At 41.8% G+C, this 144179-nt stretch overlaps 2 protein-coding genes and 1 long non-coding RNA gene across 3 annotated transcripts in view; 1 reads left to right on the top strand and 2 right to left on the bottom strand.

Moving 5' to 3' along the window:
• CLRN2 (clarin 2) overlaps window positions 1-12802 on the bottom strand; it is a 22176-nt gene extending 9374 nt beyond the window's left edge. The window contains exon 1 of the mRNA XM_089677494.1: window positions 12260-12802. Within this exon, the coding sequence (XP_089533620.1) occupies window positions 12260-12512 (253 nt within the window). The 5' untranslated portion in view covers window positions 12513-12802. The remainder of the gene's footprint in view (window positions 1-12259) is intronic.
• Window positions 12803-29939: 17137 nt separating this feature from the next.
• QDPR (quinoid dihydropteridine reductase) lies at window positions 29940-58475 on the top strand. The gene is made up of 7 exons (XM_089677453.1): window positions 29940-30120; window positions 30290-30382; window positions 33281-33377; window positions 37448-37588; window positions 47066-47174; window positions 51423-51506; window positions 58133-58475. The coding sequence occupies exons 1-7, from the start codon at window positions 30031-30033 to the stop codon at window positions 58236-58238; spliced, it is 720 nt and encodes a 239-aa protein (XP_089533579.1). The 5' UTR covers window positions 29940-30030; the 3' UTR covers window positions 58239-58475.
• On the bottom strand, window positions 44176-105305 carry LOC149462112 (uncharacterized). Its single transcript, XR_016312717.1, has 2 exons — window positions 105181-105305; window positions 44176-45295 (listed from the first exon to the last, which is right to left on the bottom strand). It is a non-coding gene; the product is annotated as an uncharacterized LOC149462112 (long non-coding RNA).
• Window positions 105306-144179: the final 38874 nt, after the last annotated feature.

Below are 144179 nucleotides of genomic sequence, written 5' to 3'. Positions count from 1 at the left end.
CCAACTCCTCCTAACCTCCTCTTTCGCACTCACACAGTGCACACAGTCCTCCACCCACATCGATGGGAACACCCTGGGCCTTGTTTTCTCCCACCTCTGCACCCTCCACAACTTCACTAACACCCCCTTCCCCCTCTCTGACCACCACCTCCTCACGTTTTATATCTCCCCCTCCTCTAACTCCCCCCCCAAAGTGTCAAACCATCACCAGCCGTAACCTCCGCAACCTGAACCCGGCCCATCTCCACCCGGCAGCTGACCGTCTGTACGACAGTATACTTCCACTGTCATGCCCTGACCTGGCCACTACTGCATACAACGACTCACTGTCGGCTGCCCTCGACTCCCTGGCACCCCTAACCACATGTAACATCAGACCCTGACCGCTTCAACCCTGGCTGAATGACCATACAAAATGTCTCAAACGACACGGTTGCGCGCTGGAGCGATTATGGCGCAAAACCAGATCCCCTCGAGCGTTCTCCCTCTACAAATCTGCCTTCCTCACCTACACCACCTCCCTCCACACCGCCAAACAAGCCTATTTCATAACCCTCATCAACACCCTCTCCACCTGTCCTCGCCGGCTGTTCTCCAATTTCAAATCCCTGCTCTCTCCCCCCCACCTCCACTCAGCACCTCACTCACCGCCCGCGAGATTGCCACTCATTTCCAAAACAAGATTGACGCAATCTGTAAGGACATTGTCAATTCACAATCCACCTCTCCACCTAGCCTCCCTCCCTCCATCACCCCCTCTACTCTCCCCTCCTCTAACCTCACAGCCGCACTGCCCCCCACCATACCTAACGCCCCGCACACTACCACCTCCCCAACGCTCCGCTCCCTCAGCCCTGCTACCACTGAGGAGGTCACTAAGGTCTTCACTGAAGCCCGCCTCACCACTTGCCCCCTGGACCCTATCCCCTCACAACTCCTCCAGTCACCCCCCTCCTCCATCATTCACTCCTTCACCCACATCTTCAATCTCTCCCTCTCTACTGGCGCATTCCCCTCCCCCCTAAAGCACGCACACATCACCCCCATACTCAAAAAACCCTCCCTTGACCCCACTGACCTAAACAACCTTAGACCCATCTCCCTGCTGCCATTCACTTCCAAGCTCCTTGAGCGCTTAGCCTACAATCGCCTAAGCGCCCACCTCACTGATAACAACCTCCTCGATCCACTACAGTCTGGCTTCCGTCCCCTACACTCCACCGAAACTGCCCTACTTAAAATCACTAACGACCTGCTAACCGCCAAAGCTAATGGCCACTACTCAGTCCTCCTGAGCAGGGCCCTCGATCCCCTCGTGTATTGTATTGTACTGTATTGTCTCATGTTCTGTCCCCCTCGCTAATGTACAGCGCTGAGCACACCCTTCGGCGCTATATAAATACTGTATAATAATAATAATCGACAGCATTCTTTATGATTCCAGGGAGTATCTACAGCATTCTTTATGATTCCAGGGAGTATCTACAGCATTCTTTATGATTCCAGGGAGTATCTACAACACTATTTATGATTTCAGAAAGTATTTACAACAATATTCATGATTCCAGGGAGTATCTACAGCATTCTTTATGATTCCAGGGAGTATCTACAATGCTGTTTATGATTTCAGAAAGTATCTACAACAATATTCATGATTCCAGGGAGTATCTACAACACTCTTCATAAATTCCAGAAAGCACCTAGAACACTCTTTATGAATTCTAGGAACTAAGTACAACACTCTTCATGAATTCCAGGGACTATTCTACTGTATTTGGAAAATCATGTAGTCTATTTCTAAATGATTGTATCGATACTATTTAGGTAATAACACATTTGGCATTTTTGCCATATCATTGTTTATACAATTTTAAATCTGATCCAAAGAGGTTTTTTATATCAGTAAAAACCATCCCCAAGTACCATTTTATTTCTCTATAACCTAATTTTGGAAACACAGTTATATGTTTGATGGAGGAAATTACATTGTATGGTACTTTTAGTGTCTTTTTCACTACTTGTGTTCTCTGGCCTGGAAAACCTGTCAGCAAAGAACTCATTTCTAAATAAGGACAGCAGGAAAGGGAACAAAAGAGAAGAAAGGCAGCAAAGAGACAAAAATTGGGGGTAAGAAACAGATTCAAACAATTTTATTATTTTGTGCTACCATTTCTATAACATTTTTGTCTAGGTGCCCAGGGTGCATCAGGTCTTTTAAAGAACCAACAATACCTTTCCTCAGAGAGATCTCATAGCTGGATTTCCCAGGCCTACATATCTGCTGCAGTGATTACAAGCAGGTCTCACTGCCCCTATTGGATTTCAAACTTGTGTTACATTTTGGAGAACGCGACTTGTAATGTGGAAGCACTCTTGCAGGAAGAGAAATGAGTTTCCAAAGTGGGAAAAAACAGGGCCTAGGGTGAAGAGGTCCTGATACTGGAGTTCCCAAGTGATAGAAATAGCCAGAAGTTGATGAAACCCATCAGAAATAAGCAGCTATAAATGGATCAAAATTGGCTCGCTTTGCATGGACTGGCTAAATTTTGATCCATGCATGGCTGCTTCTGCTCAACAGAAGTCGATCTAAAAATCCACTTCTGTTTAATGAGCTTGTTGGAAAATTGCAGCTGCTAATCAGTATATCTTGACAGTGGAGAGTACCCGCTGTCAGAATACAATATCTCAGCGAGGAGAATTCCTCTATCCACCTTGATTGGAGTGGAAGGAGGAATCCGTTAATTTTTGTTGTTCTTTCTCTGAAAAGTCTAGGGCCAGTGTAATGATTCAAACATGGGCCCAGTTTGAAAAACACCTAGTAATTTTTGTAACAAAGAAAATATTGAATCCAGGTTGCTTGCATTGTGTGCACATAAAATCCCCAAAAAATAAAATAAAATTTGGATTTTGATTGTTAATTAAGTGATTTCTATGTAAGAACACATTGTGAGTACACTATAAATATTTTTACAGAGGACCGTAGACCTTAAATTGTAAAGGTTTTTTAACCACCTCTCATCCGGCCTATAGACAAATGACGGGCAAGTGCTAGCACTGTTGTTCCGGGTGGATATGATATCATTCCAGTCATGGGCCACACTGCAGCTGTGTATACCAAACAAATCACTGTAGCGGGCCAGGTCCGATACCATGCGATTGCTGTGACCAATCATAGCGATCGTATGACAGTTAAACACAGTGAATGACTTTCATTCATAGCCAATCCTTGTGCACTATTGTGATGATCTTTGTGAATGGTCACAGTGATCATGTGGTACAGACCAGTCCAATCCCAGCACATTAGTACCATGTGATGCTGTACCCATCACAGCTATCACAATAGTACACACTGCCAATGAATGGATGTCATATATATAGGGCAGCACAGTGGCTAATGCAGGCCATAGACGGGGAGAAAAACGGCCGATTTTTCTTTTAAAAAATGAAAAATCGGTCGTTCAAGCGGCCGACGTTACCAGCAATGGTAAAAAAAATTGTCAGATTTTCATCCCGTCTACAGCCGGCAAAAAGTGTCCCTGCAGAGAGCTCTGCTATTTCTTTGACAGTTCTTTGACATTTATAGCGGTTGCAACAATGTATCTATTTGTTTCCATTTAGGATACAGATGTTTTTATTCGGAAACAAATAGATACATTGTTGCAACCGCTGTAAATGTCAAGGAACTGTCAAAGAACTGTCAAAGAAATAGCGGAGCTTTCTGCAGGGACACTTTTTGCTGGACTGGAATTCCTCTTATTTTTCATCCTACTTCTTCTTCTTCTTCTTCATCATCATCCTCTTCTTCTTCTTCTTCTTCATCATCCTCTTCTTCTTCATCATCATCATCCTCTTCTTCTTCATCATCATCCCCTTCTTCTTCTTCATCATCCTCTTCTTCTTCTATATCATCATCATCATCATCCTCTTCTTCTTCTTCATCATCATCCTCTTCTTCTTCATCATCATCATCATCCTCTTCTTCTTCATCATCATCATCATCCTCTTCTTCTTCATCATCATCATCCTCTTCTTCTTCATCATCATCATCATCCTCTTCTTCTTCATCATCATCCTCTTCTTCTTCTTCTTCTTCTTCTTCTTCATCATCCTCTTCTTCTTCTTCATCATCATCCTCTTCTTCTTCTTCATCATCATCATCATCATCCTCTTCTTCTTCTTCATCATCATCACCCTCTTCTTCTTCATCATCATCATCCTCTTCTTCTTCTTCATCATCATCCTCTTCTTCTTCTTCTTCATCATCATCATCCTCTTCTTCTTCATCATAATCATCCTCTTCTTCTAATTCTCCTTCTTCATCATCATCCTCTTCTTCTTCATCATCATCCTCTTCTTCTTCTTCTTCTTCTTCATCATCCTCTTCTTCTTCTTCATCATCATCATCATCATCCTCTTCTTCTTCTTCATCATAATCATCCTCTTCTTCTAATTCTTCTTCATCATCATCATCATCCTCTTCTTCTTCATCATCATCATCATCCTCTTCTTCTTCTTCTTCATCATCCTCTTCTTCTTCTTCTTCTTCATCATCCTCTTCTTCATCATCATCATCATCATCCTCTTCTTCTCCTTCTCCACTTCTTCTTCATCACCATCATCATCATCCTCTTCTTCATCATCATCCTCATCTTCTTCTTCTTCATCATCATCATCCTCTTCTTCTTCATCATCATCCTCTTCTTCTTCTTCATCATCCTCTTCTTCTTCTTCTTCATCATCCTCTTCTTCTTCATCCTCTTCTTTATCTTCTTCTTCCTCTTCTTCTTTTACTTCTTTTTGTCTTCCTCTTGTAGGTCACTGCTCATGCGCAGATTTTTTATCAGTAAAAAATCGGCCGATTTGCCCATCATTGCCGCGAAAATTGGCCGATCGGCAAAATCGGTCAATTTTTTTTCCAACTTTACCGATAAAAAAAATGTGCCAAAATACCGAAAAACGGACGAACAAATAGCCCACTAACGATCCGAAAATCGGCCGATTTTATTTTCGGCCGAAAAATCGGCCGATTTTCGACCCATCTATGGCCTGCATAAATGGTTACCACTTCTGCCTGGCAGTACTAGGGTCATTAGTTCAAATCCCAGCCACGGCACCTCCTGCCTGGAGTTTGTATGTTCTCCCTGTGCCTGCGTGGGTTTCCTCCGGGTACTCCGGTTTCCTCCAAAGACATGCTGGTAGGTTAATTGGCTCCTGTCTAAATTGGTCCTTGTATATGAATGTGAGTTAGGGACCTTAGAGTGTACACCCCTTGAGGGTTGGGGACTGATGTGAATGTACAATATATATGTAAAGCACTGTGTAAATTGACGGCGCTATCTAAGTACCTGAAATAAATAATAAAAAATGGTTGCTTATAACAGTGATTGTTACTGTTATAAGCAGTCATAGTGTTAAACAAATCTTGATCACCCCCCCCCCGGAGTAGTACAGTATCACTATGGTAACACTGCACTGCTCTAGTCACAGTATGTAAAAAAGACAAAAATTATTTTTCTTTACATACTGTCACAAGTCAGCATCACCAATCACTGCCATACCAGTCATAGGATGATGCTGTACTGCTCTTTGGAAGGTAGAAAGAAAAAAGAAAAAAAAATTATTTAATTTCTTCACTTTCCAAAAAAGTGACCAAAAAATTACTATTTCAAAAAACTCACTATACTTTTCACTAAATACCTCAGACCGTCTGCTTTCCAAAAAGGGGTCATTTGGGGGGTATTTGTACTGTTTTGGCGTTTTAGGGCCTCAACAATTGAGACAGTCAGTAAATCTGAACTGATACATTTTCAAATATATATCCCATAGTTTTTAGACTCTATAAAACTTCCCTACAGGCTAAATATTATACACTGATTTGGGTTATTTTTGCCACAGAAATGTAGCAGAATACATTTTGGCCTACATTTATGAAGAAAGATTATTTATTTGCAAAATGTAATAAGAGAAATGAAGAAAAATGTGGGTTTTCTTTTAAAATTATCACAAGTGTAATAAAAGCGCCACACCCTTAATATTTTAAAGCAGCAATTCCACCTCAAAGAAACCAAATACATTTCTTAGTGTTATAACTTAAATAAAGGAATGCGCTAAAACCACAAACTATTCCTAATTTAGTGTAGAAACATTAGTGCAAAAGATATATATATCTATTCTCAATTAATATAAAAAAATATCAAAATTATGTGCAAAACTATTTTTTAGTGCATAAGTAATTTAAATAATTACATTTGTGAATATAAAAATTGTCCAATTTTGAATTTCTTCAAATGTCCAAACAAATCCTTTTCAAATTCAGGTGCTCTCAAAGAAATTGTGCCAAAATCCACCACCAAAGTAAAGTTGGGTAACTCACCAGAGCTCCATGCTGATCAATCTTTAGATCAGCAAAAAACGCTTTTTGCTCTGGGAGCAGATGCAATGAATCAACTTCTCAGGTGTGATGATCAATAGCTACATAATCATCCGTAAGGTAGGTATCCACCACTCAATATAACGGTTCCAGGAGGACAATTTTTATATTCACAAATTTAATTATTTAAATTACTTCTGCACTAAAAAATAGTTTTGCACATAATTTTGATATTTTTTGATATTAATTGAGAATATATATATATATATCTTTTGCACTAATGTTTCTACACTAAATTAGGAATAGTTTGTGGTTTTAGCGCATTCCTTTATTTAAGTTTCTTTTAAAATTATTAGTATTTTTTGTTTATATACCAAAAAAAAAATGAAAAAGCCCAATGGTGATTAACTGATTCCCACTTGGTCTATTGTACAATAACGGCACTGCGGGACCTCTCTCGTTCTGGGAAGACATCATATGACATTGTCCCCATTTTGAGTGCACAGTGTGGCCATCGGTGGTGAGCTGTATCCCTCAGCATATCAGTGCCCATCAGTTCAGCCTATCAGTTCCACCTATCAGTGCCCATCAGTATAGCCTTATCACTGCAGCCTCATCAGTGCTTCTTCATCAGTGCTCATCAGTGCTGCCTCATCAGTGCAGTGTCATCAGTGCACATCAGTGAAGAAGAAAAATTACTTATTTGCAAAATATTATAACAGAAATGAAGACATTTTCAGTCTTTTTCCATTTGTTTAGTATAAATAAAAAAGCTTAAAGTAGATCTCCACCCAAAAGGGAAAGTTCCACTTAAAGTACTGGTCACCTTCTCCCCATGAGGAACTGGCACCTTTGGGGAGCGTGGGGGAATGGGTACCTACTCCCACTTCTGCTGTGATCGCCTAGGTGATCAGAAGTGAAGGTTGTCCTCCCCCTCTCCCTCCCCAAAGTCTCCTGGGACACATGACAGGTCCTAGAAGACTACAGGACCATTCATAAGGTGCATCGCTACTTGCGCATGCGCAGTGAGCACTCTGCTGTGAAGCCACAAGCTGTCACAGCCGGGTGCCCACACTTAAGCTGCCAGTGCCAGGGAGCGAGGACGGCCGATGAAACTGACTGCAGTGAGTACAGTGTTGGATTGTGGGACAGGTAATTGGCTGTTTTTTAAAAGTCAGCAGCTACAGTTTTTGTAGCTGCTAACTTTCATTTTTTGTAGTTTTGACTGGAGCTCTGTTTGAAATACAACCAAAAGAAAGCTCTATCTGTCTCAAAAAATTCTAAAAATTTAGTTTGGGTACAGTGTTGCATGACTGCGCAATTGACATTCAAAGTGTGACAGCGCTGAAAGCTGAAAATTGGCCTGCACAGGAAGGGGGTGAAAGCGGCCAGTATTGAAGTGGTTAAACACCAAAAAAGAAAGCTCTGTCTAAAAAAAGATACAAATTTCATTTGGGTACAGTGTTGCATGCCTGAATAATTGTCATTCAAAGTATGACAGCACTGAAATCTGAAAATTGGCCTGTGCAGGAAGGGGGTGAGTGTCCAGTACTGAAGTGATTAAATATTTGTGCAAATGTTTGTCATTTTGTTTTATTTTTGTAAGTGCAGCTTACTATGGCTTTGCTGTCCACTATCCTGATTTTAGAATAGAGAAGTGCTTTCTGTATGATCATCAATCAGGAAGTGAATCCCATATCCAACAAAATTTTTTCTAAAGTTTTGAATAGAGTAGGAGTAAGGAAGGTTCAACGCTTGTGTGAAATGGATTGACAGGGTGACTTCCCATAAGGAGCAATCTTTAAAGTGTTTACAATAATATTAAAACAATTCTAACAGCAGATCTAACCCTTCCACTCTCTACAGTGCCTTGAGAAAGTATACCCCCTTGAAATTTTCCACATTTTGTCATATTACAACCAAAAACGTAAATTTATTTTATTGGGATTTTATCTAATAGACCAACACAAAGTGGCAAATAATTTGTATTCATCCCCCCCGAGTCAATACTTTGTAGAACCACCTTTCCCTGCAATTACAGCTGCAAATCTTTTTGGGGATGTCTCTACCAGCTTTGCACATCTAGAGAGTAAAATATTTGCCCATTCTTCTTTGCAAAATAGCTCAAACTCTGTCAGATTGGATGGAGAGCATCTGTGAACAGCAATTTTCAAGTCTTGCCACAGATTCTCAATTGGATTTAGGTCTAGACTTTGACTGGGCCATTCTAACACATGAATATGCTTTGATCTAAATCATTCCATTGTAGCTCTGGCTGTATGTTTAGGGTCATTGTCCTGCTGGAAGGTGAACCTCTGCCCCAGTCTCAAGTCTTTTGCAGACTCTAACAGGTTTTCTTTCTAAGATTGCCCTGTATTTGGCTCCATCTATCTTCACAGCAACTCTGACCAGCTTCCCTGTCCCTGCTGAAGAAAAGCATCCCCACAACATGATGCTGACACCACGTTTCACAGTGGGGATGGTGTGTTCAGGGTGATGTGCAGCGTTAGTTTTCTGCCACACATAGCGTTTTGCTTTTAGGCCAAAAAGTTCAATTTTGGTCTCATCTGACCAGAGCACCTTCTTCCAAATGTTTATTGTGTCCCCAACATGGCTTCTCACAAACTACAAATGGGACTTCTTATAGTTTTCTTTCAACAATGGCTTTCTTCTTGCCACTCTTCTATAAAGGCCAGATTTGTGGAGTGCACAACTAATAGTTGTCCTGTGGACAGATTCTCCCACCTGAGCTGTGGATCTCTGCAGCTCCTGCAGAGTTACCATGGGCCTCTTGGCTGCTTCTCTGGATAATGCTCTCCTTGCCCGGCCTGTTAGTTTAGGTGGACGGCCATGTCTTGGTAGGTTTGCAGTTGTGCCATACTCTTTCCATTTTCGGATGATGGATTGAACAGTGCTCCATGAGATGTTCAAAGCTTGAAATATTTTTCTATACCTAACTCCGCTTTAAATGTATCCACAACTTTATCCCAGACCTGTTGGGTGTGTTCCTTGGCCTTCATGATGCTGTTTGTTCACTAGTGTTCTCTAACAAACCTCACAGAACAGCTGTATTTATACTGAGATTAAATTACACACAGATGGACTCTATTTACTAATTAGGAGACTTCTGAAGGCAATTGGTTCCACTAGATTTTAGTTAGGGGTGTCAGAGTAAAGGGGGGCTGAATACAAATGCACGCCACACTTTTCAGATATTTGTAAAAAATTTTGAAAACCATTTATAATTTTTCTTCCACTTTACAATTATGTGCCACTTTGTGTTGGTCTATCACATGAAATCCCAATAAATTACATGTACGTTTTTGGTTGTAACATGACAAAATGCAGAAAATTTCAAGGGGTATGAATACTTTTTCAAGGCACTGTATATTTGCTTGAATTGGACTTTAACTTTCTTCTACTGTACATCTATAAATGTTATTTATTAATCACCCAAAGATTATAAATAAATCCTATCCAATACATAACATAATCCAGTTTTGCTGGACATTTAATAAAAGGGCATTCAAATTCAATATACTGTATCTGTCTAATTCTTAAAGCTGGCCATCCACTGGCCAACAAGAACTGGCTGAATTCCAGTGTGTGCCTGTCCCTGCTTGACAGAAGTTGATCGACGTCTGTCAAAGGGACATGCTGAAAACTGTTCCTTGGTCTGCGGTTGCAGTCAATCAGCTGCAGCTGATGACAAATAAATTCTGAAACTTCAAGTCGCGCTGGCAGAATACAATGTTCCAGCAATGGAATTCCTCCACTGCTTTTGTGTGGACAGGGGAATGTGTTTTTTTTTCAACCTAAAATAAAAACTGTCTATGACCAGCTCAAAGTATATCTGAAGCACTTTTTTTAATAATTTTGTATAGAATTGTAAATGTTTAAAGCGCTTGTCAGCTTTTTCTTTGCCTTCAATTCTTTAAAGCAGAACTCCATGTTAAAATTTTTCTCGCACTTCTTTTCACCACGCTCCTCCACATCCAGGAGTGGAATGTTCCTGCCATCCTCACGTCCTGAGCTAGTATATGGGCGTGATGACGTCAGGAACAGTCCATTGATAATACCACTAGCGTGCAGGGAGGCAGAAGTGCCAGGGACTGGTCCTGTGCTGGGAAGATCGGTGGATTAGGTAAATATCTCCCCTAGGCAAAAACATGCAGATAACCAATGCAGTGCAGGCACAGCCCCACTGCATGGGGAAAAAAATCCTAGAATTCTTCTATAAGATGCTCCTCCAAGTATATCAAAAGTCCCGATTTTTATTATTCTGAATAGATTAGAGGAAGGTAAGCAGCTGTCAGTTTTTTTCCTTGCCATCTTTGTCTCATCAATTCCCGACCTGTAGACCCAAAGGAAGTGAGAGGATATCTTTCCAATGTTAGGGAAATCCCCTCTTAGACAGTTGTCACAAGAACAAATGTCCCCTTCTTATTCTTGTTCTGGTGGCCACTCGACATCCTCCTACATAGGTTGTATCTGTTTATCTGCAGTCTTCTCTTCTCTACATCTGTCCGAAGTGCTGAATTTAAAGCTTGTCTGAGAGTTCAGAAAAAAGGAGACGGAGAGCTAAAATCACACACTACAGAGATCAATTAGAAGAGCTCTGAGTGGTAATTGGAGGGAAGCAACACCCCTCCCTTCCGCACAGCTCACAAGAACAGAGCTGTGGCTGTCAATGTGCTGGAGCTCCCTCCCCTGTCACCATTTTTCTCTAGGTGTCAGGAAAATTATTCAGAGGTGACTCATGCTGATAGCAGAGAAATGAAGCAGCAAGCAGCAGACAGAAATGACACCTAGTGCAGCCAGCAACAGTGGACTGAACTCCCACCTACACTGAACATCAATGCAAGGGTGCAATTTTCCAATAACCACCAATGAAAAGGGTAACTTCTATACTGATCACTAGTCTTAGATCAGGGGTGTCAAACTGGCAGCCCTCTAGCTGTTGTGAAACTACAAGTTCCATCATGCCTCTACCTTTGGGAGTCATGCTTGTAACTGTCAGTCATGCAATACCTCATGGGACTTGTAGTTTGGCGACAGCTGGAGGCAGGGGCGGACTGACCATTTGGAAACTCGGGCACTGCCTGAGGGCCCAGGTCAGTAGGGGGCCCCATGAGATGCCCCTGGTACCTTTTTCATAGGCTTTTTTGAGTTTGGGCAAGGACACAGGGGCCCCATGATCCCCTATTGACCGGGGGCCCCATGAGTTGTCAGTCCGCCCCTGGCTGGAGGACCACCACCAGTTTGACACCTGTGTCTTAGATAATACCACAACTTTTACTGTCTTTTTTTTTGCAGCTATTTTTCATTTCAAGAATATTAGTGAAAATTATTTTGGAGTTGGTTGGACACTTAACTGTCCTGAGCGTTAAATATGTGAGGTACCCCACATTTCTTATTTATTAAAACATTTCTTCAACTTATTCATCATGGTAAAGTACCATGAACCGTGGATAGAAGCCTTTTTAGCAAATACATGAAAATGAATTCAAGGGCTCCTCGGAAGTAGAAAGGTTGAGGCTGGTCTTGAAGAAATGCACAGTTTTGATGCTTTTTTCACTGACTCTGCAGCAGAGTACTGCCCTGATACTGAGCTGGTATTCTCAATATTACACGGTCCTTCGACACTACAGACTGAATGTTGTATTACATGGTAACACTAATCCTGGAACTCACAGACTGTGCAGGAATATGTTGCTGCGTCTTACCAGTGACCTGCATTTCCTATTTCTCTTGTATGTAGGAACTTTTTCCCTGTAAGATGAAGTCTGAATGCTATGGCCTTAAAAAAATGGAATGCAGTATTTGTATTAGCTGTATCTACTTGTTTAATCATTTTTACAAGGATTTAAGAATGTATTATAAAATTACCTTTAAATGTAAACGTTCGTTTTCCCAGTCCACACCGCCGTACTTTACCACCTTCGAAGAGCCCGTAGTAGATGTCCCCAATAAACTTCACTAGCTCTGGATCTGTAGCATTGACCAGGTCTACTCCGGTCTGACACAGAATCTTTCCAGTCATCCATTTCTGAGTCGCCATGGAAACAATGATCAGCACAAAAGATGCAAAACTACAAGCTGCGGACAAGGAGAATATGATTTTCTTGAAGCACCCGGGCATCCTAGAACTGTGGAGAAATCATCCTTGGCACCGCCATGCAGCAACAATACCACTTGTTACCAGCCATGTATATTCCCATCTGCACACCCATGTGATGTCCCATTTTCTGGCACAATTTTCCGGGCTTCAGTATGAGGATTGGGGTTGATATGCAGCACTTTCTGTGACACAGACTGCATGCAAAAGGGCATCTTGCAATGAAGATCTTCAGGTGAGAGACACGCAGGTGTAGGCTGAATCCTAGAGGCAGTAACCCTATCTCCAGGGCTCTGCTAGTGTTTCATAGAACTCTTTCATTGTCTTCTCTTTAAATACTCAGGTGACAGCCGCCTTATACAAGCACCAGACTTTCATAGGCTACATGTTTACTTCACTAGGCAAAATACTATTTGGTACAGGCAGAGCATAGTAGTTTTGGTTCTTTTTTTATATATATATATATTTTAATTATTAAATTTTATGTGTTTTTCCCCAAGGGTGGTTTGGCCCTCCACAAATATCATGCTGATATCTAATACCACGCTACCTGGGAAATTCCATTGTGGGTTGGGTTAGAATCTTATGACCAGTTTACTATTCATATTATTCTGTGGCTCAAAAATACCAAGAAGGCTACAGTATCCAACCCTGTCACTCTTTATCCTTTGTGCCTGTGGGATTGCATGAAACAGTCTTAATTGCGCTCCCAGCACCACCCACTACTACTACTATTATTTATTTGCCACCCATCTTTCTACCTGGTCAAAGTCACCCTGGACTCTATTGTGGTCTGGTCAACTCTGGGCTTCAAAGGCCTCTATTGCCTAGCAGGCCCCAACATTTATGAGTCTGCTACTCCAACAAGGTCTTCTATGGACCGAATATCTATAGATTTCCACTTGGCAGGCCTCATTTCTCATTTGTACTCCATGTGTTAACCACTCTACTGTATATCTTCACTCCATGCACAAGTGGACCTCTGACCTCAATGTCACAATAGAACGCAAGGAGTGGACCGACATCTGACAGGCTACTAAATCTTACTCACAGACAGAGCAGCCCTGGAAACCTTGTTTAAAATGCTCTCCCAATGGTATCTAGTACCAGTTCATAAAGCAAAGTAAATCTGTACCCAATTCTTCCTCGGCCTGTTTTTGAGACCGTGCAGAGGTGGGCACATATTTCCATATTTGGTGGTTGTGTCCATTATTGAAGACTTATTGGGGTTGATTTACTAAAGGCAATTAGACTGTGCACTTTCCAAAGTGCAATTGCACTCTGCAAGAGCAGTTGCTCCAGAGCTTAGTAAATGAGCAGAAGCTCTGCTGACTTCCATCATCCAATCACATGCAAGCAAAAATACTGTTTTTTTTAAATTTTCCCTGCATGTAATTGGGTATTCTTTGTAAAGTGAAGCTGTACCTCATCTACTAATCTCTGGAGCAACAGCACTTGCAGAGTGCAACTGCACTTTGTAAAGTGCAAGGTCTATTTTCCTTTAGTAAATCAACCCTATTGGGCGGAAGTAATTGGGATGATATCAATACTATTTGGTAATGCCCTTTCTCCTGATCCAACAATAGCTCTTCTCAACAAAGACACAGCAGAGATCCCAAAAACGGAATTTAAATAACGTTTTCCAGATTACCACTGCTGCTAAACAAGCAAGTCCAAAGGTCCGAAAACTTTGTCATATACCATAGAAAAACATCTCAATATAAACAAAAATACATAAAAAAAAAAAATACCAAACGGTACCCAAAATTACTTGTTTCAACCATTTACATTTTAATTGGGCAGCACAGTGGCTATATGGTTAGCACTTCCACCTGGCAGCACTAGGGTGATTAGTTCAAATCCCAACCATGGCACCTCCGGCCTGGAGTTTGCATGTTCTCCCTGTGCCTGCATGGGTTTCCTCCGGGTACTCCAGTTTCCTCCCACACTCCAAAGACATGCTGGTAGGTTAATTGAATCCTGTCTAAATTGGCCCTATTATGTGTATGTATGAGTGTAAGAGACCTTACATTGTACACCCCTTGAGGGTTAAGGACTGATATGAATGTAGTATATATATATGTAAAGTGCTGCATAAATTGATGGCACTATATAAGTACCTGTAATGAATACATAATCTATCCCATCCCTATAATCAAAACAAGAAAAATAGGGAGTAAAAAAAGCCCACAGGATATATTACTTCAGTGTTAATGAGCTTGTAAATCTTTGATATTCTCATCAATTTGGTACCAGATCAGGTAGCTGAGGCTATTCCACACATACTGTATGTAAACATCGTGTGGGGAGTTAAGGTAAGACAGGGTCAGACTAGAGTACCTGGGGCCCACTAGCGAAGGGTTGAAGGAGTGCCCTCTGCTTGACAAATTATCCGTATAGACTTTTCTGAGGGGAACATACTAAAATAGGCATTGTTTGATAGTGGCAGCTTATTGTAAGTACAAATTGATGCAGTCCAATGAAGTCTTCGGATCATTCAGGTTACATTGGAAGTGGCTACAATGCTGTGCATATCGGGTGTAGTTTAAAGGGTCTTGACTACATAGAGTCTGAGCCTACCCACAGTACACACTGCACACATTTCACACTGTCCTTGTACAAAATACTATATTTGTAATTACATTGACACAAAAGATACAGTAGTTTTACAGACACACATAAACCTGAGGACAAATTATATATACAGTTGTGCTAAAAAAATTGCATACCCTGGCAGAAATCATGACATTTTGGCATTGTTATTGAAAATATGACTGATCATGCTAAAAACTGTCTTTTATTTAAGGATGATGATCATATGAACCCATTTATTATTACTTGTTGTTTGGCACCTTTTTGAATCATAATGAGAACAGAAATCACCCAAATGGCCATGATCAAAAGTTTACAGACTCTGGAATGTTTAGCCTTGGTACAGACAAACAAGGTGACACACACGGGTTAAAATGGCAAATGAAGGTTAATTTCCCACATCTGTGGCTTTTTAAATTGCAGCTAGTGTCTGTGTATAAATAGTCAATGAGTTTGTTAGTTCTCAAGTGGATGCGCAGAGCAGGCTAGATACTGAGCCATGGGAAGCAGAAAAGAACTGTCATTAGACCTGCGTAACAAGGTAATGGAACTTTATAAAAATGGAAAAGGATATAAAAAGATATCCAAAGCTTTGAATATGCCAGTCAGTACTGTTCAAACACAGTGGAGAATTCAGGAATCTCTTGATACCAAGCCAAGGTCAGGTAGACCAAGAAAGATTACAGCCACAACTGTCAGAAGAATTGTTTGGGATACAAAGAAAAACCCACAGGTAACCTCAGAAGAAATACAGGCTGCTCTGGGAAAAGACAATGTGGTTATTTCAAGGATCACATTACAATACTTGAGCTGCATGGTAGCGTTGCCAGAAAGCCTTTACTGCGCCAATGTCACAAAAAAGTAAGGGTACAATATGCCCAAAAACACCATGACATACCTCACAGCTTCTGGGACACTGTAATCTGATGAGACCAAAATAGAGCTTTATGGTCACAACTATGTTTGGATTGGTCAACAAGACCTATAGCAACAAGAATGCCATCCCCACTGTGAAGCATGGTGGTGGCTCACTGATGTTTTGCAGGTGTGTGAGCTCTAAAGGCAGAGGGAATCTTGTGCAAAATTGATGGCAAGATGAATGCAGCATGTTATCCGAAAATACTGCCAGACAATTTACATTCTTCTGCACGCTTCTGGACTTTCCAACACAACAATGACCCCAAGCACAAGGGCAAGTGTACCCTCCAGTGGTTACAGCAGAAAAAGATGAGGGTTCTGGAATGTCAATCAGTTTCCTGACCTTTATATCATTGCTCCACTTTTGGGATCTCAAACACATGGTTCATGCAAGATGACCAAAGACTTTCCATTACCTGGAGGCATTTTGCCAAAACAAATGGGCAGTTATACCACCTGCAAGAATTTGGGACCTCATAGACAATTATTACAAAAGACTGCACACTGTCATTGATGCTAAAGGGTGCAATACACATCATTAAGAACTAAGGGTATGCTGACTTTTGAAAAGGGGTCATTTCATTTGCATACTTGTTGCCATGTTTTGTTTTATGATTGTGCCATTCTTTTATGACCTACAGTTGAATATGAATCCCATAAAAAAATAAAAGAAATGCATTTTGCCTGCTCACTCATGTTTTCTTAAAAAATGGTACATACTGTACATCACCAATTCTCCAAACTTTTGAGCACAACTGTATGTATATATATACACACCCCCAATAACTTTTTCTTTAAAGAAATGATATTGGGTTTTGCAAACCATAGTGTTAATACAGCTATATTATAGGATCACAATCCCCCACCCAAAAAAAAAAAAGATTGATCTAACGGAGAGGGTTGACATTAAGTTGTGGATCAAACATAATTTTTAAACATCCCTCCATTACATACAGGTTTGCTTTTTTTTGTCTGAGCCTACGTTGAGGGCCAGGATGTACCTACCTATTTTTAAAAATGTCTCCTCCCCTCTCCTTACACCTATGCTGTATAAGCTGTGTAAGAAAGATCTGTATACTTACCTCTTATCAGGTCACTGATCCTGGTGGTCAGTGGGAGGAAAAAGCCTGGCATCATTGGTCATGGGGAGGAAAACATGTCCCACCATTGGTAGTCAGGGTGAGCAAAACTGCTTAGCATCATACGTAAGTGGGAGAAAAATTAAATTGGGCCATTGGTCAGTAAGAGAATCTAAAAATGCCCCACTGTTGGTGATCAATGGGAGCAACAATGGCCCAGTGATGGTGATTAGAAAATATAGAAAAAATAATTATTTTCAATTCAAATGCAATTCCTGTTTTTCCTTAGTTTGCTGTCTTCTTCACCATACATTCTCACTATCATACAGGATTTTGGCAGTTAGCTTTAATCTGAGCTTCGTATAATATACTCTGATCACTTTAATCTGGATTTTGATGTGCTTTTGGGCAGTACTGCAGCCTTTTGTCAAATCATGTGATGTACAGAAAGAAAAACAGGTATTTCACCCACTGGTATGAATTGTAACAGGCTTACATGTATTGCTAATTCTAATAATCAAGAGACAGGCAACTAGGCAACAACCAGATCTTTGCTAGGGGTATCTACAGGGGTATATTATAAAGCAGTGAACCTGACATTCACGGACATTGACATTCTGGCATTCGCTGGGTCATTTGTTTTATTTGACAGTGATTGTTTCACCACCAGTGAATGTCTGGTGAATGTCACAGTTACTGTTTTGTAAATATACCCCACAGTAAATGTAAACCCTAACAATGAACTCTTTTTGGTCCCTGTTAGATATACTATTGAAAGTTTTTTGTGTTTGTCTGTTTGATGAGTTTAAAACTTAAGCCCCATACACATGGGCCGAATATCAGGTGGTATCGGCCAGTTCAACAGAAACAGGCCAACATTGGGCCTCTGTGTCTGGAAGCCAGTCCAACAGAAGCTGGATGTGCGTCTGGCAGCCAGTCCAACAGAAGCTGGATGTGCGTCTGGCAGCCAGTCCAACAGAAGCCGGATGTGCGTCTGGAAGCCAGTCCAAAAGAAGCCGGATGTGCGTCTGGAAGCCAGTCCAACAGAAGCCGGGTGTGCGTCTGGCAGCCAGTCCAACAGAAGCCGGATGTGCGTCTGGAAGCCAGTCCAACAGAAGCCGGATGTGCGTCTGGCAGCCAGTCCAACAGAAGCCGGATGTGCGTCTGGCAGCCAGTCCAACAGAAGCCGGTTGTGCGTCTGGCAGCCAGTCCAACAGAAGCCGGATGTGTGTCTGGCAGCCAGTCCAACAGAAGCCGGATGTGAGTCTGGCAGCCAGTCCAACAGAAGCCAGATGTGCATCTGGCAGCCAGTCCAACAGAAGCCGGATGTGCGTCTGGAAGCCAGTCCAACAGAAGCCGGTTGTGTGTCTGGCAGCCAGTCCAACAGAAGCCGGATGTGCGTCTGGAAGCCAGTCCAACAGAAGCCGGATGTGTGTCTGGCAGCCAGTCCAACAAAAGCTAGATGTGCATCTGGCAGCCACTCCAACAGAAGCCGGATGTGCGTCTGGCAGCCAGTCCAACAGAAGCCGGATGTGCGTCTGGCAGCCAGTCCAACAGAAGCTGGATGTGCTTCTGGCAGCCAGTCCAACAAAAGCCGGATGTGCGTTTGGCAGCCAGTCTAACAGAAGCCGGATGTGCGCCTGGCAGCCAGTCCAACAGAAGCAAGATGTGCATCTGGCAGCCAGTCCAGCAGAAGCCGGATGTGCGTCTGGCAGCCAGTCCAACAGAAGCCGGATGTGTGTCTGGCAGCCAGTCCAACAGAAGCCGAATGTGCATCTGGCAGCCAGTCCAACAGAAGCTGGATGTACGTCTGGCAGCCAGTCCAACAGAAGCCGGATGTGCGCCTGGCAGCCAGTTTACAAGAAGCCGGATGTGCATCTGGCAGCCAGTCCAACAGAAGCCGGATGTACGTCTGGAAGCCAGTCCAACAGAAGCCGGATGTGCGTCTGGCAGCCAGTCCAACAGAAGCCGGATGTGCGTTTGGCAGCCAGTCCAACAGAAGCCGGATGTGTGTCTGGCAGCCAGTCCAACAGAAGCTGGATGTGCGTCTGGCAGCCAGTCCAACAGAAGCCGGATGTGCGTTTGGCAGCCAGTCCAACAGAAGCCTGATGTGCACCTGGCAGCCAGTTTAAAAGAAGCCGGATGTGCATCTGGCAGCCAGTCCAACAGAAGCCGGATGTGCGTCTGGCAGCCAGTCCAACAGAAGCCGGATGTGCGTCTGGCAGCCAGTCCAACAGAAGTCGGATGTGCTTCTGGCAGCCAGTCCAACAGAAGCTGAATGTGCGTCTGGCAGCCAGTCCAAAAGAAGTCGGATGTGCATCTGGCAGCCAGTCCAACAGAAGCTAGATGTGCGTCTGGCAGCCAGTCCAACAGAAGCTAGATGTGCGTCTGGCAGCCAGTCCAACAGAAGTCGGATATGCATCTGGCAGCCAGTCCAACAGAAGCCGGATGTGCTTCTGGCAGCCAGTCCAACAGAAGCTGGATGTGCGTCTGGCAGCCAGTCCAACAGAAGCTAGATGTGCGTCTGGCAGCCAGTACAACAGAAGTCGGATGTGCATCTGGCAGCCAGTCCAACAGAAGCCGGATGTGCTTCTGGCAGCCAGTCCAACAGAAGCCGGATGTGCGTCTGGCAGCCAGTCCAACAGAAGCTAGATGTGCGTCTGGCAGCCAGTCCAACAGAAGCTGGATGTGCGTCTGGCAGCCAGTCCAACAGAAGTCGGATGTGCTTCTGGCAGCCAGTCCAACAGAAGCTGGATGTGCGTCTGGCAGCCAGTCCAAAAGAAGTCGGATGTGCGTCTGGCAGCCAGTCCAACAGAAGCTAGATGTGCGTCTGGCAGCCAGTCCAACAGAAGCTGGATGTGCGTCTGGCAGCCAGTCCAACAGAAGCTAGATGTGCGTCTGGCAGCCAGTCCAACAGAAGTCGGATGTGCTTCTGGCAGCCAGTCCAACAGAAGCTGGATGTGCGTCTGGCAGCCTGTCCAACAGAAGTCGGATGTGCTACTGGCAGCCAGTCCAACAGAAGCTGGATGTGCGTCTGGCAGCCAGTCCAACAGAAGCTGGATGTGCATCTGGCAGCCAGTCCAACAGAAGTCGGATGTGCTTCTGGCAGCCAGTCCAACAGAAGCTGGATGTGCGTCTGGCAGCCAGTCCAACAGAAGCTGGATGTGCATCTGGCAGCCAGTCCAACAGAAGTCGGATGTGCTTCTGGCAGCCAGTCCAACAGAAGCTGGATGTGCATCTGGCAGCCAGTCCAACAGAAGTCGGATGTGCTTCTGGCAGCCAGTCCAACAGAAGCCGGATGTGCGTCTGGCAGCCAGTCCAACAGAAGCTGGATGTGCGTCTGGCAGCCAGTCCAACAGAAGCTGGATGTGCATCTGGTAGCCAGTCCAACAGAAGTCGGATGTGCGTTTGGCAGCCAGTCCAACAGAAGCCAGATGTGTGTCTGGCAGCCAGTCCAACAGAAGTCGGATGTGCGTTTGGCAGCCAGTCCAACAGAAGCCGGATGTGCATCTGGCAGTAAGTCCAACAGAAGCTGGATGTACGTCTGGCAGCCAGTCCAACAGAAGCTGGATGTGCATCTGGCAGCCAGTCCAACAGAAGCCGGATATATGTCTGGTAGCCAGTCCAACAGAAGCTGGTTCTGCATTTAGCAGCCAGTTCAACAGAAGCCGGATGTGCGTTTGGCAGCCAGTCCAACAGAAGCTGGTTCTGCATTTAGCAGCCAGTTCAACAGAAGCCGGATGTGCGTTTGGCAGCCAGTCCAACAGAAGCCGGATGTGCGTTTGGCAGCCAGTCCAACAGAAGCCGGATAAGCGTCTGGCAGCCAGTCCAACAGAAGCCGGATGTGCATCTGGCAGCCAGTCCAACAGAAGCTGGATGTGCGTTTGGCAGCCCGTCCAACAGAAGCAGGATGTGCGTTTGGCAGCCAGTCCAACAGAAGCCGGATGTGCGCCTGGCAGCCAGTTTAAAAGAAGCCGGATGTGCATCTGGCAGCCAATCCAACAGAAGCTGGATGTGTGTTTGGCAGCCAGTCCAACAGAAGGCGGATGTGCGTCTGGCAGCCAGTCCAACAGAATCTGGATGTGCGTCTGGCAGCCAGTCCAACAGAAGCTGGATGTGCGTTTGGCAGTCAGTCCAACAGAAGCTGGATGTGCGTCTGGCAGCCAGTCCAACAGAAGCCGGATGTGCGTCTGGCAGCCAGTCCAACAGAAGCTGGATGTGCGTTTGGCAGCCAGTCCAACAGTAGCTGGATGTGCATCTGGCAGCCAGTCCAACAGAAGCTGGATGTGCGTCTGGCAGCCAGTCCAACAGAAGCCGGATGTGCGTCTGGCAGCCAGTACAACAGAAGCCGGATCTGCATTTAGCAGCCAGTCCAACAGAAGCTGGAAGTGCGTTTGGCAGCCAGTCCAACAGAAGCCAGATGTGCGTCCGCTTCTGTCAAAAGCGCATGACCAAAAAGGGTCTTCCGATCAGTGCTCTCAACCAATAGCTGAGAGCGCTGACTGGTGGGTTCTGGGGTGGGGGGGGGGAGAGGGCAATAGCACAGTTGGTGGGATCGCTTTGCTATCACTGCTTGTGTTAGTACAGAAGTCTGTTAGTTTGTTTTGTTCAGCCCGCTGAGTTGAACGAAAAAAAAAAACTGATAGTGTGTACGGGCATTACTGTACTTGTTGATCACATCAGAAATCTTGTCAGCTGAAAACTTCTTGTGCTCTCTGGGGACTACAGAACCACACCCCTCTATGTTATAGAGACAATTCAGCCGAAAAACGGCCCGTCTATGGCCAGCCATAGTCATCATAGGATATGAGATGTGTTACTGGAAGAATTGCCAGATAAAGATAAAGGAAAAGAAGCTTGAAAGAAAAAGTATTGCAGCCACTACATTTAGCCTGGGTTCACGCGTATGCGGTGCAGTATATCGCATGTGATTCACACAGGAACCGCATTGCATTCCTCTGCAAATCACATGCGATTTGTGTGCAGTGCGTTTGCAGCCATACATTTTGTATGGCTCCAATCGCACCGCATCAAAAAGGTGCAGGACCCTTTTTGTGGTCCGCACTAGAATCGGGTTGCGTTAGTATTCACATCCATGCAATCTGATTCTGCACATCGCACCGTGTTTTACGGACTGATTTCGGGGTGTTGTTAACTTACCATACACGCCTGCAGTGGTTCGCATGAACGGGGTGTGATTCTGATGCGGTGTGGAATTCGCACAGGAAACGCTGCGAATTCCGCACCACATCAGTGTGAACCCAGGCTCAAGGACATTCTTGTTTTTTGGGTTTAAATACACTTTAAGATGAATGCCAGAATAAAAACTAGAACCCGTCAGCGAGTAACCTGTGCCTTGAGTCTGTCCGAATGCAAACATTCATGTCTGAATGGAGGGCATTTTAACGAGATATAAAACATTGTAAACCTTTATAGAATGTAATGCTGCTATAGAAGCAATCTGATTGCAACCTTTAAGATGACTTAAGCCTAGATTACCCCAGTGATTAAGAGGGGGAGCAGTAAAAACAGGTGATTTAATTGTGTTTTTGTCACCCTCCAACCACCCCCCAAGCCTGCAAACCCCGCCATACAGGGCTATAGACACACATGGCAAAAATGATTCCCCTGACATGTTCAGAGTGCAGTACTGCCTGGCAAACATGACCCACGCAAAGTGAATGCAATGAACATGGTTGTGGGGCAATGGTGTGGGCTTTTTGGGGTTAAAACAGATGGTAAGGAGGTGACATATAGACATGTGCAGAATGAAAAATTGGTTTTGTTTCATTATTTAAATAATTTCTTTTAGTTAAATCTGTTTAATTTGTTTTTGGAATTCATTTCTTTTATTCAAATTCGATTAAAATTTTTAGAATTCAGTCAATTTGAATTCAATTAGAATTATTATTTTCTATTCTATTCTTTTTTACTCTACTCCATTCTTTTCTATTATAATTTATTCTATTCCAAAATAATATTTCGGAAGATGGTAATATTATTTCTATTTTATTCTATTCTATAGTTTTTTTCTAATATATTCTTTTTTATTCTATTCAAATTTATTCTATTCAAATTTATTCTATTCAAATTTATTCTATTTGAAAATCAAATTTTGGAAGATGGTTATATTCTTTCTATTCTGTTCTGTTTTACTCTGTTCTTTTGTTTTCTATTCTTTTGTATTCTATTCTTTTCTATCGGCTTTTCTATTTTATTCTATTCTATTCTGTTTTTCTTCATTCTTTTCTGTTCATTTCTATTCAAATTTATTCTGTTTGAAATTATAATTTCAGAAGAAGGTTATATTCTTTCTGTTTTATTCTATTCTATTGTATTCTATTTTTTCTATTCTATTCTTTTATTTGTTATTCTATTCTGTTCTGTTTTACTCTATTCTTTTCTATTCTAATATTTTATATTATATTCCCCTATTTTCTATTCTGTTCTGTTTTACTCTATTCTTTTCTATTCTATTGCTTTATTTTAAATTCTACTTTTTATTCTTTTATTTTGTATTTTGTTCTTTTTTACGCTATTCTTTTATTGTCTATTCTATTCTTTTCTTTTCTATTCTGTTACTTTATTTTCTATTTTATTTGATTCTATTCCTGTTTTTGAATTTGATTTATTTTCAAATTCAATTCAAATTTCAGCCAAAATGTTGTTTCATTATTTTGGATACTCAAATAATTGTGCAGCGCTAAAAAATGATAGATGAAATCTCATATAATAAATGAACATAAATAGTAAAAGCATTATAATTATAAATGCCTATAAATACATAGAAAAATTAGTCCCTTAAGTAAAAAACGCACAGGTACCTCTAGTGCGTTTTGAAACATAAATGTCAATAAAAATTTCAATAAAAACTTCCAGAAGATTTGTCAGAATAATTGCCAGGTGATTAAGTACGATCGCAGTGTATAGATCCTCAGGTGGTTGTGCTAATAAATGTATAAAGTGCGCACTCACCAGAAGCGCATAAATATAGCGTGTTGTATCACATACTGTTGGAACAGTCATGGATCCCTTCTTAGGGTCGTCCGAAGTGTAGCCTGGGAGTGGATGGCCTTCCTAGGATTACAGGATATTGGCAAGCCAGGGTAAATGGATCAACCTCATCCAGGCTCTGGGATGTTCACTTGGGATTTCTGGGAAGTTAAAATGCTCGGTGTGGAGCAAAGAAAAGGGGTATTCCCATAGTGTAGTATTTAAAACGGTATTTTAATGGTATTAAATGTAAAAAGTATAAAATCCATTTTTTACATGTAATACCATTAAGTCAGGCAAGTGTTTAGGAAGGGGGGGAGGGGGGGAGGCAGAATAGGTGAATAGGTAGTTTGGGGAGGTTTTACTATATAGTCTAACTCAGGGGCGGACTGACCATTTGGAAACTCGGGCACTGCCCAAGGGCCCGGGGTCAGTAGGGGGCCCCATGAGATGCCCCTGGTACCTTTTTCATAGGCTTTTTTGAGTTTGGGCAAGGACACAGGGGCCCCATGATCCCCTATTGCCCGGGGGCCCCATGAGTTGTCAGTCCGCCCCTGGTCTAACTAAAGGAAAAACTTTTTTTTTTAATAGAGTTGCGATGGATTAGAACACCTGTCACTTTTTACAGCTGTCTGTTTCCCTGTTAGGGAGATTCACCCTCTCTTTTTGTCCTGTTTACCATTATCATTGAAAGTGAAATATAAAAGAAAATCCCAAATTTTGGGTTGTCCTCAGGGGAAATTTTCCAATGGAGACATTAGTTCTGGTGACCTGGGGGGCCCCAAGGAATCCCCTTAATTTGCAGAGATTTCCTCTCACTTCCTGTTTGATTATGGGACAGGAAGTGAAGGTGAATCTCTCCAATGGAACACAGTTGGCACAAATAAAACTTACAGGGACTATAACCCTCCCTTACTTTATCCAGCATGAAAAAAAGTTTTGCCTATAGTTCTACTTTAATGCAGAAAATGCACTGAGGTAAAAAAAACTATTTAACTTTAGAACCACTTTAAACCTGGTTATTCTTCCACTTTAAAGTGATGTTAAAGGCAATTTTTAAAAAACAAAAATGACAAACATGTCATACTTATCTAATATGTGAAATGGTTTTGGACACAGCAACCCTGATCCTCCTCTTCTTGGGTCCCCCCACTGGCACTCCTGGCCTCTCCCTCTTGCTGAGTGTCCCCAGAGCAGGGGGGGGGGGGGCTGGACATGAAGGTAAAAAACCTTGTGCCTTTACAATCACTTTAACTCTTTCCTGTAAAGTACAGTAGTTCAGGGAAGCAGCACTTAAAGAGCAGAGGCCAGCAGCACTGAAAGTTGTAAACTGCAAGTGCTGCAGTAAGAATTTAAACAAATAGTTTACTGGGAGAAATATTTATTTTATTGTGTTCCATGTGTTAGACTAAAAAAACACTGAGGGCTTGAGGCAGAACTAAAGGCAAAGCTTTTTTTTTCATTTTGGATGGAGTAAGGGAGGGTGCTCCTGACTCCTCCCCCTTGAGCAGAGCCCCCAGGAAAAGCCATTCACTCTGGGGGCACCACTGCGTGCTCGTCCCTGAGCCACTGCTCTATGCATCCATAAGATACATAGAGCTGCAGCTGTGGCCGGTCTCATCTCATTGGCTCACTGGCTGTGACTGACATCAGTGGGAGCCAATGGGCTCCTGATGCTGACTCAGCCAATGAGGACGAGTCCCCAGACCGAAGAGGCTGTCAAAAATGTCTCTAGATTGGAGGGGGCTCAGGTAAGGATGGAGGATGCATGAAGGTAATAAACCTTGAGCCTTTACAACCACTTCAAGCCTGGGTTCACCTTTGTTGCAGGAATGTACTTATAGGACAGCCTCCTTTTTCCGGGTGTGCAGTGGAAACATTCATTCATAATGGCACTCCAATGCACCTTGCAAACGCGCACACTTTTTGCATGTGCCAACCTGCATGGTAACCATGCGTTTTGGCGTAGCGCCATTTTAAAAAAAAGGGATGTGCACTTCTTTTGTGCGATTTTTCATACTTAAGGCAATTAATTGCACTGAATAGGCCACCCTAAACGCAAGGTGCAAAATTGCACAAAACTGTGTGCGCATCGTGCACCTGCATAGGATGTAAACAAAGCCTTCTACTACTAGAGGAGACAGAATACGCCATGACCTTGGCACATCCACAACAGGCTTCAGTGATGTTGATATTAACCGCTTTCCAACCAGAAGTACTGCCACAGGGCAGCAGGGATACGCAAAATCACATATATATACGTGATATTGCAATTCTAGGAAAGGGCACGTGCGTGCACTCTCCCTACCAGCACTGCTATTGGCTCCTCGGCATGTCAATCACCGCGTCCCGCCCACAGATTCTCAGCCGGGACTCTGATCTTCCGTGGAGCTGACAGGGGAGAGTTCTGTATGTATACAATACAGATCTCCCCATTACACAAACAGGCTGCTTTGTATTGCTCTGCACAGCAGAGAGACACAAAGCAGCTTCTCTCTCTAGTAAAACACACACAGAACACAGTTAAACCTTTGACCACCCTCATGTTAATCCCTTCCTGCCCAGTGTCATTAGTACGGTGTCAGTGTTTTTAACCGCTTGCCTACAGGGCACTTATACCCCCTTCCTGACCAGGCCAATTTCCAGCTCTCAGCGCTGTCACACTTTGGATGACAATTGCGCGGTCATGCAACACTGTACCCATATGAAATTTTTATCAATTTTTTTGTGACAGATAGAGCTTTATTTTGGTGGTATTTAATCACCTCTGGGATTTTTATTTTTTCTTAAACAAACCGCTGAACATTTTGAAAAAAAAAATGTTTTTTCTTAGTTATTGTTGTAAAATTTTGTAATTAAGTGATTTTTCTCCTTCACTGATGTGCGCTAATGAGGCTGCAGTGATGGGCACTGATAGGCTGCACTGATGGACACTGATAGGTGGCACTGATGGGCAGTGATAAGGAGGCACTGGTAGGTGGCACTGATGGGCATTGACAGGCATCACTGATGGGCACTGAAAGGAAGCACTGATATATGGCACTGATATATGGCACTGATAGGGGGCACTGACTGGCACTGATAGGCAGCACTGACTGGCACTGTTAGGCAGCACTGACTGACACTGATAGGAGGCACTGATAGGCGGCTCTGACTGGCACTGATAGGTGGCACTGATTGGCAGCACTGATAGGTGGCACTGATTAGCATTGATAGGTGGCACTGACTTGTACTGATGGGTGACACTGAAAGGAAGCTCAGATGGGCACTGATATGTGGCATTGATGTGCACTGGTAGGCACTGATATATGGCATTGATGTGGCACTGATGGGCACTGGCAGCTGGCACTGATGGACACTGACAGGTGGCACTTTTGGGGCCACACTGATCATCAGGGCACACTGATCATCAGTGCCCTGATGATCAGTGTACATGTCCCCTCCGAGGAATGCCGATTACTGGCTCTCCTCTCCCCTCGAGCTGTCAGCGTGCCAGCTCGAGAGGAGGGAAATGCTGATAACCGGCATTTCCCTGTTTACATGTGATCATCTGTGATTGGACACAGCTGATCACATGACCGAGCCAACATCTTCGGCTCTTTCCGTAGATCGGTGATCCCTGAGCCGCGCATGCGTGGTGAAAATGGGAGGACGTCATATTACGTCCTCCCAGAACGAGAGAACTACATTGTGCCCGTCATTGGTCTATATGGCGGGCGAGAGGTGGTTAATTAGCACTGATCACTGTATTGGTGTCACTGGGAATGTCAGTGGCAGTCAGTTCCCCCCCCAGTGTCAGAATGCCCACCACAGTCCTGCAATAAGTCGCTGATCACCACCATTACTAGTAAAAATAAAAATCCCAGTATATATACCGCCATTTGTAAACACTATAACTTTCACGCAAACCAATTAATTTACACGTATTGGGATTTTTTTTTAGCAAAGACATGGAGCAGAATGCATTTTGGCCTAAATTTATGATGAAATTTGATTTTTAAATTTTTTTTACTGGACATGTTTAATAGCAAAAAGTCAAAAATATTTTTTTCTCAAATTTGTCGCTTTTTTTTTTATAGTGCAAAAAATAAAAATCACAGAGGTACCGTATTTGCCGGCGTATAAGACGACTGGGCGTATAAGACGACCCCCCTACTTTTCCTGCTAAAATGTAGTGTTTGGGCTATACTCGCCGTATAAGACTACCCCTCTTCCAATGCACACCAGTGGGAGGAATAGTGCCCCATCATTGATGTCAGTGGGAGGAATAGTGCCCCATCATTGATGTCAGTGGGAGGAATAGTGCCCCATCATTGATGTCAGTGGGAGGAATAGTGCCCCATCATTGGTGTCAGTGGGAGGAATAGTGCCCCATCATTGGTATTAGTGGCAGGAATAGTGCCCCATCGTTGGTATCAGTGGGAGGAATAGTGCCCCATCATTGGTATCAGTGGCAGGAATAGTGCCCCATCATTGGTATCAGTGGCAGGAATAGTGCCCCATCATTGGTGTCAGTGGGAGGAATAGTGCCCCATCATTGGTATCAGTGGCAGGAATAGTGCCCCATCATTGGTATCAGTGGCAGGAATAGTGCCCCATCATTGGTGTCAGTGGGAGGAATAGTGCCCCATCATTGGTGTCAGTGGGAGGAATGGTGTCCCATCATTGGTGTCAGTGAGGGGTGGAATAGTGCCCCATCATTGGTGTCAGTGGGGGGTGGAATAGTGCCCCATCGTTGGTGTCAGTGGGGGGGGAATAGTGCCCCATCGTTGGTGTCAGTGGGGGGTAGGAATAGTGCCCCATCGTTGGTGTCAGTGGGGGGTAGGAATAGTGCCCCATCGTTGGTGTCAGTGGGAGGAATAGTGCCCCATCGTTGGTGTCAGTGGGAGGAATAGTGCCCCATCATTGGTATCAGTGACACCAATGATGGGGCACTATTCCTCCCACTGAGACTTGCTGACCCTGTTCTCGTATGGTGCTGCTGCAGCCAGCATATGTGGTTGCAGCAGCACCTCTACACAGAACACTTACCTGCTGCTCCGGCACTCAATTTTCGCGGGGCCGCTCGGCTCCGCCCCCTTGCCGGTGATTGGCCGCCTGTGTGCCTTTCCTGAGCTACAGTTCTGGCGGCCAATCACCGGTGAGGAGGCGGAGCCGAGCAGCCGCACGAACATCCAGTGGCCGAACTGAAGGAGACGCCGCGCTTCCTGGACCGGATCGTCGTGGGACTGGATCCAGGTAAGAGACATCAGCCCCTGCAAACCCCTGTACTTAATGCCGCAGCCCCCCTAACATGTGTACCGGCGTATAAGACGACCCCCGACTTTTGAGAAGATTTTCAAGGGTCAAAAAGTCGTCTTATACGCCGGCAAATACGGTAATCAAATACCACCAAAAGAAAGCTCCATTTGTGGGGAAAAAAAGGACCTAACTTTAATTTGGGTGCAGCGTTGCATGACCGTGCAATTGTCAGTTAAAATAACGCAGCGCCGTATTGCAAAAAATGGCCTGGTCCTCTGGAGGGCGAGTGGTTAATAATGGTTTGGGGGTCCCCTCTTGGATTTGGCCGGCTTGTGATGTAACTATTTGTATTCTCTGTTCCCTGACTCCTCATCTTCTGTGTACACCGTATGACAGCGCAGCCCCCACTGACACACCGTGCCCCGCCCCCTGTCCTTGTACCGGCCCCGCCCTCAACGATCCCGCACACCTGTGACAAGATACATTCTATCTTTCACTCTAAATAAAGCCGGGCACCACGTGACCACCTAGCGAGCCTCGCGCACAGCCAGTGACAGCCAATGGTGAGCTGAAACGTCAGCCCGGGGCAGATGGACGATAGGAGGGAAGGGTAATGGGCGGTGATGTAATCACAGGGGGCGGGACCGAGCCCCTTTGCTCTGCTAGTAGACAGGCAGAGTAGATTAGGAGAGCACTTTACCCTGCACACTGTACACAGGATGGCTGCTGAGGTCCGGAGGGTGCTGGTGTATGGGGGCAGAGGGGCCCTGGGCTCCAAGTGTGTGGACTACTTCAAATCCAGGCACTGGGTAACTGTCCACTCAGGAAGTTGTACTCTGTGACTGCTGGCGGCACAGTGTTCACAGTGATGGCACTGAGTCTAGATCGGCTGTAGTGGGACTTTGTGATGTTCGGGTTTATGGCATGCTCGGTATAGAATGAATTGCAGTAATGATTTCCTTTTGTGTTCTCTCTCAGTGGGTGGCCTCCATCGATGTGACTGAAAATGCTGCTGCCAATGCCAATGTTGTCGTGAAATTGTCAGACTCTTTCACCCAGCAGTCTGAAGAGGTGAGTCACTGTATAGTGAAGCCTGATCAATATATATCTGTATATTGAAGCCTGATCAGTTACTTTCTGTTTGTGTATAGCCTAATCAATATATGTCTGTATATTAGAGACTGATCAATCAATATATGTCTGTATATTAGAGACTGATCAATCAATATATGTCTGTATATTAGAGACTGATCAATCAATATATGTCTGTATATTAGAGACTGATCAATCAATATATGTCTGTATATTAGAGACTGATCAGTCACTGAATGTATAAGAGCCCGATCAGTCACTGTCTGTTCATATACTGAAACATGATCAATGACTGTCTGTGCATATATTGAAGCCTGGCAAATCATGGTCTGTCTGTATATTGAAGCCTGGCCAATCGCGGTCTGTCTGTGTATTGAAGCCTGGCCAATCGCGGTCTGTCTGTGTATTGAAGCCTGGCCAATCGCGGTCTGTCTGTGTATTGAAGCCTAATCTAAATCCAACTCTGAGCACAAAAAAAGAGTTAAATGCTTGTTAAGTCTAGTGTGGCAGAAGAGGCTGTATTACTTACCTTCTCACTCCAGCAGGCTTCATCAATCTGCTTGATCGGTCCTTTTCTCTAAGTCGCTCTCTGCTATAGTTGCAAGCTCACGTCCTCCACATACAATATAGGGCTCGTAGTCCCCCCATTGTATGTGATCACACCAAAGGACTGCTAATCCCTTTGTAATATTCCCTAGGGCAGGGGTGGGCAAACTGTGGCTCTCCAGCTGTTGCAGGACTACAAGTTCCATCATGCCTCTGCAAGTCATAGCTGTCAGTTTTGTAATGTTGCAGTGCCTCATGGGAAATGTAGTTCCACAACAGCTGGAGAGCCGCAGTTTGCCCACCCCTGCCCTAGGGGATATTTGACTAAAATTGGTGAACGCAGAATCTGGTGCAGCTCTGCATAGTAACCAATCAGCTTCCTGGTTTTATTGTTAAAGCCATACTGAACAAGCTGAAGTTAGAAGCTGATTGGATTCTTTGCACAGCTGCACCAGATTCAGTGTACACATTTTAGTCAATCTCCCCTAAGGGGTATTACAAAGGGATTGTTTTATAAAGAACCTTCATCCCTGATTTTCAAGTCAGGAACAGTTTGGGGGGTGTGGAGCCAGGGAGCCCATATTTTTTAAAGTATCTCTTATTTCTGAATTCAGTTTGTAAAAAAAATTTACGCTGTTTTTAATTCTGATAAAAATGTAGAGAATTTCTTTTTCAGGTGAGGTGTCTAGAATAAAAATACAGTATAAGAATGACTTGACATGAGCTAAGATCTGTAGGATCCCTTGAATGCTAAGAAGGCCATTCTACCAGTTAATGATATTAGGGAGACTTGAAGTTCCCTCAATAAAGGTGATGACCCTGGTGATCTAGGTTTAGTTGTGGTGCTAAACAAGGGCAGGGATCCTTGTACAAACATGAAAGATGGAATGTACATCAACCCAAAACAAGGTGCGGTATCTAGGTAATATTTTAACAAGGAACTACAGGGAAACTAAATTGGAAAAGGCCCCTAGAGCTCTCCGCGTTAAAAATTTAAATATAATTAATTATATGAGAGAGAGAGATCAAAACTTGGAGCAGGTAACTCCTGTTCTAGTGCAAATCTTATCTGTTGGGGATCTCATTAACGGTGGGCTCCCATAATTACATCCAGAAACAAATGAGAACGAGATCTTCAAGTTGCAGAATTTCTTCAACTTGGAGATCTCATTCTCATATGTGTGTGTGTGTGTGTGTGTGTATATGTATATGTGTGTGTGTATATATATATATATATCTCCCCCAAGGAGCAGGGCCCTCTTGTATTGTTACTGTATTGTCTCCCTTTTATAATGTAAGGCGCTGAGCAAACTGTTGGCGCTGTATAATAAATAAATATATATATATATATATATATATATATATATATATATATATATATATATATAATTTTTTCTTTTTTTTTGTGCCATATTTGCACATTATGGCAGACATTCCTCTCAATATGATGTCAGCATTTCCTGTCAGCTTTCCATCTTCTGGATCTGGAGTCTTTGGCCTCTTGATTTGTTGGCTGGGGATGATGTGACACATCCAAGCACCCTCAGCAGACGAACATTTTACATTGAGCCAGGAGAGTGCGAAATCTGGTGTAGTTGTGCATAGAAACCAATCCGCTTCCAGGTTGTATAGTCAAAGCTTAATTGAACAATCTGAAGTTAGAAGCTGATTGGCTACCATGCACAGCTACTCCAGATTCTGAGTGCTCCAGTTTTAGTAAATTTCCCCCCTAGAGTCTTGAATTCCATTAAAAGCGATTTAGAATTTCTTAAAAAAAAATTATCTATTTTTTTTTTTTTTATGAGCTTATCTCTGAACCTAGCATGACTGTATTGTTGGCTTGCAGCACTGAGGTTTTGGGATATAGCAGTTAGACATTCTGGGACAAAGGTCACTCCATTTGGATCTCCTGGACTCTAAGCCCTGGCTCACACTGGTGCGGCTTGTCATGCAATTTGACAATTCCAAGTCGCCCCTATTGCTGGCAATGGATCATTCATATCGCTGCAACTCTTGCGATTATGAAGAAGGTTCCTGCACTGCTTTTTGCTGATTTCATTGCGACTTGCATAGACTTCTGTTATATGAAGGCACAAACCACAATGAAACCAACAGTGCAGCACATCGCACTAATATGCGGCTTTGCAATTGTGCTGAAGTAGCATAATTTCAAAGCTGCACCAATGTGAACTGGGGCTTAATCTATAATTCGTTACCAAAATCTAATGAGTACAGCAATGGGAATTCCATTGATAAGCTCATAGTAATTGTTCACAGGATCTAAAACTAGTCAGCAATTAATTTTATTTTTTTTCCTTTACTGCTCATCAGGTCACGTCTGCAGTAGACCAGCTCCTTGAGGGAGAAAAGGTGGATGCCATCCTGTGTGTAGCTGGAGGCTGGGCTGGAGGCTCTGCAAAAGCCAAATGTGAGTCCCTGTTCTGCAAAGTCAATATATTCTACTGGATGAGTGTATTATGTGGATCAAAAAATGTCCCACATTTTAAATTTGAAATAAAAGTTCAAGTCTGTAATAAAGTCACATGGATGAATATCTTGTATTGTACAAAAATGCCTATTGGGGTGGGGTGAGCTGCGGACTCGCATCTCTGCGAGTTTCAAAGAGATGCCGGTATCAAAAGCAGTTTGGTCCATGTAGATAATCCATAAAAGCCCGTAAAACTAGACAAAGCATCCAAAACGCCAGCAGGGGCGGACTGATCATTCAGGCACTTTGGCACTGCCAGAGGGCCCGGGGTCAGTAGGGAGCCCTATGAGATGCCCCTGGTACCTTTTCATAGGCTTTTTTGGGTGTGGTTTGAGTGTGGGCGAGAGCACAGGAGCCCCATGATCCCCTATTGCCCGGGGGCTCATGAGTTGTCAGTCCGCCCCTGGACGGCAGTAAGTGAAGAATGTTGAGGTAGGCTGCATCATTACTATGGTTTACACATTTATGTCTGAATTTACAGGTATTAAGATATTTTAAAGTTAAACTTCAAATAGATCTAAAAACCCCATTTATTCCAGAGATACATTCACTAACATTTAACTAACATACATAATTGTCAGCATCTTTTATGCTTTTGTATGGAACAACTCAGACTATGAGACTGTGTCCATACTTTGAGCCAATTCTGCTCTGCTGCATGCACATGTGCTGATGAGAGAGAAAAAAGATGACCTTATCAGTCTGTCTCTGCTCCATCCTTGTCCAATCACAGTTTAGGAGGTGACCAAACTGTATCAACCACAGTAGAGAAAGCTGAGGTCATGAATATGACTATTCTGTCTAAATGTGTAAATCTCCTATACATATCCTAACTGTGTGTTTAGTGATTTGGCAACTTTAATTCCTTTTGGCTGCCATAGACTGCTTGAATTTCAGACACTTCTTGCTGAATCAAACAAAATTCAAGCTGTGGCCATGTTGGAACCACCCAGATGGCTAAAAATTATATTTTAATTGACTTCTGTCAAAGGAGCCTTGTGGAAAATTGCTGGCTGAACATGGACAGCTTCCAATCAGTTGCAGTCATTGTTCAGGTATTTTGATAGCTGCAAGTGCTGTGTGTTGGAATACAATAGTCAGCAGGAAACTTTCCTCTATCCTTGCCTTAGATTCCTAAAATAGGAGGCTACTCGATATTTTTTGTTCATCCTGTTGGTTGAACTAGAGAAATCTATATGGCCAGGGTTGTTGTTATAAATTATAGGGCCCTATACAACCTACTTGTCGGCCCCCCTACCTTTTTAAAAAAAAAAAAAAACCCACAGCTTACTATGCTTCAGTTATGAATGAACACAGCGAGTGATTGGTAAAGATGAGATTTAAAAAAACCCACAATTTCTTTTTAGCGTATTCACACTTTTGGATCTTGTACACTTTAAAGGGAATGCCTGTAAATGCGTGATACATGCAGTTTTTGTGCATGCTTTTTTGCGCATTTTTATGCCTGAAGAATTCCTCTCCTCCTCCCCTTGCCCAGCCCAGGAAATAGATTCTTGAAGCTTAATACATATGCAAAAACCCTTGGGAAATAAAAAGCTTCAAAATCACCAGGAATACACTATGCTTACGCTCTGCTCAGGTGTGAATGCAGGCTAAATGTGGATCTACAAGCCTGAACGTGCTTTCTGCGTCACATCAGTGGTCAGCTACCCATCTCCATAGAGGATGGCTTAGAAAAGGCAAAATCAGAGTGAGTCAGCCTTTTCAGCCATCTGTGTGTCTGGTAGCGATCTACAATATTATCTCTAATATACTCCATATGTAAACGGATCAAGTTGCTTCTAATTACGTTTTTTGAAGTTGCAGAGGTTCTACAAAGACTTACTGTTTTGGTAATTGGTTGTTGAGAAACTGGGTTTCTCTGGTTATTCATCCTGAAAGCTGAATATTACAAAGAAAATCATAAAAAATATTAAAGTCTTATTTTAGTAAAGAAAAGAATAACTCTGCCTTACTCTGATTTGTGATTGTTAAAAGCATTTTGAATATCACATTTACTAATTTGAAATGCTTTATTTTCAGCCCAAATTATTTTATTCCTGGTTTTTATCTGCTTGTGATACAATGTGTGACTTTTGTGAAAAAGAGACATTTTATTGTTTGAGCTGTTACACACTTTAAGTGTACTTGCACACAGTACTAATGTCTGAACATCAGTTTTCCTGAACAAAATGTCTTGCATTGATTTTGTGCGTTTTTGTGTAAATTTAAATTTTAACTTTCAGAATGGAATTTTAACCTCTTCAAATTAAATATTTACACATGTAAAATACTGACCAGCAACTCAGATTTCTGTTTTTTGGTTTTTTTTCTCATCCATGTGCAGGGCATGTTTAGTAGGCCTAAAGCAGCCTTTCTAAACCAGGGTTACTTCAGGGGTTCCTTGAGCAATGAGCAACTTGGACCTCTTTTAGTAACCACTAACAGCAATGATTTATTTGAGGGATTCTTCCTACTAACCCTAAATGACCATCACACTAATGTACAGTGAGCTATAGATATAGGAATTAATATCAGGGGTTTTCTGAGACTAGAAAGGTATTTCAAGGGTTCCTCTGTTAAAAAAAAAAAAAAATAAATAAAAAGTGGAAAAAGGCTGCTTTAGATTATCAACAAATTCTTCTGAATCTTGTTTTGTCTCACAGTGCATTAGTATTTGTTCTTTTTCTATTTACTTGAGTTTCCCGGTAGATTGATATTTCCACTAGTTAATGATTTCTGATCATGACAAGATAACCATTACCACTATTTATCTTTTCTGCCTTTATTGATCTGTAAGATCGAGATAAAAGGCTTATTTTTAAAATTGTGTATAAATGTCTGGTTCATTTCGTGTGTGTGTGCATGTTTATTTTTTGTTTTTTCTTCCATAAATGCAATTGAAAATAACTAATGTACAGTATATTCTATATAATTATAGTAGTGGAAAAGATAATAAGAAATTTCTTGCATGCTTTTCCTATCGCATGCTAACCTTTATGATTTATAGATAGAACCTAAAGTTGGCCACACTGCTTTTCTGAACAAACATTCACTGGAACAATCTCATTATTACATTTGAACATGCTAACAGAATCTTGATGAATGACATTTGAAAGTATTTAAAAAGTTTTAGTTTTGCGTTTTACAATTGTGGGGTGTTTTTGTTTCTTTTGTTTGCTTTTGTGTGGGTTTGTTTGTGGTTGTGTATGTTTTTTTTTTTGTTTTTTTTTTATAATGAACACTGCACAAACTGTTTGGATATTTATTGCTTTGAGAAAAAAAATTTGATTAAAACTTTCTAGTCACTACTGTCAAAAGCAGTCATTAATTTGATACCACTAATGACTAATAAATGGCCTGAACATTCTGAAAAATTTAGTTTCTGAATGGAACTTTACTAGTATATGGCCAGCTTTGGGCTAGCTTTACACTTGTAAATTTATTTCGTTCAACTCCTAGGGCTAAACTAGAGAAATCACTTGGATTTTTTTCTTTTTTAATTTCTTAGTTTTTATCCCATCCATGCTGAACAGCACAGATGAGGAATATCCTCTCCCACCTATTCTGTTCCAACTGCCACAGTGCATGCATATGGCTGAATATCCGAACACAGATTGCATCTGATTGGATGCAGTTGCTATTTGGCCAACCATTTTCCACTCAATTTCCCTTCAATTTTTCAATTCAGCAGAAATTAGCTGAAATTCAAGCCATGTTTGGCTAGCCTGGTTGCTAGATAAATCTGTTGCAAGAAATAGCCAGCACAATGTCCATGTACCTCCAGAAATGTATTCAAGAGGAATATCACCCCAAATTAAAAACCTATTCTATAGATAGAATTTCATTGACTCTACAGTTAAAAAAAACAAAAGTTTTTGTAAAAGGTAAAGTCTTCAGCATTCTATAGCCTTCAAAACTAACATTGCATTATCAGAATGCTGTTTTCTCTCTTTTTAGATCGGTGTGATTTTTTTGTTTGTTTTAAATTTTTCTTTCTTAATTCACAGCATTTTATAAGAACTGCGACATGATGTGGAAACAGAGTGTTTGGACTTCGACCATTTCCAGCCATCTTGCCACTAAGCACCTTAAAGAAGGAGGCCTTCTCACCTTGTCCGGTGCAAATGCTGGGTTATCTGCAACTCCAGGTATAGCTTTCCACAGTAAATGCGGTTGCAAAATTGTTTTTATTTTTTAGCACAGGGAAGAAAATTAATGTGGACATCAAAGGTAATTTTCTTTCCTACACTTTTATATTTTTCCAGAAGGCCTGTTTTTAAAAACATTTGGATAATGCTCTGTTTTGGGAACAACTCACCTGAATATTGTACATTTTATAGGAGGTCAGCCTGTACCCTTATATTCCTAGCTGTGGTCCCAGAATCTGATTCTGGGGAGCCAATGAACAATGCCTACTAGCTAAGTTTTAGAACCTAAGAGTGTTTACTCAACAGCACTTGTGTCATCCAATGGGTTGCTGTTCTAAGCCTGGGAAGCGATGGGCACACACGTTTACGTATGAGATTTCAAACACACAATCGCTCCCATTGCTCAGAGATCCGTCACAGTCGAATGGGTCCAAGGATGACAATTAATAGATACCACCGGGGATGCATAGCTGATGCAGCCCTCCTCAGATAGGGGGATCCAGCAGCAACAAAGAGAAGGGTGCAAGCAAGTGAATTACCATAGCTTTATTAAAGACAAGTGTTACAATAAATGGGTAAGAGAAGATAAAAATGCATTGAAACCACAAGATAACATAAGGTGTAGGAACCGCGTGTCCCAACATGCAGCCCCCCTATGCTGGTGAGCTGATGTGTTTTGGGGCATTAGCCAGTACATACCATGCCTAAATAGATATACTACATATACATGTGTACATATATCTAGGCATGGTATGTGCTGGCCTGCTTGGCTCTGAGGAAGAGTGTGCTCCCCCAAAACTCATCAGTGCACAGTGGGGTTGCATGTTGGGACCTGGGGTTCCTACACCTTTTTGTCTTGTGTTTTTAATGCATTTGTTGTGACACTTGTGTTTTAACTCCTTACCGCTGGCCACCCGCCCGCAGATATGTGGCCTCTCGGCAGGTGGGCCTTAACACTGAGAGGCCTCATATATGCGTACCCCAAAAAAAACAGAACTGTGCTAAGAGCGTGCACCATTCCCGCTCCCGGCACATTTACCAGCAGCTACCGGAAAGCTCCTCATCGCAAGTAGAGATTTTCAATCATGTAACCAGTGTGACAGCCAATCATGGTGGTCAAATGAATACAAACTCAGCCACGCCTCCTGGTATCTAAAACACCTTAAAGGCCAGGAGATACCAGCACAAAGGGGTTAATAAATCTCTGGTAATGCACTAGGTGCTTGCGCCCTCCTGTTTGTTCTTTTTGTAGTAGCTATGAGATTTGCCCATTGATCGGTCACAGAAAAGGTTGTATCTCTTCTGAAACTGGACTAGAATTATGTGGCCCTTTTAGAGTTCCTTTTTAAGATTCTTCTTCTTTATTGATCTCTCTCTGCCTATATTTGATGGACATTGCCTAGTGAATGGGGCACCCTGTCCTGCTTACCAATTAAAGCAGAGCACCAGCATTAATGAATGTCATTAAAGGTACAACAGCGGATTGTGTAATTGTCTATCAGTTTTTGAAGGAGAATATTTACTGATTGTTTCTGACTTCAACATTTTGAAGAGTCGCTGCTTTGAAAAAAAACCTAAGGCCGTTTGTGGAGACTTTCTTTAGGACCCTGAAGACGCTGGTGTCACCCTAGCTAAGGCTCAAGCTAGAAAACATGCGTTTTGCCCACTGGCTGAGAATGCAAAAGTGCTCAGTGAACCAGTGACTGTATATGACACTACAGTCTGCTTCATATGAATGATTCTTCTTGGCATCAATCATCTCCCCCTCCCAAAATGAGGGATCACTGACAGCTCAGATGAACGCAGGACTGCAACCACAGGTGCTGGGAGTGAGTCCTGATATAGATCTGGGAGTGCTGAATGCTGGAAAAGAACGCATATATATATATATATATATATATATAATTATTATTTTTTTTTTTCTTCCTTTCAAACAATATAGCTTTCACCTTTTCACATGCTCTGGCCATAGACCTACACATTTTGATCATTGCTGCTATACATTTCCTCACACTGTAAAAGGGTCTAATAATACAGAAGACCTTTGCCTTCCTATGACGTTTATCCCTTTGCTGTTTTGAGAGATGTACTGTAATATTTTGTCTTTTGATCCTGGAGAGATATATTTAGACTCATTTGGAAACCCATGGAAAAGAAAAATGACCTTCGGTCATGTAGTGCAGTATGTTTATCTAATGGGGCTTATTATATTACGTCTGCTGAGCTCTGATGTTACAAATTACCAGAAATTCTATAGTATGTTGTTGCATCATAATAACTACACAAAGGCGCCTGTTTTGTAGGAATGCCTTTTCTTCAGCAGACATGTGCCTTTCATTATATAAAACAGTTGAGTATTACAAAACAAGGATTGGGAAACCTCCTACTTGGGATGTTCTGGCTTAATTAACAGAGTCTGCAGACAGAAGAGAGACAGACAAACAAACGTATCCATTGAGGCTGATTTTCTAAAGGTTTTAAGAGTGTTCACACAATACAGTGAGTGAAGATTCACTTCATTAATCCAATCATATGAAAAGAAAATCCCTGTGTACTTTTTTTTTTTTTTTTTTTTCTGTACATTCTCAAAATCTTTAGTAAATCGGTCTTGTGCTGTTCATACACCATATAGATTTTTTTTTTTTTCTGTTTGGCTTAACAGATTTCTCAATCTATGCTACTCAGCATGGATGGATTCATCTCCTGCCACAGCTTTTATATTTTGACAGCCGGCCCTACCCACTGTCAAATTATCTGGACATTGTCTGCATCTGAATACAGCCAGGGCTTTTTTTTTTTTTTCTTTCAGGAGTACGGGGGAACACAGTTTCAGCACCTACAGCACTGATTTATGTAATGGCAAGGGGTGCTGGAGAGTCTATTGATGCTGGCTGCCAGGACATCTATTGTCGCTGGAGGGAATCCAATTTTTGAGTGGGGTCTGTTGTTGCTGGGGGTCTATTGTTGCTGGGAGGATCTACTGTTGAGGGAGAGGTTTATTGATGATGGTTGCTGGGAGATCTGTTGTTGCTGCTGGGGGTCTACTGTTGCTGGGGGATCTATTGGTTTAGAGGAGATTTATTGTTGCTGGAGGGGTCTATGATTATGGCGGGTCTATTGTTTCTGAGGGGTCTATAGTTCCTGGCTGAAGGGGATCTGTTTCTACTACTTTTCTTGTTATTGACAAATTCCATGAAAATTACATAGCACCACAAAAAGATACTTGGTTCTGTATTCTCTAAATAGGGTGGTACTATGTGATGGGTAGGTGGTGGAACCAAAGGGCGGTGCTTGGAGGTGGGTGGGGGGCATAGATGAGGGTAGCGTTTAGCAGGTTAAAGCAAGGCGCTGCTGCAGCCATAAGTTTGGTATTGATTTTTTTTTTTTTTTTTTAGAGCAGACAAAGCTTTCAGCTAAAAGGGATTGGGGCTACTCTAGAGACACCCACCCTTGTAAGGGAGATTGAGAGATATATCTACATTAAGTGTCTGGTCATACTGGTGCGATTTGGGAATTTAAATTGCATCTAATGAATGTGAATGTCAGTGTCTTATTTGCGATTTGCTGCAGCACAATGTCTAAAGTAGTTCTTGCAATAGTTTTTCTGCAGTTTTGTTTTGATTTCACATACATAGAATATTATGGAAATCACACTGCAAATTGCAAGCAATTGATGAAAATCTTCGCAAGTAGCAAAGTCTTCAGACATCACATTGAATTTACACACAAATTGCGGGATTTTAAATTGCAGCGGTGTGACCGGTGACTAATCCTCTTCTGGTCTGCGTCCCGCAGGTGGGTGTGATAGGGAGGCGAAGACTCAATGCAATTTATTCCTATTCTGGACTGTTTTCCCTTGGTGGGTAGAAGAGGGAGGTGAAGACACTATACATGCTACAGTTTTGCTCCTGTAGAGTACACTTATTTCCAGGATTGATTGTGGACCTTGTCCCCTTCTCTTTTTTTTGATGATCCACCACTCGGAGGCACTCTTTTGAAATCTAAACCTATAATGTAAGAGGAAGTTGCAACTGATGCACATGAACCACAAGGCATTGCACTCTTCTCTGGACTGTATATTCTATTATATATGGAGATCTTCCTATTAAACACATCACGTGAATCATATCTCTTGGATGACATTAATCTATCGGCTGCTTCTGGAGTAAGAGAGAGAGAAAAGAGTACCGCTCGAGCCTTCCGTATGTCAAGGATGGCCTCAGCTGTCACGCTGGCCACGCCCTCTGATGTTACGCCCCGGTGGGTGGGGTGAAACGCATCAGAGGGCATGGCCAGCGTGACGGCTGAGGCCACCCTTCACATACGGGAGTATACAGGAGGCTCAAGCGGTGCCCTTTTTCTCTCTTTCCTTCTATAGAATCTAGATCTTAATGCAGACGCTGCTCCCCTGCTATGCTGCTGAGGTGACTTAGACTACATGGCTTATGAGTGGCGCTAAGATTTTTTTTACACTGCAATTCATTGCTTCTGCAGTAAAACATTCATCCAATGAGATATCAAGCTTAATAAGTGTTGGACTTCAAAATCTTATAAATCGTCAAAGTGAGCAATACTGTTCCATATTTGGGCAGCACAGTGGCTAAATGGTTAGCACTTCTGCCTGGCAGTACTAGGGTCATTGGTTCAAATCCCAACCACGGCACCACCTACCTGAAGTTTTCATGTTCTACCTGTGCCTGCGTGGGTTTCCTCCAGGTACTCCGGTTTCCTCCCACACTCCAAAGACATGCTGGTAGGTGAATTGGCTCCTGTCTAAATTGTCCCTAGTATGTGTATGTATGAATGTGAGTTAGGGACCTTAGATTATACACCCCTTGAGGGTTAGGGACTGATGTGAATGTACAAATATATATGTAAAGCGCTGCGTAAATTGTCGGCGTTCTATAAGTACCTGAAATAAATATTTGAATGGAACATAGATGGCTGAATAATATATTTATAAAATCAGAAATTGTGTCCAGCTCCGCTACCAATTGCAAAATTTTGTGAATAAATGTTAAAGAAATAATCCTGCATCGAAAGAATACATATCAACATATCAATATCACTGCAATTATATTACTGCTGCAAACATGTCCTTATTAAGTCCGTGACCTTGGCACTTCTTCTATGATACGAAATAATATCCGTGCAGTCCACAATTCTAAAAATTATATTGTGCACCTTCATCGGTTGTGCTCTCACCTGGTGTGTATGACCAAACCGTTAAGTGAAGTCATAAAAGGCTTGTGTCCCTTTAGTTGGACTTAATGGTAAATGGATGGGATTATCCCTCTTTCCCTGGGGTGGATAGGCAGAGTGTTCCCTCTGTCCAGCAGGGGGTCTCCTCGCTTCCTTTATGGATTTTCCTGGAGCCGGATAGATGGACGGGAATATCCCTCTTCCCACTAGGGGGTCTCCTTGCTTCCTTAGGGATTTTGCTCCATAAGTGTAATGGCAATGGAATGTGTAATAAAAGAATATAGTGCCTTTATCCTCTTTAAAACATAATTTATTAAAGTGGTGCACTCACATGTGTTATAAGGTAAACATGCATTAAAATGTTGAAATTTGAATCCACAGTAAAGTTTTCCAAAATTGCTGAATACTTTGATGTATGTTGCTTTAAGCGTCGTGACGTCAGAGCCCCTCCCCTACGCGTTACGCCACCGGGTAACTTGGCTTCATTGAGGGACTTTGAAATTGCGATACTTCACTTGAAGTAGCGCAATATCAAATCTGCAGATCAGTGCAGTGTGTACCTCTGCTTTCACTGTGGCTTGTGACTTCATTTAACAGAAGTCAATGCAAGTCACAATGAAATTGGTAAAAAGTAGTGCATGAACTAATTTTGAAATCGTGCTACTTCAAATTGCAATGATTAAGACCGTGCCATAGAAATACATTAGATGCGACTTCAGGTGCGATTTTGTAAATTGCATGTTGCACCGCTGTAAACCAGGGCTTATGAGGAAGGCTCCCTCACCACTCCAAGTGCTGAGACTTCTACGTTAATGATCCTAAACATGTCTGGGCTCACCATCTGTGTCCTGACTCCAGTAAGAGCAAAAGGAGACATTAGGGCTCTGTAAGCTAAGCACAGTAGAGACACCGGTGGTCTCTCTATTCCTCTGATATCTTTACTTGATGTACTGTATACTGATACACAGAAAAATAGAAAGCATTGTCTGAACTTATAGTGCACCAAAGAACCATATGTCTAGTGCAATAAACCCATAGCACCCATTTGACAATCAAATTTCATTATTCTTGATATGCTGTACTGCTGAAAGGTAAAATCGTTTTCTTTGGATTCCTGAACTGTGAATTTTGCATTCCCAGCAGTGTATTTTTGGGGTTACAGCCTTCAGAATGGGTATGCCTGGAACAGGCCCACTAAAGGGGTTCAATAAGTATTGAACATGTCACCATTTTTCTCAGTAAATCTATTTCTAAAGTTGCTATTGACATGACATTTTCACCTCATGTCAGTAACAACCTGTGCAATCCATACATAGGAACCAAAACAAATATGTTCAGAAATTTAAATAATATGTGTAATAAAATTGAATGACACAGAGAAAAAGTATTGAACACACAAACTGAAATGTATTTAATACTTCGTACAAAATCCTTTTGGTAAAGACAGCTTCAAGACGCCTCCTGTATGGAGAAACTAGTTGCATGCATTGGAGTGATTTTGGCCCATTCTTCCACACACAGTCTTTAAAGTTTGAAGGTTCCTTGGGCCTCTTCTATGAACTCTAATCTCTAGTTCTTTCCAAGATTTTCTATTGGATTTAAGTCAGGTGATTGGTTGGGCCATTTTAGCAGTTTTATTTTCTTTCTTTTGAAACCAATTGAGAGTTTCCTTGGCTTTGTATTGGGGATCATTGTCTTGCTGAAATGTCCACCCTCATTTCATCTTCACATTCATGGTAGATGGCAGCAGATTTTTATCAAGAATGTCTTGGTACATTTTTCTATTCATCCTTCCTTTCAGTGATATGAAGTATGCCAGTAACGGATGCTGAAAAACAGGCCCACATCATGATGTTCTCACCTCCAAACCTCACTATTGGTATGGTGTTTTTGGGGTGATGTGCAGTGCCATGTAACCTCCAAACATGGTGTGTATTATGGCACCCAAAGAGTTCAATTTTGGTCTCAACTGATCACACTATATTCTCCCAATATTTCACAGTCTTGTCTAAATGTTGTGCAGCAAACTTTAAACAAGCTTCAACATGCTCTTTTGTCAGCAATGGAGTCTTGCGTGGTGAGCGTGCATGCAGGCCATGGCGGTTGAGTGCATTACTTAGTGTTTTTCTTCGAAACAATTGTACCTGCTAATTCCAGGTGTTTCTGAAGTTCTCCACAAGTGGTCCTTGGCTCTTGGACAACTCTTCTCATTATTCTTTTCACTCCTCAGTCAGAAATCTTGTGAGCAAGATGGTTGTGGCTGGTTTATGGTGAAATGATATGCTTTCAACTTCTGGATTATGGCCCCAACAGTGCTCACTGGTACTTTCAGAGGTTTAGAAATTCTTCTGTAACCAATGCCATCAGTATGTTTTGCAACAATAAGGTTGCAAAGGTCTTGTGAGAGCTCTTTGCTTTGACCTATTATGAGATGTTTCTTGTGTGATACCTTTTTAGTAATGAGACACCTCTTCCAAGACTGGTTCTTGTCAAATTATGATTCTCCTAAACAGTAAAAAAAATGATTAAAAATATATTATGTGTGTATATATATTGGATGAGTTTTTCTTGCTCGGACCCTGTTGAGAAGGTCACCCCTCAATTCCCGACCCAGTAGGAACATTGGAGGAAGGGACACAACAGAATTTAAAACGCTCTTGGTAAAATGTGGTAAGCTAGAACCATCTGTGTTGCTGTTGAGGATTACTTCTTACTTCCTGCCCTAAGGGGCATCACAGTGGCTTAGTGGTTAGCACTTATGTCTTGCAGCACCTGCATGCCTGCTTTGAATCCCAGTCAGGACACTATCTGCATGGAGTTTGCCTGTTCTCCCTGTGCTTGTATGGGTTTCTTTCCACACAACAAATACATACCAGCAGGTTAATTGGCTCCTATCTAAATTGGATTAAGGACCTTAAATTGTAAACTCCTTGAGGACAGTGACTGATGTGAATGTACAGTATAGATGGATCAAAATTTTGCCAGTTCAGCAGGGACTGAACGACTTCCAATCAGCCAGGTGCAGTTTGCTTTCTGCACTGCAGGTGGTGCTCATACCAAGTGGCACCACAGCCTGGAGAGGAAGTCCAAGAGAAACAATGTTTCTCTCTGGTTTCCTGGGTCAATGGGGCAGTGTTACTCTTGGCTATGCAGCACCCATGTGGCCATCTTGGATCAGCAAGGTCTATTTAAGTCCCTGCCCCCAGGTTTTAGCGCACTTCTGGCATGTGGCTAGTGTAGTGATAGAGACCCTGCCCTTTAGGGAACGTAACTAATGGTAGGGAAAGGGTCCTGGTGAGGAGGAAAAGATTATGGACTCTCTATCCTGGACCCTCTTGGGACCGAACCAGCAAGGCATGCTTCACCCTCTGAAACAGATGCTGTTGGCACCTCTGCGCCTCTACATCTGACTACAGTTAACTGTGTTATTTCCCTAGCAGTGTTCAGGGTGTCTATAACATTGGCATTTTGTTTAAGGCCCAATTTACGACTTGCACTAAAATGTATTGGAAATTCATGTACATTTCCATTCATTTTATTTGTATTTTAACATTTGCTGACGTCCATTGACATATATTTTGATGTCTGTGCAATGCACAGCATTCTGATGTGAATTAAACACATTGGAAATGATTGTTTTTCAGGTGTCCTTTTGTTGAGCTGCATTTTTACAGCTGTGCTAAAACCCAGATCAACGCACCTGTGTGAATTGGCCCTAATACAAGTTCTAGGTTTTGCTACAGACTTTCAAACGAAAAAGTTGGAAAACTTTTCTTGATCAGTGTATTCTGGGAGCTGCAGAAGCAGCTGTCAGAATACAATGTCCCACTGCTGTGGGGGATTTCCCGATCTGGGTAAAAACGTGATGTGGTGTGTGGGTTTGGTGTTTTTTTTTTTTTTTTTTTTTTTCCCATTCAGCCCTCTGATAAAAGAATCTATGGCCAGCTTAGGTAAAGCTTTGGTGTAAAATGTCAGTGCTATATAAATACCTCCAGTAAATAAATAGAAACGGTGTCACTGGGACATGAGTCTTATCCTTTTTTTTAGATATCAACCTTTTTACCAGTTTCATTCATAGGAAAGATATAATAAGCCCAATTTTTACCATCCAGGCCAGTTAATTACTAGCTCGGCATCAACACCACCAGGACAGCAGGTGAGGAGAAATATCTCTACAGACAGCATATAAAAATGACACCCGTATCCAGAACTTAAATGTCTTGTCAGGATTTGCACTTTACCCATATTGCATGCTTTTCTCTTTCTTGGACCTAGGTATGATTGCTTATGGCATGGCAAAGGCAGCCGTCCATCAGCTGTGTCAGAGCCTTGGTGGTGAGAAGAGTGGACTGCCGGCGAATTCTTCTGCTGTAGCCTTACTCCCGTAAGTCTTTTTATTTATTTAAGATTTCGATCCATGCTGTGAATCTGAATTTGTTTTAGACTGACTGTGGGGCAGCGGGAGAATGCTGCTACTGTTCAATACAATACACAGACACTTGCCAGGCGGCCTGTTTTATTGATCATGTGAAAAGAATAACCATTTCTGATTTTTATGGAGCAGGGAAACCTGATGTTACTATGAAACAAGTTGTTATATTTCTGCCAGTGTTTGTATCCTAATAATACAAGCTATTAACCTGTCTCTGCATGTTATTTATTTCATTCAATAAATAATTTCCTTTCAATATCATCTCATTTAGATGTGTATGTCTGTTCTCAGGAAATAGTAATAGGCCTAGATTTAGAATGTGGATTTTATCGACAATACAGGGGTGGACCTTGTTACAGTCCTATACAAATATGGCTTGGTGCAAAGGTTGCTGTAATAGGCGGGCTATTGTAAACAAGTTTGGGGGGCCAAGGTAGCAGTATAAAGTAGGTAAAGTGGGGTTTAAAGTTAGGAGGCCTAATGCATTAGGGGGCTAGTGAGACTATTGTTAAGTATCATATTTCAGTTTTTTCGTTGTCAACCCTCGACATGTACAGTGAGCAGCCATACCATTTTTACCACCTACCTACTACTGATTAGATGTCCCTTTTGCCACCCAAACAGCCCTGACCGGTCAGGGCATGGACTCCACTAGACCTTTGAAGCTATATGTGATATCTGCCTCTGCCAGCTTATCTTCTTCCCATAGTGCATCCTGGTGCCATCTCTTTGCACAGACACCCAGCCATCCACATTATTTAAAAAAAAAACACAGCAGTATAAATTGTACACACAGGTCTCTCCCCTGTTACTGTTTCTCGGTGATTGCTGGGTGTCCCGGCAGAGAATCTCCGTCCGGGACCCGGTGACTGACATCCGTAGCCACCAATGGTGGTGCGGGTAGGGCGGTGCGCATGCACCCCCTACCCAGAAATGCAAATCGCATATATATACGTGACTTTGCGCAACCCTGCCGCTCTGTAGCAATATTTCTGCTATAGGGTGGAGGGCAACTGGTTAAGGAAACCAGGAACAAATAAGAAAAAAAGTTCAACTGCACCAAGGTCCCTGTTCCCTCCACATTGGTCATAGCATTTAAAAGTTTCTTTTTATCAGCTTTACATCCAGCATGGCTGTTAGGAACACAGAGGGAGGATCATAATTGTGAAAAACAGAGGTTTGGAGAACAGAATGGGGGCAGTAGTGTGAGAAGTTGAAGAATTGTGGCAGGTCTAGGTTTTACTAAAGGCAAATTGGCTGTTGCAGGAACATTGCCCCAGAGCATAGTGAATAATGAAAACTTTTGCTGACTTCCCTCATCGATCATGAGCAAGGAAAAATACTTTCTTTTTTTTTTTTTTTCTTGCACTTGATTGGGTTTTCTTTTCAAAGTGAAATTCACTAAGCTCTGGTGCAAATCAATTTGCAAAGTGAACAGCCTATGCGCCTTTAGTAAATCAACCCGCGTGTGTGTGCGCGCGTGTGTGCGTGTGTGCGTGTGTGTGCGCGTGTGTGTGTGTGTGCGCGTGTGTGTGTGTGTGCGCGTGTGTGTGTGTGCGCGTGTGTGTGTGTGCGCGCGTGTGCGTGCGTGCGTGCGTGCGCGTGCTATGTGCAAAGTGATTTCAGGAGGTTCAAAATACAGACTGAAGATCATTACGGCAAGGGGATTGTAGGAGGTACAGAGGATAGCCTGAAGCTTAAATGTGTGCAAAGTGATTGGACAGGTTTGGAGGGCAGCCTAAGGATTGGATCTGTGCAAGGTGATTGTGGGAAGTTCAGAGAACAGCCAAAGGAATTATGAGAGATTGGGAGGACATGGATGTGAAAACCTCATGAGCTGCTATACAAATTTTTTTTTCTAATTTGAAAGCTGCTGACCCCAAACACAATCCCATATATTAATGTGCTTTAAAATTGATACCAATAATTTGGAGGACAGCCTGAGGATTAGATATGTGCAAATTGATGCAGGAGGTTCAGATGACAACTTTGAGATTAGATGTGTGCAAAGTGGTTGGAAGAGATTCAGAGCAGTGTTTAGATACTTGCAAATTGATAGCCAGAGGTTCAGTGGACAGCATGAGGAGCAGATGTGCGAAGCGATGGCGGGAGGGTAGGAGGACAGTGTAAGGTTTAGATATGTGCACATTGATTGCCAGAGGTTTGGCGGAGAGCATGAGGATCAGACCTGCAGAATCATTGTGGGAGATTAATTTACAGTGTAAAGGTTAGATGCAATGTGATTATGGGAAGTTTGGAAGACCGGGTGAGGATGAGGAAGAGGATAGTGAATTTGCATAGCTGTGTAAGATAGAGAAGAGTGTTGCACAAAAAAAAAAAAAAATGCGTACTGTCTGCAAAGATGATGAGGATCCTAAGTATCCAACGTATGTAGGCAGGCTGGAATAGGACAAACCTCCAAATGTATGAAAGAAGTGGCAGCTCTACGCTTTAACCCAGCAGGAGAGAGGTGCCAGGGTCTATTGACATTACTTCCCTTTTCCTACAGGCCTTTGATTATTGAGCACATTTAATCAGAATTGTATCAAAGCTATAGTTTACATATTATCACTACTGGCATATTTGCTTCTGCCATGGTGGACTGCTGGCTCAGAGCTCCCACTGCTAATGATAATTTATTTGTTGACATATTAAAATCCATAAGAATGTCTCAATATAAACTGCAGTTAAAGTGATTCCTTAGGCTAGACATTTTTTACCTTAATGCATTCCCTGCATTGTGGTAAAAAAATGTTCCACTGGCCATATCGCACCCTCACCCCCCCTAAATACTTACCCGAGTCCTCACTCAATCCAGCACTGTGCCCATCTGTAGCAGCTCTCTCCTCTCTCCTTGCATTCACTGGACAGAGAGACATCATCGGGAGCCATTGGCTCATGCTGCTGTCAATCAAATCCTGTGAGGGGGGGAGTGGGGAACGGAGCTGAGCAGCACGGTGTGTGTTTTAGAGCGGGCCTGCACATCTGCCCCCATAGTAAGTGGCTTGCTATGATGGCAGCGCAGAAGAGGAGGAGCCTAGAATGCTGGCAGGGGAACCCCAGAAGAGGAGGTATGGGGCCTCTCTGTGACATTCCATAGCACAGCACAAATAAATATAACATGTTTATTATTTAAAAAAAAAAAATGTGACCCTTACACCCGTTTTTAAATCCGAATTACAGCTTTTTTTTTTTGTCTTAAGAGGTAAAAAATAATACTGTTTTGGCCTTTAAAGAGGGTTGTACAAAAACATCCTGAGTTAACGTTGGCCATCACAACATCCCTGGAGTTCTCAGCCAGTAGAAAAGTCTCCAGAATTAGGCATGGCACCTTCCTGGGACTGGAATTCAGCTCTTAATTGGAACATTGGCATCCTTCCATCCTCTGCTTAAAGTGATATTAAAGGTTAAAATTAAAAAACAAAAAAAAACAAACATGTTATACTTACCTGCTCTGTGCAGTGGTTTTGTACAGAACAGCCCCAATCCTCCTTTTCTCGTGTCCCCGCTAGTTTGCCTGGCTTCTTCTTTTCTCCAAGGCCTCCATAGAAAACTGCTGGCTCTGGGGGCACTCATGCATGCTCGCTCCCAACCCTGCTCTGCGTGTTCATAAGACACATCAGAATGTGGCTCGGCCCCACCCCTGATCTCTCCTCACTGGCTGTGATTGACAAAAGTGGGAGCCAATAACTCAGCCAATGAGGATGCAGAGACCTGAGAGAGCAGCAGCGTTTGTGCACATCACTGGATTGGGGTCAGGCTAGGGTATGTACTAGGGGAGCTGCACACCGAAGGTTTTTTTGGCTTCATGCCTAGAATGCATGAAGGTTCAAAAAAACCCTTCAACCTTTAGAACCACTTTAAAGCCAACCATGGGATGATCAGCAACAAGCAATCTCTTAAATGGCAGGACCCTGGAGGTGGTGGTTGAGGGTAGCTGAAGCCAAGGTTCGTTAAAGGAGTCTGCAAAACCCTAAGTAGTTGCAAACTGTTTTTAGTGTAGGGAATAATATTGGTTTTGGAAAAATATATGCATGGTCGGCTCGCTTAAAGCAGAATGCATGCTCACAGAATTCAAATAAAAAAATATTTCTATAAATGTGCAATCACATTGGCTGATTCGTAGAAGGGTTAACATACAATGCTGCTCTTAGGTGTACAGTGTGCGATTTAATAACCGTTATCTTTTTCCATTGCCAGTGTTACCTTGGATACGCCAGCCAACAGAGCCTCAATGCCTGATGCAGACTTCAGTGGCTGGACACCATTAGACTTTATCGCGGAGTGAGTACACCGTATCCTCTTATCAGCTTCCAGCCTCTCGCCCCAGACTATGTTCTTCTCATTATATTGTTTACCTTGTGATGTTCCGCTCAGCGCAATTACTGGCTGACACCATAAGCAGTGACAGTATTTCTCTTGTATTGTAAAGGTGCAATATGTACATGAGACGCGTGTAATATATTCCCTAACAAACCCTCTAATGCCTCACAAACGATGAGAACATCAATGAATAATCGTCCCTTGCATGCTAGTTTCATATAAAGAATGAATAGGTTACTAAAGTTACAGAAGTTCTCAGACAGAATACAACGAATGTATTGTATTGTAATGTATTCTTTCCTTTTCAAGAATGCGCAGTCTTGGTCACTCGTTTTTTTTTTTTTTTTTTTTTTTTTTTTTTTACTTGCGAATACTGTACTGATTAAACGACAATCTTTGATCTGTTATCGTATGATAAAAAATGTTGTGCTTGTCCCTTCAGATCATTTTGCATGAACTATTGTGATCGGCTCTCGAAAGCTGTGTACTAATGATCAGATTATCTGACGATTGCTCTGAAAGTGTTTTTTTGCGTCCGATAGTCTCATCGTGTGTACTAGGCATTATTGTGTATGAACATTACACATGCTGTGCTGTACAACTTCCATTTAACACATATTTATCCAATTTTATTGAACATTTTTAAAGGCACCTTAAACACTAGGGGTGGATTCACACTACTGTGCAGCAGTTTGGTTGCAGCATGGGTGCAATGCAGTATACCCACGGTTTTTGTGCAGATTTATTCAGAAAATGCACCAACAAGTGTGATCTCGTAGAATTATATGGGAAACTGTTTATAAACTAAATGAAAACTGCCGGTACTCAAACCCCAGCACAACAGTGCGAAACTGCTCTAAAATATGGGCACACCCATCTCCCAACTCTCTCTTCTTGACCTTCACTATTTCTTTTAACTAGTTTCTTTTTTTCTCCTTTTTTTTTTTCTCAGCTTGGATTTATACATTTAGTTATATGGAATTGTTTTGTTTCATAAATCTCACCCAGTGATTCCCCACTTGGAACTTTTTTTTCATATCTCATTATATGCTATTGATCCTTTCATCTTGCCGTTTGTATGGAATCTTTTCCACCCATCCATATGGATCATCTTCACATCTGTGATGTTTGTATGTTCATTTACTTGTACATGTTCTCATTATTTTTCGTGCTCTGTTTTTTGTTACATTTGATACAAAAGAAAATAAAATAAAGCCAAATTTGCGTTTAAAATATGGGCACAATAAATATATAAAATTAGTATTTCCTAAAACTATTGAATTGGCCAGACATGACCTCCCATGCATATGCATATTTTGTACATCTACAGTACATATTCAGTTTGTATAATGTTTGAGCAAATCTATGGTGGCCATTGCCTAGACATTGTCATTTAGCAGAGATCTTCACTGCCATAGTATGGCTGTCTTTATCCTATGGATAATCTATGCAGTAGCCATCATTAGGTTTACCATACAGCACATATGAGATTAATCCTTTGGACATGTTGTTTAAATAAAGATGAGCATTAAATAGGTGGTCAGTAAGGTTAGGTTCACACTAACCCACACTCTGCGGGATGTTTGCGGGGCAAGAATCTATGCGATACCGCAGCTGCGTCAAACTTCTCTTGCGAGACTCGGGGGTGCCAATCAGAATGAATGGCACCCCCATGCATCTCATCCTACAGCGCAATTTTGGAACGATCGTAGGTGCGAAAACCGTATGGTCAAAATGACCATGCAGTTTCCGTGCGCATGCATTTCAGAAAAGGTGCATGCAACTTTTCCTTGCGTGAACTGTGGGCACAGCAGCCCATTCAAATGAGTGGGCTGCTGTGCCTGTGCTAACACGGGCCGCGCAGCCTGCACTAATGGGAATCGGGCCTTATTGTTACAGCAAATATACAGTGGGGAAAATAATTATTTGATCCTCTGCAGATTTTGTAAGTTTGCCCACTTACAAAGAAATGAAGGGCCTATAATTTTTATTATCGGTCTATTTTAAATGATACAGACAGAATATCAACCAAAAATCCAGAAAAAACACAGGATACAAATGTTATTTTACTGACTGAACTGCAGCTCAATTTATAAGTATTTGATTCCCAAGCAAAGCATGGGTTAGTACTTGGGGGAGAAACTCTTGTTGGCGAGCACAGAGGTAAGACGTTTCTTGTAGTTGGTTACCAGGTTTGCACACATCTCAGGAGGGATTTTGGTCCACTCTTCTTTACAGATCTTCTCTAAATCCTTAAGGTTTCTTGGCTGTTGCTTGGCAACTCACAGGTTGCAGCTCCCTCCATAAATTTTCTATAGGATTAAGGTCTGGAGACTGGCTAGGCCACTCCATGACCTTAATGTGCTTCTTCTTGAGCCACTCCTTTGTTGCCTTGGCGGTATGTTTTGAGTCATTGTCATGCTGGAAGACCCATCCACAACCCATCTTCAGTGTTCTGGCTGAGGGAAGAACGTTCTCATCCAAGATTTTACAATACATGGCCCCGTCCATTGGCCCCTCCAGTGCGAAAAGTCGGCCTGTACCTTTTTTTAGGAGAGACAGCCCCAAAACATAATATTTCCACCTCCGTGCTTGACTGTAGGGATGGTGTTCTTGGGGTTATAGTCAGCATTTTTCTTCCTCCGAAGTGGCGAGTCGGGTTAATACCAAAAAGCTCAATTTTGGTCTCATCCTGACCACAGCGCTTTTTTCCAATCCTTCTCTGAATCATTTAGCCATTCATTAGAAAACATCAGATGGGCCTGTACATGTGCCATCTTGAGGAAGGGACCTTGCGGACGCTGCAGGATTTCAATCCATGGCAGCCTATTGTGGTACCAATGGTTTGTTTGGTGACTGTGGTCCCAACTGCTTTGAGATTATTTACAAGCTCCTCCCATGTAGTTCTGAGCAGATCCCTCCCTTTTCTCATGATCATGAGTACCCCATGAGGCAAAATCTTGCATCTTCAGACTGAGAGCGGTTGATGGTTATTTTGTATTTCTTCCATTTGTGAATAATTGCTCCAACAATTGTCTCCTCACCAAGCTTCTTGCTGATGGTCTTGTAGCCCATTCCAGCCTTGTGCAGGTCTACAGTCTTCTCCCTGATGTCCTTTGACAGCTCTGCCCATGGTGGTGAGGTTTGAATGGAAGTAAGAGATTCTGTGGACAGGTGTCTTTTATACAACCCCTTGGCAAAAAGTATGGAATCGCCACTCTTGGAAAATGTTCATTTAATTGTGTAGAAAAAAAAAAAGCTAATCCAAGCCATGCCTTAAAGCTAATTTCATTTAACATTCCAACCTTCTGGCTTTAAGAAACACTTAAAAAAAAATAAAAAAAAACTGTAGTCAGTTACAACTGTTTTTGCAGATCAAGCAGAGGGAAAAAATATGGAATCACTCAATTCTGAGGAAAATATTATAGACTCATGAAAAAAACACTACAGTACACCACTATTACTTTGTTGCACCACCTCTGGCTTTTATAACAGCTTGAATTCTCTGAGGCATGGCTTTAACTATCGACAAACACTATTCTTCATCAATCCAGCTCCAACTTTCTCTTAATGCAGTTGCCAGATCAGCTTTGCAGGTTGGAGCCTTGTGGACCATTTTCTTTAACTCCCACCATAGATTTGCAATTGAATTGAGGTCCGGACTATATGCAGGCCATGCCATTGACATTATGGTTTTTTTTTACTAAAGTTGGAGAGTCCAAAATCAGACTCCCTTCTGCATAGAAACCAATCAGCTTCTAACCTCAGCTTGTTCAATGAAGCTTTGGCAATGAAACCTGGAAGCTGATTAGTTTCTATGCAGAAGGGAGTCTGATTTTGGACTCTCCATCTTTAGTAAATAAACCCCAATCCTTTCTTGAAGGAAAGTTTTCACGGCTTTTGCCCTGTGGCAAGATGCATTATCATCCTGAAAAATGTCATCATCACCAAACATCTCCATACATCCTTTCAATTGATGGAATAAGAAAAGTGTCTAAAATCTCAATATAAACTTGTACATTTATTGCAGATTTAATAACTGTCATCTCCCCCGTACCTTTACCTGACATGCAACCTCATATCATCAATTATTGCAGAAATCTGCATGTTTTCTTCAGGCAGTTGTCTGTATACATTTCATTGGAATGGCACCAAACAAAAGTTCCAGCATCATCACCCTGCCCAATGCAGATTCGTGATTCATCACGGAATATCACTTTCATCCAGCCCACTGTAACCTTGTTTTTTTCTGTTTAGGTGTTAATGATGGTTTTCCATTTGGCTTTTCTGTATGTAAATCCCATTTCCTTTAGGCAAGCTCTTACAGTTCGGTCAGAGACAATGCCTCCAGTTTCTGCCCATTTGTTCCTCATTTGTTTTCTTGTGTGTGTTCTGTTTTCAAGGCATATTGCTTTTTCTATCTTGATGCTTTGATGTCTTCTTTGGTCTACCAGTACGCTTCCCTTTTTTATAACCTTCCCATTTGATTTCTACTTGGTCCAGATTTTGTACACAGCTGACTGAGAACAACCAAGATCTTTTGCATCATTCTGTGATGATTTACCACCTTGAAGTATTATAATCCTCTCCTTTTCAACTGACATCTCTCATGTTGGAGCCATGATTCATGTCAATCAGCTTGGGGCAACAGCTCACCAAAGTGTGCAAGCATTCTTCTGCTAATTAGTCTGCAGTATAAAAAAAAAAATCTGATGCAGATGTTTGTGTTAGAACTGCAAAGTACATGGTGATTCCATAATATGTTCCTCAATTGAGTGACTCCATAGTTTTTTTTTTTTTTTTTTTTTTTCCTCTGCTTGATCTGTAAAAACAGTTGCAATTGACTAGAATTTTCTTTCTTTTAAGTCTCTTAAATCCAGAAGGTTGGCATGTTAAATGGAAATTAGTTTTGAGGAATGTCTTTTTTTTTTTTTTTTTTTTTTTTTACACAAACAATTGAATGAACATTTTCCAAGAGTGGTGATTCCATACGTTTTGGCAGGGGTTGTACACATAATGAGTTCACCTTCCTAAATTGACAGGACTAACCTGTGTACCACAAGAGCACATTGCCAGGCTGTTGGAGCCAGAATTATTGTTGGTTGGAATGGGATCGTATACTTATTTTAGTTTACTGAACTGCAACTCCTTTTATAACATTTGTATTGTGTTTTTTTTTTTTTTTCTGGATTTTTGGTTGATATTCTGTCTCTATCATTTAAAATACACCTATTATAAAATTTGAAGACCCTTCATTTCTTTGTAAGTGGGCAAACTTACAAAATCTGCAGGGGATCAAATTAATAATTTTCCCCACTGTAAGTGAGAGACACAAGTTAAAGTGTATGTAAAGTCAAAACTTTTGTTTTGGAAAGAAAAATACCTTTCCTCCACTTCCTGTTTTTGGAGACCCAAAAGAAAATGAAAGGAAATCTCCCTAACGTGAGGAATATTTTCTGTTTTTTTGTCGCCATAGGAAGGTTTACCCTGACCTCCTTGCTTTGGTGACAACTTGAAGGTGTTGGATTGGATTTTCCATCACATTCTTTCTCTGTAAGCCCCTTTCAAAAGGGGCAGACTCTATCCCTATCAGCAGGGTATACACTTACAGCGGGTGGATGACAGGTCCATGTCAAAAGCAGAGTGGACACATACAGAACCCACTGTTTATACCTGACTACCCTCCAATCAGGAGGACAGATTCCCAATTGCATTTCCTTTTTTTTTTTTTTTTTTTTTTTTTTTTTTTTTATGTAAAGTCTGTTTACAACTGCCTGTCTATAGAGATGAATGGGCCATCCAATTAGGTCCACCTGAAAAACTGACAGGTAGACCTGATCAGACATGCCGAGTGAAAGGGGCCTAACATTGAAATCCAGGACAAACAGACAGGTGAAGAAAAGTTTTCCAACATTCCCATTCAACAGAAGTCAATCATTTAGTTAATCATTTTCCCTGCCGATCTGGCCAAATTTCAATCCACCTATGGCCAGCTTAACCCCTAATCACTATATCCAAAACAAACAAAAGTTTGCCTTTTATATACAATTAATTATGGGATTTATAATTTTAGAGCCCACATTACAATATTAAATATGCAGGTCTAATGCTAACTATATATTCATTTTTACACATTTCTTTATCAATATGATCTTTTAATGTGGAAATGCGCTCAAGAACAGGTGGATACTTAGTCTAAAATTTGGTGATTGCATACTAATATTACCATTAACCGATTCCCAAGCACCCTTTAGCAAAAATACTGCTACAGGGCGGCACGGGTGCGCAAAATCACGTGTGTGTATATGTATGTGTGTATATGTGTATAGATAGATGGATAGATAGATAATTATATATATATCTATATCTAACGTAATACAAAAAATGATCTGGTCAGGAAGGGGGCTAAATCCTCAAGTGGTTAATATTGATGACAATGTTATTAATACATTTTCAATTTTTTGCTGCTTTTATTTTTAATTATCCTTTGATGTTTGTGTTGGTATTTATTGTATAGATGAAACTTGTTTGTTTGATCATAATGCACTAACCGACCCTTATTATTCGTTGTATTTCCTCTTCTGCAGAACATTTTATAACTGGACCACTGGGGCAAACAGGCCAAAGTCTGGCAGCCTTATTCAGGTGATCACAGAAAAGGGAAAAACAGAACTTGTTCCGGCTCATCTGTAAGATGGATGAAGCCCTGCCACAAGGATATGAAGGAAAAAAAAACAAATCTGTACTTTTTAGCTTCCTTTTTAAGATGTGTACTACCACGAATATAAAACAATTAGCTTTTAATGGTAATTCCCTGTATTTTGCATTGTTAAAGTATCCTATTAGCTCATATCTGTTAAGCTGTCAATGGAACTATTTGGATATTCAATATAAACTTAGTTTTTGAATAAACCATTCCTGTTTTTGGGCCTTTTGATGTGCATTTTGCTTTATTTCCTCTTGAAAATTAAACTTTTATCAGGCAAATGTATACAGACTAAAACCATAAAGCGCTATCCTCCGAGTTCACAAACATGGGTAATCTCCCTTTAAATCTACAATAAACCATGTGCAAATTATGTTTGAAATGAAGTCACAAAAAGCCCTTTGTATATCTTATAATAAAGTAATAAGTAATCCACAAAAGTGCTTGTGAAAACAAAAGATCCAAATTCTCTTTTGCTAGAATGAAAGCAAACCAATCCAGCCACCACCAAACTCCTTACCCTGCAATATGACCAGGACAAACGCAATATTACCCACACACACACATTCCTGAAAATGGCTATTCGGTATTGCTGGGTGCTGTAGTGACCACAGGCTTGGGACCTTAGACAATCCAAGTGAAGAAATGTCACCAGCACACCAAGGATTCCTCAAAATGGGTCCAAAGCTTTATTTTTGTGGTCACATGGTAAACACAAGGCAACGTTTCGGAGCCACGCAGGACCCCTTCATGCGTTGAAGTTGTTAGCTGATGAAGGGGCCCTGCAACATTGCCTTGTGTTTACCGTGTCACCATGAAAATAAAGCTTTGGACCCATTTTGAGGAATCCTTGGTGTGTTGGTGATATTTCCTCACGTGTATCACAAGGAGGTCAAAAAGCCCTTGTTATAACACCATTCCATGCTCTCCTGCTCAGATGTCTTTCCCAGGATCTCATGGACAACTCACAGGACCTACATGGATGGTTTCCAGGGCATATATCTGACACCGTAGGACTGTGGGTATTCAGCCATTCAAACAACTACACCTTTCTGCATGGACCATATACTTAAGAAGGAAGCATACTGTGATACTGTTTAAAAGCTGCTATTTAACCACTTCCAGACCGGACACTTTTACCCCCTTCCTGACCAGGGCAATTTTCAGCTTTTAGCGCTATCACACTTTGAATGACAATTGCGCGGTCATGCAACACTGTACCCAAATGAATTTTTTACCATTTTTTTGAGATAGATAAAGCTTTATTTTGGTGGTATTTATTCACCACTGGGATTTGTATTTTTTTTGCTATGTAAATGAAATATCCAAAAAATTTGAAAAAAAGTGTTTTTTTTATAAAATTTTGCAAGTAAATAATATTTCATCATAAATCTAAGCCAAAATTTATTCCGTTATCTTTTTAGTAAAAAAAAAAAATCCAAATTAGTTTATAAGCAAAAATTATAATTTTTAAACATTTTTGTTTTATTTTTATTTTATTTTTTTATAATATTTTTTTTTTTTTTTTTTTTTTACATACTGTCACCCTAGCAGTACAGTGTCACCATGGTGACACTGTACTACTTGTGAGGGGTGATGAAGATTTTTTTTTTTTTTTTTTTTTACACTGATTGCTTTTACACCCATATAGGATGTAAAAGCAATCATTTCTCTTTCTCTGTGTGCATTCTTGCACTCATTGAGAAGAACTGAGTGAGCTGTGATTGGTCACAGCTTGTCACATGGTACAAGGCTTTTGTGAATAGCCTTGTACCATGTGACCTCTGTGATCATTCACAGATTTCACACATAGTAAGCAATGATGTCAGAAGTGACATCTTGCTTACTACTTTGCATGTGATCACTGATTGGCCAATCAGTGATCACATGATCGGGACTTCGTACAGAGGTCCCGTCCGACGATCGGTGTTTCACTGTGTCCGGAGGACACAGCGGGCACCGGATCGCGGTGCTGCGCGCTCCCAGGGAGCGCGCACAAGCAGGGTGCGGGGAGGCCGTTTATAGATGGCCACCCGACCCTGCAGTGCCACCGTCCGGCCGTTTATATACAACGGCCGGTCGGGAAGTGGTTAATCTTGGCATGTACGCTTTCAATAACGTTCATAAACAAAATCCGCAAACATGAAATAATAATTGTGATAAAATGGGGCTATCTGCATCAGTGACCAAGTGCGCATGCGTGAAAACATAATGTCAGACACTGTGCCCCACCTGGCGTGGCATTTCGTTACAAATAATGGCTTCAGTGGAAATGGAAACACGATGTCTGTGAATTACCGTCTTTTGTCCTTGAATAGTGGCCTGGTTTTTACAGTTTTTCAGATTAATTAGTTAACATTCTGTATATGAAGAAAAAGACACGTATGTATTTCTTAGCATCCTTTTTAAGCTGTGTACTGCCATTAATATAAAACAATTTGCTTCTAATGGCATTTTCCTGTATTTTGCAGTATTCAAGTATTCTGTTGGCTCATACCAGTTAAGCTGTCAGAACTATTTGGCTCCATGCACACAAAATGCCAGTTCCCAGGGCTGAAAAAAATGCTCATATTGAGCGTTTTGTACAATGTTTGTGTGTTTAGGATTGTTTGGGGTTTTCCGGCAGAATAAATGCTAATCAAAAATGCAAACCAGAGGGGGTTTTTTGCCTCATAAAACTCTGAGCTTAATATATGTCTCTTAACATTCTAATGTGCATGGACGCATAGGATAACATTGAGCTGCTTCTACAAGCAAAACACAACTCCTGTAGACAGTTTGTTTAAGCTAGTGTGTATGGAGCCTTTGGATATTTAGGGCTCGTACACTGCAACTGATAAACTCACGTTTAGGAGTTGTTCAGCGGTTTTTTCCAGCATCCCCTGAACTCACCCTAATGTTTTCCTATGTGTCCATGTACACTATGTCATTTACAGTCGTTTACAGGCATTTGAGTTTACAGTTGTTTTTTTTAACACAGAAAACTTGCATTCAGCAGACGATTTTATCAGCGTTTCAAACGAAAAATGCTTGTAAACGCGGCAAATCACATTTATTAGCGTTTGCATCTGAAATTTTTTTTTTTTTTTAACTTTTCCAGTTCCCAATGCTGTCCAGAGCCTTTTTTTCATCATGAAAAAGGCATGCAAAGCGTTTTCAAGGTACTCAGATGGACAAAACACTGAAGACAGGATGTTCCTACCGAGCTTGTCACACATTGTAATGACCAATTCCCACCTCAGACCTCTCTCACCCTTGGAAACAAAAGATATGTTAATGGCCATTCACACCTCAAATTCCTCATGAGGACCCCCTGCCAGGTGACCTTAATGACTCCCTCCACCAGACACCTTCCCACCCTTGGAAACAAAAGAAATGTTAATGAGCAACTCACACCTAAGCTAATTTCAACACATACTGCTGTCTTTGCTTCTACTCTCTGTATTTCTCTGAAACAGTCTGAAATAGTTAATAATTTACCACTTTTCAGTGCATTCTGGGCATTTGGGAGGTTCTCAACGTTTCTAAATGCAAACGCACATAAACGCGTTATGCAAAGGCGACTAAACAGACATTTCTTTAACCTACGTTTTCCAGCAGTCAGTTTCCATCGTTCAGAAGTGTCCCGTGTACATGGGGCCTTACTTTAAACTTAGTTTTTGAATAAACCATTCCTGTTTTTGCCTTTTGGGGTTTATTTTGCATTATTTCCTCTAGAAGGTTTAACGGTTTTCAGGCAAATGTATACTGAAAGTATTCCATGGCTGCTTCATACATACATTTTATGAAGGTTTATGGAATGACTAATTCCAGACAGTTCTATACAGTCATAAATGAATGTCATACTGTTGATTTAAAACTAAAGTGCTGTCATTATCAAAGCGTTTACAGACTTTGGTTCTGTAAGTAATTTTAAAGTGAACTACAACAAAACTAAGGCCCTTAATATGTCTTTAACTACATCCACTGTGTCCCAACTAAAATCTTTTTACTTTGTGTCTACAAAAGGCTTTTAAATACCTGGGTATCCACATTCCTTCTTCCTTGCCCACCCTAGCAGACATTAATTATACACTCCTTTCTCACAATCCAAAAGTGCCTTAAAGGTTATGACATGCCGAATATTTCCTGGTTTGGTTGCCTGAATGTGGTCAAAATGGATGTGCTACCTAAACTCCTTTATACCTTCCAAGCACTCCCTAAAAAATGAATAAACCAGTTTAAACATAAAAATAAAGTGCTGAATGATAGGATCCAGGAAAAGCAAATGTGTATTTTTTTTTTTATCTTGACATAATTATAATAGTAGGATAATTCATTGTGAAAGTGCAAAGGTCTAATTCATTGTGAAAGTAAAATAATCCAGAGCAACCAATAAGATTTCAAACTACTATTCAATTCAATTAAAGGTGAGTAATGACAAGACATAGAATGTAACATGATAAAATCACGTTAGTGTCCATCCACACTGCCCCGCACAGTAAACCACAGCGTTTTTTTTGTGCACTGGCTGCAGTGAGCCAGTGGTGGGGGCCAGTGTGCTGTGCATTTAATCGCTTCGCACCGCTCCCCTGTGTCGGTGTGGACCACGGGTGGAGCTACGATGCGTGACCTCACTACGCACAGCTACAGTCCGCGGCCATTGTGTTGGATGGAAACATTACACTGATCGGCTGGTTTTTTATCCTTTGATTGTAAGTACAATGTTGTGAAAAAATTGAAATACCTTTTTAAATTGCTACACTATGAGCGGTTACTCTTTCCCTCTGTGGTGTTTACTGCGTGGAGAGTCACTTATTTAGAAGATAGCTCGTATACCATCTGGATCTTCTGGGAGACTTATTTGGAAGCCTATGGTACACCTGCTGGGCCTGATAACTGCGTTAATTGACTAATCCTTTGGGTGGTCAAATCTTCTGGTAAGAGGCTGAGTGATTGGATGGAAGATGACAGACTCTTTCTATTCTTTGGTCTCCGGTTCACTAAGCACCAGCATTTCCAGATTATATGGACTATTTTATAGACTTTTATGATAATATGTATATTATTGGCACATGATTATTCCACCTTGGTGGGGGATTAGTTATTATTTCTTTTATTTGTTATTTTTATGCTAAAGCGCTACACTGATTATTTTATTTGTATACATCTGAATCTCTGAAATTGAAATTTTCATCTAAAAAAACAAATTGTAAAGAAACTAAATGGATATGTCTATACCCAATCGCATGCAAGGAAAATGGAAAAAAAAAACGCAGCTTTGCTTGCATGTGATTGGATGGTGGAAGTCAATAGAACTTTACCACATTTACTGAGCTCTGGAGAAACTACACTTGCAAATTGCTCAGTCTATTTGCCTTGAATGAATCAACCCTCAGTGTGGTAATGTTATGTCATTAAAGCGGAGCTCCACCCAACAGGGGAAGTTCCGCTTTAAGCCCTTGTCCCCCGCTCCCCATTAAGGATTGGCACCTTTGAGGAGCGGGTACCTGAATTTGACAGGTACCCGCTCCCACTTCTGCTGCGATCGCCTAGGCGATCGGAAGTGGAAGTTGTACCCCCCCGTAGTCTTCTGGGACACATAGCAGAAGACTACGGGGCCATTCACATTGCTTCTCGCGCATGTGCAGTGAGCACCCGGCTGTGAAGCCCCAAGCTGTCACAGCCGGGTGCCCACACTGAAGATGCCAGCGCTAGGGAGAGAAGACAGGCAGCAAAATCAGCGGTGGTGAGGACACCGCTGGACCGAGGGACTGGAAAGTGTCTGTATTTTAAAAGTCAGCAGCTAAAGTTTTTGTAGCTGCTGACTTTTATTTATTTATATTTTTAGGTGGAACTCCGCCTTAACTCAATATTGTAAAAAATTTGTAACATTGCACTGAAGGGAGATTGTTCTGTGAAGCGCAAGAATGCTTTTATAGTTTCAAAATAGTTTTGTGCACCTTCATTCGCAGAATGATCTGGCACAGTGTTAACTTGTGTAACAAATGCAATAAAACATTGTAAATAACATTTAATCTATGTGTTAAATTTTACAGAATATAAATAATTAACAGATTTGATATATAAGAGATTTTTTTTAGTGAACTACTGCATGAGTTATTTTAAGTTAAAAATCCATGCGGTATTTATCTCTTGGTGAATCAGTTTCATTGTTTGTACTTTTCTAACACAAGAGAACAGGTATAAAGGTAATCATCAAGTATATTCAATGCTTGCAATAGTGAGTGCGTAAATATACCTTGTGGAGTTTACATATTTTTGAAGATAAGTAATTTATTTTAAACATTTTTGTCATGTTAGTATTTAAAGGGCTATATATGTTGGTCTTTCTGTAAGCTGCTGTCATATTTGCATTTGTTTCAGTGTATAATAGAGCGGACTTACGATTCTGATTTTTGATTCAGAAGTGAAAGCCTCATCACACTTACTCCTCTCTTATCAGAAGGCTCAGCCCAAAGATTCAATTAGAAAAAGCAAACCTCAAAGCAGACACAAGTCATCCACCAGTAAACTTGACTGCCTGAAGTCTGGTGTTTCCAATGAAGAGTTTACAAGGACAGTTCCCATGTTGTAGATTGTTTACCAAGAAAACCTTCAAACCGCAATGGTAATGAAGAGTGCCTGCTTCTTCATGCAGTTTGAAGGAAGATGATTGCAAAAATATCCAGCGCTCAAACCTTCTCCACTTGCTTTTGAAACATTTTATTTTATCTGATGAGCTGAGTAGTTGGTACACTTGCTGAGTGAAAGGTAAATTTGCACAGTCTACTTAGAAATCTGTAAAGTTACAGTATAAATAAATATAGTAATTGGGTCTGAATGTTACAAACATATAGTAGGGTAACAGATACTGTGATACCTAAAGCCCCCCACAATTGTCTTATCTAATATCCCTAGCACAATATGGTCAAATAAAGAGGACATATTGGGGCTGATTTACTAAAATGGAGAGTGTAAAATCTAGTGCAGCTCTGCATGGTAGCCCATCAGCTTCTAACGTCAGCTTGTTCAATTAAGCTTTTACAAACAAACTTGAAGGCAACTTTCTATGCAGAGCTGTATACTAGACAACTTTTCCTTACTCTCAAGAGTTCTAACATATATTAGCTAACTAACATGGCCAATATCGCTACATGGTCACGGCTGGGCTAGAGGGTGTCAAAAATGTCCCCCCCCCCTCCTTCCTATCTCTTACTTTCATACTTACCCGCTTTCCCATCTTTCTCTCCTTTCTTCATCTTGGACCTTGCCCCTCTCATGTGTTCTTTCTTCTCTGCTTTCATCTTTCTACCTTTGTTCTAGTATAGTGCTAACAGAGGCATACAATTGTATAGTCTCTGCTATTACACTGTGAAAAAATGTAATAACCCATATGGAAGAAAAATATATTTGAAATATATTTTAAAAATATTTTTCCAAAACATATTGACATATATTTGAGATGCTACAATTTTGGTCATATTCAATATATTTCAGAAAAAAAAAAAAAAAAAAAAAAATATATATATATATATATATATATATATATACTGTATGTTAAAATACATTTTTATTACAAAATGTATGAAAATATTTTTAAAAATACATTTCAAATATACTGTATGTCTTTAAAATTACTAATCTACATTTTTGGAATGCATTCACAAATATATGTAAAAATATATGTTAAAATGACTTTTTTATATGTTAAAAAAAATCTGAAGAATATATTTAAAAAAAAAAAAGTAATTTTAACATATAATTTTACATATATTTGTAAATGCATTCCAAAAATGTAGGTTTTTAAAGACATACAGTATATTTGAAATGTATTTTAAAAAATACTTTTCATACATTTTGTAATAAAAATGCATTTCAACATACAGTGTGTGTGTGTGTGTGTATATATATATATATATATATATATATAAAATTGTAGCATTTCAAATATATGTCAATATATTTGGGAAGAATATTTTTAAAATATATTTCAAATATATTTTTCTCCCATGTGTGAATATACTGTATGCACCAGTAAAACTGGACACAATACCTCTCTATCATTGTACCATTATTATAACACCCAGAAGAAGACTTCCATACTGTTGTACTTGTTAGTTGATTGACGTATTTTTCTATTTGTTTTTTTGTGTGTGTTCAAACGAAAGTAATTTATTTCTGCCCTTTGTTTTATGGGTGTATGTTCAAGCCTTTGCCAATTGAATGTACTGTGTTTAACCCTGTTACACATACAGTGCTGTCATTTTTTTTTTTGCAGCCAAAAGAAACAAATAAAATAAGATTTAACCTGTAGGCAAGTTGCCTACAAGAAGAATGTTTTCTATTATCAGTGAGACAGACTGCCCAGTCTTTTCTGGCCTCTGCTCTCCCCTGTGCTGTAATAAAAAGGGGGAGGGCTCTGCTTATGACGTGGTGTGCATGGGAAGAAGTTAAAAACAAGCCAAAAGATGTCATCTCCAGCTACTCCAAAGAGTGGTCCCCTAGATGTGCTGTAATTGCTTCAGGAATGAGAAGAGAATTGCTGCACCTCGCAGTCCATCTTAGGTACTGGGAGTCCGAAGATCTACCAGCACCTTGTTGATGTATACTTGAGTATTCTAGTAGAGATAGGTAGAAGAGGTTTATTTCTAGTGTTCACATTGAACTGTATCACCAATATGCTTAAAGTAGAACTTTAGGCTAGGAAGAAAAAATGGTCCGACAGGCCGGATTGTTAATGCAGAAGACACATGGTTTGTCTCTTCTGCATTAAAGCTACCTACCTGCCTGTCCACCCACGCAGGCGCAGCTCCCTGTATAAATTCGGCAATGCGGAATTTGACGGAATGACCATGCATGCTCGGGAGTGACTTCATCCCCGTCGGCTAATGACAGCGACCGGCGATCGGGACCTGGAAGCTAGCTGCCCAAAGATCTTGGCGGGGAGCTCTGGGACAACGCATCATGGGATCAGAGGTGAATATAGTTCTGCTTTAAGTAAAGGTTGCAACCAACTGTTCTAAGCCTGGTCTGAAGTTGCTTAATGGGATGCATGATGGTTCCTGTCCTACAGAGTCCATAAAGGTTGCTACAAACAGTTCTAAGCCTGGTCTGAAGTTGTTTAAAGGGGTACATGATGGTTCCTATCCTACAGAGTCCGTAAAGGTTGCAACCAACTGTTCTAAGCCTGGTCTGAAGTTGTTTAAAGGGGTGCATGATGGTTCCTGTCCTACAGAGTCCGTAAAGCATACATGGGGTATGAAGCAAGGCCACTACAAAAATAGGTTAAATTGGGTAACCAAGTAATGTTATGAATGCTGTAAAGTGTACAGCAGCCTGTCGTGAAGCATGGTACCCAGCAGGACGGAGGGTTCCCTGGTAGCGAGAGGGGCGGTGATCTGGCTCCTCCCATAGTGGTCAGTTTCCCTGAGCACCTGGGACTGAACCTGCGGTATGAGACCTGCAGTGCTAGTACTCGGTGGGGCCCCATTCTGTCACTAGGAGTGAGGTAGCAGAGGCTGGACAGGTGGAAAGGGCACAGGCTCAGCAGAGTCCCTCTAAAATGCAACATACAGCAAGAAAGGTGTGTAGTGACATGGGATTGAATGCTTACAGAGGAACTCTGCAGGCCACATAGCTACACACAGTGCACAGCTCATCTCTAAGCCGGGGAACCACCATAATGTTTGACTTTCACATAAACGTGGTCCCTGCCTGGTCCCAGGAATTGGCACCGACAAAAGGTACCCCCACGTGCAGATTGAGTGGCCCACCCATAAACCACTTGACTTCTGGAAGGTTTTACCCCCTTTATGACCAGGGCATTTTTTTCTAGTTCATACTGGCAATTGCTCAGTTGTGCAACACTGTAACCAAATTAATTTTATCATTTTTTTCACACAAATAAAGCTTTCTTTTTGTGTTATTTAATCACCATAGTTTATTTTACAAATAAATAATCTTTCTTCATAAATTTAGGCCAAAATGTATTCTGCTACGTTTCTTTGCTAAAAATAACTAAAATCAGTGTATGTTATTTAGTATGTGTGAAAGATATAGAGTCTACAAACTATGGAATATACAAAACATTTGAAAATTGGTCAGTTCTGATGTACTGACTGCCAATCTCATTTTGTGAGGCCCTTAAATGCCAGGATAGTACAAATACCCTCCAAATGACCCCTTTTTAGAAGGTAGACAGTCCAAGGTATTTAGTAAGAGGCATGGCAAGCCTTATTAAGTTGTAATTTTTTTGTCACAATTTTTTGGAAAGTGAAGAAATTAAAGAAAATCAGTTTTGTTTCCACAATTTTTTTAACCTACTCTCACCAGTGCAGTACAGTGTCATCACATGACTGGTGTGGCAGTGATCAGGGATACAGGGAGTGGTGACAGTATGTAAAAAAAACAAAAATACATAATTTTTTTTAAATTTATTTCTTTTTTTTACTACATACTGCCATCAGAGTAATTCCGTATTACCTCATGACACTGTACTACTCTAGGGGAGTGAACAGGAATTTTTTTTAATACTGTGATTGCTTATAACAGTGATGATCACTGTTGTAAGCAATAGTTTTAACTATCATGACTGCTTGCTTACTATTGTGATGCTGTAATTGGCTACAGCTTATCACATGGTACAGGGTGCTGTGATTGGCCCATGTACCATGTGATAGTATGGACCAATCACAGCATCACAATAGTGTTGCTTACATGTTATCAAGTAATCACTATGATTGGTCATAGTGATCACAAGCTACCCCTGCCACTCACAGCAGCGGGGTATTGAGCACTGTGATCCTCTGTGTCCACCAGACGTCGCAGTTCCTGGGGAAGCTGCTCACCAGCAGTAAATGTACTGTTGGTGGGCAGCAAGTGATTAAAGTGGTTATGAGGGCTGAAGGTTTTTTACCTTCATGCATTCCATGACAGGGAGCCAATTAGGAGAGAGCAGAGGTAGGGCTGAGTCACGGCTCTATGTGTCTTATGTATGCATAGAGCAGGGCTCAGGAGCGAGCACGCACCAGTGCCTCCATACAAAGCGGCTTGCTATTGGGGGCACTGGTTAAGGAGGAAGAGCCAGGAGAGCCGACAAGGAACCTGAGAAGAAGATTGGGGCTGATTTGTGTAAAACCACTGCACACAGCAGCTAAGTATAACATAAAAAATGTGACATAAAAAAAATAAATAAAACTTTAATATTACTTTAATATATAAATAAGTATAATAGGCAGTGCCAACCAAAAATTCTTTGCTTGTTTCACCTTGTGCACTAAAGTAGGTAAATGCTGTTTTTGGAAAACAAACATTAAATCTGCCAAGGGAGCAGTCTACAGTCCTTGGTAAATTAGACCCAATGAATAGGTAGATTTAAGTTCAGTATCACCTAGACTGAGATATTTCTGAAGCTGACAAGTTGGAAGAACCTGCTACGTATATTAAAAGCCAGGGACATAGGATATAGGAGCAGAAATTTGATAACAGTAGAACATGTAAATTTTTAGGAAACAGTAAAAAAAAAACAAAAAAAAACCTTAGCAGCAAAAATAAACATGCTGTAAAATTTCTCCTTTTTTAGGCATAAAGCAGACTACTAAAATTGGAATTCTGGTTTAAGTATTTTAGGCACCAGGTGGCACTAAAGCACCACTGGAAGAGGTTTTACACAATCCTTTGTCCTGGCTTTTGCTTTGACTCTTTTTAGAATTAAAATTTGATTTTGTATTTTAAAGCTGAAATAATAAAGGGAAAATCCTGCTGTTAAAAAAAGCCGCTTAATACATAAAATAAGCATTTTTTGCTTTATTTTAAAATTAAAGTCCAAAATAAGTATACACACGTGTCTGTCTATTTCCATCCTAACATTCCATCAGTTTTCAGTAATATAAATGTTCAAATGTTTCATTAAAACTAGACATTCACTAAACATTCACAGAGCTTTTTCTGTTACAGATAGACAGATGTCTATGTATGGGTTCCCAATACATCTTCAGGATCTCCATGTGATCCGGAGAAATTCTACAAAATATGCTCAGTGTAGTGTTCATGAGCACTTTTAAAGTTTATTTTTCAGAACAGCCATTGCTTGGATCTATCTATATCCCCCAGTTCTTTAGAGCCCCTTTACTATGAAATCTAAAATTCTCATCTTCTGTTTCTGCGTTATGTTTCTTGGGAGCTCAGCCTGTAAGCTGTATGACAGTATATCCAGTGACCTGTCCATAATGCAGTGCTGTTATATACAGTAATGTTGGCCACCTAGCACTCTTCACTCTCAGATAAGCACAAAAGGCATAATCAGGTAGCTGCAATGCATTATGGGGGGGGAGGGGGGGGGTCAAGTGTTAGCAGGTGGTAAATGTAATTTTGAACCTACAGGTCTTTTACTGCTGAAACATAAATCTCACAAAAGTTCAGCCCTTAAAGTGTTACTAAAATCACAGCAGTAAAATCAGTCTGTATATGCAGTAAAGCATGCTTGTTATACCCACTGTGGAACCTAAGGGGTTAATCCTCTGCATTGTGTAAAAGGATGTGTGATCCTCCACAGTCCCCAATCCATCTGCTGATAGAACAGAGTCTTGGGGGCAAGCTGCACATGCTCAGTTTGGTGTGTATTGTTAGAGAGTTTTTTCTTTCTTGGGAGAGTGATAAGTACAGCACTATCCAGACAGAGGGTCAGGGGTCATGCAGCCTCACAGGACAGTCAAAGCAGAATGGAAACTCCTCCTACAAGCTTTAACCAGTGCTCTGCTGAACACTGACAGAAGTCACAAGACTGCTCTAACTGCTGATGAGAAAAGGTATTTGGCATTTACTAAAATAATTGCATTTCCATGCTCTGTTTTCTGTGTGAACCTACATATAGTGAATGAAGGGTCATTGGTTTAGTAACCCTTTAACTAATGTGCCAATTAAAACCCCACCCCAGCTACTGTATGTATATCAAACAGATAATAAACATAAATGCTAATGAAAAAAACAACTAATTGCAAAAATAAATACATGAATCATTAGTTAATACAAATTACAATTTAATACAAATTAAGTGGTTGTAAAGGATCAAATTTTATTTTCAAAAATAACAAAAATGTTATACAGTACTTACCTGCTCTGGGTAATGGTTTTGCACAGAACAGCTCCATTCCTCCTCTTCTTGTGTCCCCTGCTGGCGCTCCTGGCTCCTTCCCCCTGAGTGCCCCCATAATAAACTGCTTGCACTAGCGCAGGCTTCATAGACACACAGAGAGCAGCTTGGCCCCACCTTCCCGCTCCCTTTTCACTGGCTGTGATTGACAGCAGCAGGAGCCAATGTCTCTGATCTAATGAGGCAGTAGAAAGCGGAGAAGGAGCCTTTACTCTTGTGTACATTGGGGGGGGGGCTGTATACAGAAGATTTTTTTCCTTAATGCATAGTATGCATTAAAGTAAAAAAAAAACTTCAGCCTTTAAAATCACTTTAACATATTGTCCCAGTCCCAGCGGCATCCCGAGGCAGGTGCGGGGGGTGTGATGACACCGGACCCGCTCCACAAAAAGGTAAGTTGTAAAGAAAGCCAACAATTTCTTGGAGCGGGTCCAGTGTCACCCCATATAGGTTGCATCCTTGTCGGCATGCAACCTATATGGGGTGACACTGGACCCGCTCCAAGAAAAGGTAAGTTGTAAAGAAAGCCAACGATCCCCGCACGATGCATTGGATCTGCGGATTGAGCATAATGAATCCTAACACTGACGTACAAAGCTGTCCACCATACTGCCCCGAACTACATCACTGACCTAATATCCAAGTACCGCCCAGCACGCACACTCCGCTCCTCACAAGACCTCCTTCTCTCTAGTTCCCTGGTCTCCTCCTCCCATGCCCGCCTCCAGGACTTCTCCAGGGTGTCACCCATCCTCTGGAACTCCCTGCCCCAACCCATCAGATTATCACCTACTCTCCTCTCCTTTAGGCGCACCCTGAAAACCCATCTCTTCAGGGAAGCCTACCCCGCCCCCTGCTAACTTGCCGACCTCCTCCACTCTTCCTACCACTCCATCCCCCACAGCTATCTCCTCCTGTGCCACCATCCCCTCCCTCCTAGATTGTAAGCTTGAAAGAGCAGGGCCCTCGATCCCCTCATGTTTTGCATTGTATTGGTATTGTTCTGTCACATGTTCTGTCCCCCTTTGTAATGTACAGCGCTGAGCGAACTATTGGCGCTTTATAAATACTGAATAATAATAATAATAATAATAATCAGAGTCCGATCCATTATGCTCAATCCGCAGATCCGATCCATTCTTTGGGGATCGTCGGAGGGGGTGTCACCAAGTGTTACCGCATCGGGTGACACCTACCCTAGGGAAGCCTCTGCCCGGTCCCTGTATAAGCTATTCTAATGATCTATAAAGTGCATATCAATATTCACAATGTGCAATGTCCAGTGGTACAAGTGTCAGTAGAAGTGAAATGTCTATACTCCTGTTTTTCCAAATAGTCGCTGTTTATCTTCTATGGACACCCAAGTGGTGAGTGACACCTATGGACACCTATTGTTGATCCATTAGCTTAATAAGATGGTCAACCAAAGCAATAGATACTATATTAGTCCAATTACACTCAGGTACTTCAGGGAACTAAATATTCGCTAGTCTCTTTCATATATGTCTCTGTTCAACACATGACAAGGGGACACTCAGAAGCTCACTGCACAAACAGCCTTTATTAAAACATATAAAAAAACATAATAAAATGCACTTACACCCTATAGTGATTACATCCAGCACTGAGGATCAGAACGCCCAGTCTTGAGAGTATGAGAGAGCCGCAACACTACCTGGTCTTGCAGTTTCAATGTGCGTGATAAAGTTACAGAACTTTAGCTCCACCCAACGTGTTTTGTCCAAATTACTTTTTCAGGAGCTCTCCTGAAGAAGCTATTTGCCATTTTATTGTCGCACATTGCAACACATTACAGCTCATTGCATTGAGTAAAAGGCCAAATAAGGAAAATCATTTTATTTGCTGCTGTGTTATAAAAAAAATACAATGCACCTCAGTGCAGCGTGTAAAAAACAAATCACATGAAAGTGCATTCAAAACATAATGCAACGCTGTACATTATGCATCTCTGCGCACGTGACAGTACATATCTGTACAAGCAATGTAATGTGAAAGGGTTCTAAAGATATTTTTATAAAATAAGAATTTAAAGTTTTGTTATTATTATTATTATTAGTAGTAGTATACACAGGACTTATATAGCGCTAACATTTTGTGAAGCAATTTACAATGTAATGGTAGACAGTACAGTTACAATATAATTCAATACAAGAGGAATGTGAAGGCCCTGCTTGTGAGAGCTTACATAAACAAAAATGTTCAAAAAATAACAATGACCAAAAAACACTATAGCGTCCCTTTCAGGTACTTTACCCACTTGCCCTCCAGAGAATTTACCCTCCTTCCTGACCATCCCATTTTTTGCTATACGGCGCTGTGTTACTTTAACTGACAATTGCGTGATCATACAATGCTGTTCATAACTGAAATTTGTGTCCTTTTTCCCCCACACAAATAGAGCTTTCTTTCGGTGGTATTTTGATCACCTGTGCATTTTTTTTTTTTGCGCTATATACAAAATAACACTGACAATTTTGAAAATTGTTTTTTTTTTTACTTTTTGCTATTAAACATATCCAGTGAAAAAAATAAAAAAAATTAAAAATCCCAATACATGTAAATTAATTGATTTATGTGAAAGTTATAGTTTCTACAAATGGCGGTATATATACTGGAATTTTAATTTATTTATTTTTCATGCTAGTAATGGCAGCAATCAGCGACTTATAGCGGGACTGTGGCAGGCATTCTGACATTGGATGGGAACTGACTGCCACTGACATCCCCAGAGACACTAATACAGTGATCAGTGCTAATAAAAAGCACTGACACTGTACTAATGACACTGGGCAGGAAGGGGTTAACATCTGGGGCGATCAAAGGATTCACTGTGTGCTGTGTGTGTTTTACTAGGGAAACATACTGCTCTATATTTCTCTGCTGTGCAGAGAAATACAGAGCAGCATGTTCTTGCTGGAAGGAGAGAGACCTGTGTTGTTTACACACAGCTCTCTCCCCTGTTAGTTTTACTCCTCAATCGCCAGGTGCCGGGGGGTGAATGACATCCGTAGCCGCCAACGGTATTTTGCACAGCCCTGACGCCCTGTAGCAGTACTTCTACTATAGGGCGGCGGGCAAGCGGTTACAGGTTTCAGTAACTTTTAGCACACTCCAAAAACATGCTTGTAGGTATGTGTATGTATGAAGGTGAGTTAGGGACCTTAGACTCCATGAGGGTACTGATGTGAATGTACAGTATGTAAAGTGCTACATGAATCGTTGGTGCTATATACAGTGAGGAACAGAAGTATTTCAACACCCTGCGATTTTGCAAGTTCTCCCACTTAGAAATCATGGAGGGGTCTGAAATTCACTGAAATTCACATTGAGAGACAGATTTAAAAAAAAAATTCAGGAAATCACATTGTATGATTTTTAAAGAATTTATTTGTCTTGCACTGCTGAACATTAGTATTTGAACACCTAAGAAACAGCAAGAATTCTGGCTCTCAAAGACCTGTTACTGTGCCTTTAAAAAGTCCACCTCTACTCCACTCATTAATCTAACTTAGTAGCACCTGTCTGAGCTCTTTAAAGACACCTGTCCACCCCACAGTCAGTCAGACGCCAACTACTACCATGGGCAAGACCAAAGAGCTGTCAAAAGACACCAGAGACAAAATTGTGGACCTCCACAAGGCTGAAAAGGGCTATGGGGCAATTGCCAAGCAGCTTGGTGAAAATAGATCAACTGTTGGAAGAAGTGTTAGAAAATGGAAGAGGCTAAAGACGACTGCCGGTCTCCCTCGGACTGGGGCTCCATGCAAGATCTCACCTCGTGGGGTATCACTGATGATAAGAAAGGTGAGGAATCAGCCCAGAACTACAAGGGAGGAGCTGGTCAATGACATGAAGAGAGCTGGGACCACAGTTTCAAAGGTCACTGTCGGTAGAACACTATGCCGTCATGGTTTCAAATCATGCATTGCACAGAAGGTTCCCCTTCTCAAGTCATCACTTGTCCAGGCCCGTCTGAAGTTTGCCAATTACCATCTGGATGATCGAGAGGAGGCATGGGAGAAAGTCATGTGGTCAGATGAGACCAAAGTAGAACTTTTTGGTCTAAACTTCACTCGTTGTGTTTGGAGGAAAAAGAAGGATGAGTTGCATCCCAAGAACACCATGCCTACTGTGAAGCATGAGGGTGGTAACATCATGCTTTGGGGGTGCTTTTCTGTGAAGGGGACAGGACGACTGCACTGTATTAAGGAGAGGATGAATGGGGCCATTTATTGTGAGATTTTGAGCAACAATCTCCTTCCCTCAGTCAGAGCATTGAAGATGGGTCGTGGCTGGGTATTCCAACATGACAACAACCCTAAGCACACAGCCAGAATAACCAAGGAGTGGCTCCGTAAGAAGCATATCAAGGTTCTGGAGTGGCCTAGCCAGTCTCCAGACCTAAATCCAATAGAACATCTTTGGAGGGAGCTGAAACTCCGTGTTGCTCAGTGACAGCCCTAAGACCTGACACATCTAGAGGAGATTTATGTGGAGGAGTGGACCAAAATCCCTGTTGCAGTGTGTGCAAACCTGGTCAAGAACTACAGGAAACGTTTGACCTCTGTAATTGCAAACAAAGGCTTCTGTACCAAATATTAACACTGATTTTCTCAGGTGTTCAAATACTAATGTTCAGCAGTACAGGACAAAAAAATTCTTTAAAAATCATACAATGTGATTTCCTGAATTTTTTTTTTAAATTCTGTCTCTCAGAGTGGGAATGCACCTACAATGTGAATTTCAGACCCCTCCATGATTTCTAAGTGGGAGAACTTGCAAAATCACAGGGTGTTCAAATACTTCTGTTCCTCACTGTATATATATACCTGTAATAAATAATTATGTGATCATAGAGTTTAGTGTATTTTGGGTGAAGTTTAAATAATAATTTACCCCAAATAATCAGTCATAAGGCTGTGTATGGTTTCCCTATATACACATTGCAGTGCCAAGTGTTTCAGAGGAAGGCCGGTTTATGGCCTTTGTGTAATTCTAAAGTTATATTTTTTAAATAAATTAATATAATTAAAATTAATATAATAATAATAATAATAAAAAAATATACATATATAATAAAATATTATTTTTTACATTTTCTGAAGAGATATGTATTGGATCTATTAATATTTCTAGTACTTTAGTGTTTCTTTACTGAGAAAATCCCATTCTCAGCTAAAAAAAAATGTTTATCTTGGAAGCACAAGCGTAAACTTGGAATCTGCCGCTTGGTACCCTCTCATCTGCAAACAGGAGATCTGGCAACCTGGAATTGTGTCACTCACCCCTTGTACCTGTTCCCTTTTCTCTCTCATTTCAGCACTTAATAGCAACCCTCCCACATTGGAAAACAGATAACAATACACAGCACCATTTAAAATTAGTTTCTATCTTTCTATCCAAGGCCTGAATGGAGACTTTCTATGCTTGTCTGTATTGAGTGGAAAATAATTTACTTGACCACAAGATGGCAAACTGATAAAACCCTTGCTGTGCCTTCATATTTGCTTAGGTAATATTGCATATCAGTGTGCGTAAAGCTCAACTCTATGCTAAATATGTATTTTTAAAATTGTGTTCTAGGTGTTAGACTGGCCATACGATATACAATTTTCATGAGAAATTTGCTTTGGATTTATCAAAAACCATATAATATGAGGTCAAACCTAAGCAACACTTTCAATTGTATCCAATTAGGCAGGCCATTGCGCTACATAGTTGAAGGTAATTCTAAAGGAAATTGGGCAGAAATTGGACAGAAAATTATATAGTGTATGGCCAGCCTAAGGGGACAGAACCTCTGGCTGCAATACTCCACTTCAATTTGGAGCTGTGCCCTGTACCTCTTTTTGGCCACAAGATATCTCCAGTCTTCCAGGTTAATTATTGCCTAAAGTCACTCAGCCCTAAATATAATCCCAAATTGTGGGTGCAGGGAGATGGAAGGAGTAAGGGGCCAGGAGCTGTGCTTTAAAGTGGAACCAAACAAATGTGCCACAAAATTGCAAGCCGGCAGTTTTTTGTTCAGAAGAGCTTTGCAATGCCTCTTCTCCAATAAAACAAACTTACAAATGATTATACAATACCCACGTTCAACCGCCAACTCAACTTCCCATGGCTGAAGACCGGTGCTCTGGCAAAGGTGTTCCCACACTTTGGCAAAGTAGTCCATAACAGAAATAATCACATTATTAATACACTAAAATGTTTTGTTTATAACATCCTATGAGGAAGGCTGTGATAGCTGAAACATGTTAGTGTACTATTAATGTTTTTATATTTATCTAATAAAGATTCTAAGTTTTATGGATCGTATCGAGTTCCGGGCAGGGGTGGACTGACCATTTGGAAACTCGGGCACTGCCCGGGGTCAGTAGGGGGCCCCATGAGATGCCCCTGGTACCTTTTTCATAGGCTTTTTTGAGTTTGGGCAAGGACACAGGGGTCCCATGATCCCCTATTGCCCGGGGGCCCCATGAGTTGTCAGTCCGCCCCTGGTTCCGGGTTATTTCTATTATGGAAAACAAACTCACCTCTCTGCTCACAATCTTCTATTGAATGTACAGTTCAGCGTATATTCTTGGCATGGTGCCTGTGTCCCGGAAGAAACAACATCACACCCATCTGATATGACAAATCAAGATGGCTGGAGACCAACACCAGAAAGAAGCCCGGGGAGAAGATGTCAGTGCCCAGTGACGGATCTAATGCTCACATCCCTAGAATGGAGGGATCTGCAGACTTCAGTTCTGCTTCGAAGGAAAAATATATATCAATTAAATACATCATTTTAAAATATATGCTTTATTTTTCTTGCCAATAGACAAGGGTGTCCAGCTCCTGATGATGTCAAGGTGATGAAACGTGTGAGGAAGAGCTTCCTTATGTCACCTATGTCATTTACGTTTGTTCACTTCCAGTCTGTAGGACACAGAAGAGCCCCGAACACACTATAATGCACGCTTAGCTTGTGTTATCAAGCACATTTTTTTGTGTTTTTAATGGTTTTAATCTCTACTAATAAAGTGGTAATACACTATTTGGAGTATATTTTTAATTTGTTTTAGGGTTTCACCGATACCAATAACAGTATCAGTACTCGTACAAATGCTCTGATACCTGAAGTTGATACCTTCAGGCTTGGTTCTTTCAACTGTCAGCAGGCAATTCTGTAAATTTTAAAAACAAAAAAAAGTTGGCAATTGCCGTTTGTTAAGGAGCGGGCCACTGCATCCTAAAAGTGGTTGTAAAAGCGGAAGGTTTTTTACCTTCATGTAATCTATGCATGAAGGTAAAAAAACCTTCTCTGTGCAGATATACCTCCCCCCCAAGCACCCCTAATAATCACCTAAGCCCCCTCTCAATCCCAGGACTCCCTCTGCTCATTGGCTGATATAGTAGCAGGAGCTATTGGCTCCCGCTAGTGTCAATCACAGCCAGTGAGCCAATGAGAAAAGAGAGAGGAAATGGACACATGGAGCAGCAGCTGGGGAGTGCGCATGCTCAGGTGCCCCCATAGCAAGCTGCTTGCTGTGGGGGCACATGATAGGAGGGAGGGGCCAGGAGCGTCAGCGGGGGACCTAAGAGGAGGAGGATCTGGGCTGCTCTGTGCAAAACCACTACACAGAGCAGGTAAGTATAGACATGTTTTTTTTAAATTTTTTTATTTAAGCCTTTAGAATCACTTTAACAATGTCTCAATCGGTTGTCAGCAGGCAACATACATATAGACCTCTCCCCCGTCAGTGATACTCGGCGGGGAATCACCCGGTGATCAACAGCTGAGGCTGCCAATGGTAGCTCACCCCATCAGTTTCCTCACGTATGACCGATTTACTAACAGACATAGACTGGATGTCACACCACTTCCTAAAACTCAATCTAATATTTCCTCCCCCACGTGCCTCTTCCTTTGATTTCTTGGGCAGGATCAATAGCACCACTATCAAACGATCCATGCATGCCAGGGTGCTTGGTGTAACCCTGAATTCTGAACCATCCTTTCAGGTCCACATCCAATCTCTGTCCAAATCATTCCACCTCAACATCCGCAACATCTCCAAAATACGCCCCTTCTTAACCAATGATACCACAAAGCTCTTAATTCACTCCCTGGTTATCTCCCACCTTGACTACTCCCTCCTCATTGGCTTACCTTTACATAGGCTATCCCCTCCCCCCAGTCTATCATGAATACTGTTGCCAGGCTTATCCACCTTACCAACTGATCAGTGTTTGCTACCCCTCTCTGCCAATCCCTCCACTGGCTTCCACTCACCCAACGAATACAATTCAAAATACTAACAACAACTTACAAAGCCATCCACAACTCTGCCCTCAGCAACATCACCAACCTGGTCTCAAAATATCAACCAAACCACTCTCTTCGATCCTCCCAAGACCTTCTGCTCTGTAGTTCCCATATCACCTCCTCCCATGCTCGCCTCCAGGACTTCTCCCGAGCTTCTCCCATCCTATGGAACTCCCTACCCCAATCTGTTCGTCTATCTCCTAATCTATCCACCTTTAGACGATCCCTGAAAAACTTTCTCTTTACAGAAGCCTATCCTGCTTCTAACTAGTAAACTGCCTCTTATTTCCTCCATCAGCTCATCCCCCACAGCTTTTACCTTTGTATCACTCAACCCTTTCTCTTAGATTGTAAGCTCTAACGAGCAGGACCCTCTGTTTCCTCTTGTACCAAATTGTATTGTAACTGTAATGTCTACCTTCATTTTGTAAAGCGCTGCACAAATTGTTGGCGTTATATAAATCCTGTATAATAATAATAATAGGGAGCGGACACGATGCATGTGCGCCCCCTACCTGGAAATGCGAAATATCACGTATATATACGTGATTTTGTGCAGCTCTGCCGCCCTGTAACAGTATTTCTGCTGTAGGTTGGCGGGAAAGCGGTTAAAAGCAACATGTCAGTAAAAAAAAAGTTGTTGTTTTTTCAAATTAAATGTACCTCTGTTTAGCTCCTTATTAACCCTCAATTTACTCTAACCAGCCCTAATTAACTCCTTATTCTCCTTCTCCATTTAATTATTATTTTACTGCTGATTTGTGTTGTTCATTTATATTTTATAAACTATTTCTAATTAAAACTTTTTTTTGTTTGCTTTGTTAATATTTTTACACCTTTAACATAAAATTACACGTTTCACATTGAAAAAAAATGCAAAATTGAGAACAAATTATTTATTATAATTGTTAATAACTTTTCAATGCTTTGTACCAGAATCATAATTTTAGTGTCATTTTAAACAGGACAAATTACAGAATAAAATGGGCACTTTATGTGCAGTAACACCATTTATTTTTAAACTAACACCACTAAAAAAAACAAAAAAAAGTTTTTTTTTCTGTCTTGTTTCATTGAAAGGGATAGTTCACCAAAGAAATGTAGGTGAGATGGCATGGATAGGTGGCACTGATAGGTGGCACTGATGAGCTGGCACTGGTGATGGGTATTGATAGTCGGCACTGATAGGTGGCACTGACTGTTGGCACTGCTGGGTGGCACTGACTGGCGGCACTGCTGGGTGGCACTGACTGGCGGCAATGCTGGGCTGCACTGATAGGTGGCACTGGTGGGCACAGGTGGGTGGCACAGGTGGGTGGCAATGATGGGCACTTGTAGGCGGCACTGCTGGACACCTGTGGGTGGAAATGGTGGGTGGCACTGCTGGGCACTGATCATCAGGGCACTGATCATCTGTGCCCTGATGATCAGTGCCGATCCCTGCTCTGACAACTGCCGATTCTCGGCAGCACTTTCTTCACGCTCTGACAGCTTGAGGAAAGTGCAGCCGAGAACTGCCAATTGCATTTCTCGGTGATCAGCGTGTCATTGGACACGGCTGATCACATGGTAAAAGGCCGCTGTGATTGGCCTTTTACCACATCTTGTGATCAACTCTGTCCATAGGACACAGCGATCATGGAGATTGCCGGGTGTGTGCCTCCGGTCTGGCGTGCAGGAGAGCGCGTTCTGGGAGGACGTCATATGACACCCACCCAGAACTGGCCGGCCGCAGTGCAGCCATTATTTCGGCTATCTGAGGTCGGCAACTGGAGGACCTTAACAACCAATTACTCATTCAGAAGTCAGCAGGGTTCCCTTTTTTTTGTAAACAAAAATTGATATCGGTGAGTACAAAAAAAAGTATTGGTACTCGTACGAGCTGTAAAACAAAATGGTAACGGTACATCCCTAATTTGTTCCATGCACTTATGTAATGGCCTCTGGAGGTGCATTTTAATGTTTCTCTTGTATACTGTATATGCTTTTTCTTGCATTTTTTGCACTATTTTACTTTTGTTGATTTTGCTGCATATGTATTGTTGTAGAATGTGTTTTATTGCACTAGAAAATAGCAAGTGGTGCATTATAGTGTTGCACACATATATTTTCCTGTATTTTTGCACGTGTCACTTTTTGTTTTTGCTACATATGCATTGAAGGAGTAATTGTTCATTGCACGGTGAAGAAAATACCATATTTGCTAGCAAAGAAAAGGGGAGGTGTATTGTAGCGCAGCACCCACATACACAATACTCTGCATTTAGTTGTATCCCTTGGGGGTATAATTAGGTTGCTGGCAGCTACTAATATTAGATAGTATACCATAGTGCAGGATTTTTTTTAACATAATTGGCTACAATGGCCAACAACAAAGTGTCTTTTTTATCACACTTTCTATACATATGGTCCTTAATTTAGATATACAAAAAGCTAAATGACCATGTCAGACATTAGGTGCATAGAGACCTTCTATTCTTGCATAATGCATATCCTGCTTGTGCTGCTATGTTATTATTACATGAACTGGTGACTGGAGACTTCACATTCGTGTCTGTCTTACTAAATCTGCAGGCTTCCAGGTAAATCCAACAGCAGAACTGAGGGGATAGGGAATATGGGGCTGGTTTACATTCCGTACATCAAGTGAAATCTCTTTCTCTAAAGGTTGTAGAATGGCAGACTAAAGGAGTACTATATGTAAAACACTCTGCTCATAATAGCATGCTCTGCTTTTAATATACCTATTATAATCATAAAATATGGCAGCATGAATGTCAAGTAAGGTTCTGTTGGACAAATACTGCATACACCAGAATCATGCTGCACCTCTGCTTCATGTTAAAGTTTATATATTGCAATTTATACATAGTTACATTGGTCCAAGCTGGAACACACTAAATATATATATGTGCCATACCTTTGGCATCCCTGGGGAAGCTGGAAATCCCTGTAGTAGAGACCACTATTAGACTGTCAGGACCTGGATCACCTGCTGGTGGCACTGTGGTCCCGAGTGGAGGATTCTAATTCCAGTTTCCACCAATGGGTGTCTCCCAGCAGCCAGAAGATCCCAATAATCAGTTTTCACCTGATGCTGGCTGCTGGGAGGATAATTAGGTCCTCCCCTACTAGTGTCTTGCTCCAATGTGTTGCCTGCTGACATATACTGCTAGCTATTATCCTGCTCCTGCCCTGTACACTGTACTATGTATCCTGCTGCCTTGTACCTGCTCTTCCTTGTTCCTGATCCCAGTATTTGTTCCCCTTTCCTGTCTGCTCCCTGCACCTCCAATTTTCCCTTCTTTTCTATGTGTGCCATTTTATATACAATCAGTTGTTAGGCTTTCTGTTTGTTAGTTATTAGTCAGGTATTCTGTCACTGGGTTTTTGGTTCGCATATATTTTTATGTTTGCTGTGTGCTGGTGTTTGGATGGATTTTGTTTCACTGTAAATGAATCTCACTTCAAGCATACAGTCTAGTCCCCGTTTCCTGAGTGTAACAACACAGATCTGTCCATCCTTGCTGCTGATTCCTGACAAAGCATTCTCTGAATCAATGAGGTGAAAAAACAGGGCAGTGATGTCACAATCTCCACCTTGTCCAATGACAGAATACTTTGTATTCACTGGGAAAATGCAAATTGTTATGTGAATGGTAGAGGTGCTTACTACAACGATTTCCAGCTTCAATGGGGATCCCACAGGCATGAACATACATACTTACAAGCTGGATAAAAGTAACTATGAAAAAAGTGCTTTGTGGAAGCTGCATTTGGCCTACAGGTACCGTGCTTGGCATGGGCCCTGTCAAATTATAGGTTGGCTTTTTTGTGAATGGGCTTTAGGAGAGGCTTCCTTCGTGGACGACACCCATGCATACCATTCCTCTGCAGTGTATGCCGTATTTAGTCATGGGAAACAGTCATCCCAGTTTGGCTTTCTACTTCTTTAGTTAACGGCAGTGACCTTGCATGGCGATTTTCTTCAACCCTTCTCATCAGAAGACTTTGCTACAGTATTCTGACTGATGAGTAAAGCTTTGCTGACCTTATTGTAGCCTTCACCTTTTTCTGTAAAGAAATTATTTTCTTTCTCAGGCCTTGTGACATTTCTCTTCCATGTGGTGTCATTGCTGACAGAATAAAATGGGAAGGGGTTTTCCTTGTTAAGTAACATCCTTTTATAATCAGCTGTCTGCTGGACACCTGTTTAATGAATACTTAGACTCATCTGTAGTTGAATTCTTGTTAATTAGGATTTTGTTGTCTAAAATTTAGCTTTGCTCCTAAGACTTTCATTGGAGTGTATTCATTTTTGCTACATGACCTTGAATGAATTTGTTAGGAAAAAATCTTCTTTGTGTGTGCAAATTAACAAATCTTGTTTGCAATCAATGGCCTGCTTTTGTGGGAGTATTTTGTAGTGGTGTCCCATAGAAAATGTTGATTCTGAACGGAAAGAAGGTTTTCTGACAAATCTGTTGGGGTGTACTCATTTATGCTGAGCACTGTATGTAAATGAACCTCAATTTGTCTATGCTGCACCATAACTTGTAAACTACTGGGGTCCCTTGACTGCATTGTAAATTTTATTGTAAAGGTGTGCAAACCCTTGCTCTGGGATACACTTAATAGTTGATGGGCTTGGAAGCTTTGCCTGCCCTTTACCATTTTTAAGCCTCATTATTTACCCATCACTGAAATGGCAGTTTCACTATCCAATAGAGAGACATAGAAGATAGTAAAAGGCGAGGCCATTCTAAACTGATCTAGAAATAAGTAAATTGAAGAGCAGTCGGATAGTCCCAGCAACAGGATGCTAAAAATGAGAAGAGACTTGATGTCTAGACACCTGTCTAGGCTTGCTGTGTACTGAAGGGTATTGGATTAGGTAAGTATGTGTCATAGGTTTGGTATATACTGTATATAAATATTTTTGTATGTCTTTTTGCATTATGTAAACCCTTTGCATTTCTAATCTTAGGGCCAACAATGGATTAGGAGGATCTTGTTTTTAACTGCTTTTATGGGTTTATGTTTATGCATTTCAAATTTTGTGATCAGTAGAACAGGATTTACTTTTGGATTCATAGTTATTTAGTTCACTTCATCAGACTTTTCCAGGTACCAATTATTTAATTGCACAACAGCATCACTCAAACTGCCCTCTCTGATCCTCCCAAGACCTCCTGCTCTCTAACTCCCTAGTCAGCCCGGCAGGTCAGGAAAGGGGGGGGGATGAGCGAGTGCCCCTCCTCCTGAACCATACCAGGCCACATGCCCTCAACATGAGGGGGGTACTTTGAGGTGGAGGGCCCCCCCAAAGCACCTTGTCTCCATGTTGATGGGGGCAAGGGCCTCTTCCCCACAACCATGGCCGGTGGTTGTCGGGGTTTGCAGGCATGGAGTTTATCAGATTCAGAAAGCCCCCTTTAACAAGGGGTCCCCCAGATCCTGCCCCACCATGTGAATAAGTATGGGGTACATGGTACCGCTACTCATTCACAAAATAAAAAGTGTAGTGTAAAAAATTACAGAAGACAGTTATTGACAAGTCCTTTATTAAAAACAAAATTAAAAAATGTTGCCCAAAGTAGATCCAATGTCAACCATGATGCCTGCCACCACCACCGTCCCAAAAAAAGAAAAAAAAAACACTCAGCACTCGACTCTGGCTCCTGAAGTCTGACAGCTGCACCGACCTGACAGTTCTTAAACATATAAGGGGCGGGGCCACCCGTTTGGCGTCAAACGGGTGACCCTGCCCCTTGTGATGTCATCATGCACTGTGATTGGCCAAAGCATTGCACCTGACTTGTGGTCAGGTGCATTGCTTTGGCCAATCACAATGCACTGTCAGGGTGCAGTGCATTGTGGGGCGCTGAAGGCGAACAGAGCACCAAACGTCCTTACCATTCATGTGTTCGCTGAACACACAAATGGCCCATGTTCAACTCGAACTTTAAGCTCAACTCTACCATCTTCTAACAGCTGAATTTTTAATTATTCCAGCAGCTTATCCCTCATAGCTATTACCTTTTGTGCCACTTACCCTACCCTATTTAATTGTAAATCCTTCTAACTCCCTTGTATTGTATTGTACTGTGACTGTATTGTCTCCCTTTATATTGCAAAGTGCTGTCAAACTGCTGGCACTATATAAATACTGTATAATAATAATAATATTAATAATAATTTGGATTGTACAGTGAACCCTTGTATGGTACCATTTATAATACCTGCAGTTATTGGAGGTCAGCAGGAGCCATTCTTCGACACAAGTAGTATATTTAAAGAATTGGTCAGGTAGCAAGGTCCTTATATCTGGTGTCAGGTAGAAAGGTAATAATTCAAAATTGTAATTTTTAATCTGTTTTAGTAAATTTCAAACATTTTGACATACCTATTATTATTATTATCCAAAAATGTCAAACCTAATGAGAGTCTGGGATGAGATAACCTTTTTTTCCGCTACCATGAAACTATACAGGGCAAACAACCTTTTTGTGATGGACAAATGAAGTTGAGCGGCAAAGATAAATATCATTGTTCGAAAAGCTCTAACTGGCAATCATATCCTGAAAGCCAGATTGGGGAAAATTCACAAACAACAAACTGAAATTAGAGAACAAAGAGTGACAACCATGTGTTGGGCATATAGCAAACTGATCTGAGAGAAAGAAAAAAAAAAATGATGGTTGTGATTCATTGCAATGAAGAAAAAACATAAAACTGAACAATGATTGTATCCCGTGTCATCGGGATTATGTAGCCTATGTTTCTTTTATGAGCTGCCAACTGAACATGATTACAAGAAAAGTAAGATAGATATTATGACTGCAACAATTTGTATGTGACTTTCAAATTTGCATTGGTTTGTTCTATGATTGGCTGGTTGTAGAAGAAAAATAGAGCCCTCCACTAGGGCAAGGGTTTATTGGTATTCTGTGTGCCTTGTTTGCACTTCCACACTACGGGGCAGAGTGGTACATGGCCTGCATGAAAGATGGGTTGAATTTAATGTAAACTGATTTGTCTTGCTAGCTTGATTGGTGATGATTAGTTAAACATTTCACTTTTGCCAGTGGCATACCTAGTGTATTGGACTCCCGAAGTGAATTATTTTTAAACACTCCCTCCTTCTTGCTTCTCAATACATTAACATAATTTTCAGTAATAATCAAGCAACGCCCCAGCAAAAATACCCCTACCATTCAAAATCACACCAGACCTCAGATTCAGACCAATGACAGGTGCAAAAAGAGGGGGAAGTCCTCCCAGCTGTGTCATGTCATACTTCAGAGTTGAGGATGAGCTTCTCTTGTCTCTACACTGCTCTGCATCTGAACGAGACTGGCACATCATGGTGACTTTGCAGAGAAACCTTGTAAAGCACTAAAGTGTAGGGCAGATAGAGGAGGGGGGATGCAGTCCTGGAGCACCCCCCACCCCAGCTGGCTGTGTCCCAGGGCTGACTGCATCCCCCTGGCCCCCTAGATACGCCACTGACTTGTACTACTGTAACAACATGTAATCTGAATATCTAGTGACCTCCTCACCCAAGATTTTTCACCCCAAGAATACACAAAGGGAAATGAGTGGAGTTTTACCATACAGATTCTATGCTTATGTGGTAAGTTCAAGAATAAAAACTATGTTATGTCAAGAAAACATGAGAAATTACATAGACATCCTGTATATTTTCCCTCATGATGCCAGCAGGTAGCAAAGGCATTGTTGGTACTACAGGGATTCATATTTGTTTCAGTGGTGTATTTAGGTTTTGTGCTGCCCTAGGCAACACAAAAATGAGCCCCCCCCTCTCGAGAAAGCCTTCCACTACCACTGCCCCCCATACACCAACCGCCATCGCCCATGGTGAGAGAAAGACCCTCATCTTCACAGCTCTGAACATCCCTCATAACGAGAGTCGGGCTGTGCATACACCATTATGAAACCCGCAGCCTCTCTTGGAACCCACCAGGTGCATGTGTCCTTTCTTCCGTCCCTTCTTCCGAGGGGTAGTGCTGCCTCCCTGAAAAATGCCGCCCCAAAGGCAAATGCCTTGTTTTCCTTGTGGTAAATACACCTCTGATTTGTTTTACTGTTGTGTTGTACATATCTGAATAGTGGGAGCTCAGGTTACAAGCACAGCAAAATAAGTCAGCTCATTGACACCCCCCTCTTTTTCTCCAAGCAAGTACAGTGCCCCTAGAGTCTGTGGCAGCAACCAGCAAGTGTACACCTAGTCCTGGGATTTGGTATTAGAGATCCCAGCATGCATGGTAGACACTAGAGCATGGAAGCACTATGTATTAAAGCAGTAGAAAACTGCAACTGCAAACTGCAAGAAAAAAAAAATTCCCTGCAAGGTAATGTCATAATGTGCTAGTATGCATTGCATACTAGTACATTATGAAGAACTTACCCTAAAACAAAACCCTCCAGTGGCACGCTATCACTGCTGCAGAGTCTTCCATCTTGACCCGGTCTTCCTTCCAGGTTCGCAAGCTCTGGCCATCTGACTGGCTGAGCCACGGTGACGTCACTCCAGGGCATGTGCACGGGAGTCCCAGGCCACAGCACACAGCTCTGAAGGAACGTCATGGGTATGCCGTTCCTTTAGAGTGCATGTGGAGTCTATCAAAAAGAGAAAATATCTCCTAAATGGTGCACATTTAGAAGATATTCATTTTACGTACAGATAAGGTTTAGTATGAGCTTACCTGTAGGTAAAATATACAAAAGTGGGTTTACTTCCAAAACATTAAAGTATTACTACATTTTAGTAAAGGTAATGAAAACATTGATATGTCAGCTTATAAACTTTTACAAAAAAGTAAAATTTACCAAAAACCAATGTAGCTTCCCTAAACCCTCAAATACTCCCATTCCCTCCATTGATGCAAAGTCCTCAAGTTCCCTTGCTGGTGCCAACATCTTCTCCCTGGCTTCTTCAATGTCCAGGGTCTCAAACAATCTTGATTGGCTTGGATGACATAACTACCACGCATGTGCCTGGGAGTTCATTCACCCTGGCACTAAAGTGTGCCAGGAATGTACACTGAGTTGTGCATGTGCACATTCTAAAGAATCTAGTGAGAAGAATAGTAAGAAGCCTATTGCAAAAGAAACATCGAGTAATAGGGGAATTCAAAATGGCCCCAGCAACAGTTTTCTGGTGGTAGTTCCCATAAGAACTACCTGGGCCTAAATCAGGCAAGCATTTGTGCCAGTGTTGGTAACGTAACTGACGTGTGACAAATTCAAATACTTCTTACTACCATCCCTTTCAGAATATATCGCTGTAGCAGTAAGAAATTCTTAAAGAATTTCTGCCAGTACTCCATTTAGGATATTGGCAACCACCTACTTGCCGACCCACCACAGTATATATACTGTGGCAGGGAGGCAGCTACAGGCACCACGACATACTGGTACATTGCTGCCTGTTTCCATGTATTGGACGTGCGTGTGTCTGCTGGCTTACTCCCCTGTGATTTGACACAGCAGGAATTCATCAACAGATCTCTGATTCATGGCTGGGACCTGCTGCTCGGTTGCGTCTAATCACAGCCTAGAGCCCTGTGTTCACAAACAACACAGGGGTCTATATACGGGGAACAACTTTGTTTCTTTTTCCTGCGGGAAAAAGAAACATAAATCTGTAGTAAAAACCAGCACACAGCACACACTTGTTAGGCACACAAAAACCCTTGATTGCCCCTAGATGTTAACCCCTTCTCATCCAGTGTCATTAGCACAGTTATATTAAAGCTTACCTGTAGGTACACGTGTAGGTAAACGTACACCGCTTAGGATATATTCACTGTTTCTGCAGCTGATGACTAAGTTACTAAGCACAGGATTTTGAGTGAAATGCGTTAACTTCCCTCTGTCCTTGTATTGGAGTTGTGATCTATGCTGTTTTTATTATGCAGATTCAATAAATGGGAGTTTTATCTGGTACATCGATGGAGTGCGGTCATCTTTCTTTGTCTTTATCTGCAGCTGATGACGTCACCGGGGCATGTGCTCTGAATAGATGGTATACTTATGTCAGTACTTCAGAGCTCTGTGCTTCAGCCGTGACTTCTCTGCACATACCTGATGGTGACATCATCGTGGCTTGGCCATTCAAACAGCCAGAGACCGTGAACCTGGAACGAAGACCAGGTGAAGATGGAAGCCCTGTCAGTGGTGACAGTGCGCTGCTGGAGGGTTCGCTTTAAAGTAAACCTTTCCCAATGTGCTAATATGAGGTTTTTTGACATTACCTTGCAGGGAGAATTTTTTTTTCTACAGAACAGTTTACTATTACTTTAATTTTCTAAAAATTCTTTCCCTGTTTGATTTTAAAATTTGAGGGCATTGGTTGAAATTTGAGTGGTTCGCCATTATTTGTATTGTTTTGCTTGCATTTAAATTTTTTGTCCTATTCAGCCACATTACATTTGCTGTCCAAAGGTGCCTCCCGTGCTCCTTTGTCCTGAATGGGGGCTCTCTAATATAGGAGGTGTGTTACTGGTCAGATCACAAGGTGAAAACAGAGAGAAGAAAGCCAAAAAAAATAAATCAAATGCAGCCACCACATCTAATGGTTGGTAAGCTGCAATATATTAAATTTTTAGTTTTGGATTTACTACCGCTTTAATGTTGCTCTATAATCCACATAAAAATATTCTTTCCTCACTGAATGATATTTTAAAAAAATGTATTTGCATTGATACGTTAACTTCCCTCTGTCCTTGTATTGGAGTTGTGATCTATGCTGTTTTTATTATGCGGATTCAATAAATGGGAGTTTTATCTGGTACATCGATGGAGTGCGGTCATCTTTCTTTGTCTTTATCTGCAGCTGATAACGTCACCGGGGCATGTGCTCTGAATAGATGGTATACTTATGTCAGTACTTCAGAGCTCTGTGCTTTGGCCGTGACTTCTGTGCACATACCTGATGGTGACATCATCGTGGCTTGGCCATTCAAACAGCCAGAGACCGTGAACCTGGAACGAAGACCAGGTGAAGATGGAAGCCCTGTCAGTGGTGACAGTGCGCTGCTGGAGGGTTCGCTTTAAAGTAAGCCTTTTCCAATGTGCTAATATGAGGTTTTCTGACATTACCTTGCAGGGAGAATTTTTTTTTTTTTTTACAGAACAGTTTACTACTACTTTAATTTTCTAAAAATTCTTTCCCTGTTTGATTTTACAATTTGAGGGCATTGGTTGAAATTTGAGTGGTTCGCCATTATTTGTATTGTTTTGCTTGCACTTTAATTTTTTGTCCTATTCAGCCACATTACATTTGCTTTTGTTGTTTTGCTATTGATGAAAATGCATTGTAAACACACAGCAAGCACTGTACATGCATTTTTAATGCAATTGGCATAAGTTTCATGAGTTTCTCCCACAATGACCTTGAAGAATCAACCTTGGGGCCCCCTTTGCAGGATTCTGGAGGTTCCTCATACGCGCTCTGGTGTGGTAAGATTCAACTAAGTAGTGTGCACATGATGGAGATGACCATTACTACTGTACAATACATATACGTAGGTTGCACCAACAGTTTTTACAAACTGACAGCTGAATGAAGATGAGATTTTTAGAAACAAACTGTAATGTGATCCTGATGTCTATGGTTTATGTACTTTAAGTTATTACATGAATAAGGTATTTTCTCAATAGCTTCTTTAATGTAAAGTTTTCAGTTCTTTAAGTTGATTCGTTTTTTCTTTTTTTTGTAAAAAATATAAGAAAGCTTAATTGTAATTTTTTCAGATCAATAATATTTTGATCCGTTGTTGTGGGGCCCTTCAAACGGAATTGGACCCATAGGCCAGTACTTACTCTGCCTATTTGGTAATCTTGCACTGCACATTCTACATGCATCTTAAACACAATCCATTTTTTCAATAATGTTCCTGAAGAATGCTTTCTTGTAGATGTGTGTTGCTTGCTTCTGACTGCTTCTGATGTCCATGTGCACAAGCCCTGAGATTTGTGTGTACAGGAGGTGTTCTCAGTAAGGAGGGAATATTTAAGGGCCCTATTTTGTGTATTATGGTTCAGAAGAGTTTAGCTAGGTCCCTGTATGTATAGCTGGTAATCTTGAAGACTACGCATGAGATGTACTAGACTTTTACAATGAAGGGGTTACATTTTGATAGTACTCAACAGTTCCCGACCGACCTAATGTCATATGATGGTGGGGTGGGACATGTGCCATTCCAGGTGGACGCTATATGAAGGAGGGGCCGCACTGCGACACAACCTGTCACCGCACTGCGACACAACCTGATTAGCTGCCAGTACCATGTGATCACTGTGACCAATCACAGCATATCACATAAAAATTGTACAAAATGGGTAGTGTTCATTCATCCCATTCATTGTGCACTATTGTGTTGATCTCTGTGATTGGTCACAGTGATAATATGATACAAACAGGGCCAATCACAGCCCATCTGTACCATGTGATTAGCTGTAGCCAATCACAGCTAATCATAGTAGTAAACACTGAATTAATATATTTCATTCAGTAAAAATGGTTGCTTATACCAATGCAATTCATTGTTATGAGCAATCATAGTATATAAAAAAAAATAAAATCCTGATCACTTTCCCAGAGTAGTACAGTGTAAGGTAACAGTGCATGGTAACACTGTATTGCTCTGGTCACAGCATGTTACAAAAAATCATATAAAATGTAATAAAAAAGAAAAAAAAATGAAAACATTGAAAAAAATAATCCATTTTTTCTTTTTTGCATACTGTCACCCGTCAGTTTCCCTGACCACACTAGCTATATGATGACGCTGCACTAGTGACAGTATGTAAAAAAAAATTATGAAAAAATTTTTAATTTCTTCATTTTCAAATAAATTGTGACAAAAAAATTACAGCTTCAAAAAATTCACCATGCCTCTTACTAAATACCTTGGACTGTCCACTTTCCAAAAAGGGGTCATTTGGGGGTTGTACTGTCCTGGAGTTTTTCGGGCCTCAAGAAATGAGATGTCAGTATATCAGGATCAATGAATTTTCAGATATACTATATCCCATAGTAATTGGGTTATTTTCACCAAAGAAATGTCGTATACGTTTTGGCCTAAATTTATAAAGAAATATTATAAATTTGCAAAATGTAATAGCAGAAATGTATATATATATATATATATATAAAACTTATTTTTTCCTCAAAAAATGTTCTGTCTTTTTTGTTTATTTAGCAAAAAATTAAAAAACCTAGTGATGATCAGATACAACCAAAAGAAAGCTCCATTTCTGTAAAAATAATAATTTAATTTGGGTACAGTGTTGCATGACAATTGTCGTTTAAAGTGTGACAGAGCTGAAATCTAAAAACTGATCAGACAGGGGGTGAAAGTGCCCGGTATTAAAGCGGTTAAAGGCTGCTGTTCAATGTAGTTTCATTCCTGCAGCTTCACTGCAAAAAAGCCTGTGTTACCGTGTTGCAGCTCTGGAATTATACACACCTACCCAAATCAATATAAAACAATTCACGTTCAGACCACCAAGTGAATTTTGCTCTGTAGGAAACCATCATATCTTTATCGTGAGATTTGTACCTGCAGCTTTATAGTTGTGTGAATGAGCTCCTAGGGCTGTGCCACATGTGTCTGCAGGAAATAGGAATTGCTGTTAACACTTCAGGAGCCCAGGAGTTTAGCCGGGAAATAGCTCATCTAACACACCAATGGGTAGGAGAAGGTTTGCAGCGTATGCTCGGATAGGAAGGGAGTCTTCTCTTTAAAGGGAAACTATATTGTCTTTTCAATCAGAGCATATTTTAACCACTTGCCCTCCAGAGGATTTATCCCCCTTCCTGGCCAGGCCATTTTTTGTGATACGACACTGCATTACTTTAATTAACAATCGCGCGGTCATGCAATGCTGTACATAAATGAAGTGTATGTCCTTTTTTCACACAAATGGAGCTTTCTTTTGGTGGTATTTGATCACCTGTGAGTTTTTTGAAAATTTAGCAAAAAAAAAAAACAAAAAAACCCAATATTTTTTACTTTTTGCTATAAAACATATCCAGTAAAAACATTTTAAAAATCTAATCTCATCATAAATTTATGCCAAAATGTATTCTTCTACATGTCTTTGCTAAAAAAAAATCCCAATACGTGTTAATTAATTGGTTTACATGGAAGTTATAGCGTTTACAAATGGCGGTATATATACTGGAATTTAATTTTTTTTATACTAGTAATGGCGGCAATCAGGGACTGCGGGACTGCGGCTGGCATTCTGACACTAACTGCCACTGACATCCTCAGTGACACTAATACAGTGATCAGCGTTAATAAACAGCACTGACACTGTACTAATGACACTGGGTAGGAAGGGTTTAACATCTGGGGCAATCAAAGGGTTAACTGTGTGCTGTGCTGTGTTTTACAACATGTGATGTGTGTGTTTTACTTGAGAAATATGCTGCTGTGTATTTCTCTGTTTTTTATACACAGGTCTCTTTCCTGTCAGTATTACTCGGCGATCGCTGGGTGCCAGCGGAGAATCTCTGCCTGGGACCTGGTGATTGACATCCGTAGACGCCGATGGCGCCATGGGTAGGGCAGCAAGCTCGTGTGCACACACACACCCTACCCAGAAATTCAAATCACATATATATACACGTGAGTTTGCACAGCCCTGCCGCCCTGTAGCAGTATTTCTGCTATAGTGCAGCAGGCAACTGATTGAATTAGTAATGCAGTATTTACCTTAAATGAATTTTTCTATGAATCACATTTTTACCAGATTGCTCATATCATTGTCATTGTATTAACCACTTCAACTGCCCCCCCTGTATACCTTTATGGACCAGAGGAATGCTTACATTTTAATTATGGGTTTATTGATTGGGTAATAATGGCAAGGGTAGCTGGGCACTGCCATGAGGAACATGTATCAATGCAAATACATTTTTTTAAAATATCATTCAGTGAGGAGAGAATATTTTTATGTGGATTATAGAGCAACATTAAAGCGGTAGTAAATCCAAAACTAAAAATGTAATATATTGTAGCTTACCAACCATTAGATGTGGTGGCTGCATTTGATTTCTTTTTTTTGGCTTTCTTCTCTCTGTTTTCACCTTGTGATCTGACCAGTAACACACCTCCTATATTAGAGAGCCTCCATTCCAGACTAAGGAGCACGGGAGGCACCTTTGGACAGCAGCATTGCCAGATTGGGGGAAGGAGAGTGTTAGATGTACTAGCAGATTTAGGCTCCATGTACACTGCAGCTGATAAACTCACGTTTAGGAGGTTTTCTGCATTTTTGTCAGCAGCCCCTGAACTCTCCCTAATGTTTTCCTATGTGTTCATGTACACATCGTCGTTTACAGTCATTTACAGGCCGTTGAGTGTAGTCGTTTTTTTGAACGCACCATGCTTGCGTTCAGGAGTAGATTTTATCAGCATTTCAAACGCCAAACGTGTGTAAACGTGGCTAATCGCGGCTAACCACGTTTATAAGCTTTTTCGTTTTGGAATTTTTTTTTAACTCTTCCATTTCCAGATGCTGTCCAGAGCCTTTTTTCATCATGGAAAATGCATGCAAAGACTTTTCCCGGTACTCAAATGGACCTGGTACACAATACTTTTAGGTTTCGCATGAAAGAAAATATGTTAGACACTGCTGCAATAATTTCTGCACAGAAATGAGCTGGAACACGTCAAAACACCACAAAAATAAAAAAAAGACAGCTAATCTCAACAAATACTGCTCTCTCTGCTTCTGCTCTCTCTATTTCTCTCAAAATGTCTGAAATAGTTAATTTTTTACTGTTTTTCAGTGCGTTCTGGGCATTTTGGAAGGTCATAAACGCGCATAAACGCAGTATGCAAATGCAGCTAAACAGACTTTTTTTTAACCTACATTTTCCAGCAGTCAGTTTCCATCATTCAGAAGTGCCCCGTGTACATGGGGCACCTTGATATCATGATGCTTGCTTTCTTGCAATGTGCACTAGGTAACTCAGGACCTGATCCAGGGGAGCAGCAATCATCATTAGCAGTAAGTTATTATTTAACTTTGATCCCCATTTTACTTTATCCCATCTGTCACCGAATGGTCCAGCAGAGCCATTGTTTTTAACCCTTAGCAAACTTAGATACACTAACATATTGAAACTAAACTCCAGCTCACCATGCAGTTACACAAGCAGTTACAACAGTTTTTTTTTCTTTTGGGATAAAAGTTTAGCATAAATAATTAAAAGCTGATTATTGTAATTGTAGCAAGCAAATGAATAAACTTCCCAGTAATGCTATTACTTTGCTGCAGCTAGAGGGAGCTCTAATGATTTGTAGTGTAACTTCAGGATAGCAACAACCGACAAAGGTTTACATTAAACTCGGAATGAGCAAGTGCGCAACATGTGTTTTTTCTGTTCTCCTCTTAATACAAGTTAGTCACACTTGGTTTATGCTATCTTTGTTCAGTTTTGTGATTGTCCAGACATTCGCTTTCTCTGTTTAGTATCCTATATGTCAGTAATGGTTACTCTAACTCAAATTGATGCGCTTTTACATGTGGCCTGCCATTATAAAGAAAGTAATTGCTGTAGGCTGCATCTTTGCCATACCTTACATTCAGATCACCGATAATCCTGTAACATAAGCACCCCTATCAGTGGTAAATGGTTTGTCTTTTTAAACTGCTACATTTGCAGGAGAGATTGTTATGTTGAAAAACAACCTAAGGGGTTAATCCTCTGCATTGTGTAAAAATCGTTTGGTCCTGTTTCCTCTGCCCCTCCTCTTGTTCAAATGTCCACCTGATAAGACAGACTGAACCCGTAGCCACATGCACATGCTCAATTTAGTTTGTATTGCTAGAGAGGTTTTTTTTTTCTTGGGAGAGTGCATGTGATTAGCACAGGGCCAATCAGCACTGTCCAGACAGAGGTCAGGGGTTTTGCATCCTCCTAGGGTATGAATAAATCTCCTCCTACAAGCTTTAACTTCTTTCCCGCTGCCCTATAGCAGATATACTGTTACAGGGGGGCAGGGGTGTGTAAAATCATGTATATATACATGATTTTGCATTTCCGGGTAGGGGACACATGCGAGCCATACGAGTGCCCTACCTGCACCGCTATTCACAGCCTCAGCTATCAATCACCGGGGTCCTGGCTGGTGATTACTTGCTGGAACCCAGTGATCGAGGAGCATTACTGATGGAGGGAGAGAACCTCAAGTAAACAATACAGTTCTCTCCCCTGTCAGCTCCTGCATACTGCTATGCATGGCTTTGTATAGCAGAGCCATGCAAAACAGTGTGCTTACAGTGAAGCACACACACAGCACACAGTAAAACAGCACCCAGTTAACCCTTTGATTGCCCCACATGTTAACCCCTTCCTGCCCAATGTCATTAGTACAGTGTTAGTGACACCAAGTCAGCTCCACCCAGTGTCAGAATGCCTGCTGCAGTCCTGCTATAAGTTGATGATCGCCGCCATTACTAGTAAAAATAAAAAAAAAATAAAAACTCCCAGTATATATATACCACCATTTGTAAATGCTATAACTTTTATGTAAACTAATTAATTTACACGTATTGGGATTTTTTTTTAGCAAAGACTTGTATCAGAATACAGTTTGGCCACAATTTATGATGAAATTAGATTTTTAAAATTTTTTTAAAAGTCAAAATTATTGTTTTTTTCTCAAAATTGTTAGTATTTTTTGTAGCGCAAAAAATGTAAAATGCACAGGTGATCAAATACCACCAAAAGAAAGTTCTATTCATGGGAAAAAAGGACATCAATTTCATTTGGGTGCAGCTTTGCATGACTGCGCAATTGTCAGTTAAAGTAACGCAGCACCGTAAAGCAAAAAATGGCCTGGTCACAAGACTGCTCTAACTGCCGATGAGAAAAGGTATTTAGCAGTTTATATTTACTAAAATAATTGCATTTCCATGTTATATGTACTGTGGGAGACCTGATATAGTGAAAGCAGGGTCCTGGGTTTAGTAACACTTTAATGACATGACAAAAATAAATTCAGCTTTTTAAAATGTCATTAATATACCTCCATCTATAAATCCATTGTCAATCACTGCATACAGTCATGTATATCCTTTGTTAATCATAACGTCCAGGGATTTAAATCCTCATCAATCATGATTACCTGATTTCTACCTATGTGTACCTGCCACACTCCCTCACTAAACAACAGATCTGTGGTGTTAGGGTAATGTAAACAAGAAACTGGGCATTCAGGGTGATGTAACTGACCTAAAAGAAACCCCAAAAAATCTGCAGAAAACATTAGAGGGAGAGAAAAAAAAATTATTTGGCCCACTCCTTTACACAGATCTCCTCTTGATCTGTCAGGTTTCGGGGCTGTCGCTGAGCAACAAGGAGTTTCAGCTCCCTCCAAAGATGTTCTATTGGATTTAGGTCTGGAGACTGGCTAGGCCACTCCAGAACCTTGATATGCTTTTTATGGAGCCACTCCTTGGTTATCCTGGCTGTGTGCTTCAGGTCGTTGTCCTGTTGGAAGACCCAGCCACGACCCATCTTCAATGCTCTGACTGAGGGAAGGAGGTTGTTGCTCCAAATCTCACAATAAATGGCCCCATTCATCCTCTCCTTAATACAGTGCAGTCGTCCTGTCCCCTTCGCAGAAAAGCACCCCCAAAGCATGATGTTACCACCCCCCTGCTTCACAGTAGGGATGGTGTTCTTGGGATGCAACTCATCCTTCTTTTTCCTCCAAACCTGACGAGTGAAGTTTAGACCAAAAAGTTCTACTTTGGTCTCATCTGACCACATGACTTTCTCCCATGCCTCCTCTGGATCATCCAGATGGTAATTGGCAAACTTCAGACGGGCCTGGACATGTGATGACTTGAGCAGGGGAACCTTCCGTGCAATGCATGATTTCAAACCATGACGGCGTAGTGTTCTACTGACAGTGACCATTGAAACTGTGGTCCCAGCTCTCTTCATGTCATTGACCAGCTCCTCCCTTGTAGTTCTGGGCTGATTCCTCACCTTTCTTATCATCAGTGATACCCCACGAGGTGAGATCTTGCATGGAGCCCCAATCCGAGGGAGACTGACAGTCGTCTTTAGCCTCTTCCATTTTCTAACAATTGCTCCAACAGTTGATCTATTTTCACCAAGCTGCTTGGCAATTGTCCCGTAGGCTTTGTGGAGGTCCACAATTTTGTCTCTGGTGTCTTTTGACAGCTCTTTAGTCTTGCCCATCTTAGTAGTTGGCGTCTGACTGACTGTGAAGTGGACAGGTGTCTTTAAAGAGCTCAGGCAGGTGCTACTAAGTTAGATTAATGAGTGGAGTAGAGGTGGACTTTTTAAAGACACAGTAACAGGTATTTGAGAGCCAGAATTCTTGCTGTTTCTTAGGTGTTCAAATACTTATGTTCAGCAGTGCAAGACAAATAAATTCTTTAAAAATCATCTGTCAGCACCTGTGGTAGTGAGCTCTCTGATCCATAACTTGGTGTTTCCCGGGGCGCGGAGTCTAAGCCCCAGCCTGTTTGTTCACCAGGGCCCCTGATGGTGGGGATGGACTTGGAGCAGGCTGGAACCAGGTCACAGCCCCCAGTTACACCCAGCTGAGGTAGAGGAGACCGCTAGCGGGAGCAGGGTACAATGGGAGTAGACACAGGAAATCCAGTTGGCAAGCCGAGGTCAGGACAGGCGGAAAACTAGCAATGTCAGGAACGAAGCCGGGGTCGGTACACAGATAGACTATATAGGAGGGATGTCAGAAACGAAGCCGGGGTTGGTACACAGAAAGACTACAAGGATTCTCAGTAGTAACACAATGGAGCTCCGACAACAACACGTTGCTCAGGCAAAGTGAGACAGACTGAGCAAGTCTTAAATAGACAAGCCAGCTAGGAGGCGGGCCAGGAAGTGATGGAAGGGAAGGACATAAAGCCAGAGGATAGCAGACGATGCCCACAGTTGAGCACAAACACACATGAGAAGGAAACAGGAACAGCAAGGAGGTAAGACTAAACAAACAAGAGGCTGCAGGCTAACTTGTGACAGTACCCCCCCTCTTACGAGGTCTCCCCACTTTTTTAGAACCAGGCTTAAGGGGAAAAAGTTCCACCAGACGGGGAGCAGAAACATCATTTGAAGGAATCAACACCTCTCCTCAGGACCATATCCCTTCCAGTCAATAAGATACAAGAGCTTCCCTCTGATGAACTTAGAATCCAAGATTTGCTTGACTTCATACTGATCCGAAGTACTCACTATTGGGTAAGGATGATGATGAGGACGGGGAAAAACCTGTTGATAATATACAGTCTCAGAAGAGAAACATGGAAAACATTAGGGATTCTCAGATGTGAAGGGAGGCGAAGTTTGAAAGCAACAGGATTGACCTGGCGGAGGATAGTAAACGAAATTAAATGAGGAGCAAATTTCATAGAGGGTATCCGTAGACGGATATTCTTGGCAGAGAGCCAAGCCTTGTCACCAGGGAGAAATTTGGGACTCACACGGCGATGGCGATCTGCAGCCGCTTTGTACTTGGAAGCTTGCCAGATGTAAATCCCTGGAAACCTCTGCCCAGATGGAATTGAATGATCGTTGTTTATCTGCAGCCACGGGTACCGTAGAGGAGATAGGAACAGGAAATGGCACCGAAGGATGATGACCATACACCGTGAAAAAGGGGGACTCACCAGTACTGGCATGGTTATTAAGGGCAAACTCTGGCACTTCTCCAACTTTGCATACAGGCGGTGGTCCGAAAGATGTAAGAGAACAGTACTCACGTGCTGACGATGAATCTCTAAATCTGGAGAAAAAAAATGAGTATGTCATCCAGATAGACAATGACACAAACATACAGCAGATCAGAAAAAATGTCATTACCGAAGTTCTGGAAGACTGCTGGAGCATTACACAAGCCGAAGGGCATCACAAGATATTCATTATGCCTGTCTCTGGTATTGAAAGCTGTCTTCCACTCATCCCCCTCACGGATCCTAACCAGATTGTATGCTCCACGGAGATCTAGCTTAGTGAAAATTCAAGCATCTCGGAGTCTGTCAGAGTTCAGAAATCAGAGGTAATGGGTACCAATTCTTAATGGTGATAGCATTGAGACCTCTATAATCAATGCAGGGTCAAAGCGAACCATCTTTTTTGTCCACAAAGAAGAAGCCACCCCAGCAGGAGAATTGGACTTACGGATAAATCCTTTCTGCAGATTCTCCTGGAGGTATTCAGACATGGCTTGAGTCTCAGGAATGGAGAGAGGGTAAACTTTACCTCGTGGTGGAGAAGACCCAGGTTGGAGGTCAATGGCACAGTCATAGGGACGGTGAGGCGGCAAAGAGTCAGCAGCTTGCAAAAGACATCTTGGAAGGCCTGATAGTGTGGAGGGAGTATTGGAGAGGTGATGACCTCAGCCAAGGGTACACACCTAGGAGGAATCACTTTAGGGAGACAAGTCTAATGGCATTGTGATCCCCATGACAATACTTGGCCAGAGTTCCAGTCAAGATAGGGTGAATGTCTCTGCAACCATGGAAGTCCCAGAATGATGGGACTTGAAGACTTAGGAAGGACCAGAAAGGAAATTTCCTCACGATGAAGAACGCCCACATGCATAGTTATGCTGTTAGTTTGAAAGTGTAGAGGTCATCTAGCCAAGGTAGAGCCATCAACTGCAGATACTGATAAAGGTGTCATCAAGGGAACAAGAGGAATGCCCAATTCAGCGGCCAAGGATTGTTCCATGAAATTTTCGGCTGCCCCAGAGTCCACATAAGCCAAAACCTGGTATGAATTCAGAGCCCAATGGATGGAGACAGGTATAAAAATTTGAGGGAAGGAGGTGGAGTTCAGGTTCTGGTCTAGATCTCTTCCCTCAAAGTGACCTAGACCCACGAGTTTCCCGGTCAGACTGAACAAGACTTAATGACATGACCCTTAGCCCCACAGTAAAGGCATAGACCAAATCTTAGGCGACGCGATTGCTCTCGTGGAGTGAGACGCTTAACTGCATTGGTTCCTTGGAAGTCGGCCTAGCTGCGGAGGTTGGTGGTTCAGGGAATTTTTGGGAAACAGGAGCAAACAAACCCACTTGGGAGTGACGTGGTCAAGGATTTTCCAGATCTCGTTCCTGGAAGCGGACATCGATTTGGATGCTAAGAGCTAATTCATCTTTAACCTGGTCCGCTAGACCCTGCCAAAAGGTTGCAGAAAGGGCCTCATCATTCCATGCAAGTTCTGAAGCCAAGGTGCGAAATCAAATTGCATACTGACCAACCGTCATGCTACCTTGGCGTAGCCAAAGAAGGGCTCCCGCAGCTGATGAAGTCCTGCCGGGCAAATCGAAGGTTTTCCGGAAAGCTTTCTGGAGGGCTGGGAGACTGGAAATAGTGAGGTCTTGACGCTCCCACAGTGGCGAGGCCCAAGCCAGTGCTTCACCTGAAAGGAGAGAAATCATGTATGCCACCTTGGAATGATCGGTAGGGAAATGATCGGCTGGTAGTTCAAAATGAATCGAGCACTGATTGATGAAGCCTCGACAAGCCTTGGAATCACCAGAGAAGTGAGGCGGTGGAGGCAGCTGGAGTCTCGAAGGATGGTGTTCCACAGGGGGAACAGCGGAAGGTGTAACAGCAGGAGCCGGAGCAGGGGCCGAAGCCGAGGCAGAGGATGAGGAAGTTGACCCCACCTGTAGCTGATCCAACTGGGAGGAGAGTTCCTGCAGACGGTGCATAATCTGTTCTTGATAGGCCTGCTGGACATTGACTCTCTGCACCAAAACCTGAAGTTGTTCCAGGAGAGGCCGTGGTGCCTCCGAGGAGCTCATGGCCTGAGCAAACTGTCAGCACCTATGGTAGTGAGCTTTCTGATCTACAACTTGGGGTTCCCCAGGGCGCAGAGTCTAAGCCCCAGCCTGCTTGTTCACCAGGGCCCCTAATGGTGGGGATGGACTTGGAGCAGGCTGGGACCAGGTCGCAGCCCCCAGATATGCCCAGCTGAGGTGGAGGAGACCGCTAGCGGGAGCAGGGTACAACGGGAGTAGACACAGGAAATCCAGTTGGCAAGCCGAGGTCAGGACAGGTGGAAAACTAGCAATGTCAGGAACAAAGCCGGGGTCGGCTATATAGCACAGACTATATAGGAGGGATGTCAGGAATGAAGCCGGGGTCGGTACACAGATAGACTATATAGGAGGGATGTCAGGAACAAAGCCGGGGTCGGTACACAGATAGACTATATAGGAGGGATGTCAGGAATGAAGCCGGGGTTGGTACACAGACTATATAGGAGGGATGTCAGGAACGAAGCCGGGTTGGTACACAGACTATATAGGAGAACGAAGCCAGGGTAGGTACACAGAAAGACTATAAGGATTCTCAGTAGTAACACAATGGAGCTCCGAAAACAACACGTTGCTCAGGCAAAGTGAGACAGACTGAGCAAGTCTTAAATAGACAAGCCAGCTAGGAGGCGGGCCAGGAAGTGATGGAAGGGAAGGACATAAAGCCAGAGGATAGCAGACGATGCCCACAGGTGAGCACAGACAAATACACATGTGAAGGAAAGAGGAACAGCAAGGAAGTAAGAATAAACAAACAAGAGGCTGCAGGCTAACTTGTGACAGTATCTATATATCTACTGTATGTATCTACTGTATGTATGTATGTATCTACTGTATGTATGTATGTATCTACTGTATGTATGTATCTATCTACTATATGTATGTATCTACTGTATGTATGTATCTATCTACTGTATGTATCTACTGTATGTATGTATCTATCTACTGTATGTATCTACTGTATGTATGTATCTATCTACTGTATGTATGTATCTACTGTATGTATGTATCTATCTACTGTAGGTATGTATCTATCTACTGTATGTATCTACTGTATGTATGTATGTATCTACTGTAGGTATGTATCTATCTACTGTATGTATCTACTGTATGTATGTATCTATCTACTGTATGTATCTACTGTATGTATGAATCTATCTACTGTATGTATGTATCTATCTACTGTATGTATCTACTGTATGTATGTATCTATCTACTGTATGTATTTACTGTATGTATGTATGTATGTATCTACTCTATCTATCTATCTATCTATCTATCTATCTATCTATCTATCTATCTATCTATCTACTGTATGTATCTACTGTATGTATGCATCTATCTACTGTATGTATCTACTGTATGTATGTATGTATGTATGTATGTATGTATGTATCTATCTATCTATCTATCTATCTATCTATCTATCTATCTATCTATCTATCTCCCTGTATGTATCTATCTATCTACTGTAGGTATGTATCTATCTACTCTACTCTATACTCTATCATCTATCTATCTATCTATCTATCTATCTATCTATCTATCTATCTATCTATCTATCTATCTATCCATCTATGTATGTATTTATCTATGTATGTATCTATGTATGTATGTATGCATGTATATATCTATGTATGTATCTGTCTGTCTATCTATGTATCTATCTATGTATGTATCTATCTATCTATCTATCTATCTATCTATCTATCTATCTATCTATCTATCTATCTATCTATCTATCTATCTATCTATCTATCTATCTATCTATCTATCTATCTATCTATCTATCTATCTATCTATCTATGCATGTATGTATCTATCTACTGTATCTATGTATGTATGTATCTATCTACTGTATCTATGTATGTATGTAAGTATATATCTATCTATCTACTCATTTGTTTGCATATCTTTGTATAGTTCTACAGAATGTTGAAGGTTTGCAATAAATATCTGAATTTCTTTTCTCGGATTTTATACGTATTAGATGCCTGCATATTTACACAATAAGGTGGTCGGGGGTTTACCACCCTGAGAATAACACCATGCTGTGTCTATTCGATCCTAATGTGCAATTATTATACCATCAAGCATGTCAGGTAAAGGGGAGGAGCAAGTCTAATTTCATAGCAGGACTAGTGTGAAATAATGAGCACATCATGTTTTTGTTGCCATGGAAACATAGATAAATGGTCTAATGTTTGGAAAGACGGCAAATGATCCTTTTTTTTTCTTCTTGTTTACTTTATTCACCTAATTATAAAAAAAATATATCCTTGTAAAGAGGTAAGTTAAGGCAGAACAACCAAAGTTCTGAATTTTTTAGTATATCATCTTTACCTTCCGGACAAAAATGGTAAATGGAACTCTAGAAAAGTATTTAAATGCCATTTACTTTTGTATTTTTAAAAATCGTGTTTTAAATTACTGCTAGTATAACTACCTAAATCTATCTTTATTTTATCTCCCCACAGGTTCCTGTGCATCAAAAGGTTATATGCTTTAAAGTATAAGTGCAGTTCCGCTAAACATAATACACTTGTACTTGTTCCCGTAGCCTTTGAATAAAAGTCAGTATGGTGCTGTACCTTTGCTAAAGATAAATCGTGTTTCCAGCAGCACGTCCCAGCTCTGTGTTTCCATCCATCTTTGCTGTAAACAAGCTGTTCCTGGCCACCTTAGAAAGTGCTGTTTGGAGATGAGAGACTTGCTTTACATTGAGCTCAATGAGCAACCTATTTCCCAGGAGTAGCTTTTTCACAGCACAGCAGGATGTACTCAGAGCCAAGAGGCTGCAGGCAAAATTGCTGGATACAGAACTTTTTTTTGAAAGGTAACCATCACACTGGCATTTTTAAGAATCTTGATGGAACAAACACAAACTTTTTTCTTTTTCAAAGTGCAATTATATTTTAAAGTTAATTTAATCCCAGTCACTAAAATCTATAATAAATTTCATACATGGTAATATAAATGTAAAATAGTTCTTATGAAATCTTCAGCTTTTATCAAAAGAATAACTGGCGATCCTACCATGAAGGCCCTCGTTGAGGCACTTTTTTGGGGTTACAACTGTCTCTTAGTTGTTCTTTGGCATTCTCACCTTGTCACATGCATTGCTGAATAACCATTGCCCTCCAGAGGATTTACCCCCATTCCTGAGCAGGCCAATTTTTGCGATACGGCTCTGCGTAACTTTAATTGACAGTTGTGTGGTCATGCAACGCTGCACCCAAATTAAATTGATGTCCTTTTTTTCCCACAAATAGAGCTTTCTTTCAGTGGTATTTGATCGCCTCTGCGTTTTTTTATTTTTTGTGCTGTAAACAAAAAAAGACCGACAATTTAAAAAAAATTATATATTTTTGACATTTTGCTATAAAACATATCCAGTAAAAAAATTTAAAAAATCAGATTTTGTAAATTTAGCCAAAATGTATTCTGCTACCTGTCTTTGCTAAAAAAAATCCCAATACATGTAAATTAATTGGTTTACATGAAAGTTATAGAGTCTACAAATGGTGGTGTATATATACTGGATTTTTTTTTTGTAATATACTAGTAATGGCAGCAATCAGTGACTTATAGCAGGACTGTGATACTGTGGCAGGCATTCTGACATGGGGGGGGGGGGGACTAACTGTCACTGACATCACAATGACACTAATTCAGTGCTCAGTGGTAATAAAAAGCACTGACACTGTACTAATGGCACTGGGCAGGAAGGGGTTAACATCTGGGCAATCAAAAGGTTAACTGTGTGCTGTTTTACATTATGTGCTGTGTGTTTTACTAGGGAGACAAACTGCTTTGTATTACTCTGCTGTGCAGAGCAATACAAAGCAGCCTGTTCATGCTCATGGGAGAGATGTGTGTTGTTTACACACAGACCTCTCCTCTTGCACTGCACCTCAGCGACTGCCGGTTGCCGGCAGGGAATCTCTGGCAGGGATCCAGTGATTGCCAGCTGTAGCTGCTAATGGCTGTGCAGGTAGGGCTGTGCATGCGCCCCCTACCCGGAAATGCAAAATCACGTGCATATATATATATATATATATATATATATATATATATATATATATATATATAATTTTGCGCAGCGCTGCCACCCTGTAGCAGTAGTTCTGCATTAGGGTGGCGGGGAAACAGTTAAAGGATAAGTTCATCTCTCATAATGAGATACATGTTACACTCATATTCAGGGTGTAACATGTTACTAAATCAGCAGCTCTATACCCCTGATCCCCCATTGTGACAGTGGGAGGAGGATCCTCTGAGGTCTGTGAATGAATGAACTACACTACTGTCAGCCATTGCAGCTGATGGCTTATAATTCTCAATGAACTATGAGGCCATTGGTTAGAGCTCTCTTAGTTCATTGATCTTCCTGGACTTCAGTAACTGCCTGCCTCAATGGGAGGTACGGGCAGGCAGCTACAATAACATATGTTTAAAGAAACATAAAAAAAGTAAGGGTTTCAACCATGGATATGCTGCCTGCAGCCACCTGCTTAAACCTAAAAACCTGGGGACGATTGATGGTCTGCAGGAGCCTGACACTGCACAGGTGATCTGGTGATCCCAGATGCAATCACCCGTGACCTGGTGATTGTGGGTGCAAAGCTTTACAGGCTCCTAATAAAAACAATAATAAATACACATTTTATTACCTGCAAAAAATGTGCATGTATTTATTTATTTTTTTTTAAAGGTGAACTTAGTCTTTAAGGCTGGCCATACACAAGTAGATTTTCAAATGAACATTTGTACAAATTTGCATACAATGACTTGACAAATGTAATTTGAAAGTACTTCAAAATTTAATTTGCTTTTGCTCCTTACCTTTAAATTTTCCCATCACTCCGGTCAAAAACAAATAAAATTTGACGGCACTAACATTTAAAAACTGTAACGAATGTTCTTAAAAAAACTTCAAATGATATTCTACCAGTGTATGGCCAGCTTCAGACTGTAAGTGGCTCTGCCAACTCATGTTGGGGTTGGTCCAGATCAATGATATTCAGTAATGCTGGAATCATGTAGACTGGAAGTGGCTGAAAGAGGCTAAAGGAGTTCTACTGCAGCTCATTGAGGCAGTGCAAGAACAAAGGACCACTGTGCACTGTAATATAAAAGTATCCGCTAAAATTTAACTGGCTGTAACATGAACTACTTTAGTAGTGTTTAGCATGCTCACTGATTTAGAAATGTGCCCATGCATTTTATAACTGTAAATCAAATAATGCAGTGAAGGATCCCCTCCATCTTCTGCTCTAAATTCTGCAGAGCTCTCTTTCACATTGCTGGAGCAGTGATGCTGTACATTTTTTCTCTAGCATCTGTGCTGCCTCTTATTGTTCTGGTTTGACCCTGTGCTGGTTCAAAAGTCTCTGATCACTTATGCCTAGTACACACGGTCAGAAAATCAGACAAAAAATACAGCTTTGAGGCGATGGTCCAATCATCTGATGGTTAGTACATAGCTTTCGAGAGTCGATCACGACAGTTGATGCAAAATTATCTGAAGGGCCAAACTTTTTCTAGTACAATGCCAGAACATACTATTTTTGCTTAATCAGTACAGTATTCATCTGAAACCCCCCCCCCCCAGAAAACGAAGACCGCACATGCTCAGAAACAAAAGAATATATTACAATATAATACAATACTTCACTTCTGCTGTACGAGAATTTTCGTAACTTTAGTAACCTCTTCATTTTTGATATGAGACTAGCATGCAAATAAAAATGGACAATTATTTGTCCGATATTCTCATTGTGTGTATGAGGCTTTAGACTCATACGACGCTATGTGAAGACTTCTATTGCATCAGAAGATGAACATTTTTATTGCATCGCTAAAAAAAGAGAAAGGTTAAAAAAAAAAATAATTTACACTTAAAGTGCATGTTATCCCAAAAATGAAGATGTAATATATGGGTGTGTGTGTTTACACATATAATTATTAGAAAATGGACACCTCAGAGTTTTTAATTAAACTTTAAAAAACCTGGTGATCAAGCCAGTTCTTCTGGGTTTCATGACAAGCACAGCAGCAGATCTGTGCTGGCATGGTCAATCTGTGTCCCTATGATCACGGCTGGGTGATACATGATGCTGTGCTTACCTGTATCTCCTGTGGTCAGATTTCAGCTCATTTTAGTGAGGAGGCCATCATCTTTACACATACACTGTGGGGAAGGTACCCATCTGTGGATTACATCACACTCAGTGGTTGGCATTATTTCCCATCCACTAGGTGAGTGGTTTGACATTCATTAGTGGGCACATGGGTGGAAATATGTGACAACATGTGTTATGTTGGCCTCGGTGTTAGGTTAGCCTGCATGGTTGCTGTGTCAAGTAATCCCACAAACCAGCCTACTGTGATCTAATCCCAACCACCATCCAGCCACTGTGTGTGATGTAAATAAGCCTGCCCCCTTACTAAATAGACACAGCCCCACAATGGTGAAGGGGCCGTGATGAGCCTGTGCGATCATGTGACAACAATCAAAAGATGAAAAAAATTTATGAAAACTATTATTGTGTTTTGACCAATTTAATTACATTTGTTATACTACAATGAGCTTTTAATGCTAAATACTAAATGTTCATAAACACTTTAATCATTTAATCTGCTGTGTCACTTGCCTGTGCTGCCCATGCTGGCCACCCGCTAAAACAATATTTTCATAGGTTGCAGACTGACTGGCAAAACTGTTGCAATACATTGGTATGTCCTGGACAAAAATCTCATGGACCCATAATTACAACATTAGAGAAATCCAGTAGACTGCTCTTAAAGGCTTCAGGCATGTTAGAGATGAAACAGGAAGGGAATATGCACATTGAAGAATGATAATTGTGAGGTTCTATGAAAGCTGGAATGAAGAAGTTTTATATACATTCACTGGTCACTTTATTAGGTACACCTTACTTGTGCCAATAAAATATCTCCCACACCATTACACCACCACCACCACCAGCCTGAACCATTGATACAAGGCAGGATGGATCCATGCTTTCTTGTTGTTTACGCCAAATTCTGACCCTACCATCTGAATGTTGCAGCAACCAGTCTGCCCGTTTACCTCTGACATCAACAAGGCATTTTCGTCCACACAACATGCTCACTGGATATGTTTTCCTTTTCGGACCATTCTCTGTAAACCGTAGAAATGGTTGTTCTTACTAGACCGTCTGGCACCAACAACCATGCCATGTTCAAAATCTCTTAAATCCCCATTCTGATGCTCGGTTTGAACTTCAGCAAGTTGTCTTTACCACGTCTAAATGCCTAAATGCATTGAGTTGCTGACAAGTGATTTGCTACTTAGTAATTTGTGTTACCAAGCTGTTAAAGTGTCTGGAGAGTGTATATATAATAAACAGTCCTACATACCTATTAACCTGATGACAACTCAGATGACTTTATCTTTGACAATTGTTGCTGTCAATGGAAGCACATGTGAGAACACATACTTCCTGTGTCAACCCTAAGTTCTTCTGTTCGATAGATTTTTATTGTTATGGCAGACTTTTCCAGAAATAAAGTAGGTACAGGTGATTGCACACATATGCAGGTAAAAATTTAATTGAGTGGGGAAAGGCATCGTCTTTCTATAAGTTACTCTATAGCAGTGTTTCTCAACTCCAGTCCTCATGGACCCCCAACAGGTCATGTTTTCAGGATTTCCCTCAGATGAAACAGCTGTGGTAATTACTAAGGCAGTGAAACTGATCAAATCACCTGTGCAAAATAATGGAAATCCTGAAAACATGACCTGTTGGGGGTCCATGAGGACTGGAGTTGAGAAACACTGCTCTATAGGCATTGGAGTCCATTCAAATGGCATAGAATGCAAAAGTTATATTGTTGTGGGCCAGGTATGCATAGCTCCCAACTCTCCCTGATTTCAAGGGACTGTCCCTGATTCAGAACAAAGTTCCTCTGTCCCTCTTTCCTCCTTATTTGTCCCTCATTTTGGTCTAGTCCATTTAGTTGTATATAAAATGCATGTTTTTATCTTTCAAAACGTTTTTCCCAGTGCTAAACATTTCATCCAGTTTGTAAATTGCTACATTTGTAGTAGTAGTGGTAAAAACAAGCACTTGTGGGCTTAACTGATCATTTTATTTTTGGATAATTCTTCTTTAAGGGGGCATGGCAGGGGGTGTGTCCTGTGCCTACATACTTTTTGCTAATAGGTGTCCCTCATTCCCATCTCAAAAAGTTGGGAGGTATGGGTATGTTAGGTGGGATCCCCCATCCAATGGGAATTTGAGATGAACCATAGTTCTCATCGTACATATGTCTACATATACTTTGTAGACCATCCTGGGACTCAGAAGCTAGGAAAGACCTAATATGAAAATAGCAACTTTAGTTTTGGAAGTTTGGTATTGACACCTCCTGCATCTCATGCCCAGTTATTAGTTCATCACTTTGCTTGAAAGCCTCATAACAAACAATACGGTACAAGCCATGGCCAAAAGTCTGCTGCAGTATAAGGTATAAAGGGCTCACATGTAAAGCTTTATTGGTTCTATCAAGACTGTATGTTTCCTGTATATAAGCGTATGTGTGTGTCTCTGTATGCGTTTCAGCTTGTGTACTTTGGGAAAATATTGCTGGGAATTACATCTGCCATTATATTTCAATGTATTGACAAGCTTGACAAGTTATGTCTGTGAAAATCTCATCTGCATAAGAACATGCATTTTGCTTCAATTACTGCTGCCTAACAAAAATAGGAAAAAATCTAAATCTGAACAGGAAACATATAAATTGCACTTTTACACTTAATGTACAGACTCCATAGATTCATTAATAATAGATGGTGAAATGTGAATTTTAAAATCCATTTTCTTTCTTACATCTAGAACGACAGCAACAACATATACAAACCAAGTAAGACCTTAAAGGGTGTTGGAAAAATTCTACAAACCATTATAGTTAATAGCACTTTTTAAACCATTAGAGTTGAGTGGTTGCGTTTCATTTTACATTTAGTTGCCCTTGAGAGCGATTTATTTTGCTTCATGCTACACAAATAATGAAACTACTAGTAGGGAGAGATTATGTTTTATAATGGTGACTTTTTCTTAAAGTAAAAGGATGCTTTTTGGGTACCTATTTTATGGCATTAATTGGGTAGTTATTGTAATTTTTTATCATTATTCAATTGGTGGATTATAGAAGGAACACTGTATATGGTAGGCCAGGACCCAGAATTGTAAGGTAGACACAGATCAACATCCTATAGGTAAAACTCTAGTGTAAAATGGTGGCTCACACAATATATTGCAAAAAAAGTGTCAAAGGATGTGGTAAGCCCCACCTCCACCATCATAATACTATTTCTGTCAGGGTCGGTGCTGCCACTAGGAAAACTACGCAGCCACCTAGGGTGTAGTGGTACCTAGGGGTGCCTGGGTGCAGCACAAGCTGGCACTCTCTCTGTGTGGGATGCTGCCACGTCATGAATGATCCTTCAGCAGAGGGGTGGAAGAAAGGACAAAGGAAGATGCCGGATGCCTGGGGCTCCTTCCAGTGTTTCTCTCAGACTCGGTCCCTTACTGTAAGCCGGTGGGCAGCTGCTGCTCACTGTGGAGTTCCAGCCCTTCTCTTCCCATTCATCAACAGAGGCGGAGCTGTGCCTGCGGAGGAAGGTAATGTCTGACTCTGATGTCTCATGTCTGTATGAGTGTGACCCAGCCAGCCATTCATCAAATGTGCAATGTGTCAGTGATTGATGACATCATCACAATCCCACAGCATGCTCATCGAGTGCCTGCTGATCTGTGTCAGTGTTGGTGGTGGTGTGTTGTGTCAAATCTGTCACTGTGTGGGATCGCTCAGTTCAGCTGTTTCCTCTGTGTGTGTGTGTGTGTGGGCTGGGCTACCTGCTGTCATAACGTTTTATCTCCCCCCATTGCCTGGGGAATTCCAGCCTGGGATCTATCAGAGTGTGGATCCATCATCCTCCACTCACTGCAACAGTCACCCTGCCACTGCCAGCCACAGATACAGTCTGTCCGCGACACTGATTTTGTCTTTAATATTGGTGCTGGTGGCATCTTATGGCACTTATTTTTGCAAATTAAAAGAAATTTATCAGTTTCAAATTTTGTTGATTTAATATATGCTACTGTTTTAAATTTTTACATTTATTTATTTTTTAGAAGGGGGGGTGCACGTAGCTGGTCTTGCCTAGAGTGCAAAATAGTCTAGCACTAGCCCTGATTTCTGTTGTATCTAAAGTGCATTTAAACTTAAGCTAAAGAATAAATATACAGTATTCTGCAGTTTACCAGGCAATAGATGTGGTGGCTGCACTATTTTTATTTTTTTTTCAGGTTTTTTACTTTATTTTAACCTGGTAAGCCTGAGAATAAGAACATAAAAAGCTTAGCAATCCTCAGTGCAACAATGTTATATAGATAAATCAAATGGAAAATAAAAGGATAAATGGAGGTCTAGGCATGTCAGAGAAAAAACATAGTAGAATAAAGCAACTAAAAAATGTCAAAGAGCGCAAACACCTCCTGCATATCCAACCTAAATACGGCTAAAAACAGATCATAGTCCCAAAACAGTCAATATTATTATATTATACAGGGTTTATACAGCACCAACAGTTTGCTCAGCACTTTACAATATAAAGGGAGACAGTACAGTAATGATACAGTTCAATACAAGAGGGTTAGGAGGGCCCTGCTCCTTGGAGCTTACAATCTAAGAGGGAGGGGCTAGTGGTACAAAAGGTTATAACTGTGGGGGATGAACTGATAGGAGGAATAGAAGATTCTGTTATTAGCTGAAGGCAGGATAGGCATCCCTGAAGAGATAGGTTTTCGCCTACAAGTGGACAGAATAGGTGATAGTCGAATAGATTGGGGTAGAGAGTTCCAGAGGATGGGGGAGGCTCTGGAGAAGTCCTGGAGATGAGCATGGGAGGAGGAGACAAGGGAGCTAGAGAGCAGGAGGAATTGGGAGGAGCGGAGAGGACATTTTGGGTGATATTTGGACACAAGTTTGGTTATGTAATTTGGGGCAGAGTTATAAATGGCTTTATATGTTATTGTTAATGTTTTGAATTTTATTCGTTGGGCAATGGGAAGCCAGTGGATGGATTGGCAGAAAGGGGTGGAAGATATGGAACAGTTGGTAAGGTGGATGAGTCTGGCAGCAGCATTCATAATAGACTGAAGAGGGGATAGCCTGCGAGGACGTAGGCCAATGAGGAGTGAGTTACAATAGTCAAGGTGAGAGATAACAAGGGAGTGAAGAAGTTGCTTAGTGGTTTCAGAGATGTTGCGGAGGTGAAGTCTACAAGATTTGGACAGCAATTGGATTTGGGGCTAAAAGGACAGATAGGAGTCTAGCATTACACCTAGTACCCTGGCATGAGGGCAGGGACTGATGGCTGTACTATTGATCTTGATGGAGAAGTCAGGGTAAGGAGTAGAGAATAGTATGAGCTCTGTTTTAGAAAGATTTAGTTTGAGAAAGTGGAGTGACATCCTAGAGGAGACTGAAGGGGTGAGGTGAGGAGTAGAAAGATAGATTTGTGTGTAATCAGCATAGAGATGGTACTTAAAGCCATGGGAGTTTATCAAGTGACCAAGGGAGGAGGTGTAGATAGAGAAAGGAAGGGGTCCAAGGACAGAACCTTGAGGGACCCCTACAGAAAGAGGAAGTGGTGAGGAGAAGACAGAGTTATAGGTAATGCTGAAGGAGTGCTGTGATAGGTAGGAGGAGAACCAGGAGAGAGCTGAGTCTTGGAGGCCAAGAGAGTGGAGTTTTTTGAGGAGGAGGGCATGGTCAACAGTATCAAAACCTGCAGAGAGGTCAAGTAGTAAGAGTATGGAGTAGTGGCCATTGGTTTTAGAAGTTAGTAAATCATTAGTGAGTTTTAGTAGGGCAGTTTCAGTGGAGTGTAGTGAGCAAAAGCCAGACTGTAAAGGGTCAAGAAGGTTGTTGTCAGTGAGACAGGAGCTCAGGCGATTGTAGACTAAGCGTTCTAAGAGTTTAGAGGTAAATGGGAGCCGGGAGATGGGTCTTAAGTTGTTCAGATTGGTGGGGTCCTGCGAGGGCTTTTTAAGTATGGGAGTGATTTGTGCATGCTTTAGAGAGGAGGGAAGGTGCCAATAGAGAGGGAAAAATTGAAGATGTGAGGGAGGGAGCATAGGATAGAAGAAGAGGGTGACCATAGTAGTTGTTTGGGGACAGGATCCATGGGGCAGGTGGTGAGACGGGCTTCTGAGAAAACTTTAGTGACCTCCTCAGTAGTAGCAAGGTCAAAAGAGGAAAGCTTTGAGGGAGGTTTAGTATAAGGTATGCTAAGTGGAATAGATATCTGTGTAGTGGAGATGCCCCTACGAATTGCATCAGTCTTGTTTTTTAAATGATTGGCAATCTCGTAAACAGTGAGCGTGAATCAGTCCTCCCTCAGTACTGGTCATGGAATCAGGGGAGAACGGATTTTGCATCTTTGGGCAAGCTTTGGAGAGCTACTTCCAGTACTATCATGTGAGTGGAGATTTTTTTCATAACTAGCTTGTCATGATTACTTTGATGTGGTGCACTATTTCTCTTATAACCCGTTTTCAGAATCCTTGTCAATGTGGAGGAGCTGTTCTCTTTGTGGTTTACACTTGTCATTTCTTAATAATTTTTTTTAACTACTTCCTTACCGGACCAATTCTGACAATTCTCTCCTACATGTAAAAATCATCATTTTTTCTAGAAAATTTTTTTAAACACAAATTTTTTTGCCTAAAATAAAAAAGATGATGTTACTATGAGTAAATAGATACCTAACGCTTTAAGATTGCATACACCCATAGAACAGCACCAAACTACCATACTTAAACATCTCCATAGGCAACACTTTGAAAGCCTTTATAGGTTACCAGTTTAGAGTCCTACAGGAACGATACCTCACATGGGTGGTGCGAACATAGTTTACATATGCATTCGTGACTTATGTATGCGTTCGCCTATGCGCCTGAGCATGGGGGTTGGGGGCGCTTTACATTTTTTAAATTATTATTTATTTTATTAATTTTTTTACACCGTCTCTTTAAAAAAAAATGTATTTATCACTTTTCTTACTATCACAAGTAATGTAAACATCCCTTGTGATAACAATAAGCAGTGACAGGTATTCTGTAACCCTGCTCAAGAAGTTCAGAAAAGTAATGGCTGCCACGTTAGTAGATTATATAATAAAAAGCATGTTTATTGCACATAACAATATGGGAAAGAGGGTGAGGTCTGGACCAGGCTATCCCTTAGTAGTTTGGTTTTAAATATTAGACTGGATCTTTTTCAATAGTATCTCAGTGTTACTTTTAAAACCATAGACTGATGTCTGGACTCCTACTGGAGTTCAGTCTTCTTGGCACTTGGGGTTCAAGTGGTATCTCAATCTTTACTTCCAAGGCAGGACAGCATGAAAAGGTTCCTGTGTATATTTACCCATTCTACTATACCTCATATCCATATATGTTATTTTATCCAGCAGCCAACACCTTCAGGGGTTCCTCCCAGGAGGGGAATCCCTGTATACTTTGATGTGCCTAGGCCTAAGGCCTAGGTACAACTGACCTGCTAGGCAACATGCTCACATAAAAAAGCTCAGCAAGGAAGAGGCAGAACAGGAAGTGCCTCAGATATTTAATAGTTCTTTCAGCATGCCTCAACAGGTTCCCCACGCACACTGATTGGCAGAACAAACACCCATAACACAGAATTCTTGTCACTAGCACATCCTGCTGGAGCAAGCTCAAACATCATGCAACAGAGAAAATACATTTGGTGCTTAAAGAATCAATCCTGTTGAGTTCCAGTTAAGCTGAACTACAGCCCACTGCTGACTACAAAATGCATAAAAATACAAAAAGGAATTTAGAAAAATTAAGAGATCACTACATTCAAAACAACCAATGATGCTTCTGAATTTGACATATTTACCTCATACTAGTACAGTATTTATGATTAAGCATGGCAGTAAGTTAAATAAAGTCTGCAATCTCCACATCTAACCTGAACAGGGAAATGTTGAGGTTAAGGAAAAAGGAAGAGGAGCTGTTCGTTTAAAAATAGGGACTGTCCTTCCAAAAGAGGGACTTTTAGAAACTTTGATACACCCACAGACTCATCATTGTAATAAGGCATTGTACTCCTGAAATGCTGTTGGAAGTCCAGCACTAACGCCAATTAGATGTGCATGACAGAAACACTTGTTTTGTTTCGGTTTCATTTGTTAATGAAATCATTTTGTTTCATCATAATAGTTATGTGAGAATGATTTCTTTTTTGAATGATTTGTTATTTTGGGAGAGTATATATTCATTGTTCCGAATTGATCCATTTCGGTAGTTCTGTTATTCTTTTGTTATTATGGGAGATTGGCTATATTCGCTATGTTATTAAGTTGATTTAATTTCCCTATTCCCAACTGACTTTGCTTGTTGAGCCACGCCAAAACAAATGACTTCTCAAATTCAACCCCAATGCAAAAAGAATTTTATTAGAATATTCACGCTACACTCACTAGAATGAAAACAAATAGATCTGAATGAATTCATATCATTCTTTATGTTGTTAAAGAGAAGTTCCAGGCTTCCCTAAAAAATTAAAAGTCAGCAGCTACAAATACTGTAGTCGCTAACTTTTATTATAAGGCCACTTACCTGTCCAGAAGTCCAGCACTGTCGTCACCTGGGCTAGTTCTTCACTAGCCTCTGCCTTGCTGGCATTGAAAGTAAGGGAAACTGGAAGTTTCCCTACTGTGCATGCACGAGTCGAGCTGTGCCTTGTGATTGGTCCATTAGTTTTCTGAGACCTGTGAAGTGTCCCAGAAGACTGCAGGGGGAAGGTGGAGGGCTGAACTTCTGGCTCAGATCACAGATACCCGCTCCCCCTTTCCCCCCAAAAAGTGGCAAATGTGGCAGTGGAGGGAGAGGAGGGTGCAAAAAAGCAGAGCTTCCTCTTTTGGATGCTTCAAACATGAACTGTCAAAGATCACCCTGTCATGTGTCCCCCACACGCCACTGCTACAGCGACTAGCTGAGACACGCACGTGCCGCCGTGACAGGGAGGTAAAGAAGGGGAATAAAGGGGGCTTACACTTGAATATCTAACCCGTATATAAGATCAGCCGTGACACCTTTTCACAGCCCGCACTACCTTTGGCCACCACCAGATGGAGACTCCACTTCAATCCAGCTGGTCGACCACACACTGGCAGATACGATCTTACATACAATCTGATGCACTGATTAGAGTTGAGGACCAGCTTAGTAATTACACACCCTTCTAAGGTCCCTCCAGCTATCCTAGCTTGAACCCCAGTGTTAATCACCCTTCCACTGTCCACACCCCCCCACACCAGACACACCACAAAAGGTAGCCTGCCACCACCCAACAGTTTATCCGCAGAATGGTCTGTTGAGACACCCCACACACACAGATCTCCGTCTGGCCGATCTGTTACCTTTTACAATCTGCACGCAATCTGCCCACGCGCAGAGCAATTGCATACAGATTGGCAATGAGCTTACCTGAGCATTTAAAGGCACTAAAATACAATACAATTTAATCTAATCCAATCTAATCTCTCCGATCTAGTCTCTCCGAAGATATGAGCACGAGCTTAAATACACAGAAGTTCACTAATTAATTTTAAGATTTAATTTCCCAAAGTGGGCAGTGCATAAAATATGTACAAAATATAAAAAGTTACAGAAAATACAAAAGATATAAGAAGACACACAAATGACTAATTACTATAAAATAAAAAGGGAATAAAACGACAGAATAAAACTTTACCCTGCGACTGGAGCAAGCCAGAAACTTAGCAATCCGTTGGTCAATCGAACCAGCTGCGTATGAATCACAAATGTCCAAATGTCCGTGTGCTCAATTTATTGGGATTTGGACATGGGCGGGACATTAGTCTTCGGCCAATTGACCCTGGGGGAGGTGGTCCTGACCTGCACACAAATGGCACTGTGTGTGGACCTGCCCAAGTTCAATTGGGCCAAGACTGGCCTGGACACCAAGTCGGGGATTGGATTTCTGACACCAGCGCATCAGCCCGATCGCGACAGTACCAAACACTGTCCAACTGTCGCAACCCAGTACCACCTAACCATCCCCTGCATTTTCCTGGCTTTCTACCCAGGTCACAAATATGATTTTTATATGCAAATGCAGCGCACAGCATGCCCTGCACAAAGGAAGCATGTTCATATCTCTCCAACTAATATTTCAGCTTTTATAAGAGATTAAACATACTCCTTTGATGAATGCATATAGCTAGCTGTCCTGTCTCCTCTCATTAGCTCCCAAACCGGTTTTACCAGCAGGTGGTAATTTTATTAACACAAAGGTGTCACCTCCAGGAGGCAGGGCTTTAGACTAATTAACGCTAATTGATGCTAATTGATGATTACAGTCTGTAAGGCCTATTGAGTAATTGTGTATGAATACACATCTGTATCCCAGACCAATTGATGCCAATTGAGGACCATTGTCTATTCATTTCCTTAATGCCAAGGGGCTAAATATACTGTACATCCTTAATGAGCAGGGCTGGAATGACAGTCTGTTCCTGAACACACATTTGTAATGAAAGGGCCTGACCTAATCGAATCTACTCAACCTGTTATGGCTATAATTCCATATTTCCACTGATCAAATCTTTATCCACTCAAATCTTACATGTCCCTTACGTTACACATGGCCCACACTATTATTATTATACATAATTTATATAGGGCCAACAGTTTGCTCAGCGCTTTACAATATAAAGGCAGACAATACAGCAACGATACAGGTCAATACAAGAGGGCTAGGAGGGCCCTGCTGCTTGGAGCTTACAATCTAAGAGACTATTGTATGATGTCATGTTTTACATGACTTTCATATGCCTTTAAGTGTTCTTTGTATCTTGTCTCTGCTCCTCCCTTTCCTTTGGTATAGTTCATGCTGTATAGATAGCTCCACCCCTTTGTTCATTTTCCCAGTAAAGCAACTCAGTTTCAAGCTTCATGTCTTATGGAGTAGATCACATTATGAACTTTTGACCTATCCGATGTTCATTGTTGTAAGATTCTTTCAGATTATGGAATAAACTCCACAAGATCTACAATGTGTCATCTGGATTGAGTCACTGACTGTTTGTTCAAATAAGATTGGAGTTATCGCTATCTCATCACAACTGTAAGTTACAGAGATCACACTTTCAATGCTTAGATCGGAGAGACAGAACATATGATGTCATCTGAATGAAGGAAATGAATATGAATGAATTTGATGTTTTTGTTATCATTTATTTTGGACTAGTTGAAATTCGTTACTGTTATGATTTGGAGATTCTGATACATCCGAATCTCCAAATTACGCAAATTTCATCTGAATTTCCATTCATAACAAAACAAACCGCACGTCTAAATGTCAGTATTTTACCAGAAAAGAGTTGTGGGACAGATTGACTTTCTGCTGTCCCACTGACAATGTTAACATGTAATTTAGAATGGTCTGGTGTGGGAAATATCATAAAATGCTCTATAATATATGACACCTAAAAAAAATGTAATTAAAAGTAATTTGTAAGCTATGTAATCATGCAATGTTTGGATTGTGCATTAAAATCATGCATGCCTATTACACATTCGAATTACTACACATCAGTTGGCCTGAAAATAACATACTCTACTTATTGTTAGTTCGATGTGTTTAAGATTAATAGCGTCATACAGTATAGCTTATTCTATAGGCTCATATGGCCAAAATCTGAATATGAGCCAGATCAATACCATCTTAACCTGAGGAGATTTATTGCTGTTATGATCCGCCGGTGGTGCCTCAGGCTGCCAGCTGGCGGACCTACTCAGAGCGTGGGGTCTAAGCCCGGGCTGTGCTTTCACCAGGGCCCCTGATGGTGGGGATGGACTTAAAACAGTCCCGGGCCAGGTCACGACCTCCGAGCAGGCCCCCCAGTGGCCGAGGAGACCTTTGGGGACAGGTACCGGGAGAGCCAGATGTGAAGTGGCTAACGGCCCTAGCAGGGTAACAACTGATCGTGAGCCCGTGAGGGTAAGCGGGGTACAGAATCAGTAGGCCAAGAGTAGTCGGGTCACACGCAGGGTCAGCAGGGGGTATCAATCCGTAGAATGGTCAGGGCAATCCGGGTCAAACGCAGGAGCAGGCAGAATAGTCAGGGTCAATCCAGGTCAAAACGCAGGGACAGGCAGAATAGTCAGGGTCAATCCCGGTCAATCACAGGGGCAGGCAGCGTAGTCAGGGTCAATCAGGGTCTCAGGCAGGTACAGGAACTTCAGGATCACAGGAAGACCTTGCGGCAACTTGTGACAGTGCAGGGCATCTTTAAATAGTGCGCCCTGCACTGTCATTGGCCGGCTAGGACGCGCCCCCGGCTGTCATTGGACGCCTGAGGCGCGCCCGCGGCTCCTACTGCGCATGCGCGGCGTCCTGTCAGCCGCGGCTCGCCGGGCCCTGGTGCCTGTGTCCCGGCGCGATCTGCCGCCACCGCGCATGCGCGAGGGACGGAGCCGCGATCGCGGCTCCATGGGCCGTGATCCCTGACATTGCCCCCCCCCAATGGGCACCCTCCGGGAGCCCCACTGATCTCTCCACCGCGGGTGAGCACGAAAAAACTCCCGGATGAGCCTGGGCGCGTGAACGTTCCGGGCGGGTTCCCATGAGTTCTCCTCAGGACCATACCCCTTCCATTTTATCAGGAACTGCGTCTGGCCTCCCCTCCTTCGGCAACTGAGGACAGTCTCCACTTCATATTCCTCCTGGTCACCTATGGTGACTGCCTCGGGAGGTCTAGATTCACGGTCCGGGAAGGGATCCGGTCTAGAAGGCTTCAGGAGGGACACATGGAACACAGGATGTATCCTGAGTGTCTGCGGAAGCTCGAGCTCGTAGGCCACCCTGTTGATGACTCGTTTTACAGGAAACGGGCCAATGTACTTGGGTCCCAGCTTCCTTGAAGGGCACAGCATCTTCAAATTGGTCGTTGCTAGCCAAACCCGATCTCCCGGTCGAAGCAGTAATTCTCCTCTTCTCTTACCGTCGAATGCTCGTTTACTGTCCTCTTGGGCTTTAGCGATGGCTTCCTGAATTGTCTTGTTATTGACTGAAAGGAATTCCAAGATGTCTTGAGATGCCGGTACCGGATTCTCAGGCATAAGGTCAGGGAGGAATGTGGGATGATACCCGTAATTGGCATAGAACGGGGATTGACCCGTAGCTGAATGACTCGAGTTATTGTACGAGAATTCCGCGGAAGGCAGCAACGACAGCCAGTCATCCTGGAGGTAAGACGTGTAGCACCGCAAGTATTGTTCCATCGTCTGGTTGGTCCTCTCAGTTTGGCCGTTGGTCTGTGGATGGTAGGCGGATGAAAGCGATAGCTTGATTCCCAGCGATTTACATAAGGCTTTCCAGAATCTGGAGGTGAATTGGACCCCCCGATCGGACACTATATCTTCGGGAACCCCATGAAGCCTCACCACTTCCTTGATGAAGATCCGTGCCGTTTCTGGTGCTGATGGGGTCTTCTCCAAGGGCACGAAATGTGCCATCTTTGAAAAGCGGTCGACGACCACCATTATTGCAGTGTAGCCCTGGGATGGTGGAAGTTCGACCACGAAATCCATGGCTATCATCTGCCAGGACCGCTTGGGTATGGGCAATGGACGTAACAGTCCCCATGCCCTAGTTCTGGAGGGCTTGTTCCTTTGACAGGTGGGACAAGTTCGGACGTAATGCTCACAATCCTTGATCATGTCTGGCCACCAGAACGAGCGCCGTAATAGATCCAGAGTTTTCGTTACCCCGAAGTGGCCCGCCATTGGATGGTCGTGGCAGTGCCCCAGGACCAAGGTTCGCACTTCTTCTGGGACCATGATCCGGTTTTCCTTCCAAAACAGCCCCCCCTGGCTCTGGAGGGGTGACCCAGACGGAACTGGTAATCCTACGGAAGCATCGAGAAGCCGGGAGCGAAGTTCCGTTTGTAGAGCGAGGAAACTCCCAGAAGGCAAGATGGTGTCCGGCAGCACAGCGTCGTCGGGGTCCTCGAACATGCGGGACAGAGCGTCTGGTTTAGTGTTCTTAGACCCGGGTCGGTACGTTATATGGAATGAGAATCGAGAAAAGAAAAGGGCCCATCTTGCTTGGCGAGGTCTCAGTCGTTTCGCCGTTCTTAAATATTCAAGGTTTTTGTGATCTGTGAATATTAGAATTGGGTGCGTGGCTCCCTCCAATAAATACCTCCATTCTTCAAGAGCAGTTTTTATGGCCAGAAGCTCCCGATCTCCAATGTCATAGTTACGTTCCGCTGGTGTCAACTTCCTGGAGAAGAACGCCACGGGGTGCAGTAGTTCCTTGGTACCATTCCTTTGGGATAACACCGCACCTACCGCATTTTCGGAGGCGTCCACTTCCAAAACATATGGGAGGGAAGAATCTGGATGGCAGAGAATGGGAGCAGAGGTGAACAATTCTTTGAGTCTTTCAAATGCCGTCTGCGCTTCGGGAGTCCACTTAAAGCGGACCCCTAGTTTCGTCAGTTGTGTGATTGGGGAGACCAGACCGGAGAAGTTCCTAATAAACTTCCTGTAAAAGTTAGAGAACCCAATGAAGCGCTGTACCCCTTTTTTGTCGGCGGGTATTGGCCAATCCAAGATCGCCGTGACCTTCTGGGGATCCATCGCGACCCCCGCGGAAGAGAGAACCAGTCCCAAGAACGTTATCTCGTGCTGTTCAAAACAGCATTTTTCTGCCTTCGCGTATAGCCCGTGTAGACGCAACCGTTCTAGTACCCGTATTACGTGACCCCGATGAACCTCCCGTGAGGGGGAAAAAATTAGGATGTCATCCAAGTAGACCACCACGAAAATGTCGAGAAAATCACGAAAAACATCGTTGATAAAGTGCTGAAAGGTCGCCGGAGCATTACAGAGCCCGAACGGCATCACCAAATATTCATAGTGGCCGAATCTCGTACGGAATGCCGTCTTCCACTCATCCCCTTCCCTGATACGGACTAGGTTATAGGCCCCCCGCAGGTCTAATTTAGTAAATATCGTTGCGGATCTCAATCTCTGGAGGAGCTCGGGGACTAGGGGCAAAGGATAACGATTTTTTACTGTTATTTTGTTCAGGTCACGGTAGTCAATGCAAGGCCGTAACGATTTGTCTTTCTTCTCTACGAAGAATAATCCGGCCCCGGCTGGGGATGTGGATGGACGAATAAATCCCTTCCGTAGGTTTTCGTCAATATAATCCCTCAGCACACCCGATTCTGTTTCGGACAAGGGGAAGATACGGCCGAATGAGATTTCAGATCCGGGTAGGAGGTCTATGGGGCAGTCGTAGGAACGGTGCGGAGGGAGAACATCTGCTCCTCGCTTACTAAAGACGTCTAAGAAGTCGTGGTAGGCCGGAGGAATAACCTGGGATAGATTGGTGTCGCCATCCAAGCACAGGAGGAACCGGGGCACCATGGGTCCTGTGACGTGGCAGTGACTCAAACAATAAGGGGAGCGAAATTGAATTGTCCCCTTTTCCCAGTCAATCTGGGGGTTATGGGCCCTCAGCCAAGGGAGCCCCAGAATGACTGGAAAAAGGGGGGACGCGATGGCATCCAGGCGGAGGAACTCCTGGTGATGGTCTGCCATTGTGGTGAAAATGGGTGGTGTCTCCTGGTCCACCACCCCTGATTTTATACGGGACCCATCTGCCAAGAAGATGTTGAACCCCCTTTCTTTGGTCTGGAGTGGGATCTTTTGCCGGTGGGCAAAGGTCAGGTCGATGAAGCAACTACAGGCTCCTGAGTCAACGATTGCGGTCACCGACAATGTTCCTCCGGGGAGCTGCAAAGACACAGGAATGGCCAGGTAACTCGACTGATCATCCCTTCCTGCAGGTAAAGTAAGAGAAACGGGCGTGGACTTACTCATTTTAGCAGGACACGAGCGCACCTGATGACCAGCTTCCCCGCAGTACAGACATAGGTTCCGTGATAGTCTCCTCTGACGTTCCTCGACCGATAAGTGGGAACGGGCCAATCCCAGTTGCATGGGTTCCGGGTTGTCCCCTGTTTCCGTGCTTCGCGGATGGTTCCCTGGGGTTGGAGCTGTATCTCTGGACGGAATCCATGCCACCCTTTGACCCTGGCTGCTCCTTTCCAGCCGACGTTCCCTTAGTCTACGGTCAATTTGTATGGCCAATTCGATCAGTTTTTCCAGGGTGTCAGGTAGACCTACTCGTGCGAGTTCGTCTTTGAGAGACTCAGACAGCCCGATGCGGAACTGGTGACATAAGGCCGCATCGTTCCATCTGGTGTCTCCCATGCAACGTCTAAAGTCGGCCGCATATTCCTCGGCTGCCCGGCGGCCCTGCCGTAGTGAGTATAGGGTAGTCTCTGCGGATGCAGCCCGCTGAGGGTCGTCATACAAGACGGCCATGGCCCGAAAGAACTCGGTCACGGAGTCAAGATGTGGGTCGTGCCCCTCCATCAGACGATGAGCCCAATCCTGGGGCTCATCCTGCAGGAGAGAGACTATAAACCCCACCTTGATGGACTCGGTGGTGAACGTGCGGGGCTGTAAGTCAAAGTACAGGGTACACGCACTTCGGAAGGCTCGGAAGCGGTTCCGGTCACCACGGAATCGCTCTGGCAGGGGAACGCGGGGTTCGGGAGCTAGGGGTGTGGCAACCGCTCCGGATCCCGGGTTAGCGGGAGGTTCTGCAGGTGGAGGACTCTGAGCAGGGGGAGTCAGGGGAGCTAATGAATCCATGCGGTCCTCCAGTCGGGCGCAGCGACTGTGGAAGTTCTGGAAAGCTTGGGTCAAGGTTGCCAGGTGCTGACAAATATCCTCTAGGGACGCCGGTACACTTCCTGGCTCTGTCATGGCCGCAAGGTACTGTTATGATCCGCCGGTGGTGCCTCAGGCTGCCAGCTGGCGGACCTACTCAGAGCGTGGGGTCTAAGCCCGGGCTGTGCTTTCACCAGGGCCCCTGATGGTGGGGATGGACTTAAAACAGTCCCGGGCCAGGTCACGACCTCCGAGCAGGCCCCCCAGTGGCCGAGGAGACCTTTGGGGACAGGTACCGGGAGAGCCAGATGTGAAGTGGCTAACGGCCCTAGCAGGGTAACAACTGATCGTGAGCCCGTGAGGGTAAGCGGGGTACAGAATCAGTAGGCCAAGAGTAGTCGGGTCACACGCAGGGTCAGCAGGGGGTATCAATCCGTAGAATGGTCAGGGCAATCCGGGTCAAACGCAGGAGCAGGCAGAATAGTCAGGGTCAATCCAGGTCAAAACGCAGGGACAGGCAGAATAGTCAGGGTCAATCCGGGTCAATCACAGGGGCAGGCAGCGTAGTCAGGGTCAATCAGGGTCTCAGGCAGGTACAGGAACTTCAGGATCACAGGAAGACCTTGCGGCAACTTGTGACAGTGCAGGGCATCTTTAAATAGTGCGCCCTGCACTGTCATTGGCCGGCTAGGACGCGCCCCCGGCTGTCATTGGACGCCTGAGGCGCGCCCGCGGCTCCTACTGCGCATGCGCGGCGTCCTGTCAGCCGCGGCTCGCCGGGCCCTGGTGCCTGTGTCCCGGCGCGATCTGCCGCCACCGCGCATGCGCGAGGGACGGAGCCGCGATCGCGGCTCCATGGGCCGTGATCCCTGACAATTGCTCTTATTACTTTTTGTTCTTTCCTAGTTTGGAAATCCATTCATTTCTATCTTTTTCATTACTATAGCTGGTTTATATTAGATTTTTTTTCCATAAAGCTCCTGTTCTCTCTTAAAGTGAATGTGCACTGCCCATGCAAGGCAAAACAACAGATTTAATGCCAGCCTAGGCAGCAGCCTAACTCACCTTCTCATGTTTTGCTGGAAAGGGAAAGTAAGTATTAAATACTTAGGGGATAGATTTGGAAGAGATTCTTCTATCCATGCTGTTTAGCATGGATGGAGAAATGATTAAGTGTATGGCTAACATCACTGCAAACGTTTCCTTCTCATGGAGGTATTGGTCAGGAATGGTTCTTGTCAAATCTCCTAGTCCAGATATTCCTGCAAGGGACAGACCCTGGGATTATAACTCCCCTCATCAGGCCTGGGGACACGTATCCATGTCATTTGATTTCAGGCTCTGTGGAAAAATCTGTGAGCATCTCTTTCCACAACTTCCTGGATTTCCTGCAGCTGATCAGCAGGTCATATCTGTGAATCATTGGCTGGGACTTGCTGACAGTCTCCCACTGTGTACAATCACAGCGGGTGCATGCGTCCGAAACCCGTAAGTAGGCAATGACGTACGGGTACATTGCTTTACAGCGGCCACTTACCCTCCAGAGAATTTACCCTCTTTCCTGACCAGGCCATTTTTTGGGATATGGTGCTGCATTACTTTAACTGACAACTGCACGGTCATGCACCACTGCACTCAAATGAAATTTATGTCCTTTTTTTCCCACAAATGGAGCTTTCATTTGGTGGTATTTGATTGTCTCCACGTGCTATAAACAAAGAAAACCCGACAATTTTGAAAAAAAACAAACAAATATTTTTTACTTTTTGCTATAAAACATATTCAGTAAAAAAATTAAACTTTGTCATAAATTTAGGACAAAATTTATTCTGCTACATGTCTTTGCTAAAAAAAAATCTGAATACGTGTAAATTAATTGGCTGACGTGAAAGTTATAGCGTCTACAAATGGCAGTATATATACTGTAATTGTTTTTTTTTTTAATACTAGTAATGATCAGCGACTTATAGTAGGGCTGCGGGACTGCGGCAGGCATTCTGACACTGAAGGGAACTGACTAACTGTCACTGACATCCCCAGTGACTCTAATACAGTGATCAGTGCTAAAAAAAAAGCACTGACACTGTACTAATGACACTGGGCACGAAGAGGTTAACATCTGGGGCGATCAAAGGGTTAACTGTGTGCTGTGTGTGTTTTACTGTGTGTTTTACAATACAAAGCAGCATGAAGGAGCTGACAGGGGAGAGATCTGTGTTGTTTACATACAGACCTCTCCACCGTCAGTGTTCCTCGGCGATCGCCGGGTGGCGGCGGGGAATCACCGGGCAGACCCAGTGATCGACAGTTGTAGCCGCCAATGGCAGCGTGGGTAGGGCACGCGACCCCTACCCAGAAATACAAAATCACATATATATATATATGCACAATTTTGCACAGCCTTGCTGCCCTGTAGCAGTATTTCTGCTGTAAAGCGGTAGGGAAGATGTTAAAGGAGAATTATGGGATTATTATAAAAAAAATATACATACTTACCTTCAAGCTTCAGCATCAGTGTAATATTGCATCTGTCCATCTCTATCTTTATGCATGAGAACTGAGCGATCACATAACTGTTGATCACTCAGGTCTCAGGCCTTCTTAGAGCAAAGAGTGACAACTGTCAGTCACAGCAAAAGTTTACCTGTTATCAAAACACGGCAAAATATATTCAAAAGTGGTTTTTAAGTGGTGAATGATAATGGACAAACCTTCATTATAATAGATTTACTATGAAGTAACAAAGATATCTACAGAGCTGAAAGGGTGTGCAACTAAAACTAGCAGTTTCTTAAAGCGGAACTAAACCCATTGGTTTAATGGTTTCAAAAAACTGTTACGTACCCGGCATGTCTGGATTGCTAACTGTCACATTCCTTTTGTTTTCAACCAAACTGTCAAACCATCAAATGGTTGGTGTCAGAATTGATCACATGGCTGTTGGAAATCAAACAGAGGCTAAGATGGCAGCTTCCTTGGATCAAAAGCACAGGAGTTCCACTTTAAAGTAGAGCTAAACCCTCCTATATTTTTGCAGCTAAAGACAGTGCCATATTAGCCTCTGTTTATATCTGCATTTGCCATGGTGCTTCATAAATGACCAGCTATGACACCAGCCATGTGTAGGCTTGAAAGGTTATTTGAAAGCTGACATATGCACACTAGCAACTGTGATGGTATTATAAGAGATGTGCCCTGAATGTATCACACACTGCAAATGTGCTAGCAGGCAGGATGTAAATGAAAATACTTGAGAAAACAGCATTGAAATGTTTGAGTAAGGATTTTATTACATTTAAATTGAGCTTTCTTTTAGAAAACAGTTAAATGTGTGGGTTTAATTCTGCTTTAAGTTAAAGGTTAATTGTTAATATAAGATTTTCTTTTTGCCTTGTTCTTTCAGTAAAATGAATAAACAACCTTACTGCTAAATGAATTGTGATTGTAACCACCCCACTACTATAGGAATTGTAGGACTGTAACCATTCCATTGGACTGTAACCATCCCACTACTATAGGAATTGTAGGACTTTAACTTTCCTACTGCTAAAAGAATTGTAGAATTGTAACCACCCTGCCACTATAGGAATTGTAGGACTGAAATCTCCCCACCACTTAAGGAATTGTAGAACTGTAACCATCCCACTGCTAAAGGATATGTAGGACTGAAACCAACCCATTGCTAAAGAAATTGTAGGACTGTAACCATCCCATTGCTAAAGAAATTGTAGGACCATAAACATCCCATTGGACTGTAAGCATCCCATTGCTAATGGAATTGTAGGACCGTAATTATCCCATTGGACTGTAACCATCCCATTGTTAAAGAAATTGTAGGACCGTAGCCATCCCATTGGACTGTAACCATCCCACTACTATAGGAAATGTAGGACTTTAACTTTCCTACTGCTAAAAGAACTGTAGAATTTTAACCATCCCACTGCTAAAGGATATGTAGGACTGAAACTATCCCATTGCTAAAGATATTGTAGGACTGTAACCATCCCATTGCTAAAGAAATTGTAGGACCAAAACCATCCCATTGGACTGTAACCATCCCATTGCTAAAGAAATTGTAGGACCAAAACCATCCCAATGGACTGTAACCATCCCATTGCTAAAGAAATTGTAGGACCAAAACCATCCCATTGGACTGTAACCATCCCATTGCTAAATAAATTGTAGGACCTTAACCATCCCATTGGACTGTAACCATCCCATTGCTAAAGGAATTGTAGGACTGTAACCATCCCACTGGACTGTAACCATCCCACTGGACTGTAACCATCCCATTGCTAAAGAAATGGTAGGACTGTAACCATCCCATTGCTAAAGGAATTGTAGGACTTTACCTAACAGACTGATAAAATAATTTGGGGACTGTAACTACCCCACTACTAAAAGAATTGCGGGATTTAAACTGCTCCGCTGTTACAGGAATTGTAGGTATTGAGCCACCTGACCACTGAAGGAATTTTGTAAGTGTAACTACCCAAATACCAGTAAAATTGTGGGTCTTTAACCACTCTGCTAATTAAAGCAGAAATAAACCCATCAATTTAATGATTTGAAAAAAACATTAAATTTCCGCCATGCTGGGAATGTTAACTGTCAAATTTGCTTGTGCTTTCAATCAAACTGTCAAACCATCAAATGGCTGGCATCATAATTGATCACATGTGCAGCACCATGGCAATTGCTGATCAAACAGAGGCCTTGGCTGAAAAAGAGAGACTGGTTTAGTTCCACTCTAACACCCCGGTAACATCAAAGCCGATTTTGAAATTGTGCGACTTACAATGAAGTTGCACAATTTCAAAATTGGGTGACCTGCTGATTTAATTGCGATTTGAAAGACATCTGACACAGATGTTTATGCAAATCGCAACAAAAGTAGTGCATGCATTACTTTAGAAATCGGTGCAGCTCCAACCAAATCTGAACCGCACCTATATGACCGCTCTAACTGCAAACAGTAGGGTGCGACTCGGCATACGATTTGCAAGTTGCCTAGCATGCAAATCGCTTGCCAAATCGCGCCGGATGTGTGTAAGTGTTTTGTAAGAAGTGGAAATTTCTCTTATTTACATATACACCTTTTCACATATTGAAGTCATATTTATAGTAGTAAAGAAAGGTGAACAAATTTACAATTTTGTTTGTTAATGTAACAATTTGCCAAAGTTGCTAGAACAATGGTGGATTATAAAAAAGTTAAAAAGGGGTTTACTTTGATAAAATATTCTACAAAAATGCAGTGAATACAAATGTGGACAGAGTATACCAGAATAAGCTGAAAAATAGTGGCACAACAACCAATCTGTCCGCTTTTAAGTAGACCTCTTTGCTAATCTCTATCTACACAAAACAGAGTGGTGTCCAAAGAGCATTACATACAATAGTTAGCCAAGTGCTAGAGAGAACAGTTGCTTCAGTGATGGAGCAATCTCATATTCCATATGTGCAATACCAGAAGCTTCTAATGAGCGCAGCAAATTTTTAGTTCAGTTTAAACTTCTTGAGCTGCCCCAATTTTTTTGGATACTGTGTTAGTGCTATTGCAGGCTAAAATGAAAATAATAATTGCTACTAAGTAATAATGTAACATTACAGTTCAGCATTAAAAAGACGAAATAAATGGGTAACACCTGCTCTGTGCAACTACACTGCATAGAAACGTTGCTTTTGTCCTTCGAGGGGATCCCCTTAAAGAAATTGTATAGCGTGAAATGCATTGAGGTGGAGCCCGATCCTGGCAAGGGAAGTGGTGTGAATCCTTGTGGCTGTGGAACCTGTGAAAGCACCCACCTGGAAGAAAAATGTATTTGAAATATATTTAAAAAATATTCTTCCCAAATATATTGACATATATTTGAAATACTACAATTTAGGCCATATTCAATATATTTCAAAATATATTTCAATAAATAAATATATATATATGTGTATATATATATATATATATATATATATATATATATACACACACACACATAATAAAATGGTGTGCGGCGCTAAGATCAAAAAAATACCTACAAGTTAGCATATAAACATAAAATACTGATTATTGATAAATCATATAAAAAATCATCAGGTGACTATGGTGCTCATTAATCATGCGTCTTCCTGGAACCGGTGGATGTGCTTATAGGTGTATAAGCAATGCGCACTCACCAGAAAGCGCAGGTAAATGCGCGTTAGTAATTAATTTAGATGTCATTTAGGCATTTTTTTGATCTTAGCGCTGCACACCATTTTATTGTATTTTTGGAGGTTTTCTTGGTTACTTTGTGCTTGGTTGCTTTTAATTTAATTTATTCAGTTTCTTTACTTATTTGGTTTTATTGGGCGCTTACATCTACCTATTCTTTACATATATACACACACACACCCATACATTGCATGTTGAAATGCGTTTTTATTACAAAACATATGAAAAATATTTTTAAAAATACATTTCAAATATACTGTATGCCTTTAAAATTACAAATCTACATTTTTGGAGTGCATTTACAAATATATGTAAAAATATATGTTAAAATTATTTTTTTCTATGTTAAAAAAATCTGAAGAATGTATTTTAAAAAAATATATCGGGGCATTTTTAGAGGAGAAGATGGAGTAAGATCTGAACACCGGCTTTCTGTGAATTGTGAATGGTTATGAGTTGTGCTTACCTTGTCTGCTGCAAGATAGGCATGTCTTGTCGGTAAGAGCTAACCCTATGGGAGGTGGTGGGAGCAATTCTGGTGTGTTGAAGAGATACCTACTGTAGTGGAGGAAAATTTTACACGATTCACTATTAGACTTTATTATTTATTAATTGTCCTTTATTTGATTATGGAATGCTATTTGGATGTATTTAATTTTTCTCCTTATGTTAGGGGGATTTGATTTATATAAGGACATAAACAACAACTTTTTTTTGGAAAATTCACCATTGGACTTTTGTTTTTATAACACTGTGGGGGGTTATTTGGATGAATGTAGGGTTTAGATTATGTTGGAGAGATTTGTTATATGCACATGTACTAACTTTCAGCACTATATATATTTATGTTTCATTTTTGTTTGAGGGTTTGTCTTTTACATACAGCTGCAGTTGGCAATACTATGCTTGGGATTACTTTATCTAAGTATTTGAAACTACAGTACCATAATGTGGAAGGGTGCTCTGATTGTTAAAATGTTAACTATATTATGAAAGTTCTCTGCTCTGATTGGGTCATGACTAATGATGAGTGAATCAGGCAAAGTTTGGTTTGCTGGCAGTTTAACAAACTCGGAGGTAAGAAGGGCCCCCAGATATCCAACACCCCCACCCAGGTGACCGTGTATGGGGTACCCCATTCATTCACTGTGGAAAAGTCCTTTATACCCACATGGAAGAAAAATATATTTGAAATATATTTTAAACATATTCTTCCCAAATATATTGCCATATCTTTGAAATGCTACAATTTTGGCCATATTCAATATATTTCAATAAATATATATATATATATATATACTGCATGTTGAAATTTGTTTTTATTACAAAATTTATGCAAATTATTTTTAAAAATACATTTCAAATATACTGTATATCTTTAAAAATACAATCTACATTTTTGGAATGCATTTACAAATATATGTAAAAATATATGTTAAAATTACTTTTTTAAATGTTAAAACAAATCTGAAGAATATATTTAAAATATATATATATATATATATTTATTTTTTTTAAATATATTCTTCAGATTGTATTTAACATTTTAAAAAAGTAATTTTAACATACATTTTTACACATATTTGTAAATGCATTCCAAAAATGTAGATTTGTATTTTTAAAGACATACAGTATATTTGAAATGTATTTTTAAAAATATTTTTCATATATTTTGTAATAAAAACGTATTTCAACATGCAGTATATATAGATTACTTTTTTATATGTTAAACAAATCTGAAGAATATATTTAAAAAATATATTTTTTTAAAATATTTTTTTAAATATATTCTTCAGATTGTATTCAGCATTTTAAAAAAGTAATTTTAGCATATATTTTTACATATATTTGTAAATGCATTCCAAAAATGTAGATTTGTATTTTTAAAGACATAGAGTATATTTAAAATGTATTTTTTAAAATATTTTTCATATATTTTGTAATAAAAACACATTTCAACATGCAGTGTATATATATATATATATATATTTATTTATTTAAATATATTGAATATGGCCAAAATTGTGGCATTTCAAATATATGGCAATATATTTGGGAAGAATATTTGAAAAATATAATATATTTCAAATATATTTTTCTTCCATATGGGTAAAAACAATGTCCTACAATGAAAATCCAAAATCAATCACAACATTCAACAATGTAGATCCTCATCAATCACGATATCCTGCCACTGTCTAATGATGTTTCTCCGCTGGCTGATGATGTTTCCCTGCTGCTCTGTGTTCTGTCCCCACATGAAGGCGAATGAAGGTATAACTGATAATGGCTATGTAACTTCCTACCTTCGTATCCAAGCAGTGGAGCAGACCGGATCGGCAGATGCTCAGGTTAGATGGATCCAAACGTATACACGAGAATGAAATCAGCGTGGGTTTATTTGGTCCAAAATACAGCGACAAACAGTGATACAATACTGTAAGGTAGTAGAGGTATTGATGCTGTCCTGTGATATCTTTCCTGAGGCTAACTGCTGGTCAAAAATTGATGCCTTCACAAGCCCAGGGTATTGAATGTCCTGTCACACAGCTATACAGCACATAAAAAATGGCTGCAGGAAGTGACCAGGACCAAGGCTTGCCTAAAACCACACCCAGCAGAGAAAACACTTACTAGCTATAACAAAGGCATGCAGCATGCAAATTCTGGCCAGCAGATGGCAGCAACAGATCAAGACATAGAAACAAACATGGTGAAATAAGAATTGGTAATACAATGCACAGTTAAATAACAAATATAAGGGGAACAGCACACTCCCCGTCTGAAATTCCATAAGGGATTTCACTATGACGAATGTCCATAAAATATAAAACAACCTGTAACAAAGAACATGTTAGAATGCAATAAACATAACAATATAGTAGATTCCGAGTTGGAATAGAGAAGAACCACAAAGTTCAAGTTCAGGAGAGTTCATCCAGCAGGAATGTTCTCAATGGGTAGTATCAAAATGAGTTCGTTAATTGGCCTTGCAAACATTTTAAGCTCACCCTTTCTGAAGATCTTCAACTCCACTTTACGGACCTTGCCATCCTTGCTAGGAAGAACCTTTGTAATTAGTCCCATAGGCCAGTCAATCCGTGCGGTATGTTGCTCCTTCATTAACACGAGGTCACCTTCTTTTAGGTTTGGTTTGTGGTGTTGCCACTTTCTTCTTCCTTGAAGAATATTGAGATATTCCTTTCGCCACCTGTTCCACAAGTAATCAGCTAGGTATTGTACACGTTTCCAGTGTTTTTGGTAGATATTCGCATGAGTAAATTCTCCACTAGGCATTAGCGTAATCTCAGCTTTTTGGGTAAGTAGGATAGCTGGAGTCAGTACGGCTGGTGTTTCAGGATCCATAGATACTGGCACGAGGGGTCTAGAATTGATGATAGCTGAAACTTCAGCAAGAAGGGTGACTAGAGTCTCATGTGTGAGTCTTGAAGAGTTTACATCCATCAACATAGAATTCAAGATGTTGCGTGAGATTCCGATCATTCTCTCCCAGGAGCCCCCCATGTGGGAACTATGAGGAGGATTGAAAATCCAGGTGCAACCCTTTTCCGCCAAGTGATCTTGAATGGATTTGGTGTCTATGTTCAGTTCTCTACAGGCTCCAATGAAGTTGCTTCCACGGTCAGACCTCAACTGTTTCACTGGTCCTCTGATTGCGAAGAACCGTCTTAAGGCATTGATAAGGCTGGATGTGTCCATGGATTCTATGACCTCTAAGTGAACGGCTCGCACACTCATGCAAGTAAATAGCACAGCCCAACGCTTACTGTTTGCGTGACCGCCACGGGTCCTGCGTGCGGACACCATCCATGGCCCGAAGACGTCTAGGCCAACGTAGGTGAAAGGCGGCTCTGTACATAGTCTGTCCGCAGGCAAATCAGCCATTTGTTGGTGTATTTGTTTTCCTCTAGCTTTGCGACAGTGAACACAGTCATGCAATACTTGGGCCACACGTCTTTTCATACCTATAATCCAAAGGCCAGCAGACCGTAACTTGCCCTCAGTGATTTGCCTGCCCTGGTGTTCAGTCTTTTTGTGGTAGTGTCGGATCAGCAAGACGGTGATATGGTGTTTGCTGGGAATGATGAGAGGATTTTGTTCTGCAACTCCTAGGTGGGCTTGATTCAAACGACCACCTACTCTGAGCAAGCCAAAACTGTCAATAACTGGATTTAAGTTGGCAAGAGGGCTTTTTATTGGAATCTGCTGTTTGTTGTATAAGCACTTCCATTCTACATTGAATTCCTCTTGTTGGACGTGATGTATTATGAGGGACTCACTATGAGAGATGTTCTCCGCAGAGAAGGGTTTATGGCAGACGTGCCAACCGTTGCAATCCTTATCTTTGTGAGTATTGTGATAACATTTCGCAATGTGCACTAACCTTGCGATAGTCCTGACGAGTCTCATCCAACTGGAGAAACGTTCAAAGCACTGGCAACCGAGGCTGGAGGTTTGCTTTGTTCCAGTGACCAATACACTAACTTCAGCGCGAATTTCTGGATCATTATCCGGATCCTGGATGCTGAAAACTTCCTGTACACATTCGTCCGCCTGTCTTAGCAGAAACTCTGGACCTGTAAGCCAAGTAGAGTTAGTAAAGGAACCTACAGACATAGGTCTAGTGGCATGATATACTTCGAATGAAGGCAAGTAGCAGCACTCGTCATTCTTCCTTAAGGATGGAGCTGGTTCTGCATGGTTGTTACGGAATATTTTATCCATAAAGGCGACGATGTGTTCTCTCATTTCAGGCTTGCTGTTCATGGTACGCTGAAGAGAGTTAAATCTAGACAGAGCTTGTTCCCGGTTGTTCGGGAGTCTTACCCTGTTAGCTCGGAAGGGTAATGGAGAAACCCAGTGATTGGTTTTGTCTTTAAAGAACTCACTGTCCATTATCTCGACAAATTCTCTGTCCTCTACTGACAAGGCTACTTTATCGTCGTCCTTGGTTGTATGAAAGACTGATCTCCCCAAGTTGTCGGCAAAGAGGGGATTAATGACGTCAGGTAGTTGTACGAGGCTTGGAGACTTCTCTCTCACCTCATAGTGATGAGGACACGGCTTAATGCAAGTTGTGCGTCCATCTGCACGCACGTACGTTTTGAAGGAGTCAATTTTTGGTTGATTTAAGCATACATTTCCTATGATTACCCATCCCAAGTCCAGTCTCTGGGCATATGGCGCATAGTCAGGACCATTACACTGTTGACGCACCTTGTGTACCCTAAGATTGTCTCTGCCGAGCAGGAGTAGAATCTCGGCGTTGATATCCATAGGTGGGATAACGTTGGCTAGGTGCCTTAGGTGGGGTTGGTGAAATGCAGCTTCTGGGGTAGGAATCTCATCCCTATGGTTGGGTATTTGATCACATTCGATCAGCGTCGGTAGGGGTATTTCCGTATCCCCACTGACAGGAGAAGTGATGAATCCTTGTGCCCTTCTGCCGCTAGTCTCTATGCGGCCCGAGCAGGTGTTTAAGGTATAGGGTTCGGATGGTCCCTTTATTCCAAAGGCTTCAAAGAATTTAGGACCTGCTAGGGACCGGTTGCTTTGGTCGTCGATGATGGCATACATTTTTACTGCCTTTTCTGGTAGTCCCTCTGGGTAGACCTTGATTAGGCATATTCGGGCACAACATTTCTCGCACTGGCCCTCCCCACATACATCCAAGCATGAGCAGGAAACAGCAGTCGCAGCATTAGCGTAATTTTGGGGCTCCCCGCCATGACTTGGAGCAGGACTGGTGGTGACGGCAGTGGGTGAATCTCTGGAGAGTGAGATTGGGTGCATAGCTGAGGCATGTCTTTCACTATGACACTCCTCACACTTGATGACAGATTTACAGTCCTTAGCCATGTGCTCCAATGAAGCGCAGCATCTGAAACATACCCCGAGTTCGGTGAGGATTTTCTTGCGCTCCTGTATGGTTTTGGATCTAAACCCTCTACATTTGTTCAGAGAGTGTGGTTTTTTATGAATGGGACATTCACGATTGAAGGTCTTATCTCCTGACGAGGTAGTGTACTGTTTACCCGTGGGTACTGCAGGAGATGGTAGGTTAGTCTTTCTAACACTCACGCTGCTCTTAAAGTCTCTGTGTTTATGCGTGATGCTTTCATACCTTGATGATGTTGCTGAAGCTGTAGTGTTGAACTCCAGGAAGTCGAGGCTGGGGTCATTCCTCATCTGGGACTGTTCATCGATAAATCTACAGAAGTGAATAAATGGGGGAAAGGTGATGTCATGCTCTCTTTTGTACCTTGAGACTGATGCCGCCCACTTTTCTTGTAGACTGTATGGTAGCTTCACGACAATTGGGTTCACTCCGTGAGCTGTATCCAGGTAGCACAGCCCGGACAGACGAGGGTCACCCTTGGCAAGCTCCAGCTCCATGAGCAGATCACTTAAATCCTGAAGCTTCTGGACATCCTTGAGATTGATCCTTGGAACGTTCTGCAGTCTCTTGAATAGGGCCTTCTCTATTGCTTCTGCACTGCCGAAGGTACGTTCGAGTCTCTGCCAGGCGGCAGCGAGACCTGCTTCTGCTTGTCCCACGTAGACAGTTCTGAGGCTCTTGACACGATTTGTGGAGCCTGGGCCCAGCCATTTGATCAAGAGGTCAAACTCCTGTTCTGCGGTTAGGTTGAGGTTAGCGATGGCGGCATTGAAGGTTGCCTTCCAAGCTCTGTAGCTCTCAGCACGGTCATCAAATTTTGAGAGACTGGTGTTGATTAGCTCTCTGCTCACCATAAACCTGGCAAACTCAGACATATCTTATTTCTCACTGCTTGTGATGCCCCTGGGGCGTATTGGCTGCCTGGCGTGAAGGGGTGAGATGCTTCCGGGTAGAATGATGTAGCTGCAGGGTTAAGCTTTCGTTTAGCCTCTGTATGTTGTGATGACTGCTGCTTGAGCTGTGGAGGTAGGCCAGAAAACGCCTGATAGCGATCTTTCTGTAACAACCGTCCTTGAGAGGGCACATCCGGGTAACGGTTATTAGGTTGCTCGGGTGCTGTGGGTGGCAGTGGTACCGCAGGTAGAGCTGACTTGGAGGTTTCAGTGTTGTCGGCTTGGACGGTACTGCAAACTGGGGGTGGCGCAGATACCTGATTCAGTACATAGTCACTGGTGCGGTCAACTGGATCATCTATCTCCTGTAGTAGCAAGCAGACTGGATCAAGACCTTGGCTCAATGCTTGCTCAAGTAGTCTTACTTTAGCTAACGCAATTTCCTCCTGCATCTCTGATTCGAAAATCTTTATTCGAGCCTCTGCTTCCGCTTCTGCCTTCTTGGCCTCTGCTTCTGCCTCTGCCCTCTTGGCCTCTGCTTCCGCCCTCTTGGCCTCTGCCGCTGCTTCCGCTTCTGCCCTCTTGGCCTCTGCCTCTGCCCTCTTGGCCTCTGCCCTTGCAAGAGCTTCTTTTTCTGTGAAGGAGCGTCTCGCTTTGGATTGCTCCGTACAGCTCCGATAGGGCACCTTGACAAAATTTCTGAGATATATAGAATGAATTGTGGGGTTTTGCGGCGGCCACGGCAGTGTAAGGAACGTGCATAAACAGTACTTCTATTATGCGAGGAAAGGTTAATATAGGATGTAAAGAATGGCTTGGAGAGTTGTGGAGGACTTCCAGGCAAGAGTATAGATACTGCGTATGTGCAGTGCTTCCGCATAGGCTTGTGGAACATGCACTGTAGCCGGGCAGATTTGCTGCAAGTGGGCCTCTTGCTAGGGAGATTCCTGAGTGTGGTACTGGACTCTGAGGGAATCTGTAGCGGGGTATGGACTTTAAGGCAGTTTTTGACTGTTCTGTCCCCACATGAAGGCGAATGAAGGTATAACTGATAATGGCTGTGTAACCTCCTACCTTCGTATCCAAGCAGTGGAGCAGACCGGACCAGCAGATGCTCAGGTTAGATGGATCCAAATGTATACACGAGAATGAAATCAGCATGGGTTTATTTGGTCCAAAATACAGCGACAAACAGTGATACAATACTGTAAGGTAGTAGAGGTATTGATGCTGTCCTGTGATATCTTTCCTGAGGCTAACTGCTGGTCAAAAACTGATGCCTTCACAAGCCCAGGGTATTGAATGTCCTGTCACACAGCTATACAGCACATAAAAAATGGCTGCAGGAAGTGACCAGGACCAAGGCTTGCCTAAAACCACACCCAGCAGAGAAAACACTTACTAGCTATAACAAAGGCATGCAGCATGCAAATTCTGGCCAGCAGATGGCAGCAACAGATCAAGACATAGAAACAAACATGGTGAAATAAGAATTGGTAATACAATGCACAGTTAAATAACAAATATAAGGGGAACAGCACACTCTGATGATCTAGCACCAAACAATGCTGCCCTCTGCGACTCCCATCACAAGTGAACAGAAACTGGCTGGAGATCCTGGGTGGACAGGACCATAATCAATCAATAATGTCACCCAGAATCCCCTGTCTGTTTGTTAAAAAAGAAAAGCTGTTCATTTAGTGGTGGTAGCTCTACTGCTGCAAAATGACGGATTCCCACACAGCTCCAGCAGTAATGCTAGTGTTAATGTGGTGGTAGTGTCATCATTGCTAAATGACAGATCCCCAGTTGGTTTGTTAACAAACAGCAGCCAGCCAGGGATGTGTCATTTTACATCACTAATACTCCATCACAGAATGACAGATCCCTGACTGGCTGCTGTTTGCAAACAACCTGGCCAGGGATTCTGGGTGAAGCAATTGGTTAGTTATGGTTGTGACCATATTTAATCCATGACATCACCAAGCTTCCCCAGTCGGTTTGTTTACCCTTGTTACTCATTTACAATAATAATGTAAAAATTAAAAAAGAAACACCTACACTGTGCAAAAAAAAAAAAAAAATTAAAAACAAACACCCCTTGATTTAAATACAACATCATTGTCCGGCGATGTAGATCCTTGTCAATTATGATGATTCACCACCTGCCGATGTTGATCTATGATCACAATGACCTGTTCACCCGCTGTCACAGATTGACAGATCCCTAGCCAGCTACAGATTTGGTCAGTGATGTCACCCAGGATTTCCATGCCGGTCTATTTACAAACACTAGCTGGCCTGGGATCTGCTGCGCTACCACGGCAACAAATGTCAGACTTCTAGGTGATGTCTAGATGTCTATTTAATAACATCAGCAGGGGTTTGCGAAGCTTTCTTAGTTGATTTGAGAACAAACTGAGTTTGAGTGGAATGTATGTTGAACTTGAACCTAAAGCTCATCCCTAATCATGACAAACCTGCAGCGTAATCTTTAGGAAATATGAATCAGTTCTAATCACTCTTGGCTGGATCATACGAGTAGCTGTAAGTAAGTGCGCTCTTCATATGGGTAGAGAAATAACCGCGCAGACTGAATATATCAGCATAGCAGCACAGTAGCTATGACAGCAATGCATAAACTCAACTGCTCAACTCATACCTCCTGTAGATGGCAGTAGGAGGTCACAGACACATAACGAACATACAAAACCAGTGTTTTCTTCCACAAAGGTACATTTATAAAGAATTCTGGAAAAGGTTCCCTGGTCATTTTTTTCTGTTTTATTGAAAAATGCTTATATTTTATATTGTGTACCTCCCTTTTTTTTTGTTTTTTTTTAGAATTGTAATAAAAGGCCAATCTATATGAATAACACCTATGGGTTCAGCTATACGTGTGATTTTTAGTAACTTTGCTTTACAATCAAAAATCACTTGTGATCTTTTTCAGAGTTACCATCTATTGATCGCTATCTGCAGAATACTAGAAGCTGATGGGGTGAACTACACAACAGGAGATAGTCAGGATGGCTGTATGCATATATTTGGTCAGGCATTTTTTTTACACAGTGGTACTTTTCCTAAAGTATATGTAAACCCCCACCTTGTAAAACAATCCGTTCAGTTTCAAATAGAAATGAAAAGGCAAAACATTTGTGTATACATATATAAAAAATAATAAATACCTTTTGTCCCCTTTTTAGAAGTGATTACATACCCCAGGGCTTGACAAATCCCAGGTGCCAGGTCACCATGGCGACAAAAAATTGCATCCCTGCACTTGGGTTCACACGCTGCCTCAATGCAAAATCACATCCCATTGACTTCAATGCAAAAATGCCTCCCATGGCTTTTAATGCAAAATGGTCTGCCATTGACTTCAATACAAAATCGCCTTCCAGTGACTTCAATGCAAAATCGCCTCTCATTGACTTCAGTGCAAAATCGCCTCCCATTGACTTCAATGCACAAATGTCTCCCATTGACTTCAATGCAAAACAGCCCTCCATTGACCTCAATACAAAAATGCCTTCCATTGACTTCAATTCAAAGACTCCTGTAAATAGCAATCCGCTTATCTCCACATGCCATTGTACTCTATCACCTCTATGCTCACTTTATGGCATAATGCAGTGGTTTGCAGTAGTTCACAGCAACAAGGCAGGAATTAAATGCATTACAAAGTCTACTCTAATGTACCTAAAGTTGATTTCTTATTGGCTGCTTCAGGCTGCTGCGTTCCATTTTACTTTTTAATTATACAGTATATCAATGATATGCAAACAGTTATATCATGGCCCTGCTGCCACCACTACCAACCAATGATATTGTATGAAAAAGATATTTTGTGTGTTTTTCCTATTCTCACCCAAAAAGGACAGGAGGGCGTTTGTTTTCATTAAGGTGGTCATGCACTGATGGACTTTTTGGGCTAAAAAAAAAAATCTAACAGATTCCTCTGAGCGTGCAGTGCCAGCTATTGCCTTCTGACAGCCAACACCTTAAGCTGTGAGAATACCTGAACAGCGTCTGCATCTTATTGGATGCAGCTGCTGTTTGTCTTACAATTTTTTGGCTGGCTTCACTGACTCTTCAATGAGAAAGCTGACAAAATGTGTTTATTGTATGGAGAGCTTCAGTCAAAACAGAGGTTAAAAAAAATGGGCTGTATAGGCAGAGCAGCAATCACTCTGCATCCTTCACCCTCCTGTGTGTTGGTCTGCAGCCCAGCACCTTACTGAATGTACCCTCTGCTAGTGGCACAGTGGGACAGAGATACCATTGTGAGCTGGAGGTGGAAGTGGGCTGGAGTATTAATGAGGAAGGCAAAGCCTGGTGACCTTTAGCCTCTATGAGCCTATAGATAATAACTGGTGGCTTAGTAATCTCGGTGGCTAGGTGCCACCCCCAGTGCTGGATCACCAATGCCGTTTAAGGGCCCCGCGCCTACGGATCAAAATAATATTGATTAGATCTTGAACGAAAACTACAATGAAGCTTTCTTGAATTATTTACAAAAAAAAAAGCAGAAAAAAAAATCAACTTAAAGAAATGAAAACTTTACATTAAAGCTTCTCTAGCGAAAATGTTGTATTAACCACTTAAACTGACGCTGGGTGGGAACTGACTAAATGACACTGACATCTCTTATAACATAAATACAGTGATCAGTGCTAATCAGGGCTCTTTTTTTTTCAGAGAATAGGTGCAGGAACTTCCCCCTTCTAAGACCCCCATTGTCTTCCCCCCTACCTTCCTCTGAGCACCGTCTCTTGGTTCCGCTCCCCTACCCACCTCCCAGTACTGCCCCTTTTAGAAAATACGGAAGCAAGTATCATTTTGTGGTTCTATATAACTTGTATGGAATTTGTTAATGATAACAAGAAAAGCAGTAAAGTAGATCCTATGCAGCCAGCCACATTAGATTCCCTGCAGCAACAATATACCCCACCGCAGGAACAATAGATCCTCCACAGTACCAATAGATTCTCTACACCAGTGTTTCTCAACCTTTTTTCAGTCAAGGTACCCTTTAATATTATGGACAATTTCAAGGCACCCTCCCCAGCAGCAACAACAGATCTCCCAGCAGCCAGCAACCTCCTCAACAGTAGAACCCTAACAGTAACATACAAGCCCCCAGCAGCAATAGATCCCCACGAGCAACAACAAACCCTCACACAAAAACTTCTCCACCAGCAACAAAAGATTCCCCAGCAGCCAGCATCAACAGACCCTCCAACACACACCACACCCCTTGCCATTACATACATTCAGTGCTGGAGGTGCCAGAACTTTGCTCCGGCTGAAAAAAAAGCCCTAGTACTAATAATATACACTGTCACTGTACTAATGACACTGGCTGGGAAGGGATTAACATTTGGGGGGCAGTCAAAGGGTTAACTGTGTGCCTATCAATGTTTACTGTGTGTACTGTGTGCTGTTTTTACTAAGCAAAGTGATGGTTAAAAAAATGGCACTTCACTGCTGTATGTTTACCAACACAGGGCTCTCTTCTGTCATTTGCTCAGCCAATCAGTTGGTTCTGGCCTTAAATCATTGGCCGGGGCCCTCTGATCAGCATGTGCTACAGCGAATGACAGTACAGCTGACAGTACAGCTGGGGGCGAATGACACCCTACCAAAAAGAGCCAGATCACATACATGCATATACAGTTGTGTTCAAAATAAT

This window comes from Staurois parvus, unplaced genomic scaffold (genome assembly GCF_062004578.1).
Source record: "Staurois parvus isolate SC_StPar_1 unplaced genomic scaffold, SC_StPar_1.0 ptg000186l, whole genome shotgun sequence".
NCBI lineage: Eukaryota > Metazoa > Chordata > Amphibia > Anura > Ranidae > Staurois > Staurois parvus.
The sequence above is the reverse complement of the archived record's forward strand: the minus strand, read 5'-3'. Positions and strand labels throughout refer to the sequence as shown.

Coding starts and splice junctions, on each gene's coding strand:
- QDPR (XM_089677453.1), top strand. CDS start 30,031: ATGGCTGCTGAGGTCCGGAGGGTGCTGGTGTATGGGGGCAGAGGGGCC. Junction 37,589..47,065: donor TGGGTTATCTGCAACTCCAG/GTATAGCTTTCC, acceptor TCTTGGACCTAG/GTATGATTGCTTATGGCATG. Junction 51,507..58,132: donor CCATTAGACTTTATCGCGGA/GTGAGTACACCG, acceptor CCTCTTCTGCAG/AACATTTTATAACTGGACCA.